We start from the raw sequence: 144,179 nt of genomic DNA on the forward strand, positions 1-144,179 counted from the left end.
GCGTAAGAGAACGAATGCTCTCAAAATCTATGAAAATATCAGTGCAGTGCACTCGAAAATGCCTGCAGCCAGGCTGGGGGGCTGGAATGCCTTGTAGCATTGGTGGCAGCTGCCATTTTGTCACGCTTTTCCAGCTCAATGAAACACAGCTCTCTCCTTTTCTGCTAAAGAGAAGAAGAGGCAGATACAGATACGGTTGTCATTTTCTTCATACTCTCAACCCTTTTTTGTCAGGCATTGTGGTGCACAAGTCAGCACACCCACACTTAACTGAGGGAAAATAATAAGCACTTCTAACCATTGTATTTAGTAAAATGGTAAAATGACACAAGTCAGTTGACAAGAGGTCAGGGCCAGGGCCATGTATATCTAACTAGGTGGCATTCAGATCTGTTTGTGAAGTATTACTACCAACAGTAGTTGATCCAAAATCATATTAATATCATAGAGATCCAAGATTTTAGCTCACTTTACTTGTTATTATACCAAAAGAGCTTCAAAAATAATCTTTAATAAATAAAGATACATGGTAAGGACCAAACATTTCATCTTGCTCTCATTACAAAATTTCTGTGTCACCAGAGAGGAGAGCTCATCACTGCCCCTCTGCTCCCTTTGTGAGGAGCTGTAAGCTACCATGAGACTTGCCCTCAGCTTCCTCTTTCCTGGGCTAAACAAAACTAGAGGAGTTTTGTTCTGGACTTAGAAGGATTCTGCAATAAACGATTTCCTTCAGTCTGGTTTCATTCTGCATGCAAGGGAATCATTTTGTTTGGAATTTATTTGCATTTGTTCCATTATGCAACTGCAATAATCCAAATTTCTCCTCAGAAAACACATTAGAGCTATGTTCAAGCGCAACAAAAAGGGTGATGGTAGAATCCTGGTCTCCTGTCTTGAGTTGCCTTCACTAGCTTTCCAAGTTAACTACTTTTTCACGTATATTGAATATGAATTTACTGACCTCATGCCAAATTCTCGTCTTTGATTAAAAAAAATATATATATATATAGTAAAGGATATGGACCAAAATTTAGCTACCAAAGGAAAACCATAGCAATCTACATACATCTTTCTGCTGATCTCTTTCAACTGAATATAACCAACTCAATAGCCTCAGCAGCTTGGAGATCAAAACTGTTATTTCAAGAAATTTACCCTTACACCGTATTACTGTAAGTCTACAAACACGTGTGTTTTTTTCCCTCAAAATGTTGACTCTGCTTTAATTTTAAACATACGGATGTCATTCTCTTTTTCCTCAGAGGCACGGATGCAACTGAAGAAAAACATTAAGTTTCTGGAGGAAGGCCAAACTGGAGAGCAGCAGCATAGGATGTATACTGCCTCCATTGACATCAGATCTGGAAGCAGATCAGATGTGAATGGAAGACCCTCAGTGAGTCAGGTTTGCATGTAAACTTCTACCACGCCTGGATCAGCTCCAAAGGCTGATGTGATATCAATGAAAGAGCTGCACTGTACCCACTCAAAGATACTTCTGCTGCAAAATCAGATCAGATCAATTTTAGTTCAAGTATTAAAGTTCAGCCAAACTGTTGTTGTTGGCTATTTTTAAATGGACTCATTGCAACTTCATTAAAGGGATTGTTACATAAAACAATCAGAACATAGAAATCCATTGTTAAATGGTATACTGTGACTGTTTATAGACAAATCTCAAAAGAAGAGAGATTTTGGACTGTGCTGATTTTACCTTTTCACATTTGACAAACATTTGCTTTCAGCAGAGGCCCTTTGCTATTATCTTTCATTTCCTATTGGCAGTTCTGGCTGTATTTATCCCTTGGTTGCCGATTGATGGATTTATTAGTTCCTGGAATCCAAGAGAAATTTTGTCTTGGAATTAGAACAATTTTTAGTGAATGAAATAGTAATTCTTGCAATTATGAATTTGTAGGCTATCAAGCATTCCCCTCCTTTTTAGTATATGTTTACCTTTGTTTTCTGAAATGTATATTTTGTAGTTACATCCCTGAAGTTCTTCCTTCCAGTTTTCTCAACAGGTTTCTGAAAAAGAATAAAGCATATGGAGAACACGGAAAGAAGCAAAAGCAGACCAATTCCCATTAATAAAACACCATCTTATCTTTACTTTTCTGAAAAACAGCATGCATTTCATATTCAGCAAACCAAAGCAAAGTATATGTCGTTCCAAAAGTAATGCTTCCTATTTATGTCCATGGAAATTAGAACAGATAAAAGAACACAAAAACACTGTTTGATAGATTACATTCTCAGCTACAGAACACTATTCTTCAGCACAGTCACACCATGAGCTATGCATCTTCACCAGCCATGAACAAGAGCCTACATACTGAGCTCGTAAACATCTGCACCAGAGGAGACTCACTGTTGCTGTCACCACTGCTGAAACGCAACACCCACCACCTCACTGCGCTCACATCCACTGTTTGATCTCCATAAATGTTCAGCAGGTGTTGATAAACATCAGTGGATGCAATGTTTTCTGCATGGAGGAATTCTGTGTCATACCTTTGTTTTATACAGGCTTTCAAGTCAGACACCTTTCTGTCAGACTGCTCCTCTACTGCCATCTGCCTCATGCCAACAAAATGTAATGGAATACTGGTGGCAAAGTTCAGCCTCTACAGTCATACCACCAACATCTGACTCTGACATCATGGGCCAATATAATAAAATGAGAGGCATAACTTTCAGAGCAGGCCTTGCAAATGTTGCCGTATCCTCACTCCTGAAATGTTAGAGCTCTGACTTGTTATAACCTTATAATCTCAGGAATTTTTATTTACTGATTTCTTTCTGTTTCTGCTGAGCAGGAAGAGAAGAAATATGAATCCATTCTCATTTTAGTGGCTAGGTCTAAAGGTGTTCATATCATTTAGAAGTCAGTTCCGGCTGTGCAGCCCCATTCTAACCCACTTTGGTCATATTTTTCTGGGTCTCTAAAATATAATTTCCTCAAGCATTGTGAACTCAACATTTGGTTTTCTGTATGCTGTGCAGTCAGTTACATAATACAATAATACTGTAAGAATTTTTACATTCCATGGCACCAATTCAAAATTAAAAACTGATTTTGCTACCTTCACAAGAACCTACTACAATTTGAAGATGCTTTATCTGGGGTACACTTGCAGCCAGTAGGCTTGATGTGAACAGAAGGGATAAACCCATTTGGGCTGTATGCCAGGACAGCATTAAGTGGGTGAACTCTAACAGTACCCCTGTAATTTTGCAAGAGCTCTCCATTACTGCTTGCAGTTATTAATACCACAGTATCAAAGCTCTTAGGCTTACAAATAAGTAGCAAGTCAAGTATCACGTTAGGCATACAAGACACTGGAAACTGCAGGAAGATCAGAGAAACACAGGTCTTTCATTATGGCCAGAAAGTTCATACATTACTCTGCTCCTTCTTCTCTCGTTCCATGTACATATGATGGGTACATCATAGCTCCTCTGCACTTTTGTCTAGATCCCAGCTCTGGAGTTGCCTTTCAAGCTGCCTGATGACTATGCTGTGAGCAAAGCAGCAGCCTTGATTTGCTGGATTTATTGCATCTTTTTTTTTTTTTTTTTTAACTATTATTTTGTGCTGTGTACAAGAATGTATTAGCAAATAGAAGTGAATTCCGTCCTCAGCAGAAAATACTCAGGACCAAGTTCAACTTGTTCATTCTAGGGCTATGAAACAATACACTCCTGCAAATCAGGAACATGCTTAATGTTAGCTGCAGTCATGTTCTTAGGACCATACATACGTAAACTGACTCCCCAATTCTGTTGGAACTTTTGGGAAAACCCTCACTTCAAACAGACTTTCTCTTCTGAGAGCATAGTGGGGTCCTTTGCTTTTACCAGCTTGTGAATATACCAGGTTTCTCCTTCCCATGTCTTTCAACTCCTGTCCTGCCCTTACATATGGACACAGGTAATCACCCCCGACGCACCAGATGCATCCAGTCTTCCCCCCCTTCCTTGCAATGCAACCTTATATGCTTATATGGAAGGTTTTCAGTGGTGCTTAGAGTTCTAAATTCAGTCTAAATGCCGTTTTATCTTTAATGCCTTTGTTAAATTCACCTTGCTGTTTTTCTTTTTTTTTAATGCAGCAGAGATGGAGTCTGATGCTAGAGTATTTGCATGTGTGAACTTTCTAGGTAAATGCCAGCTTGACTCATTCTGTAATTAAAACTTGTCAGAAGGAGATTCCAGTTATATATCTGAGCAGTATTACTGTTTAAGGGACAAGAATAAGCAATTTATCTTAATTTGAGAAAGCGAAGAAACGAGTGAGAAAGACTAATAGCACTTTGGTTTCCTTTGTGCAATGCAAAAAGAAAATAGAAACTGAACCTCTGAGTTATTGTTTGTGTAAGCATATTAAAAAATATATCAGACTTGAGTCGAGGCTTTATCTCAGCAGTACATTTTTGTGCATTAACCCCCTCATTTTATGCACTGCAGGCTATATGATGTCTCCTTTGTTGTGAAGGAGCACGGGGAAAGAGTAAGTTTCTCTTTTTCCTCCTTAATGTGCAAGAGACATAGTTCAAATCCAAGTACAGGAATAAACAACCGCTGTTGATTAACATATTAATTACACAGAGAGAAATTCTTGTTAATAAAAGTCAAGGACTGTTCTAGAGTACCAAAAGCTTTCTTGCACCCACGCTCTGGAAATACCCTACATTTCAAAGTAATAATGACATGGGAATGTACATCCGTTCTATCTGTCTCATGCGCTTTAGGCTACCAAGTGCTACGTATGACCCCTACATGCAAGAGGCTGGTAAGCATGTAAAAACCTTTTGGATTTGGCAGCTTTAGGGTAGGTGTATCTCTGAGAGATGGTTGTGAAACACACATTTATTTTGGTGTAGCTACTTGCCTGCCTAAGATCGAACTGTACTTTTGTCTCATGACCCATTGGTTGTAACATGCAGCAAAAAAAAAAAAAAAAAAAAAAAAGAAGTATTGGAGGTAAACTTTTCTTTTTCTCTCCACAATTAGAGTTAGAATAACTCTACTGAGACCCACAAGCTGTTCTTGATTAGAACTTATGTAAATAAAAAGATTTGACCCCTGGAATCAGACACAATAAACAGAGTTAATCTACCAAAGATAAAAGGATAATCTTCTTCCTTTGTACTACTTTTTAAGTAATAAGAAACAGTTTAACAATTGTTATACAATCCCTTCCATTTGAGCTCTCATAGTTTCCAGTTTCACCCTCTGTGCTGATCATATGCTCTGTGTATATCGTCCTGATGGTATTCTCAGTTCTTTTATCCCAGAAAATACCCATAAAGGTGTATTTGGTCTACTTTGTAGGTTTTTCTGATGTCTGTGCCCTTTTCAGAACACATCACAACCTTGCTGCCTCCAATTCAAATGCCCTGTCACATTTTTCCTGTCTCTCCAGAGACTCCTCTTCATCTCATTTTTTTTCAGGGCAGCAGCTGTTGGACTCATCTTTTGAGGCTCTCAGCAATGTTCAAAAGCCAAACAGAATACACTGAATCCTCTGAACTAGATTTCCAGTTTTTACAGGACTCTTGACCTATTGGTCTTCTCAATCTTAACGGTCAGTCAACACAAGGACTAGCTCCTACCCTGTAGGTTGATACTATAGGCAAGCTACTCTTTGTCACTACTCTTGTCAAGCACACAAAACCTGCTGGCCTCATGCTGCTCCTCACCACATCACTAGCTCCCCTTTTATCCCAAATACACAACTTAAACCACCTGCACTCGTGTCCAGCTGACCATGGCTGTCCAAATCCCCAGGACTCACCATCAAAAGATGCCACACGCAGACACCTATTGTATTAGCCAGTAAGGGTGGGGAAAAAAAGATTCAGCTTTGTCACATAAAGTTTTCGTTTTAGACCTAAAATCTAACCTAAGGCCCAATTTAATAAACAAGTAAGTTTACTGAAGGTTTTTGACATCAGGAAAACTTAGATACCACTTAGGTTAATACTCACCTTCGTAGGTGCTTGTTCGTGGGAGTAAGGCATTACCCCTGGCTGCAGTGGATGTCCAAAATCTAGCTCATCACTGCAAAGAATTAGATCCATGAGCAGCAAACAGTATTTCTTATAAATGAGTTGCCTGTACTTTGTATAACACCATATGAAAATATATCCACATATTACCAAGTTCTGCAATTGACGAAGTCATAAAAGAGTTATATAAGCAATCTAAATACCAGTTTGTTCAGGGCATTGTACTTAATCAATATGTCATCCAAACACATATTTGTAATTAAACAAATGGATTTTCACAGGTGAAGTAGTATTAGCAAGCTTATAGATGATACTGATGATATCAGTGATGACGGTAACATCCTTTTCATTTTCGTAAGTGAAAGTAACATAGGGTGATTAAGTGACTACTTCTAAATGGAGGTTTATGAAAACCTACTAAGATGGATGGTTGCAATACCAGTCATTGACCTGAGGGATTTCTGGTGAATTCCTCCCCCCCCCGCCCAAAAAAAAAAAAAGAGAGAAAGAGAAGAGATGGATCCAGAAGCAGTCCTTACAAACACAGTTTAAACAATGTGATTTCACAGTTGCTTAAAAGTCACAGAGCAGCTGCGTTGAATTGTAAAATCTGCAGTTGTATTATGCCAATGACTTTCTATTGGCCTCAGTCATAAAACAACATACTCCTCACTGAAGTTCTCTGCTAAACAAAAAACACATCCAGACTGACTAAAAATCAAACTCAGACAAGTAAAAAATAATTTGGCCTTCATCTAGCTGGGCTTGATTGGCCCAATAATAAACAATTTTATTTTTCCTCTTCACTGCTACTCCTACTGATAATAGTGATAATAATACTGAAACCTTATTCCCAATGGAGAAAATAAAGCACTGAAAAGAAACTGTTGCTGAGAGGACTTCACAAATAGTACTTCATACTCCTGCAGGAGGTAATGGCATGCTGAAATTTTCCTGACTTTTTTCTGTTACTGCTTTTGTACAAATTTCAAATTTGCCAACTGTAGAAAAGGATCTGCTGAGGAGGTTTCTCTCCAGCAGGGAAAGAATGCATGTCCCAGTCACTCACAACTGCTTGGGAATTCAGGCAACAGCTTTCAAACAAATTATTGCTTCTAGAGTAATAACTATTTTTAGCCCCCATCCTCAGTGCTGCATCTGTACACTTAGAGGTTACATTAAGGTCTAGTGTACTGTATACTTTAGGCAGAATAAAAGGAGATCTAAATATAGCACTTACTTGAACACAAAATAGATGTTCCAGATAATACTTCAGGCACTGAAACTACTACAACACCATACTGCTCATAGGTATAATGTCAAAGCATCATAGACAACAGCCCTTTTGACAATTTCTGCAATGGCAGGCAACATTTTCTTCACATTCATCGAAATGAATATAGGAATATAGGTAGGAATATTGCCCTTTGCTCACTTAATGACAATGTTCAACATCTGATTTCTTCATGCATTTTAGACTCGGTTTTCTAATACTGAATGTCATTTTCTCATGCTTTATATTCTCTCACAAAAGAGACACGTCAAATATTCAAAGGATGGCATGCCAGGATAGAGGGGGTACAAAATCTTGAAAAGTCTATAAACCATCTAATTTAAACAGTATCAAGTTATACCTGTATACTTATGTCTATTAATTCTGCATTTATATTGGTATTTAACAGTCACAGAACAAGATAAAAGATAATATGGTATGTCATGGCTAGGATCAGGGTATCAAATATTGAATCAGCAAGAATCCTCAGAAGATGTTCTGATTATCCAGATACATTTCTTAGATTTAATTTAGTCTTTTATTATGGTTACCTTTAAACTCAGAAAACGGTGAACATTCATCTTCTGAAAGTATAAACAAAATTTATCTCTGTGGACATTATCTGATGACTCATCTCTTGAGCTTGGGTTACTATCAAATCAATTTTATTTTTGTTACAACTACAGCTAATGTAGTCACTACACTGGCAATGTATACCATTTAACCTTAGGATTAATATTAATTTCACTGAACTAAAAACATAGACTGCAGTCATTTAGTATACTACCTAGGTACACAAGCATAAAATTGAATCTAGATTTCTCTGCACTTAAAAGGACCCCAGCTGAGACTGTTCAACTTTCAGGTTTAGCAGCCAGTTGAACTGGAAGGAGCCTTCTGTACCTGCCAGAGACAACATTTCAGAATGCTTGCAGACTCAGTCTAATCCTCCTGAAGTATTTCTCATTTTCTATTTGGATGGAAATGGTTAATAGATTAACTCATTCAGGTCAACAGGAGCTATTCAGTCTTCTGTCTGAATACAACCTTACTCTTCCAGTGAAAGACCAGCACATGAGAGTGAGAACATCATCCAAGTCCCCACCTTGGGACCCAAGAGGGCCAAAGAGGAGTTATACACCCCAAAGGATCCTAAACCCGAACTACAAAAAAAATGACAGCTGACAAAGTTGACTTTATAAATATGAGATGCAATGTCTTCCAGACGTTCCCAGGCATTCACTGCTTCCTAGACTTATTGTTTCATTTATGTGAAAACTCAGAAACAAAAGCATTGATTATCTAAAAATTAGCAACTTCAGTATTTCATAACAAAGCCAGAGATTCAAATAGAAATGATGGCATCTGGGGACAAATTGTGTAACACATGTGCCTTCATGCTATCTCTGCATAGCTGAAAAATGAAGTGTTCTCAAGGAGTACTGGATGATTCCTGGAAAGCTGGAATAAATCATACTGAAGGTGATTCAGAGCTGCTCAAAGTTGAAAATTGATGCTTCATTGCATTGAATTGAGAATACTCCAATAGCAGACCAGAGTTGTAATTTAAATACCTAAGCTCTCACATCCTATATTTGCATTTGGTGTATATGTAAATTCTCTTGAACAAGAACACCAACCCATGTTACACAGATCGTGACAGAAGTCATTCATTTCTCCCAATCAGTTTTTCAGTTTTGTAAGCCATAATCTTCCAAAAATTCTGTATGGTAAAATGTTGCCAATTATGACAATAATAAAAATTAAAACTAATTTTCAAAAAAACTCGATCTTCTGAAATTTACACATCTTTATCAGAAATACTCTATAACTTGCCATCCTTAAAAACAGTCATCTTTACCAAAACATGCTGTCAGATTCATTTTGATTGTTTCTTTCCTATAATGTATCAATTCACAGAATTAATCTTTCTACTTTTATTTTATTTTCAGTAATCAAAGAAAGGAAGCCATCACCCAGAGCTGTACTGTAAAGCAGAACGTTACCTAGTGCTGCAAAACACAATACATGATCTTTGTTTTCTTTAAATGATTCTAATCACAGTTCCATTGCAAATCCCTCCTTGTCAGAAAGAATGTAAAATTTGGTCAGTTCTGGAGTTCTAGCAGACCTGAACATTGACCTTGCACATCCTTTCTTTCCCTTTTTGAAGCCTCATGAACTTAATTTGAGTGTGTTTCAAGGATCAGTCTGAAGCAGTGTTTTTGAACTCAGCTGGGTCATAGGAACTTTCTCAGCACTCTATTCTAATTTGCAGGTTTGCTATAATAAAAGCCCCAAATATATTGCTACTGTCTAGACATTTTATCTGAAACAAGTGTCCTTTGCAGTCTCAGAGGACTTTTCTATTTTATTTCCAGTAAATCAAAGTTTGCGAAGAGCTTTGGTTCTTATTAAGACATACCCTTCACAGTCCAGCGGTTGCCAACGGAGGCAAGTCATTGACAGTTCATTTACATATAAGTGATGACTTCCATCAGGTAGTTGGCTCAAAAGTACAATGGACATTTAGAGCATATCCAATATTTCTTGTTCTTTGATGAGCATCAAGTGCCAATTTATATATAGAAACTGACTATCGGAAAGTGAAGGCTTCTTTTCATTGACCTTACACTGTCTTTTGCAGACATATTGGAACAAGTTCATTCCCCTAAGAAGAAACACAAAGCAAGTCAATACTAAGAAACAGCAAAACAACTATGAAAGTTGTTTAATAGCAAAAACACCCTCTCATACGCATTGGTAGTATGAGTTACTATTCTGCAAAACAGTCAGTGGGGCAAGATGCGAGTTCACAGGGGGCATGAACCTCATGGTGCCACAGGGCCATTTGGAGGTATGGGACTGCTGCTCTCTCAAGCAGCTGAATGAATAGTTGCACTGTCAAGCTAAAAGCCCCAGGGGAGAAGGAGCAGGAACGCAGTGCATTCAAGCATAACCCAGATGTCACCCTAGTACCAAATGCTGATGTAATCACAGCAGATACAAACACACATTGACACAGCAGAGAGAGGTGATTGGGCTGCTGTGGGATGCAGCTGGCTCAGACAAATGCAAAAGAGAGTTTAGTTATTGATACAACATTATGTTTGGGTGATATGGGTTATTTAAAGAATGGAGGAACCATTGGTGACCCTCATCCATATGCTTAGCAATAGCAACAGATTTTGGATCCTCTGCTCAGAGAGGATGCACATTACCACTCAGGTAATACCAGTTACTTTCTGTGTTCAGTATTGGAAAGTTATCCACAAAGTCAAGAACAAAGCACAGAAATTTTTAGAAAATAATAGAAATATAATACAAATAATAGAAAAATCTATTTAATAATAGAAACTAAAACTAGAAACAATAGAAAAGCAAATATATATATATGTATATTTTCAAAGCCAGAAGCAGACAAAGGTACCTTCCTTATAGAAGATGGATAGAGCCAGAGTGCGTGTCCTGCAGTAGCATCTACTAAAAATATTATCTTGTACATTTATGTTTAAGACCTAAAAAGGCAGAAAAAAGGAATCTTTCCAGTTACCGCACTATTTCCATTCAGAGAAAGCAGGCAGAATCCATACACCAGCATCAGTAAGTGCTGAATTTCCTCTCATACAGGTTTTTCACTGCCCTCAAAGCTATAGCAAGAGTTGTGCATATGCAACATGCCCATGCCTTAAGACTACATAAAGGAGGACAGTTATCTGATAACCTAGTTGGTCATTTCTATTCCAGAAATGATGATTGATTACCTCCCTTCTGCCAGATGTTTCAGCACCTTGTTTGGGCTGAAGGGGCAGAAACAGTTGCTGATGGACAGCTAAACTCCTAAACAGAGTCAGCTGAGAGTGGGGTAAACACTTCTCCTGGTACAGCACATCTATTTTAGAGGGTCCCCGATGCCTCTCATGTCCAGGTAGGCTGCATGTTGAACGAGCTGCTGGTGTGCCTGTGAGGCAATGGAAAAAAAAACCTCTGTGAAAATAACAATGAGTTTATTGCACCTGTTGTTGGCTGTGCTTACAGCGCAAAAGAAACAAGCAGTACCTTTTCTCCTTGATTCCTCTCTCCACATTAAACAACAGATTTATGACAGTGATGAGAACAGGTGTCATACTGCACGCACTGAGAAAAATCAGAAGTGCGATTGTTTTTTTTAGGCCCCAAATTCCGAAATACTGACTTTTTAGCGAACGAATTGCCTCTCCATTTACTGAAAGATGGATAGTATAAAGCCCTGTCCCTTACAAATTTGAAAGACAAATATCCTATTAAAAAAACAACAATGTTGGCTTATCCATTGCTCTGTGAAGATTGGTACAATTTTACACTTTTCAGTTGCCTAAGTCACGATGTTTTAATCTTCAAATTTACTGTGTACGCTGCACACTGATTCACCCTATCAAGTGCAAACTGTTTGGTCAAAAATGATATAACATGATGGATTTTCACATTTATTATGTTCTAGTTGAAGATGTCTTCAACATGAAGGAGTTTGGTGTTCTGCTTACGCCCAGATGCAATATTCTTTCCCTATGAGAACATGTGTCAACTCTGGAACTTGATTTCTTCAGACTTCACCAGTTTTTCAAGCAGAGGCACTATCAATTTTGATCAGAGAGGCACACTTCTTTCTGCCCTCTCATTGAAGAAGTCACTAATGCAGCTGACACTTGAAAATCAGGCTTTTTTGACTTTCGATGAGAAAATACTGCAATTAAAAACAAACAACAACAGAAAGCCCTTAGAAGTTTGATAGAATAGGTTTTCATCTTGTTTCACGGAGTTCAAACTCATATTCTAAATAAACAAATATTTAGCTGAAGTGACTTGACTTCCCCCTGTTCATAGATCCAGGCCATATTTGCAAGCAAAACTCAATGTTCAAGTGTCCAAGAAAGACACAATATAACTATATTTATTCCTACTTTCATTTTTCAGTCACTGGAACTCCTCAGACAATAAGTTTGCAGGCAATATAGAACCGTTTTCCACGTGATTAAAGTGAAGTAACTGCTGTTTTAGATTACTCTCAATTCCTTACTGGATCTTTCTTATTCAAACACGATATCATGTCCTTAATTTGGCCTTGGTCTAATACACAAGTTTTTAAACTAGTTTCAAAATTTGCTAACACAGTTTCTCAGTAACATTTTACATTTTTTGAACAAGAAGTCATGTCAGATATTTAAAATGCAAACCTCACAAAAAGGTAAAGAACCACATTGAAAATCTTATGAAGGAAAATACTGGAAAAGGAAGATAATTACCGCATGATCCTATAACTCCAGGAATCTTCCTCTATTATTTTTTATGCCCTGAAATGGGCCATGTTTTGCTGTGAAGAAGAGGACTGTGAGTGCTAGCTTAAGACTTCACAGCATCATTGGAAGGGACCTCAATGATCATCTAGATCCAACTCCCTTGCCACAGCAGGGTTGTCAAACACTAAATCAGGCACCAGATTAGGTTGCTCAGTGCCCCAGCCAACCTGCGTTCCTCATCCTGATCAGATCAAGAAAGAAAAACATCACCAGCACACAATAAAATTAGAGTTCCTGGCACCCATCCATAAAGAAAAATGGGACCAAAAATGCACCAGACAATGATACCTACAGAAGGACAGTTCACACAAAAAGTCGTAAGTACTGACACATTAATTCCTCAGAACAAGACACTCTATGATCATCTTCATATAACCTGGAGATATTCTCCTAAAATGCAAGATCAAAGGGAGCACTAGGGAATCAGGAATGATTGCATTACCCAAAAGAGGACGTGCCAATGATAGCAAAACACGTGTTTTTACAACTAAAAGGTAAGTTCATCATAAGGAGAGGACAAATACTGTTATCTGTACTGCATTTGTATAACATATCCTTACCAACTTTGCTTGTTGCAGAGAAATGCCTTTCACAGTAAATACTCACTTGAAAATAGGACCAGCACCCTGAGAGCTGTGTTCTTGGTATGTGTTTTGGCTTGCTTTAAAGTAAAATGAAATAGCATATATTTAGCTTTAAAATGGCACATATTTGGCACAGTTTTGATGAATAGGAGAGTTTACCATGTGGCTATTACTTTCTACAGAAAATAGACTATTCAAAAGAAATAACAAGAGCAGGATGCTTTCTAATATGTTCCAAAAGTAGAGAAAACAAACACAAACATGCAGGCAAACAAACAAACAAACATAGGACTTTGTTCTGCAAATAGTTTCACATGTGAAGAAACGGCACTTTGCTGCCTTGATGCCCACTGTTATTTTTGCAGGGAGGAGGACCAATTCAGTTCTGACAAGACTAGGGCGAATGCCATCTCAGTAACAGGTAGGCAAATGACTTCCACAGACATAAAACAATTTGTTTTCTTTTAAAACTACATATTATTAATACCGCTGATGGTTGAAAATATGCATACAGACAAGCATGGACACATACCCCACTTTTGTGCATTATCTAGAACCACATGACTGTAAAAAATTATGTCAATAAGACAGTCCCACAAATCACACTTTTGCTGACAGTGATCTTGCAGGGTGTGATTATCAAGAGATACACATTGTGAAGTAGGCTAGGGACTAGGTGGGAAAGGAAGATCTGTTTAAAAAGGATTCTTTCCTGCATTGCTACAGTCAAAATAGCCAACACTGTTTTTGGCCAGCATGTTACTCATGCTGTGCCTCTACCTCCAGCACGTTCCTTATGAACCCTGTTAAAAGGTTATTTGTACCTTCAGCACTCAGACTGAACAATGCAAGTCCTCAATTGGAAAATGCAATTGGAATTGCTGGAGAATAATTAATTACAAAGAGTATAGAAAGCAACAATTGCCAAGAACATATTATGATTTCAAAGTCTAAGCAAGCCTCTCCTCCATCAGTAGTGAAAACAAGGAGACAAGAGGAGAATAACAACAGAAGGGATAAAAAAGAGAAGCAGCTGGAAGAAATAAGCAGAAAGCCCCAGAATGGAAACTCTCTTGGCAGGATCTGTGGAAAATAGACCATATCCATAGAGTAGTTGTATAAAATAATCCATTACCAAATAAAGATTTACATAATACACATATTTAAGCTTTGCTTCTCTGCTCAATAAAGAAAAAAAAGGACATTTGACTGTTCAGAGAACAGTCCAAATAGGAAGAGTCAATCTAAATTGTTTTTGAAACTTCTCTTCATCTGCATGTGATACAATTGGTCTTTTGATCTTTTGTGTATGAAGAAGACTGTCTCACCTAAACTCTCCTTGTTGGGTAGAGTACATGGGGTTTCTTAAAATCTCGGCATTGAGATAATACCAGAAGTGAGACTGGGTAGTGGAAGTACATGAAACAAAACTAGGAGTATCCCAGAAAATAAACAACCCAAAACCAGAGTGCTAAATTTGTTTACAACAAAACCTGACCATAGAAAATATTATATAATATATTATATATACATATATATATAAAGTATTATATAATTACTCCTCAAGACATTTCAAGATACCTATAGAGCAGAGAAGTAAAACTCTGCCATAAGCCACATCTCCGTAGTTATCTGATGCTATTCAAAAACTAACTCGCTGTACAAGTATATTATAAAGCAAAAGAAGCCACTTTACAACATCTTAATGACACGTTGTGATGAGATACTGGCTCCTGTGGGCCAGCCTGAAACAGATCATTTAGCTGAAGAGCTTTTGATTTGTTCATCTCTGCAATTGTTCATTGCTTTTCACAAATGTTTCAAACACACTTAGCAAATAGTAAACTTACTATACTTAGTAAACTTACCTTGGTTGTTTAAGTTTTTTCCATCTTAGGAAAGTTAGAATAGCATGCAACAATTTTGCAACCATTAGTTATCTATTAATTTCTAAAAACTGTAGGGAAAAAAAAAAGAACGTGTATCTCTAAATATTAAAAGTATAGCAGCAAATAGACACATTACATCCATCGGCACCAAGGCATGGCGATATAACTCTCACTAAACAAATATGCCTTGAACTGACTAAAGACAATCGCATGACTTTGTCACATAGTTGGCAACAACTCTCAGAACTACAAGATACAGTCACAGAGGTAAGATGGAAAACTACAAATGATGCTGAAGAAAGAGCATACTTAGGTAATATCAGAAATACTGATATTCAGATTTTGTAAAGCCAGCCATTAAAACCTACTAAAATTAACTTACTAAAACTAATTGAAAGTAAAATCAAGCATGACCTGGTGCACTGAAAAGTAAAGGAAAAAGAGCCAGTTTCCATCCTTCTTTGAAAGTAAGGCTACAGGCTGAAATCTAGAGTGACATCTCTCCTGTTAGCCCTAGGAAACTATTTTTAGTTTGAATGAACTATAGCTAAATTACTTTTCAGTTTTAAGATATTACGATAGAGATGCATAAGTCACCTTGTCTGTTCAGATGGATGCTACTGCATCAGTTTACTGTTGAGAGTTATTAGAAGTTATAGCAATTAAAAAGAGCTATGAAGACATGGCATTTAATTTTTCAACCTCTCTATGGACTTAAGACTATAACTATTTTGATAACAGAAACAATAGTTTTTTTGTTTTTGTTTTTTTTTGTTGTTTGTTTTTTTTCATCTTTCTTGGACATTCTTTCTCCATTTGGTGGCTATATTTGCAGTTTTATAGGAAGGGCTGGGAAGAGTAGGCTGTCTCTCACTCACCAGGAATGCCATTTCTCTACAAAAGGTCAGAGGAAGGGCTGCTGGCCCATGGTTAAGCATCCTTGCCTTGCCTTCAGGGCAGCACCAAAGACAAAAGGTTCAGGAATGTGCCTGTCTCCAACAAAACAGGTTTATCTATCTGAGCACCTCTTTTAAAATTGGAAAATGCAATGTAACAGCATTTGGAGAAAGGAAACTGAAGGTAACTGAGTCCCTGAAAGCTCTTGAGAGACAGACAAACTCATTTTAAAGGAAATCTATACTTAATAGTATAAGCCCATTTGAAATTTACAAAGTGTAAGTATTTAAATTTGTTAACCAGAGGAAAAGTGCGGCTTATAAAGTTTACAATCTACATACATACAGTATAATCTTTAAAGTAACGTCACAAGATCCTCTTAAAACACATGCAGTTGCATAGCAGTTCTCTTACTGTCTAATTCCCTGAATGGGTCTAATGGTTCCTTTACAACAAGATTGCATTATGATACAGCAGCATGGAACTGCTGGTGTCTCAAATCATTTGTTATTATTTTAAATCTAGAAGGACAAAAGAATGCCATTTCTAAAGGAGTAGAAGCGACAAAAGAAACAAACAGTAGAAGACACAAATGTTTTTGAAATATAGCCAGGGTACAAACTTTTCTCTACATATAAAATAAAAAACTGCTGCATCATGTCTCCATCAGAGCTTCTCTGTTTTAGGTACCATATATTCATGCTGGTAAGGGATTGTGTTCTGTGCATTATGGTTGGTTAAATATTTCTCAAAAGTTAATCTTCTTCGAAATTTATTAAGTAGTAAAACTAAAATTCTATTAACCTTAATGGGATTTACACAAGGGAATTCACACATAACATGGATGCAACAGTAATGCTTAATACTGTGCCAGGAAAAAAAGACAAGCTTAGTGCAGCTAAAGCCATCACGTTTTCTATTTATGTAGTCCTTCACAAGGGTAATCCTCTGCATATTAAGGGGAGAAGAAAATGCAGTGGTTAGTATTTAATCTTCTCAGATGCCAAGTGAGATACCTTCACTTGCCAATAAAGGGTGGTCTTAGTGCTGTGGGACATTGGAAGAAGGATTGACAGGCATAATCTTTGCTTTTCTTATGAATCCTGAAAGTGCTACTGCTCACATTTTCTGCTGTATAATGCTGTATATGTATATGCATAATTACATACAAACATTACTATTGGAATACATTCCTTGTAATATAATATATATGCAATTCAATGAATACAAATACATATTCTCCTTGAACAAGCCATTCCTCGAAAACAAACTGAAGTAAAACTCCTCAGATTTTTCTCCAAAGATCATCCATCTCTATGGTTTCCAGCATAAAATTATTTGTTCTGTTGCCTCTAAATCATCTAGTTAATATGTCAGAGATAGCTGACCTCATTTGGGAATGCTGAGTGAGCTCTGAGTACGCATTTCTGAATTCAGTGGTCCTTCTCCAAGAAGAAATTTATTCAGTGTAAAGTTCCAAAATGCAAGAGTGCTGAAGAGCCGAGATTTCAATAGGAGGCAGTTAGGAGGTCCTGAGTTTCAAAGATGATCACTTCAAGGTAGGAGCATCACAGTGTGGGCTGCACAGAAAATCAGAGGGACCCTAACGTTTTGGGCCCTCGCCCTGTGCTAAGGAGGAGAGGCATTTGCAACCGGTTCTCCCAAGTGGGATAAGTGACAGCAGAATCTGGAAAACATTTTGGCTCCCACAAGTGCAACCACAGAACTCTATCTGCTTTGAAGCTTTGTGGAATCAAGCACAGCATCTGTAGTAAGCACTTACATCTGCTGAGGATGGCCACCATTTAGAAGAAACCTCCACCTTTGTGGGTTCCAGTTGGCATGTTGGACATATTTAGGGAACCTAGGTGATGGAAAGGTGTAGTTATTCCTAATGTGGTTATCCTGAAGCAGAAGCAGCAGCCCAAAACAAAGCCACTGAAATTGTGCTGCAATACAAAGTAGCTCATACTTAAAGAGTAAACCGTATTGTAATGCGGTTGGACGTACTGACAATTTGAAGTCTAAAGTGATGAAAAAGAAAGACTTCCTTATTTATTCTGCCTATCTTTTATTATGAATTAAATATTCAGAAATTGAAGTCTTTTTCATGCTGTTAGCATTTTGCCCTTCTCTGACAATGCAATCCTGATACACTCATACTAGCATAAAGCTTTCTAATTTGGTCTTAAAGCTAAAACTCTGTTTTGTTATTCTATTCATGCCATTCTGCCCAGAACTATTCTGAAGAAAGCCATTTTAAAGCCAGTAAAGATGATTTGCTCTCTGAGAAGCATCATCTGCTGTGGCAACATTCTTCATTATGTAAGATAAACTACGTAAAAATCTGAAAATGAAATTAGACATTGGAGAGATGAACTTAAGGGTAACTAACTTCTGAACATAGAGATAATTCAATTTTTGGTCTTACAGTAAGCTTTCTCAAACATAGACTCGAAGCCAAGCTACATCCTGTGAATCTAAGCCTGGATCCTTTCTTGCTTGGTGGGTAAACGGTTCATTTGCAATGGCATTTGGGTGCATTCTCCTTTCCATCACATAATTTTAACAACAGAAATGGGCCAGAAAGTGATTTGTCTTTACATACGTGTATCGGGAGTCTTGAAATGCTGATTAATTTTGGTCATAGCAACTGACCTCCCCAACAAAAGAACAGGAAGAACAGGAAAAAAAGCCAATCTTTTAATAAAGCATCTGAGATTAGACTGAATAAAGGCACCCAAACCTTTATTTGAAAAAAAAAAAAAAAAACACCTAATCCAGCATGAAATAGAGCAGATGTTTTTAATAAGCCCACCGAACATAGTGGAGCCTTTCCTCAACATTTAAAACCACAGAACCAGGCTCATAGAAGCTTGTCAGTGAGGACCTGTTGCCTGTCAGCACAGCAGCATGCCAACACAAACTGCACCAGAGATAGGATTGGGTATGAACCCAGTAACTATTTTGGTGCTGTCTCTCAACATAGACCATGGCAGCCTCTCAGCAGAGCAGAATGCACTTGCTGATGTCTTAAACTGCATGGACAGGGCAAATGCCTGTAAAATGAATAAGGCTTCTATTCACAGATGCTCTGACAGGTGAGCATCCATATTCCTATCAACCTCCTACCAAACTTTGATCCCAACTGGACATGCACACTGAGTTTTCAGTTGCAAAACTCTCTGACCAGAGATTAGAGTGTCCTTCTGATATATACTGCACACCTATCCAGTTAGGAAAAGCCATCATCCCACAGACCTTCCTATTGAACTCTCTATCACACAGGAGACTTATGAACACTTAAGCCACAGCTCTTTGTGGTGCACTGGACCTAATTCCAAGATCACCAAAACAAACACTGAATAGCTCATCTTGTATTTCCATTTTTCTGTGGTGGTACTGAGGGATATTTTACATTCAAATGCTATCCGCTTTGCATTAATGAGAAGAAGAATAATTCAGTACGTTGTTACGTATTTTCAGCTGCCCTTGTGTTGATTTCACCCTGTGTGAATGTTCTTGTGGGGATATATACCACTAGAAAAGACACGCATGAAAGGAAAAATTAGTTATACTGAGTTCCTTCTCCCTTCCTAGTCATATATCTGTCTTTACACTTTCTGCAAAATAAACACATTGCCAATAGGCCACATGATAAAAAATAGAGAGAAATACTAAGTGAGAAAAAAAATAAATTTAAAAGATTTCCAAAAAAAAAAAAAAAAAAAAAAAGGCAGCAAACAGAGTACACCACAATTCTTTCCTAATATTCTAAATTCTTTACCTCTCCTATCATATTTGTTAAGAACACAGCCGCTGCTCCTGTACCTCCCTGCTAATTTATCATGCTACACCATGCTCCAGGACCAAGCTTCCCAGCTTGTCCAGATAAGGCATCAATCTGTATCAGCACATGCCCAGTCATAATTCTGTGCCACGAAAACCCTCATAACAGGGAATGGAGGTGTGAACAAGTTGGTTCACATGGATGTAAGAATTCAGGAGTCCAGTCATATGGACAAGTACAAACTGTAGGCTGGCTGCCCAAGAACAGTTTATTTTCTGCCTTATTTTCCAATTCCCCAGTCATCTTGATATATATATATATATATATGCATATATATTTTAATATATATCTACTTATGCAAACATCTGCATTTATATACACACATATACATATATACAAGCATATGTATAATCTTTTCATGTTTGTACCTACATTATCCTCAAATAAACAATTAAGCTTCACTTATTATCTAAAACATTAGTTATAAGTTTTGATAGATTCAATTACATCTCTTTTTAAATAAATTCATGAAAGTATTTTTATATATCATTGCTATTAATCTTAGTTGAACATTCAGCCTTAATTGAATTAATATTTAACAGACTTCTGCAATCTGTCCAAGTATTTTTGCTGCAGACCAATTTCTTTCTGCTGCAGCAGTTGAAGCAGGCATTTCTTGAAAAATGAGAAACTGACAAAATTAGACAACAGAATATTAGATCACATCCTTATAAAATACACCTGAAACATGCAAACATACCTACATATCTGGGAAGTTCTTAATGTTAATATCCCTATCCTGCAAATAATCCTTATTCAATCTTTAGTCAAACTCCAGTCATTCAACAAAGCTTATAATGATCTCAAAAATCATTATTTTCTTTCAGAGAAAGTGGACGAGGAATCAGGTGATGAAACAGAAATGCTGAAATAAAGACAATAAATCAAGAATTTTAGAAATAATGCATACCACTCAAATAAATCCCTTTGCATTTTTTTCCATTTTGCCAACACCTATTTTTCAATTATTTTTCAATTAGATATAATTTTTTTTATATCCAGGAGTACAAAATTTATTGTCAGACAAAAGCCAGTATATTGCAAGCCACAGAAACATCTTTTGTCCTGGAATGACTTATTACTTTATCAATGCACGGATATTGGAAAAACAACATTTCAATTTTCTGTCAATATGGATTCCATCAAGACCACAAACTGATTTACGTCCAGTTTGCTTAAGCATTCTCTGACCTAATTCCACCAAGTGTATGTCTCCATAATGTGCCTTGTAGATACTCCCTTCCTTACAGGCAAATTTGGGGTTCCCCTCATTCACATCACATCAAATGCCTGCAGAAGACTGAAGGAGCACAGCTACGTCTCTTAGCTGTTGCAGCTCTCTCTCTGCTTAAGCCCTGAGTCAACAGTCCCAAAGACTTTGACCAACTACTTCAAGGCCTCATCCAAAAGAGCTGTCTTGCTGCCATATTTCAGAGCTCTACCCTGCTCACAGTAGTCACTGAATCTTTGCAATACAATCTCCTAATGCCCATATGCAGCAAGCATTTGCTGTTTACATAGCCATTAGCCAATCTTTCCAGAAGATTTCTTTCTAGTATGCCATTTTTTACTTAGGTTACAAGGGCAAAAAACAGAGGCCTGCAGGAATATGTTTTAATAGGCAAAAACTCAAACATGAAGTCACAGCCACAATTTTTTTCAGATGTGTTTTCACTGTAGTCATAGGGCAACTGAAAAAGCCATCTTTTCTGCTTTTGTGGTAAGACTTAGTTTAAATTTTCTTTTTCTCAAGCTGATTTTTACATTGAAAATAAAATTTAATCAAGAAAGACGTAGTTACTACTGCTTTGTGGAGCTTTGGTTGACTGATTCAGACTTCCTTAAGTCATATGACAAATCAGTGGAATAAAGGATGACCAGTGTCCCTGTCCAATCCCTCCATGCACTGCGGTGTTCACTCCAGCCTTAGCAAAACTGCTATTTAAGAACAAACTGGAAAAAAAAAAAGGTCAGAGCCTATAGCAACCGAATGAATCAAAGAAATATGCAAATCTTTCCTTATTCCATATTCTTCTCAGCCTGCCACTACAATTATTAAATTACAGGGTATTAACAGAAACTAAATAAAGCACTCTGAAAAGATTAATTCTGAAGATGCAAAATTCAAATGCCAGATAGAGAGCATGCAATTAGGTTCTTAAATAATTCTTACCACATTTCATGCTAATATTAGTACTTCCAAAAAACAATAGGAAACTGCAATATTCCCAGAGACGCTCCATTGAAACAGCACAGTGAGGCACAGAAAATGAACCTTGGTGAATTTTTATCTTTTGATGTTATGTACAAGTAACATTTATCTCCAGCTACAATAGTAAAAATCATTTTTGCTCTCTAGACAGAATATTTATATGATGATACTAAGAAAAAAAAAATGTGGTTTTGTTTTCTGAACCAATGCAACAGCAAAGACGAAGCTGTTCTGCTCAGATTTTTTGGAGAGCTCAAATTAGCACAAACTTTTACTTAATTGGGCTCTTCAAGTAAGTATGCAGCAATGAGCATTAGTCTCTCCTCATTGCTTTTTAAAACCTTTATGTCTATCCAGGTCCCATAGCCTTACAGATTTTAATGGTCTTAATGAAGAAAAACAGCGTTGTTACTCAATTTGAGTCAAGCAGATCTCCACTCAGAATGACAATGTCTCCATTCACAATGCTATTGTTAGAAGTTGTATCATCCTTTTTATTTTAAACCTTGTTATCCAGGAGTTTTTAACTTGCCAGTAATTTTTCTTCCTTGAATCTGAGGCAAATAAAGTTGACTGGCTGGATGGTCAGTCAGTCAGTCAATCTGTCTGTTATCTACACACACTTTCCACACTCCTGGCTGCACATATTGCTGATTGGCATAATAATCAATTCAGTGAGATATACCAGAGTATTACTACATACAGCTCAAAATGACTGCTTTTTAAAAAAGTGGGGAGCTTGGCAAATAATTTATCTAGTCAAATTCACTTAGTGTTCTTACGACAAATAACCTAATTGAATATTTGCAGGTTTGCAGGACTAAGGTTCAAATAGTGGCTGCCGACTGCTTGTGGCTTTTTGCATGTACTAAATCTCCAGGACAAGATCTCACACAGAATAGGTAGATATATCAAAGTTGCCGTGAGCTAAGAGGACAGAGAACTTTTTTTTTTTTTTAAGCTTAAAGATATATGTACAGAGGTCTAAATCTTTATGTTGAGATTGACATGTTTGACCAAGGAAGTCTATGTTAAACTGGTCTCTTCGTTTTTGCTGAGTGAAAACCATAGCATTTCAGGAGGAAGTGCAGAACCCAAGTAATATCTCTCACAGATCATCTTTCTTTTGAGGAAGCTCTTGCAAGCAGCCACAGAAAACAAACTTTTTACTGTACCAGGTCTGTGCACCCTCTCCACAGTCCTAAATATGCTATTCTCCTCTTTTCAAGTTAGAATTGCACTGGCCTCAAAGACAGGGGATCCTCTGTGATTGCAGATGTCTGATTAATTCCCCCAAAAGACATGAGCACATCTACAATATAGCTCAGCTTCCCACACTCCCACAGGATTTAGTTAAGCTAACCCAAACATCCCATCTGCCTTTCATGTGATTGGAATGCAAAGATCTTTTCACTTTCACAAATCTGATCTCTCTGTTGTTGCTCCTACATACTAATGGTGCTAGAACAGCTGCCTGGGATTTAAGACTCTTTCTCTTCCATGTACTGTAATGGTAAATACAAAAACTATTTTCTACTTTCTAAGTTATGTAATCCAAACAGGAGTTGCACGTTACCTGGAGTCAACAAGACGAAAAATACTTGCCGTATGGTACAGAGTTTGCAATAACATACACACAAAAAAAACTGTCTAGAACAACAATGAAATTTGGGTGTTAGCTGAGAATCCTTAGCCATGCAAGTTTCAGAGGAAACATCATCATATTGAAAATAAAATTATTGCTTTATAAAAGCTGGACCAACTGCTTGGAAAAATTGGAAGGTGAGAGGAACAGATGGTTCACTCTCAGATCAGGGAAGACTGAAGGGAGACAGTAAGACTTAGAGCAAGCAAAAAAATTAATATCTGAACACTCCTTCCCTTTTCTCCTTTTCCTTCCCCTCCTCCTCTCTCCAAGGAACTATGTAATGAAAGTTTGAAATAACTTATAACACTGTGAAAGTAACTGAAAGAGTATCAAGAACTGGAGAAAAAGTTATTAGCCCTTGAAATCCTGCATTCATGGAGTCATGCTTGAGTGAGAAGTGAGTGAAAATCAATCTCTGTAAGGAAACAATTATACATCAATTAAAGCTCAATCCTTGCTCTGGACCTAACATCAAAGGTCAAAATACATGCAGACTTACGTATTCTCCATTTAAGTTGCACATGACATTGAGATTTAAATAATCTCTTCCCTGAGAAGCATTCTAAATACCAGATAGCAAATACATCAGTTGTTTCGTAACAATGTTTCAGTACACATAGCTGTATGCAAACTTCTATGAAGATGAATGATTTAATTTTCTAATCAGAAACTTTTAATGCTTTTTCTTGCTCTGAAAGGTTAGCATTGTAAGACCACCAATGCAGAAGAGTTTCCTGTTTACTAGCCAGCAGTGCTGACATGCACTTTGAGCTTTCCAGCTACGTCACCACCTGTTGGCAACTTACAGGTCCTGTTAAGTTAAAAGATGGACTCAAATGAGTTGGGGAAAACCATAACTGCTTCCAGATATCAAGCTGGTATTTCCTGGAAAGATAACGCCTCACCTGTTCACTATAGTTCTTGGAGCTTCCAATAGGGCTTACAGACATCATTTTCACAATAACCAAAAGAAAACAGCCTAGCAAGTATTAAAACTTTGCCACTACATTACTAACTGTAGCATGTTAATCAAGACAGTTAATATTTTTATTAAATATGGTACTTGCTAGAGACTATTCAAGGGAACAAATGCAGTACACGAATAAGTCCCGCAGCAATGACTCTAGGGGAAAAAATTCCTTGAATAAATGAAATCCTATTTTCTCAATATCTTTAGAAACTCGCTAATGCTTAGCACTTTCTTATACTATGGACAGTGTCTTATTAACCCGTATGCCTATTAATCCCAGGGCCTGGTCTTAGGCGATGTAGCAATGAAAATAACCACAAGTGTGCAGCTTTCTATCTTTCTATGGACAATTTGTCACATGCACCAGATATTACTGAGAGATCATCAGGAACTCACCAATCAGAACACTAAGATCACTGGTTCAAGTTTCATGCTTCGAATAAAACCCTCTGAAATGTCCTTCCTGTTAATTAAGTAAGGAGTTTGCTAAGCAACAGCTTCAGCATTTCTTTTTGTGATTGAAAGCCTGATAATAACTACAAACGCTAGAAACTGGGATGTAGAAGATATTCACCAAGCTAATTCCTTTTGTGTTCAAAATCTTCGTTGGCATAAAGTAAAACAGACGAAAGTAATGCTTTGCCTATAGGATTTAAAAGCAAACAACAGGATATTTTAGCAGGATTACAGTGTGCAGTCTTCACTTATTTCAAATACAAGTTACTCACTAAATATTTTGTGTATCTTTAAACAATTTAATTATCAAACATTACAGTAAAACAACAAACATTTATGAAAAGTGGTACAATAAACAGGGCAGGCAAAAAGAATATACATGTGTAATAATAAACAGTAAATGTATTTCAAGAGCCAAGAAAGTCACATTTAAAGAATTACTAGTTTCATGAAATATAACTGACTTATAGGATGTTAGAAATCCTGCCAATGGTTTTCACATTCTAAAGATTTCAAGCATGAATCACAGATTTGACTACTGAATTTCTTTGACTTTATACATAAAGCTATATTTGTGATCAATTAATCAAAAGACTGCTTTAAAAAACAAAAAGCCTCTCAGGTACATCATACAAGACTCGCTTTGTTAGAATTGCAGGAAAATAACAAGGTATCTCCCTATATATATATATGGAAATGGGAAACAATAATTGTAAATTAAAAAAAAAAAATCTGTTATTCAGATTCACCATTCCAAACATCGTGGTCTTCATCTTTAACATTACAGTTTCGTTTTCGAATGGATTTGATTTTATGTTCTTACATAATTCCCAAAAGAATGTGAACTACAGGTTTTTTGTTTGTTTGTTTGTTTTTTGCTGTGGAATTCCAAAGCTTTTAAGTTACTGAAATTGTAAGTCTGTGTATATTTGCTGTACATGTAATGCAGTTCACTTGTCTCTTTGAGGCAATTTTGGTCTTCTGAAGTCACGGTTTTATTGCAACCACTGAAGTCAAATCTAAGTGCCTTTTACAATTTCTTCTGCTATCTACCTTGGGCAGGGAAAAATGTTAGCAAATCAGTTGAATCATTGATTGTATACATATGCCATTAAACACCAAAATTTGGACTTAAAATTTCCTTTCACACGTATTCTTTTAGCACAGAGACTAAAGTATAAGATGCTCTCCCTATTCTACTCATTCTTCATGAGGAACTGCATTCATTCTATTATTTTATATGAGTAATGAAACCCTCATTCAAGCGGACTCTCAAAGTGTAGGTAAAATATATGAAAAAATATACATATTTTTCAAGTATTTCTAATGCATTGGGCAAGTCCATCCTGTTCAAGAAATGAACTTAATGCTATATTTCTGAAACTGAAACTACCTACCCTGTTTTTTTTTCAAGCAAAAATTATTTTCTCTTATTTTTTGTAGGACAGATTTCTGCATCTAACTGTTGGGACACAAAATGTCTCCAGAGAATTTGCAGAGTTAGATTTATTGTTCTGCCACAAAATCATCAGCAATTTTTCCGAGACATTTGAATTCCTAATTTAAGAGTAGAATTCCAGTTAGGTTCACACTGGAATTATTTATGATCTCTTTATAAGATCCTTTCAGCTATTTAAGACATCTTTGGGTTTATAAATTCTCTAACAAAGGGCAACTTGATTCTGTATTGCAATTAAGACTCATGTTCTTAGTCTACTAGGACACATGAGTAAGACAAACTCCACGTAATACTATAACTGCAAAGAAATATTTCTTTATGATACTATCCTCATTTTAATTCCTTAGAAAGGATTATATCTTGTGTCATGATAAGCAGCTAATGACAATCCAGTAATGAATTGTATTTAATATAAGACCAAATATTTTTGGCTGCTGTCTTAGATATTTTCAAAATTTATGTTGATACACAATGAAAGTGACAGGGTGATCAAATTTTTTTCTCCTCTATTTTGAAAGGTTTGAAATTTATATTTCAAATACATTGAAAGAAATTTGAGACTAACAAGAATCACTGAAAAATACTGACATCTTTCACTCAGAAGATGCAGAAAGAAAGGATGATGACTAAAATAAAAATGTTTCCCAAATCCATTTCTGCTCTTTGTCTATTGTTCAGTGCAATAAAATAAACATTAATAGTTATATGTCTACAATGGTATTTGCTTATATGTGTACGTATTCAATTCTACTTCACATAATAAAATTACTCGTAATACTTGTTTTTAACAAACACATTATATTGCACTTGTATTCCAAACCTGAAAGAGAAGTGCTGTACTAAAATTAGTCCTTAGAATCTACAGTGAATTGTGCCTTACATTTATGAAATATCAGTTTAATGCAGTAGATGCAGAACAGTTTAGAAATTATCCTGTATCTGCATTTCATGGATACTGAATAATCCTACCGTACTTCAAAATGGTTCAAGCTTGACTTTGTGAATAATTTGAGTACTCCGTGGCATTTTTCTGTAATTCTATTTCGGGCTTCTCTCTGTATCTTTTAAGCAGACTTTCAGATGGCCATAATGCAAAGCCTATTTGAAAGTCAATATGTAGTTGTCACACGCTGTTGTTTGTGTTTCAGGGGGTCTACTTAATCACATTAGGAAACAGAAATAGAACCTTGAGATTTAATTGGTTAGTCACAAACATGCCTACAGGTCAAACAGAATCTAAACTCTGAAATGCAATAGATTAAACTTTTGAAAACTGAAACCACTCCTAGAGCCTCTTAAAAACAAAACTGCACTGGAGTCAGCTTTTTTAAAGTTACTAGATGTATATCATTATTAAACATTCAACAACCCAAATGCCACATGAAAAATACGGATTCATATATAGAATGGGCTGGAAAGGATCTGATATCTCTCTTTTACCTTCTTCTAAAGAAATTTCACATAATCTATTTTTTTCATGTCATAAAATAAAATTTTTCTTTTCTGAGGAGTCAAGCTGTTATTTTCAGGATTTTTAAAGAATTTTTAGGCTGAATTCTACTTCATATTATTTTGATAACTAACAGAGCTAAAGAAAATCTGCTATAATGTGAAATGCCAAGCAGCAAAAAAGCTACAGTTATCACCTTGAATGAGACATAAGAAACAATCATATTATGTAAAGCTTCTACAAACCGTTATGTTGATGAGTAGCTTTCCTGTCCTGATGCATACCCTATAAGTATTTGCAAAATAAAGGCCTTGAAGTATAGTGCTTGATCTTTCCTTTGTAAGGCCAAGGGCTGAATTCCCATATTGCTTTTACAGACAGCTTTACAATCCCCCAAACTATAGCAACACACATACCACCAGACTAAGGCAGTGGAAGAAGAAGCTTTGCAGAAATGCAAGCAAGAAATATAAACATATAGTAGACGTTGCTAGCCTAGCCCACTGGGCATATATTGTTGGTCACAGCATGGATCTAACACTGTGGGGAATGTTTACAGCATGGGATATGGGGAACTATACTCACAAACAATCGTGAGAACAGTGTATTCATTCTTATGTGAAATGTATTGAAAATTGACCCTGTTGGGATGTAAATGAGGAACTGGATTGTTGTGGAAATTCTACTTGTTCATGTGCTTTTTAGATGTTGAATTTTCTTTTAAAGTGATCAAAAGTGTCTTTGAATCACAACAGTCAAAGATGGCAAAGACCACACATTGCTCTAATTCTGTTCTTCATGACATCTTGCAGAGATTAATGCTAGAAAGATATTAATAGAACTTTTTGTTCCTTTACCCCAAACTGACACCATATGAAAGCCTGCCATGATAGCTTTGCAGTATCATCTCTCTTTATTTTCGAAGCTATGCCATGTAAATTAAACTGGGAAAATCACATCAAAGCTAAAAGGAAGAGCCAATATGCACTACATACAGACATTTAAACACCTGCCATATCCTCCCTTGCTCAGGTAGTAAAATAATCATTCTAGCCTGTGTAGCTTGAGTGCTTCAGCCTTCCATTTTGCCTTCCTTCCTCCCCATTTCTTTCTGTCCCATGGAACTGCTTAGTCCAAGTTTGCAAAGCTTCTTCTGAAGTACAGGATAAGTCTGAAGACAATATTATAGCGCTTCCAATTGTTAGGATATGGTACTTTCACATTTTTGTCTAGCAGTGAAAGGAATTGGCAGATCTGAGCATTGCCAGGAAAGCAGCCCTAGCAGAGATTCCTTACACTTGTAACAATACTAGTGATGACTAAACAAGATGCTCTGGGCATACATCAGAATGTGGTATAGAATGGACTGATCTGAACTACCACTGAAGGGTTCCATTGACTCCTTGAGGCTGTGGTGGTAAACGCTAAGCTTCTAAATTAGTTTTTCAAGGAAAAGGCTTGCTTCAAAAATGCTTTACAATCTTACTGAGCCACTGAAATCATCCACATTAAGCCCACTGTTATGCTATCAATGTTGATATTTTAAAGTTATATTCAGGAAAACACAGTAGTGTTAATTTTTTATGGTATTGTTTCCTTACTGCAATAAAACATTGAAAAAAAATTTTACTTCACTAAAAAATAAACAACCAAGCAAACATACAAACAAAAACATTGCAACGACAACAAAAAACACCATGACGTCTTTGTTTCATAGAGGAATAAGACTTCCGTAACAGATACAGTAAAAAAAAAAAAAAAAAAAAAAAAAACCTGTCCTTCCTTTCAAGGAAATGTACCAGAGGCCTCAAAGAGAAAAGCTAAGTCACCATTAACAGTATTACACTGCTTAGTATTTAGTTCAAATTGTTCACAAAGCAAAATGAAAGTAATGCTCAATCATCCGTACCGTTATTTAAATAAGGAGCCTCTTTCCACCTAATAGCAATTCAGAAAAGTGAGTTTGAAATATTATCCTATTCTCATACATTGCAATTGGGATATATGGAAAGCTGAAATGCTTGAAAAACTTACTGCAGTGATAAAATTGAATTTGAATTAAACCTTGATGCCGTGACTTTTTAATCAGTGAAGCAATCTGAATACAAAAGCTGGCAAATAAATTGAGTGGGAAGATGCATTTTTATACAGTTATTTTTCCAAGGGGAAATGAGTATTATCTTCCATTTTCCACTTAAAAAAATACAGTAAAGATTACTCATCCTTAAAAGAGATGTTAGCACACTACTTACTGGAAATGTAGGAGCAATATTAGTTGATATAAGTGCAGAAGTGTTACAAAAACATGCCTTTTATGTCAATGACATGAACAAAATTATTGCATTTCAAAAAGTGTTTTAAAAAGCTTAATTTCTGCTTATTTAAGCATATGTAGAATTTTTATACTTGGATTAGAAGTTCACAGTACACTGCACTAGAATCTGCAATTTACATACATAGCATAAATATATGCCTATGGGAACTTCTCTATTTGAATTTAATACAATCACAATTCAGGGATTATTTCTCTCAGATTAGATTTTATCCAGAGAGCAAAAGCCCTGTGTACAGATAAGTTGGGAAGTGGGTGAAGTGCTTCTCAGTATCCTGCCAAGAACTTGACATATCTCAGGACACAGAACCAGACCCAGTAACTAAAAGGGGTGTATGAATCTTACATTGTTTATAAGCATTAATGGTAAAACCCAATAAATTTGCAGTGCTATCCAGAACTAAAGCACTCATTGGTAGAGGAGTCTTTGAGATGCAGAAAGTCTTCCCTCAATAAACTAATCTCTTCTCAAGGCAACTACTGCATCTCTCTTGCCAACCAGTTTAATAACTGTTGTAACTCAAGAAGATGCAATACTCTGGTCACGGAGTAAAAAAGCCCTGCAGAGGTAGATCTTACCATATAGATCATAATCTCATTCAAAGATCTATTTTTGCCTCGGCTACTATTCTTATCTGCATTATAATCAAAATCTGAAAAAGCAATATGCTACCAAGGAACTCAATGAGCACATGAAAAGAGAAGCCATTATCTAGAATATTGACTAACAGGAGAACATACTTCAGGTCATGACAGACTTTGAAACTCTCACACAAACGGCATCTGTCTCCAAGTTTAAACCCGCTTTTCTGTATTAAAATCAATGAATTTATGACCATTTATAGCAGACAGGGATAGGGCTCAAAGAAAGTATAATTAGCATTTTTCAATGCCAGTTCAAGTGTTAATGAAACAACAGAAATGAGAAAAAGCTTTTGTAGGTTTGCCTTAAAAAAATACTTGTAAAGATAAAAAAAAAAAAATCCTTCTATATTTCATTCTCAATCAAAGCCTTGCAGCTATTAGAGTCATGAATTATTACTTATGAAAACACAAACAGAAATACAGATAGAAAACCAGAGTTAGTTTAGTTGGTCCTACCACTTGAGGTTTGAAAATCTAAAAGTTTTTTTTAATTTGTTTGCTTTGTACTGAATAACAGTTTTTTCACAGCAGTTTCGCAGAGTTGTCATAGAGAACCTTATGATAAATGACAGGAGAAAGACACTGTTTTGTTAAAACATCAAGGATGACTGCTTTAATTCCAAACCACTGCTCCTTTTCCAGTGCAAGAACACAGAACTGTGGGCAAGGGGTGGCTCACATTCTTCTTCTACTGCACTTATTTCTTCTCTCCATCCATCTTCTGATTTACATACACATTTTGAAAATAAACTGTGCTTGCAGAGCTCTTAAATTCCACTTATCTGTGCAACATACAGAGAGCTGTCTTTGGGTCTAGGAATGGGTTCAGAATCTAAATATACCATGGGAAATCCCCATGAACGCACGGGAAGAACCAACAAGATCCTGGCCTTCGGTTTCTAACATACAGTTTGGCTTCTATTACGAATAAAACTAAGGGGAAAGGCCAGAAGAAGTGTGAAACATGTATATTTACTACTTGCAACTTTAGTCTGATGATTTCTCTGACTCCAAGCTTGTTTTGAAGCAAACTCTCCTTACTCCAAGATTAAAGAACCAAAACCAAACAGCCTGCTATACAACTCTTAGTTCTGTGGGGGTTTTTAATGTGAGGTTTGTTTTTTTTTTTTTTTTTTTTTCACTTTTGCTGTCCTCATTGGCCCTTTCTTTCTCAGTGGCATCATGCTCTGAGGCACTCTAAGTATATCTCTTTAGACTTTTCAGTGCACTGTAGCCTTACCACTAGCACACCCAAAGAGGTACACTCTAATATTTTCATCTCCCATCATTTATATAGGTGTCATAAATTCTTTCTGTGCATCTAGATTCATTTTCTAGTGAATGTCTGCCTGCCTTGTTTGCCTTCAAAGGCTAAAGTAGCAGAAAATCAGTTTTGGCCTGAATTTAAACGTTCAAAAACATAGCAAGAGAACATTCTCTTTATAACATTAATACACAGAAAAAAGCGTTACCTTTTCTTATGCCCCGTTGCTTACTTCGCAGATTTTGTGTTGCAAACTCTTGAAAATCAGAGATTTTACTTGGTGATGCAGAAGATACAACACTGTTGTGCCTTTCATTACGTTCACAACCTTCTGAGAGGCTGAAATTTTTACCTGATTTCTTGGATCCACCTCTTCCATCCATGAGAGGATGCAACCATGGAAGTGGCACTGTAATTACATTCTTCACTTTTGCACCAAGAGGAGGAAACATTGTGAAAGCCATTTCAACTGCCTGATGCTTTTTGATGTTTCTTACAGCAGTAGCAGAAGCTGCAGAACAGAAAAAAGGATAATGATCAACATATTTTCCCTGATACTTATATGCAATTGGCACCCACAACAATAGCATCTATAAATAGATTTCTTTTTATTACCTTGAACATACCACCATGAAACTGTGGACTTTCGTAAGACAAAAAGATTGAGATGTACGCAGATTTATTGGCTACAGGATATGATTACAAGCCAGGAGAAAGATGCCAGTTTGGAAAAATACAATTAACTATTGTTCTAATACATCAACTAGTTTAATACACAGATATATATTCTATGACACTAACTAAATAATATGGCTCTGAGTAGAGCCCAGTGATAAGCATAACACAAATTCTCACAGGCATGTAAAGCTTAATGGAAGATGTTTATTGATCACAAACTGTAGCACACCTTAAGTTAGACCAGAAAATTATATGGCAAAAAGCAATACTTAGTAACAGTACCCAAGTAAAAAACAGAAAGAAATAACATTACAGAGATTCTTATCTCTTTTTTGACATGAATCCTCAACAACAGCTGAACATCATACATTTGAAAAAGTGGAACAATTCTGACTTGAAAAGCTTCAATTCTACAAGAGTGTCTTGTGCATGTACTAAACACTGCATTCAGGAGATACGAGTCCTCATGAGATAAAAGAGCTCATGTATGGAGGGCTCACTTTCTTGGAAACTGTAGCCTGGTTCCTGGTTGCAGGAACAGCTAAAACAATGCAGATTTCTGATTTTTGTTTTTGTAGCAGCCATTAGAACAGCCTCTTTAGAAGCTTGTTTGACTATGGAGGAGAAGTTACTTTTCCTTCTGGTTAGCACCAAATGCAACTTTTTTCCAGGATGCAGATACTGACACTCACAGTTAGAGTACCTTTCATATCCTTCAGAAAAGTGCAATGAGCCAAAAGTCTTATAGTATGGTATTGTTAACAGTCCTGCTTTTAACCATTTGGGTCACATCTGAAACTCCATCTGTACGTGAAGGGGTCTATATTACAATAAATTTCAAGGCCCACTCAGCACTGAACTTTCCATGTTTTCCTGTTACAGTTCAATAAAATCACGTTGTGTTACATTCGTTTCCATGTAAAATAAAGTGAATGTCACATTTTTTTGTCATACCATTTTTATTTAACACCTTTTTTCTATATCCATTAGTTTAAAAAGTTATAACAAGGCAAATCATTTATCAAAATGAAAAACGCTGTACTCCTTGAGCAAGGAAAAGGGGAGTCTAAATAGAATGTCCCTGTTCTTAAATTAATGGAACTATTTTACATTTAATATTTTCTCTTAAGGAGTTATGTAAGCACTCCAAGATCATTAATGAAGTAGTACAGAATCACAGTTTACAGTTGAAGGGCAAAACTGCTAAAAAAGCTTTTCAGACTTATGTCATTGAGTGATATAGTGTACAAAAATAAATGCAAGGATCATTGATCTATGGTATCATAATTAAACATCCAGAACTCATGACAAGGAGAAAGGATAGTAAAGTTCATTAAAACTTGAACATAAGCTGCAGGACTAATCAAGCAGATATACTAGGGAAGGCTCAGGTTTATAATCAAGTAGACCTTTCCTTTTAAACAACAGCATCCTAAAACTAGATTTTCTGTTACTACTCCGGTTTTAAATAAGACTATTTGTTTCTTGCGCATGAAGATAATTCATCCGTGTCAGATGAACTCATCAATTCACCTGTTGGTATTGTGATGTTTTACATTTCTATCCCCTAGAACCACTACAGCAGTTCGGCTGTCCATCATAAATCCGGCACTCACTTGCCATCCAGATGCCAATACACACATTCTCAGCCTTCTGTCTAAAATATCTGATAGAATGGATTTATCAGGGCTTCCTTAAGCAACACGGTAACTGACTTTTTAAATGAGCAACACTGTCACTGCAATGAAAGAAAATTCACAGAAATCAGACGGAATTCATCCCAGCGAGCTAATGGAACTTGCAGAAATAGTATCGGATCCACTGGTTGTTATTCTTCAGAACTAATGGAGAACAGCCAAGGTTCCAGAGCTGGGAAATGACAAACCATACCACCTATCTTTACAGGATAAAAAAATCCCACTAGCCTAATGGGGAACTACTGAACAGAGAATTCAAATTCAAGTTGCCTAGTTAGCTAGTCAGTTGGCCAAATTCCAAATTGTTGCAAAAGCATACTGAAACGTGAGTAATAAATAGTATAATTAGGAACTGGAAAAGATGTACACCTACAATATAAATATTGTTGAACACAGGCCTCCTGCTTAGTTCTATGCTACCATTCAACCCCATTGTAGTACCACTCTGCCACAGACACTTCCATTTGTGCCAACAATTAACAATAGTCAAATTTTATCAGACTTCAATACCAATAATCCTGTACCCTCTCACTGTTTCCCAATACTTGGGCAGAAAAACTTCATTTTGACAATGCCCCTTCATACCATTCATTTTTCAATATTAGACTGAATTTGTCAAATACTAAGCTTTAAATTACATGCAAAGCATACTAAAAAAGACAACATATAATGAGATGGAACATAGGCCTATCACATTTGAGTCTACAAACTCATCAGTTATAAAAACATTTTAAGAAACAACTGCCAGGTTTTGATTTGCAGTGTTTTAGATCATTTCCCTGCCAGTTACTGAAAGTTTCTCATGTTGAAAATCACATGATAATAATAGATTCCTCTTTTTTCCCAGAGGACATGGAATCTATAAATCAAAAAACTAAGAAACTCTTAGAACAGGCCAGGTTATTAAGAAAGATACACACAAAATATTTTCCTTCTCAATGTAGCCCTGAAGTACTTTGATAAATAACGAGTTAGTCTTTTTGGGAATGCGTCATTAGGTTCCCAAAAAAAAAAACCAACAACAACAAAAAAAAAACATTACCTAAAGTATGGGGAAAGCATATAGTATATAATTTTGCATACTGCTGTATGAAACATTTCTGCACTTCTTAAAAGCAACCGAGGCATGAGCAAGGTCACAAACCAGAAGGAACACAGATACAGGTAAGCTATTGATCGATGCAAATTCAATTAGACAGCGTTACGCTGATGCTAACTGGACATCTTTTAGTCCGTACTACAAAGAGTGAGTGAGCATTCTCTTTGTAAGAACTAAAGCATTCACTGTAATTCTATGCAACAAAAACAGTGTTCACTGCTGGAATCAGGTTTGTATAATATGCCTATAAAGTCACATTCAGCATGTTTTATTTACATGTTTCCTTACTGCTATTCAGAAATTTCCAAGTTGTTAAGATTCGTTTTGAAAACATCACTTGTTAGCTCTTGGGTACTCAAAGAAAATAGCTGAAAAGTGTAGGGGTCATTCACGCTTATGACTTACTTTTAATATTAGAGAATAATAATAATAATTCTTTTTAACATGAGAAAAAATAGTAATCTAGAATGTTTAAAGCTGATCAGAATGACCAAAAAAACAATAAAGAAAAGAACACATGCTTGGTTTGTCTACCATTATGGCTGCACGCCTTTTGAAAAATGCAATGAATTATTTGTACCTATTGTTATGTGCTTCTTTTACTTTCATAGTTTTATCACTTTCTATTTTAGTTTTGCTTAGTATGTTATATCTTTGATACTAGGAAATGCGATCCTTTTTTCTTTTCCTAACATAATTAGGTTTATTTCTGAATATTCACCTGTATCTTTTGAACTATGATTGCAATTCAATATAGGGTATTGCTATTTTTCACTAATAGCTGCAGTTATTCTACGTGATATTGGTTTCAGAGGTAAGAATGTAATCCGTACCTGGTACCTCACACCGCACATCACATCAGCCGCCCTTTTGTCAGACTGCTCCTCTACTACTATCTGTCAACGGCAGCAAAATGGCATGGTATATTGCTGAGATGGTTCAGCCTCTACTTCCATACCACCAACACCCACCTCTCACATCTTGGCACAACAACATAATAAAATTGGAGGCATTACTTTTGGAGCAGTTTTTTTTGTTTGTTTGTTTGTTTTTAGAAATAGTCACAGGATGAAGGGCCCAAACCCAACAGTTTCTTGATTGGACTGGAACATAAATCCAAGGAATCCACAGAATTCATGTAGTCCAGCACCAAATTGTAATAATTTATGTTTTTAAGAAAAGAGAGGGGGGGTGGGGGAGGTATTAGACTTCACGCTCAAAATGTGGACTTCTTTCCTTACAAAATTACGCTTTCAGTCTTTAAATCTCAATGATTAAGCTTTCATTCAATGTGAAATGCCATGCAGAACTCTAAAATACATTTTCATATTCCATACAATAAGATAGTTGGAACAGATATACAAAATGACTCTAAATGGATTGTGTTTTCGAAACTGTGTTAGAATAAACTCTACATTTATTTTCATCAACACTGCAGACTTGTCTCATTATCCAGATTCATATTTGTTTTCCAGAGGCTAGCTAATTCTCAAAATAGAGGAAATGCATTCGTTACTCATTTAATATAGATATATGACAGTCTGAGGTCCAATAAAGCTTGTATTGCCTTCATTTTAGGATTGCTATATTAATAATAGGTGGCAGACTTGTAAGTTTGATATATGTATTTTCTCAAATGACTCTCAAACAAAATTTTATAGAATATTATATATGTAACAACTGCATTCAGACGTGATTAGTAAGGTTGCAAAGTCAAGTAGTTAAGCATTATCGTCCCTTTTGCATGTGTTCTATGATATGGTATCTCATGATCCACATGAGTCCTGTTGGCTTCACTGCAACAGGATCACAGTGTTCACCTTTTTCAGTGCATTATTCCAGGACTTCATTACCATACGGTACTCACATTCTGAACCAAAGATAGAGTAAGTGGTTTCATTGTGAGCTTTTCCATGAGACTCATCACAAGAGTTATCAAATGTTCGTAGATGCTAACAAATCTACTTTTGTAAGAAACCAAGGGAGGAACAGGTTTTATTCATGATCTTTTTACTACTTAGAGGCTAAGACACCTAAGACACATAGGATCAGCTAAGTAGGTACCCAAAAATGCATGAAGAAGCCTTATCATTTTCCTTAACGTGCTAAAACACCACATTTCCAAGCAGGGAGGCTCTTTTGAAATTTCTTTTACAAGACTATCCTCATCACTAGCCATGCAAATACATTTTAAAGTCTGACCAAAACACAATATAGATAAGAGTATCCATAAATTGCAGGCTTCTAATAGTAGACATGTCGTACCCCATTTTCAGAGCATTTTGCATTCTGTTTGTTTTAAACACAAGCTTTAAGCTGCAGCAGAAATCTAAGTTCTGAATCCTCAGCATTTTTGCAAATCAGTCATCAAGATCCCAAGTCAGGCATCCAAAAATACCAAATACCTCTGCAAACACTTTTGCATAAATGAACCATCAGCAAAATGAAACTCTCGTGAAGCTGCCGTGGGCTAAATCAGAATGCCTTAACTATGTAACCACATACCTTGTAGCTTGTGCAAAAAAATGGAGGAGTATTAACAGTGACCTTCTTCACCATCAACTGTGAATCTCTTGTGTATTGAATGCAGCAGCAATTTCGTGCAAGTTTGTACATGATTGTGCAATAGCCATTATGTATATACCAGGAGGCCAATTTGCAAATGCAGTGCACCTGATATGCATGTTAGAGATTACTTGTCTTTGCAACTCCAATAGGATTCTTCTAATGTTTTGAGGAGTTATTTTTTATGTTGCTTTTTTTAATTTTTTTTTTTTTCTAATAGATATATAACATTTAAGATATTAGAGAGCACAAGCAGAAGAGAGGGGAAAAAAAACCCAAAAATTTGCAACTGGCCATTAGCATCGTTGCTACAAGAAGCTAGAATTCATGGCCTTACCTTTTTGACAGACATAATCAATTTTAAGACTCCCACAGTCTTAAGGATAAAACTGCCCATAAACAATAACAAAATTCAACTCTCTCTCTAAACAGATAATGCCTTCTTAAGATAATCAACAATTATCTATTTATTTCTTTTTCTGCTTTCTTTTCTCCAGCATGTACGAGTTATTCTGAAATGAAGTCATATTTGTGGTAGTGATATAAAGTCAATAGAACTACCTCCATACCTGGAACCCAATCTAACATACAATATTTACCCTCAGTCCATTGTCTATTTTTGTCTACTCCAGAAAAGATCACCCTAACTATCATATAAATTCTTGTATTACCTCAGACATGAGCTAGCTGGTTTTCTACAATTCTATAAGTGATAGTATTGAAGTATATTTCTACTAGCTAATGTAGCTCTACTACATTAAATCATCAAACTAAGATTTGTCATATAGAAGGGCTATACAAAACTTGAAGGACATAAAAGGACATTTTTCTTCCTATCTGCTTATCACACCCATTGCAGACATAAATGTACAAAAAAAAAAAAAAAAAAAGAAGACTCATTGTCGAAAGTAATACAGACTCTTGAATGCTCTAATAAATTTCCAGTGTACTGGAAGGATACTTCAGTTGTTGGCTAACACAGAAACAGAGCATAATAAGTATATCTTCACCAATACTGAAATATGTGTAAGGACAATAAAACTATATATATTCTTTTGTTCAACATCTTTGACGGTGAACTATCATTTAGAAATAATACATAATAGCTCTATAATGTGTAATGTATAATTATGTAAATAATTAGTATAATCTTGAGATGAGATGAGGGCTATTAGCGGCAGTGGATACTCTGAACCTTGAACATTTAGTCAAAAAGACCAATGACATCCAATCAAACTTCTTTAAAATGAATTGCAACAAACAATGGTAGCACAGCTGCTATTAGAATTATAATTGAGTTTAGGAGGAAAACAGCAGCTGAATGCAATGCAGATAATTAAGGAGCAAGCTTTTGTTAACATTATCAGTAGGGTCATGATTCTGCAGATTGTGAACTTATTATGTCTGAACAAACTAATCTATTTTTATAACAGAGGTATATTTCTGCTTTTTATACCAATAAAGTATACTCTGGCTACAAGATAGCTGATCACTTATTTATTTCAAGTACCCATTTAGAGAAATGGTAAGCATTTACAAAATCTAAGATTACCATGGAAACCTTGTTCTTTAATGCTGAGGATTATGGGAACAATTGATTGTACAATTGGGATGAGTAAATAACAAACCTCTGAATATGACAAAGACCATAGCTACTAAATTATATTAAATAATTACTCCCTTCTAGGCTAACAGACATTTTACTTCATCGCAGCATTGAAAGGGAAGCAATATACATCCTGTGAGTGCATAATAAAAACATTTAGAAATATAACATTTAGGCTATACAGGCATGAAATTCATGTTCTTGTGGACTTAAAATTCTTAAGAAGTAGCCCTGGGACTGGGAATTACAAGTATAATCTAAAATTTCTATTTCCTATTGTGTGTTGACTAATCTTGGAACAAAAATTGCCCATGTGGACAAGACAAACAAACAAGTAACAGCAAAGCCACTCCAAGCTTGCAGCTTGGCAGCAAGCAGGCAATGCAAGATGCTTGACCACTGATAACCATGAGACCGGGTTCCAAAAATGGAAAAGAGATCGTTAAAATGCCAACAACATCACATCCTGTTAGCAATATTGTTTTTATATCATTTTACCATAATAACTGGTACTTCTTAAACAAACTAAAGAGCACAGGTCCACCAAAGATGTTATTATCACCATTCGTACTAGTAATCCCTTCAACTCACATAGCACAGACTCAGGATCTTTGGTTTAAGACAACCCTGCTCATAACATAGGTCATTTCATTGGCAAATCTAAATTTGTTAGGTACAAATGAGTAATCCTGCCTTGGAATCTCATTGACCTCAATGTGTAAATAAAGCAAGGAAAATGTGTCTGACTGGCAGCAAGCCACAACTGTGCTGCGTGCAGTAAAAACATTTATACGTCAAAAGCAATTTTAAAAATATGCTTTGATATTCTGACCTATTGAATGTTCTAATTTTGACCTACTACCTACTATAGCAGTGTAATAAAAATATTTTTAAAATATTTTAACATTAATAATTATTTGCTGGTGGCTAATCTATTCGTGTTTTTTCTATTCCTAATTCTGAATATTCTAAAGTCTCATTTCACCTGAACATGTCAAAAGTAAACAAAAGCTTTTCTTAATTTCCAGCTATTTCAACTGTTTCTTCAGGAATTCCATTTCCAGTTTGAAGATAGAGAAAGCTTAATTTGGTCATTATTACAGTAGAATTTAAGAGTGCTTCAGTTAAGATTCAAAAATGGTATTATTTCTGCCCCCTTTCAGTTCCTTTTAAGGGAATCTGGAAAAGAACAGGTATTAGCCAAAAATAAATAAATAAATAAATAAATTCCCTTCTGCTCATATGCACAAAATGTTCTGATGTTTATACCTGGTATCCTGGAATACTTCTTGGAAATGGACATTTTTTTCTAAGTTATCTTCAAAATTTTTCTATGTATTAAAGCTAAAGTGTAGCCAAATGAAGAAACAACCAATACATAATTTTAGGAATTCCATATTTTGAAAATGTAAGTGTCAAAATAGCAAACGGACTAGCAGTTCCTTTCTGAACATTTCAGAGAATCAGCATGATTCAGACATGAATGAGGCAACAGCATACAAAATACGAAACCCCAGTAGTCAATCATAAATATATATTTTTGCATATTTTTATGGAATACTTGAAGGCTTTCTCCAGGATGACCAGATTTCCTTAAGAAAACAGCATTGGCAACCATTGTGCACTGTCCATACAAGGCAAGATGTGTTTTTCTAATCAGCCTCTGTACGATCATGGTGCAATTTGTGCAGTAGCTTCAGGGATTTGTGGACCGTAAGAAAATGAACAATATATTCATTTAGCAAGAAAATGTTTCCACTAATTTAAAGACTATTTTCGTGATTGCGATGTGTTTGTTGCTATGATCAACACTGAAGATGATGATGCAAAGCCGCAATCAACCTAGACTTACACTTCTTTCACAGTCTTTAGATACCATTCTAATGTAATTCTGATAAATTTGAGCATTTGAGCACACGTGACCTGCTTGGAGACAAATTTGCTGCTTGCTGATCAAATAAATCAGTTCACTTTGATCATCTTTACAAATCTTTTCTTCTCCATTTTGTTATGGCTTTAAAACAGCATTTTTTTATACTTCCTCAATAATAAAAATGATTTCAAATACCTTGAAAACTTTCTAGCATCTTCTCCACTGTACCATTATGAAAGGCGTATAGTATTCAAAATGACATCTCTCAAAAATTCTCTTACGAAAATATCATCTACTTTTATATGATAGTCTGATTTGAAATGCAAACATTTCCTGTTTAAGTACAGTTTCGAAAAAATGAATGTATCCCACAATAAGATTCAACAAAAGACAATTTTAGCAAAATTCTGGAATTTTAGTTTTCCTTATGCAATTGTCATCTTTCATTTTAGGAAAACTCTTAGCAGCCATGAATGAAAAAGCAATAATCATGTCAATTTTAACATGGACAGAACCTACTTTTTGTTGCATAAATCTAATAGATGCCCTGAGGCATACCATTGCATACTATTATCCCAACAGTGGATGGTCAAGGCACAGGCAGAGCTTCACTTGAATAAATACTAGTGAAGAATTTGGTCTTTAGGATTTTCCTTACAATGAGAACATAATTTCTAATAATGCAGGATAAAAGACAAGTCTCACTTCCTTTTTAGTTTTGGAAATCAAAATTAGATTTCCTAAAATGAAGAGATTTACTGCAAAACAAGTCACACACTGTTAAATACAGAAGCTTTCTTAATGCAGTTTGACAAAATAATTTTTCAGCTGAAATACATTTTCTCCTTCATTCCCCCTGAACAGCCGTTAACACTCATCTTGGATTGATCAATAGGTCACATATGCACTACCTTTTTCTGAGAGCTTTCTTTCCATGGAGATGTGTTTGCTACTCCATAAAGCAAATTATTAAGAACAAAGCCTAGAAATTGGACCTTCCTAGTCATTGTGCCACACTGCCACTGAACCTAAAAGGTAAAGCACATCACTGAATCACAGAATGACCAGGGTTGGAAGAGACCTCAAGGATCATGAATCTCCAAGCCCCCAGCCACAGGCAGGGCCACCAACCTCCACATTCAGTACTAGTTCAGGCTTCCCAGGGCCCTATCCAACCTGACCTTGAACACCTCCAGGGACATCTGCAACCTCTCCGGGCAGCCTGTTTCAGCACTTCACCACTCTCATGTTAAAGAATTTCCCCCGACATCCAACCTAAATCTTCCCTCCCTCAACTTAAACCCACTTCCCCTTTTCCTGCAGTTATTTGCCCTTTCCGAGAGTTGACTCCCCTCCTGTTTGTAGGCTCCCTTTATGTATTGAAAGGCTGCAATGAGGTCACCCCTCAGTCTTCTTTTCTCCAGGCTGAACACGACCTGCTCCCGCAGCCTGTCTTTGTAGAGGAAGTGCTCCAGTCCCCTAATCACCTTCGTGGCTCTCCTCTGGACCCTCTCCACATTTGGAAGAATGCAATTTGGAAAACGACTTTGTGTGAAAACCTTATAGTACATAACTAAAATCCATTATCTAACAATGCCTAGTATAGTACAAAAATATTTGGCACTTCTTTATCACTACTATTTTTAAGCACTTCATGAATATTTACTATGCAACTAAAAAGTCTCCCAAGAAGTAGAATAATGCCTACTGTAAATAACATTATGTTGGTTTGTTATGCAATCTGTAACTAAACCTATATTTAATAATTCAATAGGAATTATTAATGACCTTGAATTCCATTTGAACTCTTATCCTAACTTCAGCTGCAGAGAGCTTAAGCCTGGATACTCAAATACAAGTAACTCCATGAGGTGAAGCAGAAACGATTTGACAATCTGAAGTGAAATGATTTCATGAAATGTATTAAAAAACAGGAAGGCCAATGTGACTCCCATTCCTCTTATTCTCTTAAGTTTTCTCCAGTGGAAAAATTATGTGACAATTAAAAATTATTTTTCATTTATTTATGTCTGCTGCGCTTCATATGTTTGATATTGAGACAAGGTTAGTGACAGGCAGTTTGCATTTGGAATTGAAAGTGGAGATGTTTAAGGTGGTCCCTAGATCCTGTGGGTATACAGTAGATAGTGCCAGAATACGCAGTTGATTAAATGATGCTTATCAGAAATAAATGTTTGCTAATTCTACCTGTCTGTGAAAAGAGACAGAGAATGCAATGTCTGCATTTCACATGTACTAGCTACTCAAATTCAAGGTCAAATCCTAAATTACTTACAGAGGAAAGACTCCCAGATAGTTGATTAATGTTCTGACTGTGGTAGTATGTTAGATTTTTTATTATGCAATGATTATATATGAGCCATCACTGAAGGCTTATATGGGGTCAAAGACGCTTGGCTGCTTTGTTTAATGTCTTTACAGTGCTTCCATGTTAAAATATTTCTAAAAACTGTAGCTGTAATTAAAGACAGGACCAGTGGCTGCCTACTAATGGAGGATCATAACAAAATTTGGTTTACTTCCTCTATTTTGTAAGGGATTCCTAAACTGAACTTACGCTAGAAAGAAAATTAAGAAAAAAAACTGTTAACACAAGTAAAATGTGTGATTAATCCACAACAGAACCATATTTAGAGTTTGTTGCTATTAATGACTTCTTGTATGGATGTTAGTAAATCACCTGACTTCTCCATGTTCTAGTAGTAGAATAGGCATAAAAGTATGGTTGAATTCAATATTGTGAGACTACAACAGTGAATATGTAGGTGGGCCAATAAGAACTTCCTCAATATTTTTTCCCACTCATGATGGGGAGCTAGGCTATCAACTCCAGGCAATTTATTTATGTGTGAAAGCTCACAGAAGGCTTGATTCACTATGTGAGCCGAGTACAAAGCATATATCCATTAGGAAGCATATTGTCCTAGGAAACCATTGCAGTTGAAAGAAGAATTAACTGCTATGTTGCAGAGCTTCATAAACTTGTTTGTTATTACTTTTGCTGCACAGAGCCCCGAATGTCCAGCACAATTTCTTTCTGACTGTATTGCCTGCTAGCAACTAGAAATCTCTTTTACTGAATGGGTCTTATTTTTTCCGTCTATATGATAATGTGCTTAAAACAATATGCTGGGAGCTGTTAGGCATTTATTTACCATGGTGGGTTAATCTCATCTAGGGAGGTATAGAAACTCAATCGTGAGTGCTACAGTATATAAGCTAATTGCCAGGATAAAACCAAATGAATAATTACTTAACTTCACAATGAGGCCTGGGGGAATTTTTCTTTAATAAAGGTTTAATTCACCAGTGATAATGAATGCAATCTCACATACTACTGAACAACACCATTAGCATAATGGCTAAGATACAAAAAGCATAATTAGACCTAAACAGAAATGTTAATTACAGCCATGAAGCTACCAAACAAAAAGGGAGTTTTCCTTTACCTGTGAAATGTGTAGCTTACGTAATCCCTGTGGATTGGTTATCAATTCGGCTCCAGTGACTGACAGGCAGAAATTAAAAACTGAAGCTTCCTTTGCCATTTGATTCCAGAGAGGACTGTGATTCACACAAGAGAATTAGAGTACTGGTGAAGGAGGTGAAATTCTGTACCTCTACTCATAAAGCTTAAAAATTACACTCTCATGCATCTGAACACTACACTACAATTCCTTTTCACAAAAAAGGCAGGCTCATCAGATCTGGACAGGAATGTTAGATCTCTTCCAAGCATATTTGTACTCCCAGACTTGCCTACCATGCACAGCACTGTGTAGCTATACAAGGAAGCATGGCAGCCTGCTGGCTAGGCAGCTGCTGAGAAGTTTACTGATAACAAGCAGCTTCATTTCCGGCACTAAAAACAACAATAACAAAAGCTCTTTGTACACAAAAATTCACACAAACTCTTATATCTTGCTTAAATGAAATCTATGGGATGTCCTCATGGAAGAGCACTCTTTTGTGCCATTTCTGCTGTGCATTTCTTTCATCTCACGCTGCACAAATATTAAATTCAGAGATTCAAAGAACTCAAAAGTTATAAAATATGAGAACTAATGTTGTATTTTTTCCCCTTACAGGAACTTATTCAGTGTATAAAATGGACACTGACTGAATGGAGAGCTATTCAGTTTTTCTTTTCATCTTCATCCTTCTGTGTTTGATTCCAGGCCTTATTTAGCACACATCATCAAAACCCTGCACTGCATACAAAATTACTAATTTCTTCATGGGCTTTTTGTTGGTTTTCTCAGCTTTTTTGTGGAGCTCTCAGCTCTCATTATAATTAATCTATCCTCAAAACACCTCTAAGAAATCATATAACTGAAGCAGAGGGAGATGAAGGCCACATCGCTAAATACTCACTAACAAACGTGCCTGATTTGATATGACTAAGTATTCAAGGTGGTGGAAAGCCATTGTTTGTGCATCTGTTTATAGGTAGTTTACTTATGAACTAATTTCTTGTTTATGGACATACTAATCTTTTAAAAGTCTGCGAAAACTCTCACTGAAGAGATCTGCTGACGATCCCAGTTGAAAATGATGCTGAAATTATAAGAGGAATTTAATCCCCACAGTGGCATTCAGCCACCTGAACCATAAGACAGTCCCTTTCACTCTTCTAGTTTCATACCTTGCACACTTCCATTTCTGCAACAAATTAACATGTAATCACATTACTGAGATGGGAAGGAAAAAAAGAGATTAGAATCTGAGAAATTAAGGATTTTTCTATTATTATGATTTCAAATTTCATTATAAATTGGAGAACCTGGAGGCAGATGTTGGAAAAACACTTCTACTGTTCATATAACACCACTGTCATTGAATCTAATGAAGGCTGTCATTTGTTGAAACCTAGCCCAAATTCACAAGCCTGCCAGGGAACAACCACGCCCTACGATGGAGTGAACCAGTGAGTGTCCTGGGAACATGGACTGACAGGTATCTACAGCAAGAGCTAAACACTGAGTGGTGAATATGGCCACTTTCCCTTAAGATGTCCTAAAGAGGAATTTGTGAACGTGATTTCTGTTCTATAGCAGGTAAATAATGAAAGCACTGATGCTAAAGCTCTGGCTAAGCCACTCTAAGGGGAGGAGGCTTAAAGTTCATCTGTTTAAATAGATCTCTCTCCATCTAGCTATACAGGATACGATAATTTTCCTGTTTAATCCGGACTACTTTAATAAACGACATTCAAGCTACAAGATAAAATTGTAGAAAAAGAAACAGAAAACAAACAAACAAAAAAATCACAGATCCGTTCTATGACTTTCTAAAGCAGTAAATAGTATATCCTTCTGGCAAGAAACGTGGGCTCTGATTCTGTTTATGTACATTACCCCATGACTATTTAATGCAAAATAAAAGGTAACAATTATTGGAGTATGGATCAGAAACCAAATGCTTCTTCCTCCCAGAGCCTGACTCCTTTAGCTCAAGATAGGACTCCTGTACATCCTGGATCTCTTTCTTTTTTCTAGCAACTCGTAGATCTCTTTCTGACCATCAGAACAATTACAACACGTAATACAGTCCAGTCCAACCCACTCAACCAGCATACATCACAGTAACCAAGATTAATCTGAGACCGGAAACATGGATTTGAATTTTTTCAGGCTAGATAAAGTAATAGAACTTCAAATATTCAGAAAAAAGAAAAAAAAAAAAAAAAAAGAAAGCATAGTGACTCAATAAATATTTATCAGAAAGACAGTCAAAGAGAGGAACAGCCTGCCCAAGAAGGTTGTGTAGATTCCATTCTTTCAGATTTTGATGATTATACTCAATTAATCCTGAGCAACCAATTTTGATTTCACAGTTAAGCCTTCTTTCAGCAGAAGGTGGAACCAGAGATCTCCTGAGGTATGTTCCAACTTGAATTATTCTGTGTAACCACAGGAAAAGGGGGTAGTAGCCTTCTTCATCAGCTACTCTGGAAAATTCAGCAATTGAAGCAACGCCTTATGAGGACACCATCTTGCAGTAGACTGTGAATGCTTATCAAACAGAGTCTTTCAACCTTACCCATCAGTCTGATTGTTTCATACAGTGCTAAGAAACCATTTACAGGTGATGTCCTTGTATAGTCATAACAGATTTTTATTCTATTATTTTATGTCTGCAATCCTGGTATTAAAGACACATTAGCCTTACTAGAGCGTAAGAGTACTTCCCAAGGTTTTGAGCTTTTTTGTTTGTTTATTTTAGTTAAAGATTACTTATCAATCTTGCACAGAAATGACCTACTTGGCTGAACTGCCCACTCCATCAGAATACTATGCAACTTAAACAGATTTCAATTCACTCTGCTTAAATTATGATGCACAAAGCTAAACAATTTTCTTACACAAATTTGTCGTTCATGCAAAGTAAGGTTTTCTGAAAAAAAAAAAAAAAAATGCTGTAAAACTAACAAAAAAGAACAAAGGAACAGCTGTAAGTCAAGAGTTCTTATGCCAAAACACTTTTCAGCTGGGTTCCACATTCATTTCCATCCCCCATATCATACTGATTATAAACTTAGATGCAGATCTAATGTTTTCATTTAATCCATTTTTTCCATATTTTAAATTCATTGTATTTAGTGAACATTCAGTTTGAAACATGCAATATCAAAAGAAACCCCCACAGATGCAGGGAATTTGAATAATCAGGTCCTCATAATCCCTAAAGCTCAATCTAGTGAAGTCTCCATGGGATCATTTTAAACGTGCGCAAGAAACAAATGACCAAATTACTCTAAACAATTGTGAGATTACAGATGAAATAAGCCATATGATTAAAATATTGATACTTACATTACAGTTATACCTTCAGTCCCCCATGGAGATATCTGCCTTGTTGTGCCAGGCATTGTACAATCACACAATGGTCTACTGTGCAGGGGAATTACAATCAAAAACCTGATCAACTATGATATAGTAACATCAGATCGCAGATGGTCAATCTATGGCACTGGGAAGTCCTTCAGGTTTTCCTCAGACTACTGCTGCGTGTCAGAGTTACTCACATTAGTGGATACTTGAAGTTGCTACTCAGTTTTAGAGGAGAATTTTTTTTGTATGAATAACGGGACATTCACAGATCTGTAGGTCAGACTATTACTACCTGCTGATGTCCTCTGTAAGACATCTCTGTGCTCCACAGATTCAGAATAAATACAAAATGAAAAATGTGGCATACACTCCCAAAATTCATCTTCAGTGCTGAGAATGCAAGATTCGTTTCATATATTATTGAAATACAGCCACTGGCTGAACATAAGGAGTCCAAAGAGCTATGAACAGATTTCTTCTGAAAACCAATGTAGTCTAAAAAACAGAGGTATAAAGTAAAAGTTGTCATGTAATATAGAGTTTCAATTCTGTCCTTTGATATACTGGATGACACACATGCTTATGCACTTTTGAAGACATTAGCACTGGAAAATCAATAACTAAATGTCTGCAAACATCCATAATCAATGCTGTGAAGTGACATCTTGAAATTGCAATATTTAATTGTCTTCTCTTGACAGTTTTATCCACGGGCTTTAAGATGTTCCCAGCGCTACATCTGTTATACCTGTATAATCAAATTTGAATATTTTGTGCAACAGCAATTCTTATTTTATCTATTTATCTTTCTCAAAGTGAAAATTCCTCACAGTGAACTGAGTGAAAAAGAGAAAGGCTTTGCTACATGACAACAGATATAATCCTGACTATTCCAAGGTATTAAATCTTATTAAGAGAAGATTGTTTTATTGAAATGCAGCAATATTTTGCATCCCAGCCTTTGGTTTAAGCTTTACAAGTTAAAATACCAACTGGAGGTTATTCAAATCAGATCTGAACAAAAAGTTATCTGCACAGTGCACATGTCCTTGTCTGCATCCATTTCACAGACAAAAAATACCACAGGTTTCAGAACAACACTTGATGATAAACCGTGATCCTTACCAATCAGAATGATTTCTTTACATACGCTTAAACCATTTATTTTAATTTCATGTTGAGGCACATCCAGTGATTGATTACAGGGCATGCTCGGTTTTATTGCAATGCAATCTTTAACTCTCTTTTTGGCTGAGTAAGAAACTAAACAGCTAATTTCTTTACTTTCAACCTGTAAGCTAGGATTTATCTACTGGTGTTTAATCAAGTCAGGCCATTTCCATTTTTTTCCCTCAACATATCACACATTTCCATTCATACAATATATTTAGTTATTACCTAGCATTTATCAACACTTTTTTGAGGTGTGATTTAGAAGGGAGAGTTGGATGGTAAATATTTTTGGCTCTGAATTATTTATTAACAACCAAAAACGGGGAACTATTTTTCCTCTCTCATCTCTGTATTTATACAGTTACACAAATCACTCTCCTTGACAGGGCATAAAGCACATATGAAAATCAGGCATATTCCTAAATATCAATTTATTAGACTAAACTTAGGCTCTTGAAACTGAACTGCATTTACCTGCAGGTTCTCAAGCTCAAATGCACCCTTCATATCGGGGAGCACGGTTTCTCTGGCATCCTTTATACTGCCAGGGAATAAGTTTATTCAGTCTTAAAATGCACTTTACCACCTGTCAACACCATTTTTTGGCTGTGATTTTTTTTTATAATGAAGCTTTACCAACTTCCTCTAATTTCTATGAGAGGCCAACCTTTTCTTAAAACAACCAAAGGCTTTACAATTAGCCGCTGCTAGTTTGTTTCTTCTCAGCCATGCATCTTGCCTCTGTACAGATTGCTGGGCTTTGGAAATAGACTGAACATGTATTTATTGACTAATCAAAAATACAGTAAAAGTGGAAAGACACAGCAATATTTAAAATCTAGCTGATTACCCTTTGGTGGCAGATGACTAACAGCTTACCTCAGCAAAGCAAAAATTGCTGCCAAAGGTTTCTTCATAGAAATAATCCTTATTTATTATCCAAGTTCACAGCTGTATACACTGCAGGCAGTAACTAAAATCACTTAAAAAGCATGATGCTAAAAAACTAAACCCCAAGCTTACGTGACTGTGATGCTTATTAAAGGTCTGATCCTTCCTCATTAAGACCAACAGGAGGTGTTCTGCCAAAGATTTCAGGAGTAAAGGAAATTATCTCAGGGAAAATATTCAAGTAAATCCATAAAGTTGCATTCTGCTCGTGAGCAGTTAACGTGTGATTGTCTCTGGCACGAACAAGGGAAGCGCTAAACAACTCCTAAGAATTCTTAGGTTACTCAATAGTCTTCTCTCTTGAAATAACAGGACAACAATAAAAGACCCATCGTGCACACACGCCTACCCCAGCTGAACTCTAGTACTTCTTTCAGGGGAAAAAAAAGTGGTTTTATGCAGCTGTTGTAATAGCCTTTTGGACTAAATCAGCAATCTTTGCACGGAACATTATTTTTATAAGATCTATTAAAATCTCACTTCTTAAAAATAATCATTATTCACTCTGTTGAATTGTATGGAATAAGATCAGAAGGAAAGAATAATATTCACTAATCAATTCATCCATTTAACATTGTTAGCCTGGAGGAAACAACACAGAGAAATAGCCTACTATATACCCTGCATTCTCCCCACACAGTTATTTGTCCTCCCTGTGCTGCAGTCTGCAATATTTTCATATACTCTGCTGGAGCCAGATATGAATCCGTTCAAGGTTAGGTGATAAAATATCAACCAGTGATTTGAACTGGACTGAAACAAGGAAGGATCAAAGAGATTCTGCCCATCCCCTCTCACATAACTACCACAGAAAATAATTGTTTTAAACAAAAAATTAAAAAAGTAAAAAATCTAATCCCACTTTTATTGATACTGGGGAGAACATTGCAAAGGACATCCCCTGGAAGGCCCTCGATGAGCAGTTGCCCCTCTGCTCTGCTCAGTGTCTCATCCCTCATTTCATGACATCTAAGTCAAAGCATGAAAGCCAGGAACTCTGATGAATAACGTCCCTGCACAGGGCCTGTACTCCTGTCAGGACTGGAAAGGTGATTCTCCCATTGCAGATCCATCTGTTAGGGCCAGTGAGAATGAAAAGAATGGAAAGCTGAAGTGAACAAGCAAGCCTCTGACATGAACTGAAGAACATAAAAGGTTAACAAGGCTAAGTACAGAAACAAACTTTAGAATAAAGAAACAGGCAAAGGTGTCTAACATGATACCCTGAGGTTAAGCCTGATGAGAACACAAGTGCCTCTTGTGCCATAAGATCACAAAGCAGGAGCAGGTTGGGCTGTAGTTGATGACCCAGTCTACTCAGTGGCCCCCATATATGAAATTGCTGACAAAGTACCAGGCAGCAATTCCAGCTCTGCTCCCAGAAGTACGGTGAGAGCCGTGCTATATCTGGACTAATTAGTCACGTCTCTCAGCAAGGCTAATTGGGATCTACACGTGCACTGACATGGTGATACTGTCTTGGATCAAGAGCTAGCACAGGCAGTCCTATGTCCTCATCACAGGGCAGAAGCTGCACCTGAAGTAACACAAAGACTAGCCATTTAAAATCTTACAGGTTCCAATTAACACTACAAACTTTTCTAAAAAAAATTACAAAAAAGTGCATGTTGTGAATGAGAGGTGCTGGATACATCACAAGAGAAACGTGCCATGCAAGGATCACCACCATAAGGAGCCAGTTTATGATGCGTTTGTTTCTAAGTACAGCAGTATTGCCCACCTGGAAAGCATTCACTCACAAACCGTCTATGCAACTAGAATTAGACAGAGGAGCAATGCATTGGTATAACTGAGTGTATCCTATGCTTACCTATGCCATATCAGTCCAATAATTCAGATAAAGAGCAAGCCCCATTAGCAGATACCCTTTGATGGTATGCCAAAGAACTGATTGGGATCCTTGAGGCAGTTGAAGGCCCACACTTTTAAGAGTTATTTCTTTTTATTTTTCCAAGTTTCAAAAGTTTCTATCTTTACCTTCTTGTACTGATCTCCCCTTCCTTCTCTGTCACTCCAGTTCTCCTTCCTACAAGTTATCCAGTTCAGATTTTCTTTTAGCTTTCTTTTTTCTGCTCTCTTCAATACACAATACACCCACATTTGTAATGGTCACAGTGTCACAGCCGTACAACCCAATATGTTCCAGTAGCAGCTGCTAAGTGCTGTTCAGAGATTCATGGACAGTTTTCAGACCTCTGAAACATGCCCCTGATTAATCACAAACCTCTTTAGTTTCTTGCACAGGAAACCAGTGACAAACCACTATACTTGCCTACACTGCAGAAGTATACTTCCAGAACAGTGGAGAGGCTATAAATTTTTAACCTTTTCAATTCCGCTTGTGATTATTTTGGTTGTACTTCTGGGGGTTGTACACCCCTAAGGTAGGGATTCCTGGTGTGTAAGTAGTCCCTTGTATAGCATACACTCATCGTTTGTGTACTCAGTCTTACTGTCATTGAATATACAACAGGTAGCTCAATTAGAGAACACTTTCTATCCTACAGTAAGCATACAGAAAAAGACAATGCCACAGATCCCTGAAGGGCAAAACACAGTAATTGTTGAAATAATTTTGAGATGAAAATATGATTTCTTTTTTTCAGTAAATTCTATAGAAGAAAGAATCTACATAGTAACACTAGTGCTTAACAAGTATATGAATTTCAAGTATATATGCTTTCTCAAAAGATGGTTATAAACAAAAGGACACCAGGAGGGTAAATTCATATTTGCTTATGTTATTCTAAATGATACGATCTTTCCAAATAGAAGCAATGGAATAATTAAACTAATTTTCCAAAATTATTCTAGTATATTCAATTACAGATTTTAATTATTCTGGAGAAATAGTTCAATGTTAATGAAAGACACGGTAGTTAGAATCATGGCAGAGTATGGGTTTCATGTTTCTGCATTCCATAAAGCTTATTAGAAAATGTAAATCAAATATTTGATGAATACTAAGAGCCTATCGGGACATTAAAATGAATATTACCGTTGTGACTCTGAGAGTCAGGTTGAAGTATAACAGAAGTCAGTTAAGGTAAGTAGATTTCAGTGCCAAAGGGAACATTAGCTGTTTTAAAGAGGCCTCTGGAGTATTATCCAGTATTAAACACGGAGGGGGAAAAAAAATGAAAAAGGTATTTAAATAACACTCAGGCTGTGACACAAACCAACAAAAGATAGCACAATTTCAAAGTTTCAGCTGTTACCTCATGTAAGTTAACCTATTCTCACATGTTGATAACAATTCACTGAGGACATCTTGATGATGGGGAACACAGAAGTCACACAGATGTTTATTTTGATCCTTCTTTGTAACTATCTAACAGTTTAATTTGGCCATTAATGATATCTTTGCCAGTGCTTTTGGTTGTGTCTCATATTTTAAAATATGTTCCTTTATTTCACATTCTGTAAAAGCATCCGAAACTCATCATACTCTAAAAAAGGCATTTTGATAGCCTGAAATTTTTTTTAGTAATTAAGCCAATTCTACATATTTTATACACCATTTTTAAAACTGTGCAAGCTAAAATTTATTTTTTTCAGGACATGGCATGCATTAGGAAGGGTTAAATGGAAAAAAAAAAATGAGATACATTTCCAAAGGCAACAAAGAGAAACCTGTTATACAGGTTATTCCATCTCAGGTTGTCAAGAAAACACCATGCCACATTACTTCTTCTGGACATTTAAGATAAGATCCACCTGAACAGTATATTCATCAAAAAAGATGGAAGATTTACACCAGGTAAAAAAAGTAAAACCATTGTGTGTTTCAATATCTCCTAGTTGGGGTATATGTATAACTACTATCTGTAGACTTAGGTCAAACAATAATATGCTTTTTTTAGGTCATGGATGAAGAATGAACATGAGTGAGGAAGCTGCCTGCATTTGGCAGGCGCAAGATTACAAATGGTGATCCTCAAAAACTTAATGAAATCTCCATCTGTAAAGATGGCAGTTGATATGCTACTGCACAAAGTTTTTCACTACTTGCACGAAATGTCATTTGGGTGGTATTTCTTGTGAAATTTTTCTTAGGTACTAGCTGAACTCAGAAGAATAATTTCTTACTGTTCCAAATTGAATTTTGTAATTTTTGCACCAAAAAGTTGATTTATATTCATATTCAGACAGTTATGGCAGGTATCTCCATTTTCTAGATCTTCCCCTTTCCTTGTTATTTCTATATCTGTGGCCATTATGTGTCATAAGTTGTTATAGTAAGATATCACTGACAATGTATTTAATAGCAGAAAATGTGCAATTGCATTTACTACTCACAAAATCCTGCTTGAACTATTCCATATTAAAGCAAAAGAAAGACGTACTGTAACAAGAATTTTTGTTCCTAGTGGTTTCATAAAAGGCAGAGCCCCAGTCAACCCTGTCTACAGTTTTGAAGAGTATCAAAACAAAATCTAAACATGTATCTATGAGCTTTTGAAAATCCCAGTTCTTCTGTATACAGATGTTCCATTTGGACATGGAAGTTTGAATTTGGATGCTAACATTTCAAATGTTAAGATTTCTTAACTGAAAAGACACAGGCCTGTTAAATTCATACGACAACAGAGTTGTTCTTACTGTTTCCTCTACAAAAGGATTTTTCTTAATCCTTTCTAAGAAAGCAGTTCTGAAACTGCCAATTAATTAATTATTATCAAAGTACCTTTTCACAACATACTGGACCTTTTTTCTTGACTTAGAAATAATAGTGAAACTGGAAAATATGTGCAAAATGTCATTTTCCAGAGAATTCACTGCATTTTTCTTCTACAGAATTTAAGGGGAATTTACACAAAGCAAAACTACATAATAAGCAACTCTTTTTTTCCCCCCCACACCAAAACATAAAAAATAATCTTAAATCTTTTTTCTAAACCTGGACCATTTTTTGTTATATTTAGTACATATAAAAAAACAAAAGCAGCTTTGGCAACTGTATCTATTTTACTAGCACAAGCTTAAGCTTTACAAAGATCTACTCTGATTGATATCGAGAACTTTTTTTAAAAACGGACTTAAGTTTTTCTTAATTACTCACACATGAATGTTTAACTCACTGTGACAGTATTATGCCAATACTTAAAGAGAATACCCATATTTCTCTGAACCTACAGCCAAGCCAAATTATTCAGTGATAAGCTTAATTTGAATTAGTACTGATTTCACTGACCTCCAGATCAAATTCTAGCAGGTAGGGCCTGTTTGTATATTTAAAAGAAAATAGTATTTGAAATATCTAGAGAGAGTTACAGATGTTTTATCCACTACTATATTAAATTAGCATATCATGCTAACTGCACACTCTTGGGTAGGAAACTAGAAAACCTAGAGAAAAGAATTGTTCATTCTTGTGTTTGAGTTCAAGTGTACATTAAGAGAGAAATGCAGAAATCCACTTTTTTACCTTAGAGTATTCACTTCCTTTTCTAGAGAAAAGAAGTCCGTTAATGAGTATCACGAAGTATTTGGTAGTATGCCACAGGTTTAATAGATGTTGTCTTGAATTACAGTAGAGAGACAATTTGGACCTTCGCCTTTTGTTGCTGTGTGACAAATGTCAGTAGAGGACCAGTCTGGCAAAATGGCCTCTGACATATAAGTGTGTGTGGAATGTACCACTGAATTCCTCCAGGAGGAAAAAATTGCACCCGTTAACATTCACTGGTGCTTGCTGAATGTTTATGGAGATCAAAAACTGGACATTGATGGTATGGTGTGTTTCAGCAGCAGTGACAGCGGGCCCCCCCATTGGTTCAGATTTTTATGAGCATAGCATGTAGGTTCTTCTTCATTTCTGGTGAAAATGCATAACTGTTGGTAATGACTGTGTTGAAAAAAAAAAAAAAAAAAAAAGTATTTTGTACCTAAGAATTTTCACTGTCATAAAGTGTTCATCGTACGTGTCGTAGTTATCGTGAAAATAAATAGAAGGCATTATTTTCAGAGCAACCTGTTCATTAAGGTGTCCAGCACCAGAGATGTGGTTTCAAACATAGGATTTGAAAAAAAAAAAAAAAAAAAAAAAAAAAAAAAAAAAAAAAAAAGTTTTATAGCTTTTTTGCAGTGATAATGGCTACAATGACAGATGACTCCAGTGCAGACGATATAACTTCTTGCTGGGTGACAGACAACATTAGCAAGACTACACTAAAACTAAAATTCAGATAAAATAATAGAAATGACATCAAAATGGGATCACAGAAAGCCAAATGAGTTGTAAAAGTTGCTTATCATTAAAACTGACAACCAAATCTGTTTCCTTTAGGAGAAACACAAACATCAATAGACAAATCATATGCTGGTAGAAGATCGGTAACTTACGGTTAAACAAACCTAAGCTAATCATATGGTTAAATAGAGTATGTTGTGTCAGTTTTGGATAGGCAGCTGTAACAGATGACAAACAGACAAGCATTTAATTCTTCCACTGAACAGAATGCAGAAGATAATTTAGTGAAAAGAAACTAAGAACTGAAACTGAACTTCTAGGCTGAAAAATAATACGTCATAGAGAGTTATTACAATAGAATGCCTAAAGACTATGAACTGATAGGAAATAAAGAAAAGCTCTTGATAAGTATATAAAAACAGAATGCCTTTAGCAACAGGATTTATCTAAATATAAAACTTGTTACTTACAATTTTTGTAGATGTGTGATTTTAAAACTAGATTTGAAAATGGTATACTCTTAACAACTTAGAAGTTTAACGTGGACGCTAACTTCATGGAAATGGCTCATTCCAACATAAATTTTTGACATCAAAGTTGTTTGATTAGATGATACTACACAAAATCATTTAGCTTTAGAATTCTTTTTTGCCTTCAGTTTGAAGAGTGAATGGTTTTCTAGAGTTATTCTTGAAAAATAAATAAATGAATAGGTATCTCAATGATATGACTGCTCTGGATTATGCCAGCTAACCTGAGATGGTTGTAAATGTCAAAAATGGTTTACAGGACTATGCAATGGAGCATTTTTAATAAGAAAATGTTGTTACTCAAATAACCTACGTAGTGGCAGGAAAAAAAGGCTAGTCTCACAGACAAAGAAAAATTGAAGAAAATATTACAAATTAAATGGCAAGCAGATGACAGCATAAAAGGATCATACTGAGGTCAGCATTTTTACGTATGTGCCTGCAGGTTAGACCTAAGAGCCAGTGTGCGTGAGTTTCTATATGAAGGAATAATATTAGATGTTCCTTTGAAAATACAACTATTTGACGAGTATGGAAGCATGAAGCTGTTCTCAGACAATTTTAAACAATTCAGGTCAAATTTAAATCACTCTTCCTATATAAGAAAATATCAACTCTTTTATTTCTCCAAGAAATTAAACTAATGTACTGATGTAGATTTACATATAATAAAGAAGCATTAGTAAAATTGTTATGCTTTGATAGTATGGATAAAAATAACTAAAAACAGTGAAGCTCACATTCTATATATTAATTCTTAAACTGGAAGTTATGATTATTCTCCTTTCGTAATTATTAAATGACAAGTTTGAACTCATTACATCCATTTCCTTGTCAAAAGATACTGGAGAAGGGTGCAGCAACTATTCAGATTTATTCCAAAAATTAGTCTTGTTCACTGTATATAACTCTTCTGCTCTTTTTCAAAATATACTAGAGAAATCTATTTTTGCTTATTCTGCATACTATAATACATATCCACATACATTTATAGATGAATTCTACTATACGTATGCTAAAATCTAATATGAATACTATAATTCCTATTTATATAATAAATATATTACATTTTAATAAGGGTGATAGTTAAGACAGTTTATGCGACTCCTCTCCTAACAGGCAGCAAAATGTTCAAAGAACATCTGAAATCTAATATATATCTTTTCGATCAAGGATAGTGCTATGATAAATCTTCCCATGTTTTCGTGGGGGAACAAACTTGCTTAAACCACATAAAAGGCAATTTTAGCAATAAATGATGAACAATTAATTACTCTTCCATATACCACTATTCCATGCAAGAATTTTTGAACCTCCTAATAGTTCCCTAATCTTTAATATCATATTTTCTGGTAATTTATTCTTTTTCTTATTAAAGATCAAAATACCCTACTCAAAGTATTGCTGAATTTTTACCTGTCAAAACTGAGATTAATTATGAAGTGAGATCTCAGAGGTCTATCCTGAGTTTGGTTCTGTTCGATATTTTCATTAACAACTATTAAGATAATAGAATAGACACTAATAAAGCTTGTAGATGACACCACACTAGAAGCAATTACGAGCACTTTACAGGAGAACACCGAAACTCAAAATGATCTTGATAAATTTGGGAAAAGAGCAGAATCAATAAGATAAAATTCAATACAGACAAGTGCAAAGCACTAAACTTGGAAAGAATAATCAAGTGCTCAAAAATGGGGGAAACTCTATAGGCTGCAGTAAAGGCTGTTAAGGAAAAAGACAACTGGAATAGCAATTAACAAAGCAATTGCAAAGAGAAAAAAATGGCATCCTCTCTTGATTTATCAGGTACATTTCCATTCAGGCACACAAGGTGATGAAACTGCTCCAACAGAACTGTAGTATTGTACGAAATGTATTAACAAACTAAGTCTATAATATTTATGTAAAAATGCAAATTTGCTGCCAATAAAAATTTCTGGCAGGAAAATACATTGTTTGACAAATTGCCTTTCTGGGCTTGAATCAGGCCAAAGTGCTATGATAGCACATGGGCAACTCAATCAAGTCACTCTACTACAGTGATCCAAAGTAGATTTTTTATTACAAAGAGCATGAAAAAGGTAGTAATGCCCAACAAGTTTGTGATTAAGCACTGGATATAAGAAATGCTGTCCCGGAGGTAGTCCCTCTTTCTTCTTCCTCCAGCTTGTTTGTCCCAGAAACAGTCGGACAAGCATAAGCACTGCTCTGCGTTCCAGAACTGGCTATATGGTGATTAATAACTACTGCAATTGCATTATACTTTCCAGACATACCACTGAATTCACAGTGAAAGATATCAGCCTGTATCACGTGTGAGGGTGGAGGCTGGCACAGAAAACAAGTCAAATGTGAGTACTTCATCTATGTTGGCATAGTGAAATTTATAATTCAAATTTTAGAATTACCCAAATTTCGTTAGAGCAGATTTGGCAGTGCGTCATTATTTCTACAGTTTATTTGTATTAGGATAGTCCTCTGGAGCCCTAGTCACAGAATAGGACTTGACATGTCAGATTCTAATACAGATGGAACAAAAAGGTAGACCAAGATTTTATAACTTACATAAATGAGACAGACATGAGGATATATGACAGCGTTAGTTCGGACACAAGGCAGCAGTGTCAGCATACTACGGGATCAACTGTTGTCAGGTGTTCCGCAGACATTGCAGCAAAAAAAAATTTAAAAAGAAAATTTCTCTGATTGTTGTTCCAAAGTAGGTTTTTTTAGAATAATTCTAAATTCGATGTAAGAAGTGAACAGACGTGAAAAAAACACTCTTCAGTAACAAAATAGGTCATTAGTTTTATTTAGATCTCAACTTCAATATCAACACATCTTAATAAATCCATAATGATGGACTATTTTTACTGAAAGAAAGAAATAACATTTTAATCATGTCAAAACAAGGTTGGTGGCTGGCATAGAGTACTCTAGGCTTGTGGGTAACCCAAATTGAATTTCCTGTTCCTATTTGCCAGCCCCAGGAGGAGCATAACGATGATATGCTAACAGAAAAACACTCAAGAAAATTAAGTTCTTAAGCACAAAACTTGCCTTCTTCTGAAGAAAAAAGAGAGAGAGAGAGACAGACAGACAGACAGAGAGAGAGAGAGAGAAACACAAACTTACGTTTGTATACATATGGGAGGTCAGAAAGGATGCACGTGGACAAATATTAATCAGATAGTGGTTGGATCCAGCCACTATGGCCCTTACATGCTCAATGATAAATGTTCCAGCTGCTGTGGGATATCTTTAATCTTTTAAAATCACAATATTCTGTAATTCTTTTGAGAGGGGATCAGAAGTTAATGAGAGGGGTATATCGATTTTATTTCCTTTTGCCACAGCTGATGATGAACAACCCACAGTCTTTAAGGTCTAAAGGGATCATTAGATGCAACTTTTTGTTTAGCCTTGATGCAGCAGCCATTGCATAAAAAATCTGAAGTTTCGCAATAGCATTTTATAATGCATTTCATTAATGCATCTATTCATTATCACTAATTCACTCATAGCATTCTTCCACTGGGGAATTTCAATTTCTTGATGTTATGTTTGACTTAAATGGCCATAATAGTAGCCTATGTCTTTTTCAGGGCTCATAACCAGGGAGCTGTGGTAAACATTACTGCAAAAAAAATAAAACAAAAGAAACACCAGTGCACAGTGTTCTGCCAGATCCATGAGGGCCCTTACATCTCTGTTCCTATTACAGTATTCATAGGTTTTTATTGCTTGTTCTATAAGATTTTGTTTAATGAGAAATAAACAGGTTTAGGAGGCTATTTCCCATCAGTGATTCAGGAAGCATATTTTTCTTCAAAATGTGTACAATACACAAAACACAAAGGTCCCATTCTATAAATAACACCTTTCTGGCATCATTGCAAAATAAATTGCTATTAGGCGTTGTTTATTTTTAACAATTTATTCATAAGATGTCACAAATACGAATCACAGTGGGAAACAACTGAGAGGGAAAGTAACTGCAGAGTGCATAGGGCAAAGCTTCAGAGTCACGTAGTTCCATTTCTGAGCTGAACCTCCAAACACAAGAGATTTCTAGAAGCTCCAGTACAGGGAGCAGTTAACATGGAATGGGCCAGGGGGACCAAAAAATGACAAAGGCTCAGCATGAGTCAAGCTCTAAAACCAAAGGTTGTGATGAGGGAGCTCTGAGATTGCTCTGCTATCCTGTAACAATATCATGCAAGGGAATCTCATTCCCTGGAGATCTCTCTGTCTGCAGACGGAAAGGGAATGGGCACTGACTTTAATGAAGACACATTACTTTGACACATCCGTTAAAGCTCACTGTTTTGCACTGTCATTAATTATTTCAAATCCAGCCAGATATAGTCTGCAATCCAAAAGTGCCTGTAAAAAGCTCACCTTCTGCTAATATATGTAAGTTCAAACAGTATTTGCCAATTAATCATTAGAATTATAGAATGGTTTGGGCTGGAAGAGACCTTTAAGATAATTTAGTTCCAACCACCCTGCTACAGTAAGGGACAACTCCCTCTAGACCAGGTTGCTCACAGCCCCATCCAGTCTGGCCTTGAAGGCTTCCTAGAAGGGGGTATCCACAATCTCACTGGGCAACCTGTGCCAGCATCTCACCACTCTCACAGCAAAGAATGAGTTCCTAATATCTAGCTTAAATCTACCTTCTTCCAGTTTAAAACCATTTCTCCTCATACTGTATCTACACGCCGTTATAAAAAGTCCCTCCCCAGCTTTCCTGTAGACCCCCTTCAGGCACTGGAAGGCCACTATAATGTCTCCTCTGAGCCTTCTCCTCTCCAGGCTAAAGAGCTCCAGCCATCCCAGCTTGCCAGTTTCAGTACTCTGGCAACATACATATATATATGTATGTTATATGTATATATATGTGTATGTATGTATATGTATATGTATATACATACGTGCATTTTAAAATTCAGAGATGATTTACTTTGTTCCTGCAAACACAGATCAGCCACGAGACAAAGCTGATAAAAACTGAGGTGGCTTGCAGGCAATAATTCAAATTCAAGAAGAATATGCAGTATTTTGTATCCTTAGCCTAAACACTGAATATTTTGTATAAACACATGACTAGTTATCAAGATCACAAACACGAAGTGTAAAAATCCGGCTTTTGATACAGGCTGCTTAGAAGGGCCAATTGCAGAGAAAATCCTTACTGTGTTTGTATTTTATTTGAAAGCACACCAATGATCGGGACGCTGCAACTGTGAACGGTTTCCTTCTAACAAAAGGCACCAGCATCAGCTAACAAGTGTGTACCTGACAGACATACTAGTTGAGTATTAATAGGAGTAATGCCAGTAACTACAGAATGCATTAAAGAAGATACTGCTGTAGGACTCCTCAGCAAATCTAAAGGCAGAATAAGTAGAAGTCTCAGCATACAATCTTAATGCATGCAATGATTTACTGAATTCCATGTAAAAATTTACCTAAACACAACATAAAGCATTTTGAGTCTATCAGAGAAAAAAAAGTAAGCATTCTACTACATGAAAAACGTCTATAAATATTTTTCAGAAATACAGAGTATGATTTCAATAGGTACTTCAAATATAAGGCCAAAAATAGGCTGGTTAATTATCTCTGATTTTCTTATTTGGTTCAAACAAAGCACAGTGGTGTCGGGGTGAGGTTTTCTCTCATCAGAATCAAGTAGCAGAAGAAACTGGTGTTAAATATGACAACATATCATCACTATCTGTGTATGAAATCTAAATAACACTGCATTATGATTTCTTTAAAGTGGGAACTAAACCTCATCACTGACCTAAAGTCATTCAATTAATCCCAGTCAGTATCTCAGTGAGAAATGTTTTAGCTAATAACCAAGATACTCACTTTTCTTCCTACTTCAGGAAGCAAGATATATACAGAAACATCTAGAGAACCATCTCCAATGAAATTCATTTGACCTAAAGGAAACTCAGCTTGTTGCCCAGAAGCTGAAAAGCAGAATTCAAAAGTAAATCACAAACTTGTTTTTCTGTACAAGTCTGCATTCAGCATCTGCAAGTCCACTCCACATAACAGTGCCTTATTTCCAAAAAGTGTCATCATTATTGTCATTATGGTCAAATTGCTGTAGTATTTTTTCTTACATTAGCACAGTTATGCAAAACAGTATGCTTAGTAGCCATACATGCATGACTAATTTTTTTTCTCTATTCCACCTGATATTTTTAATCTTATTGCAAGTATTTTACGATGGATAGTCTTCTTTCCTATTTGTTGTTATGCAATAGTGCCTATTAGTATTTCCCTACCAATATTCTTGCTTTATTCCAATCATTTTTACTATCTTCAGTGTCTAATTTATACAAAAAAAATAAACTGCTTCAAATAAGCAGATCCATACTAAATCAGATTTGTAGTTATTTAAGAGTGATGTAACTAAAACTCTGAAGAGAGCATGTAAAATAAGAGGTCTCAAGCTTTGACTGCCTAAATTATTGTTAGCCAAAGATAGTACTCATCTTTTCATTACTGGAAATGGAAAGGTGACAGGACATTTAACAGTGAGGTACTTATTTTCACAGACCCTGTTCCTTGAGCAATAAATAGATTCATTAGGGGGGAAAAAAATGGAGAAAGAAAAAAGAGGGGAGAGATAGGAGGGAGAAAGAAGAAAATCTAAAAAAATAAAAAAATAAAAAATAAAAAGGGACAAAAATTTTAAAGAGAAAATTTGAATCCTTTTATATTTCCTGTGTTCACAGTAAATAGTCACAAGGCAAGCGCACCTTTTCTTTTTTTATAACCTTCATTGGATCAGTAGCATGGCCATATAAGATGCAATAATCACCCCAAAAAGTCAGAACAGTTATTACTAGTAGATCTCTCCAACACTCTGCCCACACACACACACACCTTATCTTTCCTTTCCTAAATAGGCAGTCTGACGGTATTAGATGCTCTGCACAGGAGACAGTTGCATCAAATCCATATTAAGAAATTCAAAACACTCAGCCAATTGCAGTCTCTTTCCTAAGGCAATTTAGCAAGGTTATACTCTGTTAATAACTTATCCTCAGAAATAATGACATTTGTATTATAAAATTGAGAAAGAGAGGGCACTTTATAGATAAGTGCCATTTATTCAAAATGCTTTCATGTTAGAAACCATTTTATGGGTGCCCTTTAGACACTAGCACATCTCTACATTTCAGCAATTATTCATCATTTACACATCCATAATTTGAGAGAGTTTTAAACTTGAAATGAATAAGAAGCTCACACCCTGCTTCAAATGGGTGAACCAGTCTTGATAACACCTCATATCTAAGAGATTCTAAATAAATTAAATAATGAGTGGGGAAGCATGAACCTTCCCTAGTCTGACTGTGAACACGGCATAAAGTAGCAATAGTCTCCCAAATCTAGGATATAAGACAGAAATCTGTCTCACAGTCACAAAATCCCCTGTTACCATAGTGATGGGGACTGAACAAATGCCTAAAAATACCTGGTCTTATTCACACTGTCTTAGGAATGTGACCTAAATGACATGTAATACATGATTTTCCATAATAAATTAATTGCATTTACTAGGAGCCAACACCGAGAAGCAGCATACTGTGCAAAAGTACAATGTGTAGTCAGACACTCAAAGAGATCACCTTCATCTCAAAGATGCAGCCTGAACAGAGACATAGCTGGAAGACAGCAATGTATATATATGTCATAAAAAGAAATCCCACGTAGGTCATTAACAAAGCAAAGGCACCAATTAAATACGATTTTCTCTCACTAAAGGAAGGATTCCAAAAGCATTCTTTCAAAACGCTGATGTATGGAATTAATTGTAACCTCCAAAGTTCACCATCTGCAAGAACCTCTGTGTTGAGGTGGATGTAAAACTTAAGACACAGAAGTAATATCTGTGTTTAGATCAGCTTTCCGTTCACAGCACCTATATATGTCATTATAAAACAAAAGCATGCTACCATAGAGGAGAAATGGATAATGGCATCTCCCAAATCACACTGTGAGGCTCTCAAAGAGGCTGCCTCCACAAGCCTTACCCAAGAGCTGCTGATCAGCAGTCAGAGCAGAGTATTGCAGGTTTCCCAGCTGACTACCCCAGGAAAGAGAAAAGACAGAAGGAAGATAAGACTAGCTTTATGTGAAGGGCTTAATTTTTTTAATATTTTTATTTTTTTCTATTTTTAAAGGGCAATTTTCTCCCTTCTGTTTACAGTACTTTATACCTTGACTCATGGCATCTTATTCTATTTACATTCATCTATTCATTTGTGAATGTTTTTAAAATTTAGTTGGGCTTTGTTGCTTAAGAGTGATGAAAAGCAAGTACCACTGACATTACAAAACAAGGAATAAGGCAAGTGTTTTTCCTGGAGGCACCCGCAAGTGCAGACCCGCTACAAACTTTCTCTTCATTCTTTTACTACATTTCAAGATATTATGGAGCTGTAGTCCTGCATTGTTAGACAAAAGGCAATTCAACAAAATGTACTTTATTTCATGTATAAGGATAAAATGATTCATTTCCAAAAAGAACATGAACTATGCTTTTAAGAACAGTAGCTTCATGACACAATGGAAACAAATGACTTGAAATCTACACTTGCGTTTGAACTTTCTGTACCATTGCAAAGCATTTTTAAATAACAACTTACCTGGAAAGACCAGCTGAAAGATCCGCTGTACTCCGCTGGCAGGTATAAAATATCCACAGTCTCTAAAATACTCAGGTAGATGATTTCTGTCCATTTTTTGGCCAAACTCCCTCTTGGAAAACATTGCTTCATAAACTAAGAAGAGAAGATCCCATTAGACATGTAGTTACAATATGCTATTAGGCACCAATTTTTCTAGAAATATTTTCTTTAGGATCAAGTTAATTCATTTGGTAAACTAAGTACGGAAACCATAGGCCTGTGTGGAAATCTGATGATTAGGTAGCTTGCTGATGGCTGAATTTTGCAATAAGTAAAACTCGCATCATCCTTACCAAGCACCAAAGAGAACAGATAGGTTGAAAGAATTCTCTCCCTATATAAGGATTTCTCAGCAAGGAAAGCTGACGAACCAGTCCCTGCAAGACAAGGCTCGTAGAAAGAGGCTGAGGAAAGTGGATAACTACAGTGGTTCATACTCTTTTTTACTTGGCAAACAAGCTCTAAAATAGTATATTAAACTGTTGCCCCTAAAATAAAATGCAGGTGAAAAAATTCCCAATGTAAGACATTGCCTCTAGTAATGTCATAATGGAGATGCCTGTAGATGCACAATTAGAAAAAAACAGAGACATGTACATTCAATTATTTTTTTGACAAATTCAATATATTTAAAAATATAGCTTAGTCAAATACACTAACTCAGAGAGATAGGCACTGCGTGGTTAGTTTGCACTGCTCAGGGAGGATAAAGTATGAATTAAAAATGGAAACCCTTAGTCATCTAGACTTTGAGGTCCACAGCTGATCTACCTACCCCACACATTTTTTTCAGAACTGCTGCCAAAAATCTTCATCCCTGAGAGACAGAGGTCATCTGTCTAGCTAAACTTACTATCTACTAATAGACCAATAATTTTTCTCTAAGGGTTAACAGAAATAGATCAAATTACATTCTACGCTATGTGTGAGCATCTGTAATGTCTGTTTCTGTCTTCACCAAAGAAGAGCAAATTAATGTCAATTTAGTATTCCAGAAAAACAGCATCTGCCTTTTAAGTCAGACTTTGCACTCTAATTTTTGAAGACCGTAACAACAAAACAACAACAAAAGACAATATACTGAGCTGCAACATCCTGTCATATCTACAAAGATGCTTTGAAGGTATAACGTTAAGACTTCCTGTTAAAGCACTAGTGACAACAACTGAAAAGCATGTCATCAAAATACGAAGAGCAGTACAAATTTTTCAGCTAGCCAACATCACCCAGTGTGTTATGAACTACTCAGCCTGGAAAAACAGATAAACTTTTTCAGGAGGATTTACACTACATTCTAGGAGTTAATTAGTTTTACTGGTTTTTTTTTCATATCATATTAGGGAAAAAACTCATTTCTGCATATAGTATTTAAAGTATATACATATTTCATATGTGGTGATAGGAATACAAGACCTGATTATGGAATTTTGAAGTAAACACTGAGACTATGTCATCAACATCCAGAAGCTACTTTTTCCAAAGGTATAAAACCTTATGTATGTAGACTCAAAGGACTGAATGAAAATTGGAATCAAAATTTAAACAATTAATACATTTCATGTTCAAATGGTGTAAGAATCAATCAGAATCAACTTTTAGTTGGTACTATATTTTTATTTCTCTGAAATGCTTATTTAGAGTAGAAAAAATAAAGCAGCACATCTAAGTCCAATGTAGAGTGCTATTGTTTTGTTGCATAGTTGAAAACTTTAATTTTTGTTTTCTTAGTTTTTCCTATCAGGAAAGTTATTTATTGTACGCTTTCACCTAATCTTGCAGCCACATCTTCCACTGGAAGAGGAATTTGAAGGACAATAGATTATGTAAAAAGGAAATTTAGATTATATTTTTGCAGTCTGAACTGCTTTTTCTTTTCCTTAATATCTTCCCATATCATCTGGGTAATAAGAATGACACAAATATATTCAAAACTATGCAAAAGTCAGTGAGCAGAGCATCTGGAGTTAAGAAACAGGCAGCTTTGATATTAGTCAACTATTTCCTTGTATTTCAATGTTTTTTGCTTATTTATCATGAGAACCATCAAGAAAAGCACCCTTCAAGCTATTGACATCTATGCTCCTCTCAGTCATTGCAGTTTACCTGTTGTGCCTATGAGTTTTGTAACATGCAGATGAACTATAACGTGTCCTCACTATTACACTTGCTTGACTACAGGAAACAGGAAAGTCATCAAATAGGATAAACATATCAAGTGTAAAATTAGTTCCATGAATACAATTTTCAGTACATAGATTGCTCAAAAAATCTACAAAGGTACCTTCTTTTGAAGTCACTAGAAATCTTGCTTTGCGACATTACACAATGTTGCCCATCACTTAACAGTTAATTAGGGTCTGAGACCACATCACGTTGACACAATAGTGATACTTAATTATTAATTTCTTTACCAAATGACTGGAACAGTCTCTTTATTCAAATTAAATCCTACAGTTCTGAAGTTCTGGAATGATGTTTTAGAAATGCAGCTGTCTGTAAGGGGAAATGAAATCTGCCTTGTACCAAAAACCATTTAAAAATGATTGTGTTGTGAACATGGAATATTACTTAACAAGTGCCAGACTACTGGAATTAAAATTAAGGTAATTTTGTGTTAAATGCAATTACTTACATTTTTTCTTGTCCATCCACTCCTCTAATTCAAAATAATGAAGTGGTGTAGACAGATCCAAAACACCAGCTCGACTTTTAATGCGTGCCATCATGTTACGGTAGCACTTTACAGCTGCTAGTAAGGATGACCCATGACTTGCTGACTGTAATTAAAGATATTTTTCACTTTCATTACTCATTACTGAAAGTGACAAAAAAAAAAAAAAAGAAAAAAAAGAAAAAAACAGATGAGATAGAGTGGAGAGGTGTGCAGCACAAAGGAAAAACCTTAAAGAAAACAATAATAAATTCCACTGCTGTAAACACTTGGACAGATGTGTGAAAACAATTACTCCACAGAACTAATGCAAAATAGTCCATTCCAGAGCTGACTAGGTAAAACTATTGGATAAAACTTTTTTGGATAAACACATTTTATTCCAAATTATATAAGTAGGTCAGGAACTGTGTAAAATAGGAAATACTATCTGCGAAGTCTGGAACAAGGTTCTGTATCTCAGCAGAGAAAAAGTGGAACAGTGAACAAGGTGAGAAACTTTATGTTCAATATTTGGTTTTTGATTTAAATTATGTCATCGGAGGAAAAATACGTATTTGTCTCCTGCAGCCCAGAAGTAGATATTAAGACACGTAGTTTTACCTCATTCTTAATTTTATCAGCAGCAAAAACTGCTTCTCCTCTTGTATATAAAGTGAAGGAACATTTTTAAAGGTTGATGATTACCAAATAATATGACCTGATTTTTACAATGTATTTTAGGATTCTGGAAAACTAATAAAATAGATAGTTTAATGAATGACTCAGTTCCTACTTGACCCACTTACTTCAATGAGATACATATTTTCTTATGGCATGCTTCTGAGACAAGAGGCTTAGATATCACTAGAAAAATGATATCTTAACTGAAGTTGTTCAGCCTCCACAAGCATCCAACCTGCAATATGCATAAGCTCTTCTAACTTGATATGAACTCTGAGATTGAAATCAGAAGCGTGTATGGTGGCATTGGTGTTATATCATTTCTCAGGAAATGACATTTCATTTAGCAATACTTGCTGAAAAACAAGAACAGTAACTACACTGCAGAATCCATGTTTTTTGTTCAGTAGTTCAAGCATAAAACAGAGGAAGAAGAGTGCAATAACAGTCTGCTATCCATATCTTGTTTACCTCAAAAACTGCAAGTCCTTTAATTAACAATACAATACACATATATAACAACAGTATTTAAAGGCAAAAGAATCATAGGTCACACAGGCTATTCTCTTCTAAAAATAATGGAGAGAATTCTTACAATCAAGTGATAGAAACAGGTTCCAGCAGAGAACTCACCATCAATGAATTACCTCTGACCTTGAAGGTGCAGAAGAGCAATGGCAGACAAATGGCTAGCTGAGCACAGGATTTTTTTCATTGCCAAATAGTAATAATTCTTACACAACTAGAATTTAAGCAGTATATGGATTAAACAATCAAAACATTACCTTAATCTTTACTCTCTTGTACGCCCTACGTACAAGCCACCCTCTCACATATCTTTGAATGCAAATGACTGCTTTAAGTTCTTCTCTATTCCTAGGATGCTTTTTACTATCACAAACAGCTTCAAAGATTTCTGGGTGAGTTACGTTCTTCTTCAGCTTCTTCTGTGTTTGAAGGGAAAGGCATTTATCACTAGAAATTGAAGTACAGAAAATTTGTTTTTCAGTTTGGTAGAAAAATGTTTGAAACATGAATCAAAATTCTAGTACACAAATTTCAGGTTGTACTTAAAATAATTACAAAATCACATACAAACCTTTCACTTACATGAATATATTGAAAAGACTGAAATGAAACTGATGGTAATTTACCATTTACTATTACAGAATAACCATCCAAATCTATTTGACAAATATTTTGTTACAGATGCATAGATGAGCTGAATTCTCATGTTTTTGTAAACGATAAGGATTAAGCTACTACTTTAAACGTTTTTAATATTTTCAATTCCTATTCAACTACACAGCTTTTTCCATCCATCCCAGGAGTATGCAAAAAACTTATCTAATGTAAAAACCACTTTCCTGAAGTAATGACTTTAAGTCAGGCTAAAAAAATAAATTTTTATATACATATGTAAATTTCATATATATATATTTCATATATATATATATTTCTTACAAAGGATATAATACCTCCAGTAGATAGACCCTCTGACACCCTTAATATGAATGTATCCCTTCTATCTAAATGCTAACTTTCATAGCTTTTATTAATGTGCCGGGAAATTAGTCAGGAAATTTTCCATTAAATTTCAAAAAAAAAAAAAAAAACAACCATACATTTTACAAGTACATAGAAATGTATTAAAGTCAATCCTTTCCGTAAGTACATACAAAGAAAGGCTGTATTGGAGTTTTTCCTTTCAAAATAAGATAGCAAAAACACCAGACCCAAGGAGATACTCAATAACCTGACCTGTATACGTTTCTGTCACAGAGAAATTAATTAAAAAAATCATATTTAAACCCAAAAATATATCAATTTTGTCTTAATTAAAAACAAACAGACCAAAAAAAAAAAAGAAAAAAAACAAGAAATTAACTCTCTAAAGTGGTTAATCAAAGCACTAGATTTTGCATTTGAAGCTGTCTAACTGGCAGAAATGTAAACTGAAATATAGCTGAGTATTTTCTCTCATCTAACACATTCAGAGATTTCTTTTTTTCTTAAGGGAATAGTCATTTTTATAGTTAAGGTCATAAGTAACCATATATTGTAAAGTCAGCTGCAGTTTTACTTAATATACCCAGATTATGCCAAGACTAAACCAATCTGCTCGAAATATAATTTGTCAGGAAAATGTTTTTTGGTGCCTGGCCTTAATTAAGCAAGGTGTTAATCAGACAAAAATGCTTGAGAAACAGAGATCTGAGTGCTACTCAGAATCTTACGATTTTACTTCCTTAACTGGATTTTCATTTTATTGTTACAGAAATAGGTTAGATGATGAATTCCAAACTAGGTATTTTCTGGTGTTCTGCAGCACTTTCTCCTTCTAGCCAAAAGCCCACAAGACTTTTAATCAGACCATCTTTTTATAATTAAAAAGTATCATTTGCACTTACTCATCATTTCAATTTGTGCCACGAAGAAAAATCTGTCCCATAAATCTTGATCTCTCCACTGGTTAAAAAAACTTACAGGTATTTCATATAACTTCCCAGTGTGGGACCACAATCTTACTGCTCACATTCTGATACACCCACTGTATCTTCTCAGAGTGAACCAAAAATTCATCTATCAGCTTAACTGAGCTGTATACCAACAATATTGATTATTATTTCCCAGAAATTATAACAGAGTGCAACATTTCTATTTGCTTGCAAGGTTTCTGAGAAATTGCAGTTTCTTGAGTTGCGCAGGGGATACCATGAGTGGAGTCATTTCCACGGCCATTTCTAGACAACTCTAGCCAGTTTGCAGGTAATGCTTATTTACTGTGTCAAACATTAGGATATCGAAGGACAACACTACTGAACAGATCAGTCCACTGCCTTCAAAAGGTCAGGGACATCATGTTGGATGCACAAGAAGGGAAGTACCTGATTTATTAGGTACATGCACATAAAGAATGCACATAATACTTTTATTGTGGGTTTTTTTTGCTTGGATTTTTTTGTTTGGCTGGTTTTGTTTTCAAATTTTGAGAAAAAGGTTATCAGAAATGATTATCTACATGAGAGGGCAGAACCCATTCTGTTAACTTACAGGAAGAAAAATTTGAGAACTTTTCTTGACACTGCCATCAGATTCGTATTTTAGATAGAGTTTGATTTTTTAAGAAAGCCCTCAAATCACTACGGAAATTGGTAAGGAGAAGTAGGTTATCTGTGGAAGATAGAGCAATGTAAGGAAAGAAAGTCTTTCTAACACCACCAAATATGAAATTAACTCTTTTTTTGAAAATGTATTTCAGAACAATTCTGAGTCTGCAACTGCTTGGTCTTTTAAAAATCATAATAACAAAAAAATATGGAAGATATGAACAAGTGCTTGTTTGAAATTCCAAGCGTACATTCAAGTTCTCACTTAGGTACAGCAGCTGCCTGCACTACAAATGTATTTCTAAAATCAAATTCATTCTGCAGAACTGATGGCAATGCATTGACTGGATCTTTCTACTGAATTATGCATATGGCAATTTTTCTATCATCTCACAATTTAATTTCATGCAATCTACATATGCTGATTAATAGTGCAATGTAAAGATGTATTTAATGTAATCTGCCACTGGTGTATAAATTACGTCTTGTATTGGTACTTTGTACTTTTCTTAAAGATTAACTTCAGTTAATGTTATATAGCATTTACACTGTCCTTTCACTTTTATGTATAACAAAAGACACGTACTAAACTACCACTTGCTTAATACAATTTCTATCAGTTACACTACTTCTAAATGAGCTTTTTTAATCACCAAATTTGTTGCTTTACTGGAAGAAAATAGCTAGACTTGGGAAAAAAAAAGTGTTTTTATTTAAGGAGTGTTTAGAACATTCTAGGCCAGAACAAATACCAGGCATGATGTTTGAAGAGCAATTTTTATCAAGCCATCAGTTTCTCTACATTAATATATATTTCCATCACTTATAAATTGCAGTTCAGATATTGCTACTAATTAGTTTTGGCTGATACTGGAGTATTTTTTATGCCCCACTTATAAAAGCTGTTTGCCCATCTGTTAATAGGTTGGAAGTGATTAAAGGACACTTATTTTGGCTGTTGCAAAGGCCAAATCATTTTAAAGCTGCAAATATGTGACAAAATCAGCTACGGATTTGCCAAGTTCAGGACCTGATTTTCCTAAAGGTTTGTGGTGTCTGCTTTCTCCCTCTTCTGCTTGAAGTATCCGAGTCCTCAGTACACAAATATGAAATTTCAGCCTAGTAATTAATGATAGGCCACGCCTGTTAACTGTCTGAATACCTATACCTTCTCTTCTTGCCTATTGTTTCATCAATGCGAATAAAAGAGCAGAAAAATGAGGCATAGGTGAATTCAGGTAATATCAGAGCAAAGATAAGACAAAAGAAGTAAAGAATTGCATGAAAACTGCAGTCACATAGAGTGAGCTGGCAATCAACAGCAAACAAAAATCTCTAATAACAGGAGAGTTGTGTGTGCCATTTTTATGAGATAATTGAAGCCTTCCATCTCACCTTTGGAAGAGTATTTCAGTCACATATTTTTCTGAATTATATGAATAAGACTCATGCAAGGATCTGGAATAACTCCTGTATAATATTTACATCCTATGGCCTAATGGAAGGCAAATTTCACATACTAAACTATATCCTGTTCTTTTTCCACATAATTTGATGTTTTAAAATATCAGGGTAGAACTCCAGCTGACCCTTATTCCAGGAGAAAAGTAACAACGGAGTTGTGAAAAGAGTTTTCAAGCAGATATTGTAACACTGGCTGCTCTGAAATTCCCTGTATAACTTACTCTAAAAATTTCAAAGGTAATATCAAAGGGAAAAGACCAGTTACTAATTCTAGACTTACTTGCTTCATCTGCAAAATTAATTTTATAAACGAGCAACATGAAGTGCTATCGACGTACATTAAAGGCATACCACCTTCATTGTATTTCTCTAATGGAAAATCTGTCAAGTGCATTCTTTAATGATTATATGACTTAAAAATTCAACAAATGAAAGGATTATCGCTGAAATCATATTAATCGGCAGAGGATTAACAGCCTACTGTTGAAAGACTTCATGAACTGCAATAGGAGATGATTTGAAATTAAAAATGCAAAGAGCTCCGCACATAAATATTGCAGAACTGTAGATATTGAAGTAGAAAAAGCAAAAAAGGATTGAAACAAAGGCTACTGATGTGAATAAAATCTTTCAGCATCAAAACTAAAACAAAACTGTAAGAAACATGCTATACTCTGTAACATCCTTAGCGCTTGTGTACAGTTTACTCTTTTCCTTTCTAAGTTTGTGTAGCCAATTGTCCTCTCATTCTCACTTGTAATTCCAAACACATTTAGACACATTATATGAAATGTTTTTCAAGAATGAAACACGTTGCTATTAACCATTCTGAATCCAATAAAAGACTGAGAATGAAGTCTTGATTTCCTCCTAGTACGGTTTTCATTAATGGTCAGAAAGATTTTACAAAAACATTTAACTGTGCACAGCACAGCATCAAAAATTTGAGCACACAGATATAGTGATCTACTTTTCCTGTCTGTAGAAACATAATGAAATTATGGCCAGGCATTTCCTGTTACTTCATGGCCAGAGTTAATCTCATCAAATCTAATACAACAGCTATCCATATTCATGAAAATACTTAAGGATGTGTTTGATTTTAGCTTTAGTGCATATTTTAGGATATGCCTGAAGTTAGGCACATACTTAAAATGCCATGCTGAATTGGAATGTAGGCAATTGTATGCTTACCTGAGCTGAAGTTAAAAATTAAGCATATGCTTAAGTGTTTTGCTGAATACAGATGGAATACTGAACGGGAGCCCAGTGATTACTCACAAGTGTCAGTATGTTCCTAATCCAGAAATTATCACTACACAAATAAAATCGGAAGATATGCATATACATAATCAATGTATGGCTGACTAGAATTTTCATGACCAACTAATTACAATTCTTGCAGACATAAATAGGAAAGACGATGAAACACTGCTTAAATTCAAAGACATATCCCAAATTATTCACTCAGGATGTTCACAGAAGACAAAATATGACAGTAAAACAACATGGATGCATAAAGAGAAGCTGTAATGACAGACACAACAGCTTTAACTTTCAGCTGAAGACAGTTTTCAACATTAGTGAGCTTAATTAAGCTGATCTTATAGCTTGGTACCAGAATTTGCCCAGTATTCTGAGGACACGGTGATATTTAAAAAAAAAAAAAAAAAAAAAAAAAAGATCTGGTTCATCAGACCATGTGAACCAGACCCAGAATCATCATGCTGATGTTTTGCAACTTAATGACATTGCAAATCTATAGATTCTATTGGAAATATTGTGAATGCATGACTAAGACCCATTCATGCTTTCTAATTCCTTTGTCAGTTTAAATACAAATTTCAATAAGAAAAAACATTGGAAAATACAATTGAAAACAAGTCAGTTTCATCTGCCATTTTAACAGAAGATTAATAGGAAAAAAAGCACCTCCATTTTTTCTTTTCTATTTTACCACCCGATGCAGCACATTTCTTTTTGTTGGTTCGGAAGTCTATCTGGAAAGACAGAAGAGACAAAAGATCTAGTGAATTAGGTACTCCCTGTTTATCTACTTTTGGTTCTAATTCTAGCATTGTCTTATTTAATCAATACAAAAACACACAAATACAAAATGTTTTTCCTCATAGAACCACTTGTGTAGATGAGTTTGATTAGTATTTGTTGTGCTATATTTCTGCTCTGGCTAACTCCTGGAAAGGATATGTCCTCTGGTAAAAGTAAAAAAAAAAACAAAACACAGCATATAATGGAATAACCTAACTATAACCCATCTCAGTTGCCCTTCTCTAGTATGAAATACGGCTTTTTTCATATACATTTTCAGGCTGTATTTACTGATGATGAATATCACACACTGTTTTTACAACCCATTGATTCAGTATCATGAGATCTAACTACAAGGTAACTGAGCTGCAATAAAATCTTGAAAGCAGGGGAAAGGCTGATAAAAAAATAATGATCTCTGCCAATCTCACACTTTACCTTTCAGATGCCTTTTCTTTTTAGGACATTCTGATTGGCATGCAATATTAAGATATGCATGCAATAGGGATATAGTAAGAACTATGTCCTGATCAGCAGCCGGCTACATGAATGTTTTCTTATGTTCTTAGTATATTCCAGCTAGATTATCAGTACTACAGATGATATCAGGAATTTCCCTGTCAGTTAAGGACAGGGGATTTGCACCTATCCAACTCACAGACAAGTCCTGTTGATTCCGTGCTGCCTTCCCACACTCTATTGGCTACATCACGGTCCCTAGTCTCGTTTACTGAAACTAGAGTCTCACGTGTAACTGTATACTAGCCTTGCCTATTATCTACCATCTTAGGCCCTACATTGCTCCACTCCTGTTATCTCAGACCAGTCCACAGTCATGCTATTCTCCCAGCTCATGGGATAACACTTTCTCTGATTCTTCTTCTGCCCTGATCTGCTTGGCTTCTGTCATTAATTTTCACTACCTCCTGACTGCAGCCTCTCTCCACAGGGCCATCTGTCTCAAGACACACAGATATGAACATGCTTCCTGTCCACCCCTAAACTGTTTTTCTTCCAATGGACAAAGTCCTACTATATTTTAGAGTCCATTTAGTGATGAGTCAATTTGAGAAAACTAATCATAATAATTCTAAATTCTTAACTGCGTTGATGCCAAATTTAGAGCAAATCAGGTGTTCGCTTTTAGAGTACTTCCCTGCACAAAACATTTTCATCAATTTTCCAGTCACCAGAAAGTTCTGATAAGCAACTAACAAAATATGATTTCGTTCAAAAAACCTTAGTAGTATGTGCTAAATTAATGCTGGCAATGCATTAAGTATATCTTTTTTCAAGAATGATATTTAGCAAATCTACATACGGTGCCTAAATAGGAGACACCAACTACCATTTTTTAATCAAAGACAGCCAGTTTTAAGTTTTCAAATCAATGCACAGACTTGTATTGCAGATTTCAACCACTGAGGTATAGGTTACCCAAATTGCTATAAAAAAACTTTTTTTTTTTTTTTTTTAAACTAAGTTACTACATTTAAAGTAAATGCTATTGTAGAAAGAGGGCCTGGCTCTGTACACCCTTTAATTTTTTTGGATTATCATCCATCAATTAAATGTTATCTCCAGGGAGAATTAAAATGAATGCTCATTACCAGGAATAGCCTTATTTAATTCCTGATTTTTATAGCTACGTGGTTCTTTGGTCATTTATTTAAGAAGTCGTCTGTTATTACTGAGCAGCTTTGGTGAATTCAATTGGTTTTCATACTATTTTACCATATTTTGGTTTTCACATCTGTTTTTGACCTAAGAATCTGAGTCCTAAAATGATTCCTTCCAGATCTAGAGTGGTTAATACCCATCATCTTATCAAACCATTCATTCGTTCGGAAACCTTGCCCAGCATATGAAGTGTATGATGGCAGGTAGCCTACTTTTTACTTCATGTTGTATAATATCAAGACAGTGTATAATAAAGCCTCCATCAATGATTTAATAGGAAGATGAAACAAAACTTCTTGTGCAACTGAGATGTGAATTGATAACTTTATACAGTCTGAGTGTTAATATCAGCTTAGGAGAAAATAGGAGAAAAAAAGTGGACATAGAAGTGAGATACACTTACTATCTGCATAAGACCTCAAGAGCCATTCTCCAAAAATGTATTTCTGGGCAAATGTACAACAATAAAGTGATTTTGCACATTTCTGAGTATAAATGTTTAATTCAGTGTAAAATATATACCTGATGACTTTCTAAGTTGCTTCAAATATGTCTTACTAATGAAGATGAGATTTACCTAATGCTACAAGAGCTCATGCGAGCTATTCTTGGGGTCTCCAGCTGTGCTTATTGGTATGTAATGCTGACAAAGGAAATTAACACACTACTGAATACATTATAAGGATTTGCCAGGACCAGATCTCCAAATACATTTGATATAAAAAAAAAAATCAAGTATCAAACATATGTAAACATTGCTTATTTCAAAAATGGACAGTTTAAAAGATAACCTTCTACCTGCAGTCTGCTACCTATAAAACCTAATGAAGCAGGGAGAAAACTATTTTTCACCTTACTTTCTTTAGTATTCTTTTTAAAGTATGATATATCTTACATTACTTTCTTAAAGTAAGTTTGCCACTTAGTTTGAAGTACGTGCCCTTTTAACTGAAAGGAAAATTATGTCATCAATCCCTGAGAAGTAGATGAGAAATATACACAGAGGTTTTCTTTGCAATCTGCACTTGCCACGATATTTGATACACTGCTACAACAAAGGAATCAAATGGCTTTATCTTCTCAGAATCTTCCATACAAGCCAGTGCAGTGAAACGTGTTTAAATCAGAGGGAGCTGTTCTCACTTCACATTATGATGAGCCACTTGCCAATTGAGTTCAGCCTCCTATCTCCCAATTGCAGAAGGAATTTAATTGGCTATTGCAGCAACCTGTATTCTGATAAGGTTGCTGAGAGAAGGAAAAAAAAGAAAAAAAAAAAAAAAAGGGAAAGCCTGTTTCATTTGAAGACTGCAAATCATGTTTTTCTTCTACAATCCTCTGTGCTGGTCCACCTACTCAGCATGCAGACATCCTTCAAGCAACCATTACTCTAGATTTCTCATTTCTTCCTGGGGCCATCCAAAAGTTCACAGTTTGTTTTCTTTACTTCCCAAACTAACTATGAAGTCTCCAATACATGACTGTTATGGTTTAACCCAGCAAGAGACTAAGCACCACACTATCTTGTACTCCCCTCTCTCCCAGTGGGAGAGGGGAGAGAATTAAAAAAAAAAAAAAAACAAGGAATGCACAAGCAATTGCTCACCACCTGCAGACTGATGCCTAGCTAGCCCCAGTGAGTAAATAGAGCAAGATGAACTCCCACTCCCTTCAGAACTCCTTCTGCATGATGTCGTATGGTATGGAATACACCTCAGGCCAGTTTAAATCGGATGTCCTGGTACTGTGCCCTCCAGTCTCCTTGGGCCCTCTGCTGAGAATGACCTAGACTCTATACAACACAGTTTAGCATCAACTATAAACATCAGTTTGTTTATATCAATCACTTTTCTCCTAACAAACCAAAACTTAATAATCATACCAGACACTCTAAAGAAAAGAATTTCACCCCAGCTAAAACTAAGACAGTGGCCCAGCAGATTGTACATGCTTTCTTCTGAGGCTGCCTCCCTCCTATGAATTCAAAGTTTTATTCTGCCTGAGACAAGTGTGGCCTGCAATAAAGACCTTGCTTCCACTTCACAAGCCACCTGTTATCTTCTTCACCAACCTGCCAACTTCTCTGTTGCTTCCCGGTCCTGCTGCTCCCCAGCCCACTGTGCCATCTGCACAGCAGGAATTCAGAGATAAACTTACCAAGTGTTAGAAGTCTCAGCTTTGTCTCAGAGATGATGCGGTTTTGTGAGAAGAATAATTATTCTGGAATAAAAGTAACTTTCATTTAAGAATAACGTCTGCATGGAAACTGACTCCAGAACTGGAGTAGAAAACTTATTTATTTGACTCTAGTTCTGGCTTGTCTGCTTCCTCTTTTATATGGAGAACATGAACTACTTCTGAATAGTAACAGGTTTTTTTAGTAAAACAGGCTAGATATAGACATAATCATTTCATTAAACTGAAAAAAAGTATGAAAAGCAATTTAAACATCAGTAACATTTCTAGTATTTTGTAAGTGAAGAGAAGCTGAAATGCAGCATTCTAAAATTTGTGGTTCTGATGACTGAAAAGCCTTATAAGTCTTCTGTGCCATCATAATAATAAATTAAAAAAACAAAAACATTAGAAATGAAAATGTAGATTACATCACAGCATCCAAGAAGATGTTGAAAGGAGCTGTGGAGTTGTATGAAGCCCTGGAAGAGGTGACTAGGTTGCAACCAGAGATAAGATCTACCTTGTTTATCATAGCCAGTATTAGGTACCATGCCATAGAAACTCAAGGCCTTAGTCTTGGTTTCAGGGCCCCATGATGATGAACACTGATATAGGGTAATCATTAGCCCAGATAGTTACCAATTGCAGTAAAAAAAAAAAAAAAATCAAGAGGCAATACAGAAATACAGACAGGTGAAGTAACATGAGGAAATAATGAATTGATTTTGTTTGCCATGATACAGAACTGTCACAGTACTTAATGCTTGTAATTATTGAACAGACAGTATGGTGAAGGTTAATCTTAGGAATGAAGAGAAAGTGCATTAAAGATCATGTTTTGGACTATCTACAAGAAGTTTCTGGCAAGCCTACCAGGTAGCCCCAGAAAAAACACCTACAGTAGCATGCTGGAACCTTGCATCATTCATCAGTAAGAAGAATAGAAGCTGATCACTCTATTTTAAATCAGAGATCATAGAGTGGAAAAGGATGTTTCACATTTTGTTCAATTCAGATTATTATGATATCCTGTTTAAACTGGTGAATTTGAACTATGGAACCACTCTGCATGATAAGCACTAGAACTCTTTATCAGCCTTGAATCATAATTCAAGCTAATTCACAGCTAGCTTTGAAAGAGCTTCAGATTTAAATAACTGTGTCTTATTTTAGGTCGAGTACAAAACTGTAGTAAAGTGAAAATCACAAGCAAACCAAGCTATCTCAGTACTTAAAACATCACCATTATATCCCCTTCCCAAAGAAAACAAATCAATAACTGAAAAACAGATTCTGGTGTGGTAATACCTTATCTACAATCCTTTCTTTCTCATACACCTTTTTGAAAAGGATTTTATTAAGCGTATCTTGAAGTTTAATGTACTACTCTTTCTGGTTTTATTTATCAGAGAATACATAAAAGCCACTTTAAAGAAACAATGAATGCTTGTATACGGACAAGTAGAGCTTCAGGCACTTTCTGAGCACTGTCACTATTTTACCCAGATTCATAAGACATAGCAATCTATGTTGCCCCTTCTCATTAAATAAAATACAGTCAGACACGCAAATATTCTGAAACATCTTCATTCCTGTGAAATGTTGAGTAACAAATATGTCTGCACATGACATGCTTTCTAGTCTTTCTTCCTCAGTTCTTGTCCATATTTTAATAGCTTTTCTTTTCGCTAGATTAGGTACTATAGTTGATTTCATCACATATAAACGCCATGAAGCATGTAAGGAAACTTCATAACTCACCAACCAGGAGTACAGCTGTTGTAAACAGAAAACTGACTTGAAGTTAAAAATAATTGAAAGGATGTTGTTCAAAATCAGCTATAAGAACAACCTAACTGCATTGGCAATGAAGGCCTATCATCAATGCCTCTGTGGGGGAGGCATCCTAGCTATGTTATCTACACAGAGAAAGAGTACCATCATGTCTTTGGATTATGAGTCCACTGCAGGCTCACTCATGACATCATAATATTTCAAGATTTTGTAGCTTAGTTTTGTTCAGTTGTAAAACATAATCAAGAATCTAGTGCAGTGGCTAAGGATTCACTTAGGTTGTCGCAAAGTCACATACAACAGAATGCCCTGAATGAATCAGCACAGTGATTTTCAACTTCAGCCTACCCAAATAAACCCTTTGCAAGTTTGATTTCAAGAGTGAGTAAGCATTTCTGTTTTTCTCATTTTCTCCCCACAGCAGACATTTTAAGCCTTGAGAAATTCTTCTTGACAAAAATACCATTGAAACTCATTTCTGGAGGAAAACACTCCAGCTGGAGAGTTTCAGGTTTTGCCTGAAGGCAGGTTAAGTTTATCAGTCATTTGCTCCTTGTAGAAGAAATGTTGGCTCATTCTTATTGGAATAAGAATTTTTTCAATAAGTTCTACATGGTAGTCAGCCTTGTTTCCTCCTAATGCAATTGTTTTCAGCATAGCTAAACTGACCTGAACATAATTTTAAGTCACTGTATTTGTTGGAACTCTCGTTAACCTCTTAAGGCTGAACTACAATGTTGATAACTACATATAACAGGCAAACTTTCATTTAGCTTTTAGGCACCATCAATATAAGCTTGTACCTGAGACTAAATATCCTTAAGCATGCCATTAATTTTGACAATAGACTTCAGAATACAGTATTTTCATTGAATTACCTCTAGAGACATGCTGCCACTTTCTGTCCCTGGAATCTTGTATCATTCTCACTGTTTAGCACCGCTTACCAAAATATCTAATGAAATATTACCAAAATAGTCCTCCCAAAGCATATTACATTCAATAATTCTATTCAATATTGCAAAATAATTTCTAAACTCTGTGTCTTTATGGATCAACATCATCTAAGACATCTTTAGACTACAATACTTTCTAGTGAAGTTTTCAAACCAGAAGCAACAATACGAAGGACCATTTTGCAGCTAACTTCCAAAAACCCACTTGTAAAACACAGTTTAAGACAGAGAATGAGGAATCCCCAAAATACAAACATGAGATGTTTAATATGCTTAGAAACCCATGCTATCATGTGCGGAGTTAAGTTGTCCATCAGTACGGTCACTCAGCATTCATGCACTGACTGCATTAAGTGCAGAGAAACGGCTGCTAGAATAATCAGTGCAATGAAGAGTGTCTCAGATGAGAGGAAACAAAAAGTATTTTGACCTTTTTCAATCCAGAGAGATCAAGTCTGACAGGGGACACAATTGATTCAGGCAGGAGTGGGCGTGACAAGTCAAGAAGGGAGATGAACTGTAACACCAAATGACAACATTGGCATGATACAAAGTCAGTACAAACTAGCCATCCCTAAATTTAGGGTGAAAGCTGATTAAGGTTTCTAAGCACCAAAGGAGACTAGAGCTGTTTTCCCATGGAAGTACTTAGTGTTTAAAGAAAGAAATAATATTAACTAGGTGAAAAACAGTGTTTAACATCTTGTGTATCTAAATGCTACAGTTGCCTTCAGCAGGAAAGTCCTGGATTTATCAGATAAAAATGTATCTGTTCAAAGTCACTCTCTTTTCATGAATTAACTGAGTCTAAGGGCAGTTTACAAATAGGATTGAATTACAGTAAAGAAATAAAAGTTTGTGTTCATACAAAGCCTATTTCACAGTGCTTTCCAAAGAATACAGAGAACAATTATCCAACCTCATTTATCTGAGGATGAATTATTTAAAAGCAGCTATAATTATATGATGCTTTTAGGAATAACATCTCCCAGATCAAGAGGTGATAGAATTTCAACTGCCACTACCCAGAATCCTGTCTGACTTAATTCAAATCAAACCTCCTCTCATCTCCTATATTCTCTTTGTTCACAAATAGTTTCCTTTCTGAGAACAAAAGAAACATTTAAAGAAAAAGGAAACTTTCCATTCCTGTTTCTTGCCAGCCTTTCAGACCTCACAAGGGCTTTCCAGCAGCCTAAAATATATTTACAACCCAAGCCATTCTACGATTATATGACCTATTGACTTCTAAGGTGAAAGAGAAAAAATTAAGTATGGAATTTATAGTACAACAGCTGCACGCTACCTTAACAGTACATTTAACATTTAATTTTTGTCACTCAGAACATACAATGACTGCACGTAAAACCATACATTAAAAAAACTTAAATACACATTTATTTGTTTATGGACATAACCATTTGTAACTATAAAAATTTGAGAATCAGTCTTTGAAATGTTAAAATATTTTTAAGAAATACTTGTTAAAATTACTATACAGGTACGGTAATTTTAACTACGCAGTCACCACACTACATTTCATGAGGTTGGGTCAAATAAATATGGCCTTAATAGCCATTGGGAAAAAGCTTACACATTTGGATGTGCATTGCAAATATCAAATCTGCAAAACAATGATAGCCATTCCATGATGATGTAAATTCTGGAAACGTGTGAGAAACTAGTTTGTCCATGGTAATTGGTTGAGCATAATTCGCAAAATAACTGAAAAGTACCTACTAAGCTAATTATGTTTTGGCCCAAAAACTTGGCTGCTGCTCCAACTATGAGCTTTGTTACCATGCTTTGATAACACCACCTAGACTATAAATTCTCATGTAGAAAGAGAAATTTAGTATTAAAATATTTCTAATCTGTACTGTACACAGAGTTGATCTACTCTCACCAACACTCAGTCACTTCACATACCTTCTTCAGTCTCACATGTTTTTGGCTCATCTGATCACCTTCCTTCACAGGAATCGGTGCAACCACACCTCTCCAGTCCCAGTATGTTTTACCTGTTGAGAAGATATATGTGGTTTTGAAAAATGTATCATTTATCTAAATTATATCATGTTATTTATTTGCATTCAAGTTACTTAATTTCTAGTTTCAAATCGTGAAACCGGAATTGACATTTACCTCCTATGTGATGAGTCAAGAGTTTCCAAAATACATTTCAAATATTATCATGCTCATTTTGTGGATCAATGAGCAAAATCTCCAAGTCAGCATCTCATTGCATAGCTTTTAATGCAGCCCTTTCAGTATTTTCAAAGGAAAAACTGCAAGTCTCATTTTATATAGATAGCCTCCATAGAAAGGCATAAAAGAAGCTCTGTATTTTTCCGTTCACCTTATCATGGAAAGAATTAGCATGGCTTCCTGTTTTTCTCTTAAAGCTGTTGGCTGCAATGCTGACTATAAAACCTCCTCCTCTTTTGTTTCCTGAAAATTACTTAACTTGTGTGCTTCTTTCAGATTAAGGCTGAAAATGGGAACAGAGCTGCTTTTCAAAGAGCCATCCTGATTTCATTTAACTGCAACTTCACCAAAGTTGGAGAAATGCATGAATTCTTGTGCCAAGTCACAACGTAGTTCTTACTCTAATATGATAATTTCTTTAAAATGTTCCTAATGGTAAAGTACACATGCATTACTTTGCTAAGAAAAACTATACCTATCAGCTTCAACTAAGCTGAATTCCTTCCTCCAAGACAACTTCATTCAATGAAAAAAAAAAAACAAACATGCATTACTTAAAATCATGAGTTGCCAAATTACATTGTAAAATAAATTACTTAGTTATCAAGTTACCAAAAATAAATCATCTTACATTATTATTATTTTTTTTTAATAAATGTTCAACTGTAAGCAGTTCTTCCATCACATGGTAGCAATTGTTATGTTCTATACAAAAGAACACAAATTTGAAACTGTAGAATGCTTAACATATATCATGGTAATTTTGATATTGACAGAGTGAAAAAATTTTCTGCTCTTTCGAAGAAAAAACAATCTTGATTTCAGCGAATGCACTATGATATCAGGGAGATCAAAGATATCTCAGTAGATTAGATAATTTCAGGAAAACCAAATAAAATTTGGCTAGTGAAATGAAAATCTTAAGCACAGAAGTTTGGCCTATTATTCACATCAAAATAGAGCAGACATACTGAAAAGAATCAATATTCTTTTTGTCTAGGCCTCATTCTCCAAAAACAGTGTACTTTCATCACAAGAAAATATTAAATGTAAATAGGTACAGAGATATCTGCAGTCTCCTCCTCTCTACGTTGGCTGAACTCTTCAAATACGAAGTTTAATTTAACTTGCACTTTTTAGTGTCATAATTAATAAAGACTCTGGCTATTCTTGCTGGTTTACATTTTGGTATCAATAATTTACCTGAAAAAAACAATCTCAAAAAGTAATTACAATTCTGTGAAAAGTATGGATTTTTACTTAATTGTTCAAAAATCCCTTTTGCTTTCTTCCGCCTCCATCCCATGTTACTATGAGTAATTTTTCATGTTTTCACAGCAGCGCATCACTGAAGGGAGCACATGAAGATGGAATTTCTTGATTGATTTTTTTTCATTTTCATTACTACTTAGCATGCCTGAGACATGCATACCTGTTTAACCATTCTCTTTCTGTAGCATAATCATCTCTTCTGAAACTATTTCCGAATGAATTTTGTCCAGGGGACTGTAGAAGGACCATTTTCTTCTGCCACATGTTTTCTGGAATGCTGTGACTAGGACTGCAGAACCGTTCATATTCATCATTAACAAAATAACATGCTTTCTTTTATTCTACAGGTCACAATGATTACATTCACTGACACAGGAGCTTACACCTCTACCCAAAACCAACAAAAATTCTGTAATTTCATTATGTATTCACTGATGGAAAAAAGATCAAAAGCACTAGGGAATGAAAACTAAAAAAGCTGTTCTACAAATGATTAAGACTCAGGTCATGTTCATCCATTTTTCTGGTCTTTCAGATACTTCCTGTAACTTCTGCCATCTAGATCCATCATTCTCTCTAACATAACTGGTATTCCTGCAGGGAAATGAAATGGTCTCTTGGCTGCTCCCAGGAGAGGTGAGTTTACTAAACGCTAAATTGCTTGAGTGACCTGTTAGACTGCAAACAAAAAAAACAGCAAATTTGGTGCTCTGTATTTGATTGAGCAGGCACAGTTCACCATTAGAAAACATCCAGCTAAACAATATTTACCCCATATTTGCAATAGGAAACAGGACTTAAAGATACAGCTCTTTCTTTTGTAACTTCTATAAATTTGAAGAAGCATATTTTTTTACTGGGATGGATTTTACAGTTTCTGACTCTCTCCATGAATGCCTAAGTAATGGAATCCACTGCAAAGTTCAGTTATTTGAGCTACTTCTAGAAATCTCAGTCATCATGGAAACACTGCAGAGCATTGCTTATTTCCTGTTGTTATTTTATCAATCCCTCCTCTACTAAATGAAGACGACATAGATGAAGAATGCCTGATAAAGCTTAGTAAGAAAAATAAAGACATTCTGTAGTTACCACATGCAATATCCTAATGTAAATGCTGGAACGTGATGGGGATCTCTGATATCTAGTTTACTCACAATACTCAGAAAACTGATATTCTGTTACCTACAAAACCATTACCTTGGAGCTTGAAAATTTACTAAGTATCAGCATTAACAAACAAACAAAACAAAAAAAAAGGTTTCAGAAAAAAAAAAAATAGGTATATATCTTTTCGCAATTCCAGGGTCCAGTGTGTAAATACTCAGTTAAAAATTAAAATAAATAAATAAATAAATAAATAAATAAATAAAAAACAACAAAGAAATGCACAGATTCCTGGTCATTATACTTTCCCAAGTAACACTTCTGAATTAGACCATGACCATTTTGATCTCATGCACTTTTTCCTAGTCACTTTCCAAACAGAGTTTCAGTAAGGTCAGACAGGAGGATTTTGACTTCCGTGGGCCCTTTAAAAGTCAAATACTGTTGTAGGAAGCTTGTGATATATGTATCTGTGTGATCCAATAATCAGATGAGAAAAGCCAGAGTTTAAAGAAAGCTTCTCCCAGAAGCACTAGTCCCAGTTCCTCTTTTAATTCAGAAATCAATGTTGGGAAGAAGAGGAGGAAGTTAATGAATACTCACAGCTAGCTGCTCTCCTGTAAAACACATCTGATTTTTATCTATGATGCTTACAAGCAAGTATCACCTAGATGATAAAACTAGAAGTTTATTATTAGAAGTGATTAGGTACGACAGACACAATTAGAAGTTCATTGTCTAAGTATATGTATAACTCAAATGAAGGATGGGGCTAGTTTAATAACATAGTGCTAGAAAACTTATTTGAAGAATTCCAGTTTTGACCATGAAGTCAAATGCTAAGTGCTTTCAGAGTGAACAGGAAAATATGATGGCCAGAATCTGGAAATACAAAGCAGTCCTAGAATGCACGAAGTTCATACTGATGTTTGTATCTATTCTGATATATTTTACACTGACAGGTTAGCATAAATAAGTTGTGGTTCATCAGTGTAACGAATGTGAGATTCTGCTCCCTGTCTAGATTGCAAATTCCATTACTTTTATCTTAAATAACTTTCCATAGCAAAAAAAAAAAAAAAAAAAAAAAAAGTATTTCATATTTTTATATATTATGTATTTTGTATTTTTACTATATTTAAAATACATTTTATGCTGGTTAGCTTTTTTCCTTGAGACAGTTTCTTTGAGATCAGCTTTAAAAGCAAACAAATACTCAATTGTGTACTGGGGTTCTGAGCAACCTAAGAACTTAACTTCCATGCAGATCAATAGAACAATTAAAACCTGATGGGATTTCCTAAAATGTCCAGGACTCAGACTGCATTTTTACATGCCACAACATTACTGAATTCTGACTTTTTAGCCTCTGGTCTTATTCTATTTTGAGAGTACATTTTCTTACCTATTTTGACATGGACAATGCCACTTCACAAACTGAGAGCCACCTGTGCTCACACATACATACTAGAGCTATCATACTCCAAAAATTATTATTTCTATTCTCAAGCTCTATCATCCTCTTTCACTTACCATTTCAACTTTCAACCTATGTTAGCCCATTTGACTTAATGCATTTTTACTCTGTATTTATCAACGTAAATTAGATTTAACCAACACACCACTATTGCACTCATCTTCATTTTTGCCTGCAGACATGTATTTAAGTTACTTCAGAGCTTGTTAAGGTTTTTCAAATGCAAGAATACTGTTTTTGTAGTCTAGCGATTATTGAAATTCTTAGTTCCTTACTTAAACTCATACTGATTCTTAACTTTCTTTTTTACTGATTGGTTTGTCAAAAACATTTGTAAGAATGAAAATAATTTTCTTACAGCTAACCTTTTTTCCTCAACAAAAGCAGGATTGTTGCTCTTCCTAATGTCACAGCTACTGCTGGAAATATAATTCCAGTGCCAAATGGCCAATGTAAGATCCAATTCTTCAGTTTATAGAAATAGCTATTCAATTTACAGTAATTAAACCTTTGGTGTCTACTGTATTAGCAAGTGTAAGCACAATCATAGAACCTGGAAGGGATCTTACAGATCATCTTGTTCCAAACCACCCGCTGTGAGGGCACCAGCCCTCTGATCATCTCTGCGGCCCTCTTCTGAACTCACTCCAACAGCTCCACGTCCTTCCTGTGTTGAAGACCCAGGCCTGGGGGTAGGTCCGGATACAGTATTTCTAGTGGGGCATCATATAGGCAGAATAAAAGGGGATAATCTCCTCCCTTTCCCTACAGGCCACCTCTCTTTTGATGCAGACCAAGATGCATTTGGTTTTCCAGCCTGTAAACACATGCTGTTGATTTGTGTCAAGCTTTTCATAGAACAGAACTTCTAAGACCTTCTCTGCAGGGCAGCTCTCAATGAATTCTTCCCCTAGTCTGTACACATCTCTGGGATAGACCTCACCCAATGCAATATCTTATAGGTAGAATCAATCCTCTCTTCCTCACAGAAGTGGTATTGGTACCCGCCAGACAAAGGATATTGGCTAGAATTCATCATACATCGAGGTGTTTTAAAAAATGCTTGTTTAAAATAGGAATATATTCTTCATTTCCTTTCATTGAAGTATCAGAAAACATCCTTCTACAGTCTAAACAAAGCTAAGTATTTCCCAAATAATTCAGTCTTTGCAAAAAATATCAATTTGCTTATTAGAAACGTATCAGACAGACTGTAAATAAAAAGGAAAAACTTCCGCAAGTGCAGAAAGTCTGCTTACATAGCTGATATTACTAGGCATAAGCTAGGCATTTAATAAATAATATTTCTAAGAAATGCTAAAGCTGATTTAACAAGTGAAAAAAACAACCTTGTTTTGTTTAAAAATGGTAGTTGCCTTGTTGCACACTTTGTGCAGAATATTTTTGCCAATTCAGGTTGAAAACATCTTCATGCATTACACACTTGAAATAAACATCGCCTCTGTATGCTGAACTTTCTATTATTGTGCTCTCTGCTTCACAAATACTGATAAAATGTGGTAAAGATGATATATACTGCAACTTAGTGGGTTCATGCTAAAGTTATAGTAAATTCGCTTTTACTTAAAGATGTGGGTTTTTTTTTCAAAGTATATTTCAATTCATAACCAATTCATATTGCCTTTTATATTTGGTCAAAAAGAAAAAAAAGAAAAAAAGAAAAAGAAAAAGGAAGATATTACACATTCTTTCTAAACTTCAGAATCAAGCTTGATAGTAGCCATCAATAGTAAATATTTTGAAGAATCAAGATTGCATGTGCTTGTCTGTTTATCCAGCCCAGAGCACATTAACTGTTTATACTAAATGATAGTCACATCAGCTTTATTTCCATGCATTAGAAAACTTAAAAAATTCTTTCACGTACGTATCATATCATATCAGAATATCATTCAATCAGTTCAGCTGCTTAGTTAACTTACCCACATCTCTCCAGGGGCAGGAATGATGTCTTCTGTCTGAATGGTACTTACAAAATAGGGTTCCCATAGAGGGTTTGCAAATGGAGAGAGGTTGGTTTTGCATGCACACACACACATGTGTGTATGAGATAAATTTTATTTCACTACTTAAGCACTAGATAATGAAGAGCTACAAAGCAATCCAGTTACCAGGCACTGGACCTGTCTCCAGATGCTTCAGAATGCTTTAGCATATCACAGAAAGATCTCGAAGAGGTTGAGATCTATTGTATGTTTCTGTATAATGTAAGGAAGAAAGACAAAAGGTGAATTATGCAAATTGTTAGGATAAATGAGCAATATCAGTGACAAATGTCCCGTCATATTTACTCTTGATATTTTAAGAGAAAAGGAAACACTCCTTTTTCTCTTTATTTCCTTCACAAATTCTTTCTATAACCTGCAAAATATTCTGGGCGTCTCAAGCACACAAAAATCCTAAGAGGATAACAAAAATATGCTTTTTAGCAAGAAAGTAAATTCTTTGAAAAAAAAAAAAAATCTATACCTTCTGTACAATTATTGCTTGCAAATAATGAAAACAAGCTACTACAACACTCCACATTCATCAAAGCAATATTAGATATACAATTTCACAGTGAATGAAACAGGAGTATACCAGTACACATCTGAGTATCTTAGGGGGAGCGTCATTAGCATTGCACTGACTTAGGAACATTGATGGAAAACATCCTTAAAACTTTGGGAAATTATACTGTGTCCCTATTACCACTTCACAAGATATCTCCTTTTGCACCTTGGTAGTCTTTTGTTTAATCCCAACATCCTAAACCTACAAGTCCATCTTCCTCTTTCATTTCTTTCTACACTTGCTCATTTCCGAATACTCAGTGACACTTTATTTCATAGTCATTCTTTACATCGCTCATGTAAACCTTTCCATTAAAGAACACAGATTCTGCCCTTGAGGACCTTCTTTGGGCCTAATTTATTGAAGTGAAAATGCAACAGGAAAAAGAGTCAAGTATATACAAGAATGGATTACCTTTCCTCTTCAAAAAAAAACAAACAAACAAACAAAAAAACACTTTGAACTGCAATTTCCTTCCCTCCTTCTCCATCTCATCACCATGGGTTATTTTTCAAATGGACTTTCACAGCAGCTCTTCACTGAAATGAATGTTCCTACTTTGAGACCTTGGTATTAGTTCAATAATTACAATTGTTCAGCCCTGTATTTAATAGGCATGTGAGAAGACTGCTAAAAATATAGCCTATATTGCCTATAAAACCTTTAGAAATACATACAAAGCTGCATTCCCAAAACCAAATCCTGTTCCAAGCAGTAAAGCTTTTCTACTAAGCTGTAATGAAAAAAGAAAAAAGAAAAAAAAGAAATAATACTAGGGCAGAAGAAAAAGAGGAAAGAATAAAGACTGTAATTCAAACAACCACAGCTGTGGTCGGGAGAGCAGAAGTTATTTCATCATTGCTGCAAACTTATCTGATTTTTACAAACACTTCAAAATTCTGCTATTTCTAATTTGCGCTTAAAAGCCTTTGATTGTTTCAACAAATATCAAAGTGCTTAAGCAATATATTGTCTATCTTTCCTAAAGGTCATGTGAAATCTCCTCACCTTTTTTATTTTAAGATTCAATCTCCATTTGAAAAGTCACTGTTAATTTGCAGCGCTATAGGTGTTTTTCTCCTTTCCTTCCTTCAAACCTTATTTCCAGCTAACACGCTCCTTTATGAAATGAAACTATGTTTCACGCGCTTTCCCACAAAAAAAAGCACCACCAGATTTTTGTATCTCTGTTATTAAACAAGTATATTGGGTTTGTTTTTTTCTTTTTTCTGATGTGACCATGAGCCCTGGTGAACTAAGGAGAAAAAAAAAAAACATAACCAGATCATACTTTCTCATGGAAAGATGGAAGTAAGCCACCAAGAAAATGGTGCTAGACAGCTTGAAATTATACTTAGTGTTAATTAGCAATAACCACCATCTTAGGAGCACATGACTGAAAAGATACTTCATATGGAATCTAAAAATGATCACAATTTCATCAGACACCAGTTTTCTACCTTTTTTTTGACAGAAAAAAAAAAAAAAAAATCTATCAGCTTTCCTTATACAATAAGGAAAAAAAAAAAAAAAAGCAGATGTGCCTGAAGCAGACAGCCGTAATTTGATTGTTTCTTAAAAACCCACTTATGTTGAGGACTGAAATTCCTTCCCAGCCTCAGAAAAATGATTTTTATTTTATTATTTTTTTTTTTTTTTAAACACCATTCTACCTAGGTGTGACTGACTACAGAATTACCTAAAACGGTGACACACAAAAGGGAACTGGAGCTAGACTTATGCTTCTACTGAAGCACAGATAAACTAGCCAATGTCCCTTCAAAGGGAAAAAGAAGGGTGCAGATGTTTTCATTCTGAGCAAACTTTGGTGTGATTCTGCATCAAATCCTGTTTAGAAGTGAGCCCAAGTCACATACTAAGTCCTCCAGCTTTGGCAGTGCTTCAGCTCTAAAGATCAGATTTTCAGAACTGTTCAGCTGTCACAGATAATGCAGTACCAGTCCAACACTCGGCCTGTCAGCTTCTGGCCTGTACTGCAGCAAGTCTTTTATTCAGAAAACAGATTTCTTATTAGTGTCATCTGTTAAACCAAAAGAGGAAAAATGACTGTTGTTGTACAAGTTATTTTTTAACACTGCATTCATAAGAACAAACATTAGTATATTTTTTCATTTAGGATATGTCTGTGGAAAGCAGGTTTGGCAAATACTTAGACATATATGGCTTGCAAGATCTGTTTTCTATCCACTACCAAATTAGTTATACCCTAACTATGAAGCCATACATATGAACAGTGAATTGGAAAAAGCACACTATTTGAACTCAATTAAAAAAAAAAAGAGAAAGAACCTTAATCAGGCTTTGAATCATTGCAGAGGCTGTAGCATTACCTTATTAAGTCAGTCCAAGCATAAAAACTAGGTGGTCTTACAGATATACCAATCACAGTACTACATTTTCTAAGCATAATTCAAGTGGTTTACTTGAAACACATTGCTCATCATTAAGAATGATGATAAACGGTAACATCAGTGTTGTTACCAGTCCTTCCCAACAAAATTAGTCATGTTTCTGTTACAATCACCTGTTCACAGTTACTTGAAGAAACTTCAACTGCTGAAGCTAAACTTCTCTTTGCTGAGCATATCTGTCTTTAAAAAAAATACATGCATACAGACAAAAGCCTTCCAACTTGCCTTCCTTGTATTCTGCTAGAAAATCGTTATTCCTTCTGACAGAAATAGAAGTGGGCAACAGAATGAAAAAGCTGAACTAAGTTCAAGCCAGTGCTTGACTGTGACTCATTTTTGTTCATGAATAAGGATGAATCAAGTCAGTACAAAGTTTCTGGCACTATTTCCTTATCATCAAATATGTTTCATTTTTCACATATTTATCATCGGTTCCTTTGGCTTGGATTGTTTTTGACTGATGGAGATAAGCTAGACCCTTGATTTAACTCAGCCTTAAACTATCCAGGTCACTGAAAGAGAAATATTCAATCACCTTTATATGAGGAACAACTTATAGTAGAAAATAAATATAAACAAGAGCCTCAGAGTTCTGTGCAAAAGATTTCAGACTTTTGCTGAGAGAGCAAGAGATGAAGAACTCCACCCCAACCCTCAAGTCCTTTAGGTTCTTGCAGATCTCAATGGACCTGCAAAAGAAAAGAACCAAGCCACGCTACAATTTACACCGACTCAATCCAATCTACTTCCCCTGTAACTTAACACTCATATGAGCTTTATTTAATGAAGGGTGGTAGAGAACAGTGAAAGAGGCACTTGTGTTCATGCATTCCTCTCCCTTAGATTTCATCTCACTTGCATACCGTGGCACTTACATTATTTGTGTCATACAAGGGGACAATATGAATTCTAAGAGAGTTACGGAAATAGTGCAAGGAGCTTTATCTGTAATTTCAGAGAATATCAGGGACTGTTACTCTTCTTGTCATTCGAAAAAAGAAAGGTAGGCTGATACTTGTCTAGCATTACTAAATGCTAAATAATGAATGGATCATATCAATTCTGTACCATGACCATAGCTGTATCTGTAATTGAAGTGGATCATTTAATCTCAGTTCATATTTTCATATATGCCTGCTGATATACATTGAAACATGTTAATGAATCAATGCTTGGCTATAGTCTTAAAGTTCTTGCCTCATAGCTTTAATTGAACTAATTAGCTAGCTTTCCTAACAGTGTATCAGCCTCTTCCACAAGAGCAATAATGATCATAATTTAATATGCAGTTTAGGCTCAGAGGAATACAACCAAATCTCTACAAACATGTACAGAATTAGTCAGTTTTTGTTCACAAAAGACATGGAAAAAGCTCTGGTCTTTTTACTTTGCAAGACAGCTGGACTAATGTAATTTGCTAAAAACAGTCTAGAATTTATCTTGACATTTTTCATGAAATAATTTACTGCTTTTACTGAAGACTGAGATATTCAACTAGTTTGACAACTGCTTGAATATGGTTTGAAGAAATTAGGCTTTAACCACTAAATAAATTATTAGAAAATATATATTCTTTTTATATTCCTAGGAATTTGCATCACTACCAGTTCCTTGTTCTTCACAACAAAATCCACTAACTTTAAAAAGCACTTTTAGTGGGTCGGGAAGAGAGGAGGGAGAGGAGAAATCTGTACTTTGCATTCTTTCAGTAAACAAAAACAGAACAAAAAAAAAAGTAACTTGGAAAATATTAAATAGCAGCATTTTTAAAATATTTTCTTTGAAATCAACATTTCTGTAGATATTATGAGGGCATAATTAAGGGTTCTTTATAAAGACGAGCAACAAACACCATTTTACAGCTGAGCTCAACTTTTGCTACTGACAGGAAAAAAAGGTAACACCAATAAAATAGCCACCTTTTTTGTTTTAAAATATACTGCTAAATTATGTTCCTCTCCCTTTTTATTAATGGCTCCTGCACTACAATATAACTCCAACCAATATTCACATAAGGAAATCAATGATTTCGCACACATCCAAGGCTTGCTTACATGTATCAGTTCAAATAAGCAAATATGCAACTATCAGAAGGAAAATGATTAAGCAGAGGGTTGTTAGTTAAGGTAGTATGGTTAAGCTGTGGTTGGACTCAATGATCTTTAAGGTCTTTTCCAACCTGATTGATTCTATGAGTCTATGAAAAACAACTATGTCCCTTAAAAAGCGAAGTCAGAAACTTTTGCAAGATTGTCTCACATTCTTCTGTTTCACTGAATATCATTTCAGTTCTCTCACTGACACCACAGAGGTTTTTCCTCTTCATTGCATCCCGTGGTTTGCACAGCACGAATGGTGGGAGCTAGTTTTACTAGCCAGCAGATCTGGGCCAGCTAGGAAGGAAAAGTAACCCTGTGCTGAAAAAAACAGTGACAGATTGCTTCCTCCCTGTAATAGAGGGAGGAGCAAAGCACAAACAGTAACTGAGAGTTACTCCCTGCCTGATCTGAGCCAGGGGGGACAACTGCCACCTAGTTTGGAAGTAATGATCATGCTGTAATTTAGTTCTAAAGAACAATTAAGTAAAGCTTTTCAGAGCCTCTTTGCCATTCTTAACAATACCGGCAAAAACACTTTGTGAATACTCTCTAAACTTTCCCATTCTTTAAGACAGCAGCTTCTTATTGATGGTACCTTAAATCAGCCTTATCTTGACTGCTTGCACAGAAATTTGGATTTTGAAATGGGTGACAGTCATAAATAGAAGTTGCTTAAAGACAGAAGGGATGTTAACTCTTTCTGAGTACCTGTTTCAGAATCCATTGTTTTTGAAAGCCTTGAAAGACTCTACAAGTGCAGAGAGAAAGGGAAGATCAGAACAGACAGATCATTTTACTGCTAGCAACAGACTGTCTAGGGACTTTTAAGTGCAGTAGATTAGCGTTGATGTTTAGTGACTAATATGATCCAGTGCTGAGTTAAGTCTGTGAAAGCCTTATGAGGCATTTAGGGAAAACACATTTTTGTTATTGTTTCAGTTTATCACCGAAATTTTGTGTCATGTGAGCGTCTTTCCAGACAGAAGTCAGATCTCTTTACCTGATTCTCAATGCCCTTGGGCTGAAAGAGACATAAGTAAGATCCTCAGGTCTCAAAAGTCACCAATTTTGCATCAGAAACATTTACTGCAGATTTCTTGCCATCACATGATGATCACATGATCACATTTAGTGAATTCGCATGGAGGAATAGCTCAGTCTGTCAGCTGGCCCTTTCAATACAGCATTTCATGTCAGTGACAAGCTAATAGAAGCTAAAGTCAGAATTTGAGAGTCTGTGAGGGCAAATACAAGACTGGCCTGACAGTCCATATATTCATCCTGTAAAATGGAGGCATTAAACAAAGAACGCTCGAGCAGAATTAGAATAGCTATGACAACAAGCAAGATAGAGGGGTAAAGATTCACAAGTCAGGATCAAGAACCAAGGCTAGAGCAGATAGAAGCACATGAGGTCTCAGAATCATTGACCAGAGGTACAGCCGTATGCTGTACACTTGTAAAACCATCAGTCAAGCTTTTGGGCCGGTATCTACATCCCCTGGGGGCAGACTGTTGTTTGGATGAACAATGCTTAGATATCTGAATATCCAAGTGAGATCCGGAAGAGATTTGATGCATGCCAGAAGTGATCAAGAATAGGACTTGATAGTAGGTATGTTTAGTCAGACAGATTCTTATTTCTGTCTCATATATACAAGGAAATAAGTCTAGTGGTGCACAGCAAAACAAAGTAAGACATATATCCATCCGAATTTGAAGGCTAGAGCATAAGTGTTTCAAGTAAGCTAGTAAAGCCAGTTCACTGGGAAGAAGGGGATAAATACTATGCATTGTCCCTGAGTTAAGGCACACATCTAGCATCAATGTTTTAAACATTTTCAGGTTTGAAGGATATTAGAGAAGAACATATTCCACAACTACCCCTCAAAAAAGCTCAAGTTATCTTTTCTAGCTCTATGCATAGACTGGTCAGATTATAGCTACTCTCTACACCAGAAAAGGATTTACTCCTCCTTACCTTTGTGCGTAATCTGAAACCCAGGAGCATCACTTGGCCCACGAGAAGAACTAGGTAAATCCAGGGGTCTGCTTCAGAAAAAATAGTAAAAAAAAAAAAAAAAAAAAAAAAGAAACTCAAAACTTAATCATCTGTATTTCTATATGATTTTATTGTAAGGTAAACTATCATACTGTGCAATATATTACTTTGAAATATGTTTTTAAACACTTAAAATAGAAGTCTAAGTGAATCATTTGAATGAACAGTAACTTTTGGATTGAGTACCTGCAAATTGGAGAGACTAATTTCTAAACTAGCTTTTCTTTTCAGATGTACTTGTAAGTCATTGCAATCCAAAAACTGCTTTATAATAATAGAAAATAAATTGATGGTTTTATTCTAGTTCTTCACAGATTGACTTCTGTCATCGTGACTTTAATTAGCTGGCACTCATTGAGATTGTAAGTATGGAAGGCAAAGAATGAAATTAAACAAATATTTCCTACAGTAGCACTGGAAAATACAAAATTTGTCTATACTGGTAAAATGTGGGCAAGTAGCATTGCCTACAGATAAGCTGATACAGTAATAGTAGGCATCAGTGAGACAACAAAAACTACTTCTGGTAGTTCTTCCATTTACTTTTGGATGAGTGGGAGCAGACTTCTCTGGATTTTGTTTCTTCATAATCATGCTGATCTGCCTGCTAATCTGTTCAAGGGCTGTTCTACAAAATAATTACAGTAGTTCCAGATGTTTCATTTATCTTACCATCAAAACAATGTTGTATGTAGTTGTGGTGAATAATTTCAAAGATAATAACTACATTCTATCAGAAAAATCAGTTTCTGAGAACTAATGTGTGTTCATGAGAACTACTTCATGTTCACAAAGGCCATTCACCTACTTGTGGAATTAATGTTCAGTCAGGGAGATCGGGCTTTTGAGCTCCATTAAATATGGACATGTTATTTCAATGTAAATACGATTATCTAAAATGTTTTAACCTAGCTGCTTAACTGTGGTTAGTTTTGCATAATGCTAGGCACAGAAAGCATACTCAGACCAGTGAGTTAGTTTGTTCCCATTGCCAGTTTCTAGAACTATTGTGAAATAACAAGCTGTCCCAGGAGCTTCCATGGGATAAACACCTCAGTTTCAGCTCTGGCTTGCAGATGAACTTATCAAGAACTGTCACAATCAGTAGTAACATTGAATGCTTTCAAAACTTCAGGACAGCCTTTTCCACACCTGTCGTGCAACCACAGATCCAGATACTAGTGAAAGATGAATAGAAAACTCATGGAAATCATTATCGTAACTCATGTATGCAAATGGGTTTGGCATTTAAATATGTTATCGTATAAACTTTATTTTTTTTAAATGTACAGCCAAAGTCATGAATCCTATGCCTTGATATTATGAACAATACATATAAAAATCTACCTCTCAAGACTTAATGACTTCATTGATGTTAAAGGTGTTTAGCTTTTTTTAAATCCCATTCCCTTCTGACAGCCACCAGAAACACTGCTACTAACCAGAAGCATAGTGCCTACTTTTGTTTTATCACTGAGATAATGTTAAACTTAACAAAAATACATAAGCTTACATAAAATATAAACTTTCCACATCATATATCATATAACACTCGTTTTCTTTTATAATGCTCTCCAGGAATGATCAGGAGGCCAATGAAATAACCACAAACGTGGTTACCTGAGATAATCAGGCTGAAAAGATAGTGTGCTGAAAGCAATACCAGATGAAATCACAAGTACAGATATGAATTAATTTTCTTGGGAGTGTCACCACTGGAACTTTAAGTAAATTCAGAAGGACTTCGGGAGACTCATTGAGTTTTTCTACTATACTGAAGAATCTTAAGAGCCTTGTGTAAGAGAAGGCAAAAGACAAAGTCCGCGTAGAATTATCCACTGATTTTCAGTTAAGAGTTCATGTACTACAGACGATGACAGGGTAGTAACAATTTTATTTTCAGCCAGTTCTCTGCACTTCAATAAATACAACTGCTGTGTGTGCCTTAGAAGTAGCTAGTTAATGTTACCATCATCACTTAGAAAATACATTAGCTAAAGTAAATGCAGCCACAAGTATGGAACAATGTAACAGGCATACACAGGAATTTCCAGTAAAGTGTCATTGTCTGTCATATGTTTTCATAATATACAACTATATATGAAGTAGTCAAAAATGGGAGTCCAAAAACTTAACAGTCAACCTCAATGTGATATCCATTTGCTCATGACAATCCTCCTACTTCTTTTTCTGCTTTTCAGTGGCTTTTTTTTGTTTATTATTGCCAATCTCCTCCACACACTGTAACTTTATTCCTCCTTTCTATCTAGGTGCACACAAGAGATGATGGGAGCAAAGGAATAGCAGATAGTGGAAACTCTGCAAAATCATCAGATAAGCATTTCAGTAACTATATTAAGGCTTGTTCATGTAGGATAGAAGCAAGAGCAAATGAAAAGTCTTTCAAAAGCTGTAATTCTCTCTCCCTTTGAGCATTTGTGGAAAGAAGCAGTCAGAGCCCACTGACACAGCTGAAGCATATTCTATGGGCAGCCATTTCCACTGTCCTCATTCCAAGGCAAAATAATTGCATTGCTAAACAGACAGAATGCTAAGTTCCTAAGACTACACAGTTAGATCTCTATATTCTTCCACCAATATGTCTATCTCAAAACAGAAAACGTTTCACTAAGAATGTTCCTTAAAGTGCTAGAACTTGGATGATAAAAGGAAGGTATTGTCCTCAATTTTGAGGTATTATTATTAGAAAGGTATTTGAAATGATAAAAAGGATGTTTGAGAAATCTTTAAAATTATCAAAAGCATATAGTAATTTTAGAGAAGATTCAGCTTACAAAGTATCTGTCACAAGTGCAAATAAATACCCATAATGGATTAGAGCATGCTCCATTATGCATGTTAGTGAGTGGGCACGTGTTCATACAGGGCACAGGGGATGCAGCTGTAAATAAATACTCATCAATGCAGTTACTACCATACAGCCCATGTCTATGCATGTTCACAAGGTGGTGCTGCCACAAGGGAGAAATGTGCCATGGAATGATGATGCCATGCCAATCGATTAGAACAGAATGAAGAAAGAAGTTCATTTCTGGGAGTAGAACAGAGCCAGGTCTTCACCACTGGAAACGATCACCGTTCCACTTAACTGACATCTCAAAAAGGAAAAGACAAAGTCGGTATGCCAAAAATAAAGTGTAAATGAAGTTTAAATATATTTCAGTAGTGTTTTGTTATGTGGCCTAATCTTGGGGTGCAAGATTTAAATGTGATTTTGATTACTAAAATCCATGAGGAAAAAACAAAAAATCATTTTAACAAGTGAATTTAAAAATATAAAAATTTTTCAGCATCTCTTACTCTTGCAACTAGAGTTTTAGAAGTGTATCATTGGAAAAAGCTCACCCTGCATTTTCACTGATACCTTGGAATTGATTACATATTCAGGAGGCACCTCTGAGCTCTGTAAAAATAAACAAAGCAATCCAACTACAGAACATTTTTCCTAGGTCTTACAGAACTCTACAATCTCTCAAAGAATTTACAGTACAAAATTTACTGTAAGTGTAACATATAATATGTAAAAAGACAGTAAACTTTATTTGTGTTTCAGAACAAAGACAACTTAGGTCAGCCAGTTCTACCAGATCTTACCTGAGATAGGAAAGTTTCTCCTTTTTTTCCTCATTCTTCCGAGCTCTACACAGCGAGTCAATCCCAGACAATAATTCAGCAACACTTATTTTCTCTATAAAAGAAAAAGGTAAGCAATATATTAACAATTTCAATTATATTCATTCATATATGTACGAACATAGAAAGCCCTAGAGAAGAAAAAACAAATCATCCTGGTTTTTATTTTGTTTTACAAGAAAGAGTATGAGAAACTTCTCAGGAAAACTACAAACATATGCACATCCTGCAAACAGACATTCTTTCCAATGTCATTCTGCAATTAATTTTGGACTCCAAACCATTATGGAAGTGGACCACACACTCCACACAGCTCTGTTTTATATTCGCATGCATGGTGAAAACTAAAACACTTTTAAGCAGAAAAACCGCTTTAGAAAAGATCTGGTTAGGAATGTATACATATAGCAATTGTTTTAAGAGTCAAAGACAGCAAAAACATTCAATAGGCTTCAAATATGTACATTATACAAGTATTGTTTCTTTTTCCCTCAGTTGTATTCTCCCTCCAGAAATTTTCCTTAAAAAAAAAAAAAAAAAAAAAAAAAAAAAAGAGAGAGAGAGAGAGAGAGAGAAAGAAAGAAAGAAAGAAAAAATACTTTCCCTAGGCATTTACTTCCTCAGATTAACATATTCTCTTTTTTTCAATGTTGTGGACTGCTTTACATTTTGTACTGTGTTCACTCAAAAACAGATAAATTTGGAAACTGTTTCTCTGAGCACCCACATAAACATACCACAGTGCATTATGGGCAAGATAGAACTGAGGATGCTCACAGCAGTAAGCCCCAATGTACTAGTTCAACACTTGCAAATGGAACATTTTTGAAGCCTTTCTCTTACAAACATCCATACTTTTCAGAGAGAAGCAACATGCATGACTAAATAATAAATAAATAATACAGAAGGATTAAAAAAACTCCAACAGGTCCTGGGAGCCCTTCTCACCTCACTGCAGCAGATAAAAATGCAGCATATACAGCTTCTACGCAGTAACAGCTCACTGCAATTAGCTCGGCGACATTCCCCTGCAGTCTTCCCACACTGAAGTATGAGAGCAAAATTTACCACCAAATCATGGATCTCCAGTAGGTGGAGTGCCAAACCCAGAGGAATAGTGCTAACATCTTGAGATGCACCTACATAGAAGTACAAATTCCCACTGATCTTTTCATACTTTATGATTTATCACTTTGATTTCAGAAATTATTCCTCTTCTGCATTTAAAATGTGTGTGTTGATTTAAGAGAGCTATAATGGATTGTTCTGTTTCAGTGCTAAGTAAATTCACATACTCCATGAAGCAATTTAAGCTTTGAGCTTATTTGAGCTCATATTTTTGGCCTTCTCTGTATTTTTGGTATTTTCCTATTTTTGTGTTCAATACAATTATGCATTTTTACAAACTACATAATGTTTGCCTTAGAATTACCCTCATCTCCTTCTCCTCCGATTTGTACAACTTTGGGTCTTTTTGTTCTTCTCTCTATTAACATATCATTAGCTCCTCTGTAGACAGAGATCATTCCACAGAAAATGTTAATTTCAAATATAGAACCCAAGCAGAAAAATTATCTGCTTGGCATAAAACTTTCAAGATTTCTATATATGTCAAGTACACAGAAAGGCTTTATAGTACATCTTTCAAATTCCTCAGCATGAAGAACTACTATTCTGAATGCCAGGTACATATCTTTTATGAGAAGACAATATCAGTGCTAATAGCATGGCTTTTTCAGCTCACATAGTCTTTCTTCTTTGCATGCAAGTTTGCAACATCTTCCTCACAATTTGACACTTTCATTTCATACTTCACAGTTTTCTTAGTGCTTTGAGCTTTGAAAGATAGCTCATTTATTTGCTATACCTAGATGCTATATTTGATTATGCTATATAAAGATGTAGAGGAAGATGTTGATGGAGTTCCACCAGAAAAATATAATTACTTTGAAAGGATTCCAGAAACTGATCTAGTGTAACTGCTGTTTGTCTAGAATACAAACACCAGCAGCCTTGCCAGACTGCAAATTCATGAAATTTCTGAAAAGTTGCTCAATGCGTTGTTTGTTCAAAGATCAGCCATGATGACAACAGTGCAAAGGATACAGCGTTAGGTGATGACAGAAGTTCCATCAAGACTATGTGTAATAGTTATTTAGGATATTTCTCTTATATAGCCCCTATACAAAACATGTTTACAATACACATAAACAGAATGGTTGGAATCTTCCCCAAACACGGATTTCCTCTTAGCTGTTCTCTAAAGCAGTGGTGTTTTAGATCATTATTGTTCAGTGAATCCACTGTATTTTTTTCACTGAATGACTTCAAGCCAAACTTTTCTTCACCTCTCTGTTTTCTCAACCTCTGCTTCTCTTTTCCCCTCAGCCAGCCATTCTGCTAGATAGCAGGCTAAAACAAATGGGTCTGCAATAAGGACCAGAGGTATTCAAAGCCAGAGTCATTAATGCCTCTAAATTAGGGAAGAAAGTAAAAGGAAGAGTCTGCTGGTGACTTCAGGAAAAAGAAAACTCTTAACAGTTACCTTAGAATACATTTTCTAAACACAAATGCATAGTTCAGATAAAACCAGATCTGGTTTTACATTGTTGTTGCTGTTCTGCTCAATGAAATATTCAATAGTGATAATTCCCTTACAATGCACAGGGACTTTCTAAAAGTACAATTTAACGCTCAGAAACATTGGCTTAGACTAACTCTAAAACAGAGCATGAAGTCATAAAGATGCACAGATGTTACTATTTGGAAACATTAAAGAGGTACTGAAGCTCCTAAGCACCTCCCAAGTTGTGTTGATTTCAGCAGTTATGAGTCATAAGGGAAGAAGATACTATTGAAATTACATGCCTGGGACACTTTTCTTTACCACTTACATTTAGGAAAAAACAACAGTGTCTTCAGAAATACTTAATGGGGAGAAAAGCACTGTGAAAGACTGCAAATACCAGGAACTGAAATGAATAAATCTGCTTACCTCTATTTATGCAGTTAAAAAAAAAGAACAATGCTAATGCATTACTCGTTTCTGATGATACCATGGAAGGTTCAGGAGATCTAATTTCATAAATGTATATAAATAAATAAATAAATAAAAAGGCCTATGTTGGAGGTTCTGAAAGTCACGGTACTGATTATTTCAGGGAAATGTTTGTATAATGAACTTGGGCAGTTCTATAAACATAGCAAAGAATATGAGATTACTCATACATGATGTACCAGTCCTTCTCTGATTAATAATTGCATTGAATCCACGGAATCAACTAGGAGAGCAAATGCACTCAGAAGGTCTTATTTATTAAAAAAGACTCTGACCTTTCCTGAGATCACTTTAGTAGCTCAACACTACAACATGTGCAAACAGAGATTTCGTGCTGAGCATGGAAGTTTACTACAGTGTGCTACTATAGTTAAACTCATGTTACCCTATCTTTGTATCCCAGACAAAATGGTTCTCAAATGAAGAAAATATTGAAAGAGGTGCAACCCAATAACCTTGCTCACTTTGGCAACTGTAATCTAAAATTTCTCAAGGCACTCTTTGGGGGTGGAAATGAAATCTCTGTGAGCTGGATAGCCCACTGAGTTTTAGTGAAACAGAATTTAACTAAGGCAGAGGAGAGGTAATGCTGTCCACGTTGCACTTTTGCCAGTACAAAAATAAAGACACACTAGAGGAGATAATTAAAGGAATGTCTGTATTAATAAGTCAAGGAATGGAGTACCAAAACTGGGAGAAAGTAAGCATTAATAAAAATAGAAACTTCAAAGTTTTTTCCTCCCTGTATTTGTTCTTCGGGGATTCTCCATGTAGAAACATCTCTTCCCTAGTCATCTTTTCTCTGTAGGAGCAATCTGATTTTTGCTTGTGCCTAGAGATAACTAGTTAACAACACATACTTCAATTTGTTGCTGGGTACCAGCTAGCCTCTCTTCGCTGGGCTTCCACTTAAGCTAATGAAATGAGTCAGTGCAAGTACCGTATCACTTTTTTTCCACAAAATGTTCTCTTACATATTTCTCTACACATCCCAGTAACAGTTTCAAACACCTTTTCCTATTAATTGTGATTTGGCCCTAGATGTTTAAACATACAAATTTAGATAAATAAATTTAGTATTATTTAATTATCTAGAAGGACATTTACTGAGAAACTGACTGATTCAGAGCACTCGAAATGAGATGAAATCTACCAAAATTCCCATCTTAATAGGAATTTGAAGAGTAAACAACACATTTGAATGTAGAAACTGTTTTCTAAGGCATCAGAACCACTAAGCAGACTTTCTCAACTTTCTTATCAAAATGCAAAGGAGATCTTTTCTTCCCCCTCACAATTTAGCAGATTGCATCATACTGCAAGACTTGGGTAGCCTGTATAGAACACAGATAAAAGTCTAAAGGTTAAAGATGTCAGGAAGCTGGATTTGGTTTATAACTTGCAGTGCTTAGTGGTTTCATCTGTTTATCTCTAAATAAATACTTGACAAGGCCAAAGGAGTAGAGCTTGAAGCTATTTTTGCCAAAAGCAGTTTACTCAATGCTGAGCAGTTCAAACGTAAAAGGAAAAATCAGATGTACAGATATTTTCCTTCAGAGCAGCTCTTTATAGACCTGCATGAGATTTATTGTACCTCAAGTAGAACCAGTGACAGTTAAACTTATCAGCTGGCTAGGCCTGAAAAAACTGGAAATATTTCTACATATGCCCATTACAATGCTCTTCTTCACAACACATAAAGCTACAACCTTCAAAGTAAAAATGAATGCAAAACTGTGTGGGAAATATGTCCCCTTTTAATAGAGAGCTTAGGGTTTTACACACACACACACACACACACACACACACACACACACACACACAAAGCCAACATCCAACCACCATGCTTCACAAAAAGTGAAGTTTCCTTCCTCATCACAGAATCAAATGAAGTGAGCCCAAACCAGAGCCTTTCACACAATGTTACATAAGCATCACAGAACAGACACAATTCACTTCACATCTTCCTCCTTTTCCTTCCACTTTGAAGTGATTTAAAGAATCATGGTGAGGACAGAGATGAAAAGATGAAGGTTATATTCAATATAAAAAAGTGCTAGCATAAAATACGTTATTTTGATGAAAATTGTGACTTTAAATGAAGGCTGTTCTGAAAGTAAAGCCTCCTATTTTATTGTGTTGGCTCACAACATCAGAGGCAGATGCAGGTGGTATTGCTGAAGAGGTTGAACCTTCCTACCAACATTATGTGACATGTTGTTGTTGTTTGACAGACAGCAGAATAGAGGGGCAGTGTGAAAAACGATATCTGACATGGAAGTATATACAAAGCAAAGGTGAGTCACTAAATTCTGTCATGCAGAAAAATGGCACCTGCTGACATTCACTTACACTTGCTGAATATTTATGGAAATCAAACAGTGGATGTAAGCATGGTGAGGTGGTGCGTGGTGTGTTTCAGCAGTTGCGACAGCGATGTGAAAGACAAGCTACATTCCAGATAGCCACGCACAACTGTCTCACCATGAAATGAAGAGCATCTCAATCAGCTCATACTCTGCTAACAGTGGTGACTACATTGAAAAATAATGTTTTGTAGCCAACAATTTAGTCTACTGGTGTTATTGTTCCCTTGGAACATATTTTAGTTTCCATGGAAATAAATAGGAGGCATTACTTTCAGTGTGCCCTCTGTATAATTAAAATTTTTTACTCACTTCACCTGCTTTTTACAGAAATTGGTGGGTTGTTGTGAAAAATATAAAAGATTTCTCCAATATTTTTCCCCTCAATACTTCTATGAGAGTATGTAATTTACAAACAAGTATATATATATATATATATATATATATATATAGTGCTCAAACTTTGAAAAGATTCTAAAGAAGCTCATCAGTCACACAGAACTATTAATTAACATAGAAAAATAAAAATGTTAGACTTGTAAAAAAAAAAAAAAAAGTGGGCAAGTGGTGAATTGTTGAATTTCCTCCTGTTTTAAAAATGACATGTGAAAGAAAAGATTTCTTACCTTCTTGTTCCACAGTGTAACATGGAGATAGGTAGACATAAGTCTTATAAGTTTTGATAGCCTTCTGAGAAAACATAGGGTTGGATATTCCGTAACATGGTGTTTCAGGTAACTTACAGAACCTTTCTTCTAACCAAGAATCTTGCAGAAAAATGCTTGGTCTTGCCATTCCAAAAGTTTTGTTATTATAAGGGTTGGCATTATTTTCCATAGCAGAGGCAGTGCTTAAACGTGTCTGAGTTGAGCCCCAGCGGCAATAAGGTACAGTAAGTTTCTGGGAAGATAAGGATCCTTTGCATTTCTGTTGATAAAGTAGAGACATGTTATTAAGGTCACAATAGTTTTGAATTATTTCTTTTGCACTGAATTATCTCCAATATCTGATATAAAATAACAATGAAATAGTTATTTCAGAAATGCCACACATGAAACAATATTTCCCTTGTAAAACCAAGCTTTATCATTTTACTTTTATTTGCATTTAAAAGAAATCATTGGGGTTTTTTTAATGAATATCACTACCTTCTTCTTAAATAAAAAATATGTAAGAAAAAATGAATAAATTCTGCAGCAGTTTCCAGATCTCCAAACATCTCCTGATTCCAAAATCTCTACGTATAGGAGTGCTGTAATATGAAAACTTTGGCAAGAGCCAATCCCATCTCTGATCCAGAACTTTGAGATTAGATTTCACACCTACTTAGCAGCTGGTCACATACCATTGGCCCATTTTATGCAAATAGATTTTCACACGAAAACTTCACACGCATATACTAGTCTAGCGAAGATTAATTACAGTAGTAATTACGCAATATTTTAGGAAGTTCCCCTTCCATCTAGACTCTGAGCCAGGTTTTGCCACAAACTGTAATACTATAAATAAGGGGTGCATTCACATTTCCTGACCTGGTCTAGCATTAGGTGAAAATGTCCTTCTGCAACCAAGCCAGTTCCTATTGGAACAGTAGAAAAGGGATGCAAACATTGCAGGGAGTTGAAACTAGATGATCATTGTGGTCTTTTTTAACCCAGGCTATTCTATGGTTCTATAAAGCAGCTTTTGTGCTGGAGCAGAAAGCACAGGAGCAGACTGGAGAAGGGCAGAAGCTGAGTAGGAAGAGAGGAACGAAAAGTAAAGAAGCGGAAAAAAAATCTGCATCCTCATCTAGCCATTTTCGTATCTTTGTGCAAATGTGATCCCATGAGATTACAGCCACTGGAAAGGCAAAATAATAAAAAAAAAAAAAACTGAGCTCACTAAACTTGTTTTTATTAAGGAGACTTAAGTGAGTGTTGAAGATGTAGTAAAGGCAAAAGCAGACGCAATTAAAGTAAAGCTGTGGAATAAACTCAAATATAGAGAAGAGATAATGAACAGAAATAATGGAATTTACTAAAAGCAGCATTAAAATGATTGAGAGGTTACAATCAGCAACAGAAAGGAATTTGCATTCAGGGATAGCAAACCTGAACTATGAAAAGAAGTGATGAATACCAAGACCTATAGTTGCAGGGGATGGGTAAAAAATAAGTCATCAATATAAAAACAGTGCAGAGAGAAAGATCTTCAGGAACAGATACAAAGTCCCAGCCATCTTGCAGCACGAAAGACATTGTGCTGAATTTTGTTGCGGAATTTAGCAGGGAGGTGGGGAGAAAATTAGAAGAAAGTTTCACCAAATGCTGCAAAAGATAACATTTTCAAAGGGAGAAGTGAATTGGAAGTGTCAAGGATAACGAAAACAAATGAGAAAAGTGTGTGGAACACATTTTAAGCAATTCTCAAATTTGGCAATCTGAGAAAAGTTTCAGGTTGAGATGGGAAGCTGAGTGGAGGCAATTCCAGGTGCACGAGAATAATAGTAACTAGTTTTGTTAGCAGATCCACTGAACATAGTTTTCTAAAGAGAAGAACCACTGTAAATTACTAGTGAGACACGTGTCCACACATTGAGGGTTGGGATATTGAGTATAGGTAGATAAATTTGTGGCCTACAGCATCAAATCCGCTTAAACAGATTGAAATTATTTTTACACAATATCTACAGAAAACGATGCTTTGTATATAATTTCAACTCATTTCCCTGCAGAAAAAAATTTCTGTGAATGCATATCACTTCATGTTGTAAATGCCCAAGGGATGTATAACATTTTGAAATAACTTTTGTTTTATGTTTATTCAATTAGCAGAGTTTTGTTAATTACAAATGAATTAATAAGGCTGCTCCTTCATGTGCAGTTTGATAAAGAATATTCCCCTTCCTGCTGCTAATACATTTGATCTATTTTGTAAGCACAAAAAATATACATTCAGAAAAGGTCATTTGAGTGAGTATCCCAAACACTAGTTCTAACAAGAAAGTATAATTATCCCTACATATTGTAGAAGACCTCCAATTTTTCAGGTACTGAAACAACAACAAAAAAAAAAAAAAAAAAAAAAGAGTAGAAAGAAGCCATTTTGCATGTAATAATAAGATGGTCCTCTATATTACTATGGTATCTACATGACATAGGCTTTAAGGAGGAAAAAAAGTAGTTTAGGGTAAACCTTCTAGGTAAATAGTTAACTAGTTTTACTCTCTATGTAACTGGAAAAAACTGAATTCCAGTATCTGGTTGATTTACCAACATCTGTTTACTAAGAAGACTCAATGCAGTCAGAAAACCAACAAGCTTGAAAACCATCAGAAAATATATGGTTCAGAGAAAGCTACTTCCTGTTTCAACTGGGGTGACTGAAGAAATGAGATTTTCTATTACAGTCCATCACTGAGAAGAAATATTAAAATATTACAGTAACGTTGCTTTCTATGTAAATCTTTTTCTCCACAAGTTTTAGCTGCACAATTAAGATTGGACAACTCTTTAATGTAAGAACGTGGACAAGTCACTGTATTAGTTGTCAGACAAAGATTACTGAGAGAAAAAGTTGTGACTGAGAAACAAAATCAGGTCTTTTCCACCAGTGCTTTCAACCTGCTACATTACCAAGGGTCTTGTCTAAGAGTTTATAAAATAGAGACCTAAGAAAACTTATGAAGGCTGACCACAGCACAGTCCTTGGTCTCACAATCCTCCTGTGCAACTGAGCTAGACAGGTTCCTGCACTGTCATCATCATCCTCATAATTTTGAGCTTGTTCAACTTCCCAAGCCTGATCACTAAAGATGCAAATGAACATTGATATTAATAATAATATATAATATATATCCTTTTATTAAGAAAAAGGATTGTGAAATGTGTTTTGCTCATCTTTCCCAAAAGTTTGTTTTTAGGGAAATAGAGGATTGTATTTTGAGCACTTTGTCTATAAACTTTACAGTTGTTCTTGGGAGAAGAAAATTGGATAACATACAATACTTAAAAAAATTGCAAAGCATTTGGCTTGTTTCAACTTCTCTCACATTTTCACTGAGGGATGGACAGTATTAAATACAATAGCTCACACAGAAATTATCAGAATTTCTTTTAAAATAATTAATTAGTTACAACTTTTGTAAATACATTATACACTCCTACTACAAAATGAGGATTGTCTATTAAATCACAGTATTTACAATACAGGCTAGCTAGTATCTACCTCTTCAGTTGTCAGTATCATTTTTCATGATCTGGAAGAAAATACTAAGCAATTGCTGACAAAACTTGCAGAGCATGCAAAAATTGGTGGACCGAGGCAAGCATTCTACAGAATAATCTGTTTCAAATGCTTAGGTGGCTTCATTTGAACAAGACAAATTTTAACAAAGAAAAATGAAAAGTCATAAATCCATTCAAAGGGAATGCAAGCCACATTTACAGGATGAGGAACTGGAAAAAAAGTGATTCTGAAGGTGGATAAGAAACTGTCAACACAGTCAAAGCTATTGCTAAATAAGCTAATTGGATCCTTACAAAAGTAAAGGAATATTTAAATAGTTGATGTTTTGCATTATTTCTATGTTCACACTGATGCCACCAGTGCTGGAATACTACATTTACTCTGAAATGTACGTTAAAAAAAAAAACAAAAAAAAAAAAAAAGGAAGATTCAGAGGTGAATTAAAAGACTGTCTGATACCAGAAAAATCTAACTAAAGAGAAGGTTAATATATTTACCTTCATCAAAAAAGCATCAGAAAATTATTTGCTCACAATCAGAGAAGCTAGAGTAAATCAGCTGAAAGTGTGGAAAACTCGTGTGAAAGTGAAAAAGTCTCAGCTGCTTAGAATAATGCAAATGTGCTATGTATAAAGAGGTCATATACATAGATGGTATATAGACACTGCTGATTGTAAAAAATATCACTGCTTTTCATTTAAAGGGATTGGTACTGCTAATTTCCAGGAAAATGGGGAAATACAGAATACTAGAGTTAAGAAAAAGCTGTTAAGCTGTTGCCTTATCACCACTCATGTTCAGAATAGGTAGAAAATGAATTATTTACCAGCTGAAAACACCAAAGTATCCACTTTCTCTCATCGCTCCTTAAAAAAAAATAATAATAAAATAAAATTTAAAAAAAGGAGAAAAGAATTTGGATTAGTCAGTCAAATTAAGAGTGAGACAAATTCAGATCTGAAGAGTATGAAGCAGTGTACGCAGACGTTAAACTGACGACTTAGAGGGAACATTACTTGGGACCACGGAGTGGAGGAAGAGTGAGGGTTTTTGGTTGGTTGGTTGTTTGATAGGGAGCAGCGGAATTTTGAGGGTTGTTTGTCTATTTGTTTAAAACAAATACACGATTAGAAATAAAGGAAAATGCAACAAAAATTGAATTACTTGCTTGTAAGCCAACACTTACTATTATGCTCTCCATAAAAAAAAAAAAAGGGTTCAAACAGTAAACCCTGCTGTCCACTATGAACTTCTCATTTTCGTATTTACCACAGGAAAGAAAATATTCTGAAGGCAATAAATCACATTCTGAATGTACCTACGTGGTAAGAAGATTTTCAAATGCTGACTTTTTAATCAGAAAGTAATATGTAGCAAAACCGAGCATTTAAAATGAAATTCAAGAATTCCTCAGCCATGTTTTGCAGGAAGCCAGTCTAGATTATTTTAACAGTTCCTTCTAGCTTTGAATTCACCGATACTAAGAATACAGGCATTCCTGAATTCCACTGCAACAGAAAAGATAACTTGCACCAGACATCAATGGTAGTGCATACGGACAGATACAAATCCTAAGTGAATCCACATCTGCTACTGAAGGGCAGATGTTGCTACATTTTCTGGCTTTCTTGAAAATGTATTTTATAGGGTAGCCAGGCAGAAGGAAGACTCGGAAGGTTAAGAGAGTGTCAGAAATTAAAAGGAACATTTGCATACATATGTTCAAATTTCTTTAAGTTGCGTCTAGTCATTCTAAGAATATTCATAATTAAGCAAGGATAGATCATTTCATTTTGTTTTTTGCATATTGCCTAATCTTCTAGAAATACCTCTAATTTCTACAGCCTTCAGCAGCTTCCTAAGTTATAAAGGTATGAATGTTGTTTATTATAAGCTTGAAGTAGCCTACGTGATGCTTCCAAGTAATACATATTTTAAAATGATTCTCTGAAATAGCAAGCAATATAAAATACTAAGCAGTAGAAACATACTTGAGATTATGCTGAATTCATTTTGCAAAATATATTTTTGTTTATTGCAATAAATAATGTGAATAATAATTTCTGCTGGAAAGAAAAAATTTATGAAGAAATGATCTACAATTACATAAATATAAATATATATTTATGTATGTAATTCCTTGACAGTAGGTTCCATGATAGATATCTTGTAGGAAGCAAACAGGAGAGAAACAAAGGAGCAAAGAGAATATTATCGAAGTATTTAGGTGAATGACACGACCATTTTCCTCCTAAATACAAAATACTGTAGTATTCGAAGTTAAGGTTTTCATCAATATTCTTGTTCCTGAATTTATAGCTTTATGGGTTCTTTCACTTAAAAATAATCTTAGAATTACAGCACAGGTGAAAACAATTTTTCCAAATGTGAAGGAGAATGCAGAAATAGTTCACCTTCAACCTATCACATTGTTGCAATTCCAACAAAAACACTACTTTCTGTGACTGTAGATCCTGCAGGGCTTTTACTCTCTTACTCTCAAAGATATCCAGAAATATAACCTGTTCTCTTATCCTTATATCTGAGCAAAAAAGCAATCCCATTTTCTTAAGACATCAATTTTTACCTCTTTTGTGACAATTTATAAGGTTGCAGTTTTCCTATTATTCTGTCAGACAGACTTTCGTATTCTCAACGCAATGCAGCTGACCTCTATGCACCATAGGAAGCAGAAAAGTTTGATGCTATCACTGCAGGGTAATTTCTTGGTAGTGAAACTTGTTGTTATTGAAATCTCTTAATTCCAATCATTGAAAATACTTCTTCAAAATGACCCTGGAATTCCTGATCCGATTATTGTAAAAGTAAATGTTGAAGTAACTGCATTCAGTCAAGGGAAAATTTTAAGATGAGCAGATGAAATATGCAGGGCCTTACTCTTCTAGGATGCCTCTGACAAATGAATCCGAAATTCCTTACAAATTCACTGCACACTCTTTAACTCCTGAATGTTATTTCTAACCTAAACTAATTCAGTCTTTGCTTCCTAGTGCATTCCTACTGGGCATTAAAGAGCAAGGAATAATCTTGGAGTGCCATCATTAAAGAAGGTGCATCTCATGATATGTTTGGAAGTTAGCTGGTAGGAAGGTACATAACTAGAATGAAAACAACAACTGACTTCTGGGGATTTTTCTTCACAGAAAACAGCTTTTTTTTTTTTTTTGGACACACACAAAGTGCTTCAGCTTCACATGGACAGTTATTATATATTTGAGAAAATCAAAAGTGTTTTGTTCATAGTTACCTGCAAAATATACTCTATATCTACAACCGACAAGAAATAAACCACTGAAATTGCAGTAGAATATATAGGCTGATGAAGAGGAAAAATGATGTCTCAGATAAAACACTCTGGAATAGTTTGTTACAGGAATCTACTGAGCACCACCATTCCTGGAAGTTTGGTAAGCTTCTGCAGAAACAGTTGGACTATCCCTCTATCCACTCTATAGGCAGGGGGATGTGATATGATAGTGCTGTTTGACTTCAAGGACAGAGAACACATCCCTATCTTCATTTTATTTTTGCAAATGCAATGATTAAAAGAAAATATACCCTTACAGGACAGTTGTTTTCCTCACAAAGATAAAATACACTAACTGGACAAAGAATTTCTCCAAGATCAGCATGAGTTAGCGTTAGTAGGTGGGTTAAGCATCTTGCAAACTGAATCTACTTCCTTTCAAAAGTTCCTTGGCTAACTGACTAAGGTGGAGCTTACTGGCAAAGAGCCTATGCTTTGACTAATTCCCTGAAAAGCGGACCGGGACAGGGCAGACAAAATAGAGCTCTTTATTCTTAAAGCTTAAGTGTTGAGCTTGATTTCATCATCTTATGTCTATATGAGTGGGGATGTAAAAAATAGAGCTGCTGCAAAGCATTCTACATAGCTATTATAACATTAACAGTACTCCTCACAGCACACCTGACTTAGGTCTGCACTGTTTTCTTTTTTTTGCCCAAGGTTTTCTGAATATACAACATCAACTTACTACAATTTATATGGAATGCTTTGCTAACTGAGTATTTACATGTAAATATATATATATATATTTAATATAAAGAAGTTTCTCTTAGTTGTTCTTCTGAATGATTTGTAGTCAGATTTGTGGGTGGTTTTTTTTTTGTTTTTTTTTTTTTTTGGAAGGGGGAGAAAGGGAGAGAAAGGAGGGAAGTGATGTTTGTTTGCTTTTGTGGGTTTTTTTTTTGTTTTGTTTTGTTTTGTTTTTTCCAGGGGTGTACCACAGACAAGAATACTCCGAGGTCATTACAAAAAAATGCATCAATGACATCATGGCAATGCTACACTCTGCGAAGCTGCAGATCAATCACAAAACGGTATTACTCTACCACACTCTTGTTAAATAAGAATATCAGGTTGACTCATAACCACAAATATTAAAGGCTAAGAAGAAAGAAAACTATAGGTTCAACTCCAACTATTTGGGCTTGCTAGAGAGAAAAACAGCACAAAAATACAGCATGTCAGAAAAAAAGAAGTTGCTGGTGAACATGAAATACCATTCAAATCACCTGGATTAAGTTGTTCCTTTCCAAAAATAAAAATTAATGGGCAAGTGAAATTTCTCTTTCATTGCCAAAAATCTGTCTTCATGTATGGGATATGACTAGTTACAAGAAAGAAATAAATACACATTTAAGAAAGATTACTATGACTTCCAAAGAAATAATTAAAACTCTCTCGTTCTGACAGTATCATTGATAACACAGATAGTAAAACAGTTAGTTGAAGGCAAACTCCACAGGATGCTATCCTTCTTCTGATAATTTACTTTTAGAGGAGCCCCAGTCCTTCACAATCTCATGTAATTTATTCCTCGTCTGTATCTGAGGATTTAGGAACCTCTGTGTTCCTCCTGTTATCTCTACATTCCAATGGAGCTACTTCACTTCGCTGTTTCACTTTCAAGTGCTGTGGCACAGTTATCTGCAGCCATCAGTCCCCAAATAATCTTAGAATAAATAACTGTTCAAAACAAGTACCAGGAGGTAAATCCTGTTTTGGGAGTTGCAGGGTTTTTTCTCCATCAACAGGTACATGTATCTGTTGAAAAGAAAATATAAGATAAAATGCAGTTCTGCGGGAAAACATCACAACTGAGCAGGTTCCACAGCCACCGTGGATACAGCCATGATAGAAACCTGTTAGTAACAAGACACAATCAAAAAAAGACCAGCATAGGAAGAATACATATCAAATATAAATAGAAATATGGCTGAGCAAGGGGGGAAAAAAAGGCAAAGCAAAGATACTCTGAAGTAAAAATAAAGCTGGGAGAGATTTTAGTAGGAACTCTGAGTACGTGCAGTTGCACTTTTCAAAGCAGAACTTCTGAAGCCTTAAGGGTGGGTTGTGATCATGAAAATCATCACTATTCAAAGATGTGTAATTTCCCTTCAACAGAACATGCAAGGTTGATATTCATACTATAAGATTACATAGAGTAATCATTGATAAAGAAGCATTATGTTCAAAACATAAAACACAAAAAGATCTATTTTGGTGGGGTTTTTTTGGAAATAAAATTTGTATTCAGAACCTTGCTACACTGGAATTTTCAATACTCAGAGGGGCAAAATAATCTTCTCTCCAGAACCCCAACATTCAGATATAGTATTGCTGGATAATTTTAAGTTAATTACTCTGTTCATCTAAACTCTACAGCAAATGAAACTTTCAAGAAGCAAAAACTTGAGATTTACAGATCATTACAACAAATATTTGAATGCATACTGCTTTCACCATGGTGTGGGTGATCTGGAAGTTAGGACAGAAAATCTTAAGGAAGATAAATCCCCTATCATCTCAGCTAGCCACTTTATACTGCACACAAGGAACCTACTAAATATTTTGTTATTGGCAGCTCAAATTGTTAACTATAATTTGTTTGCTCTTCATAGCCAGGGGCACATGGATCACATATAATCTAGATAGTCTAAATAAAAGTAAACTGCCAGTGCAACTCTTTTTGGTCAACAGACTGCCTTCAGTAACCATTCTAAGAGCTACTGCACAATTTGCCCTACTGTACAAAGTGAAACATATTTCCTTTTAGGATCAATCCTCTAGAAATCAAGATGTCTCTATGAAATCATAGTAAAAACAAACTCATTCTGAATCAACTTACATCACTTGCTGAATTTTTCCTCTAGCCCAACACCATTTAAAGACATCATTGCTCTGATGGGTATGCTCAAGTACAACATGGAGTAAAGCCTACAGATTTGTTCTGCAAGTTTACTTTTCTCCAACACTTATAGCAAAAAAAACCCTTTTATTTTATTAAATGGTAACTTCTATCAGAAGCCTAAGAAATCACAAAGGTTACCTCTTTTGAGTTCATTTCTGTGAAAGCGGAGCACTAAAGCAGCATAAAAACCTCTGTATAGTTCTGGAAAGGATTCAGAAAGGATTAAAAATATTTCTTTTTTTTTCCCCCCCACCCTTCCCCCTGCAGTTTTCATCATTGCAAATTTTTCATTTAGAATTATTCCAAAACAAATTCATGTAACATCTTTTCTCTCGACGTCTCAAACCAAACAAGATTATAATTTGAAAAACTAAAAACTAGTAAAAATATTTCAAAAATTTATTTCCTTTACAGGATCTATACAGCATCTAAGGGTTGAAGTCATTGACCAATCGACTTTCACCACTGGAATTTTGTTCTTGATTTAAATCATCACTGAAGTACTCCTTTGGCAGCAAAAACTTTAGAAAGCACAATATATAATGTGATTAGTCAAACTCACTGATCTTTCATAAAGCCTTATGAAACAATGACATGGCCTTACACAGCAAAATGGAACTTTTTTAGCACTGGCATTTTATAAACAAGAAATAATACATCTGCAAGATAGCAAAACAGTTTTAAGTCTGAGATCTCAGTAAAATAAATTTTTTAAAAACCATGGTTATAATAAAAATATATCTTCAAATTAATACTTAATTTACCCATCTTTTTAAGTTTTCTCTCTACATCTCATTCACTATGCCACTTACTGGGTCATTATTTCAGAGAGCATGCATAAGAAGAGAGTAAACACAGTTTGTCTAAATTCTTCACCAAATAAAAATACAGAAGAAAGATCAAAGTAATTAGAACATCCAACATCAATAAAGGTACAACTTGTGCCTCCTGAAAGGCTGTGCACTTCCAGAGTGGAACATCATCAAGCAAAGATGAACCTACAAAGGGGCAGAATGCAGACCCAAGGTAGTACAGAATTTGGGATACGCAAAGTATGGACTTGATCTGTTTCAAATATCCTTGCGGATTTTTGTCTAACATCTAAAAACCAGCAGCTTCCTGTTAGTTTTTAATCCTATAATATCCACCATTATTCCGCACAACGTAAAGAAATATTTCATTTACTTACTGCAAAAGAGCTGAGTAAATGGTTATATATTGTGTATATATACACACATAAATAGCTAGATTTAGTGTGATAATCTACTAGTGAGTTTGGTTTTTTTAGTATATTAAAAGTTCGATGAATAAAATTCTAGAGAGACTGCATGACCTCAGTTCAGCAGATATATTAACTGAATCACTGGAGAGAAGATAAGAATTGTCAGACGCAATTGGACATTTATGGACTGAGTAAGCTAGCATTTGTAGCTGCAAGTTGAAGAAATCATGAGTTGCATATAATGAGTATTTTAAAATATCCTGTATAGTGTACTGCAGTATGCTGCAACCTGATATCTTACCAATACATTAATAAGGAAAGATACAAATCAAAACCAAGGACTTGAAATCCGAAAAATCAGGTAGAAAATTCAAATGCAAGGACATCTTCAGTATATAGATGTTGCAGTGTCATGCCAAAATCCAGACCTCTTTGTAGCGGGTGTCCTTTCTACCTTCTTGCCAGCAGCAGGAAATATTGCAAACTTATGTAAAAAGTCCACAATATTTCCAAATATTTGCAAAAAAAGTAAAAAGGAGACAGTGACTTATCATCCATAAGAGTCAGCAATGGAATGTTGGCATGCACAGAAGCCTAAGATCTGGCTTCCAAGGTAGCTTTTATGATGTCATGGGGGATTTACACTGTATCTCTGAAGTACTATACTACATTCCTAAAAGAAAGGGCTATCTAAAACTTCTGCTTTTACATCAGCAGTTGGCAAAGCAGAACAAAAAAGGATCATTTAAAAATATGAACTTTCCTATAGAAATGTATACTGAAATATGCTAATACATCACGCTAACCTGTTACTCCATCTTGGTGCTGCATCTTGAGCAAGGTATGGCAGTAATTACTTATGATGGTATCATCAAACACGCTGTTGAAATCAGAACCTCCTGGAGTAGGTCCTGGATGATTTAAATTAGAAGAAGTCAAGAAGTAACAGCTTCCTAATCAGCAGTTTTCTTCTAACAAGATACTTAGATTAATATAAGAACAATTACTTTCACTCTCCATCTCCTACTAGATTGTTGTAATGTTGGATAAATAGAATTTAATGAGATCACCTTATGCTAAATTGATTTTTCTACTCTACAGAGCAAAGTGCTTTTCAGTTCAGAACTCAGCGGTACAAGCAGTGAAGTTATCGTGGTCAAAATAATACATTCTGTATATGGAATGTGAAGACATGCACAATATATTGATTTGCCGTGAAATTCTTATATAAATTTCTATATTCAGGTTCCTGAAATGAATGTTTCATACCCTGCAATAAATTATTTTTTTTCCCTTTTCGGTGGAGTATTTTTCAGCAACAGACACGCTCTTTTTAGAAATCACATATATCCTCATAAGACAGATAAAGTCATTCTATGCTGAGCTGAAGTCAGGACCTACCAAATCTAATACATCTTTGAATCAAATTTATGATCTACTAAATCATATTGGTATTATGTGTATTGAAAGCTCAAGTGATGAATCACCAGCTAAATCAGATTGCAAATACATGATAATATAGTATTTATTAAAATGGCTCAGTGATTTGTTTTAGTTGTCAGAACTTAATACGTCAACTTCTGAAAAACGCTTAAAAAAAAAATTGCAGGGATTTTTCAGAAAGGAAAAAGACACCATGTAAAAATGAGGTAGGAAAAGTCAATCTCTGCGTGCATCTGCAGAACAAGGTGTCACATGCTGTTGTTTTGTGGAAGTGCTCGAGCAGGGCTTTCAAAGAAGTGCAAACACTCTGCTGACTGTCACCTCTAGGCAGTTGTCTGGGATTTTACATTTACATTAGGCGGTGTGGTTTAACCCAGCAGCAGCTCAGCACCACACAGCCATTCACTCCCTCCTCCCTATATATCTACACACACATGCATATCTCCTCAATGCAGTTACTCACCTCACACCAACTGACACCCTGCTACCAACCGTCCCACCACCTGCCACCTGAGGCCCAGCCAATCCCAGCACAGCAGCCAGCTCCTGTCTACTTCTTTTATAATTTGCTGATAGCCACCATTTTGAATGTTCTGTTTATTTCATTTGGGGGGTTTGTTTTGCTTTTCAATTTTTGTTTTGTTAATCTGAGATGCATTTTTTTTTTCTGATAGCTGAGGGAAAATTTGTATTCACATTGCAAAGAAACTGAATCCCTCTGTAAAAAATGTAACATGAAATATTTCATCAAATTACTCAATCATGGGGTGGATCAAACTATTATTCTGAAGACTTTGTATTTTTCAGTTTTAATCTGTGTTTTATAAGTTTTTAATACACCATAGGAGTCTGTGTCACATTTTCAGAAGTCAGTTAGGTGTTCCATCAGCTGTCAATAACATTTGGTCTTGTTCATCTCATTTAAAATTACAACATACCTCACATATGGGGTAAAATTTTCTTAGTTATCCATTTTTATCATATTTACTGCCTAATACTTAAGTGAATTGGAACATCTTCTAGTATTCATTTGATATACTTCACTATTTTTTAATGCTAGATTATACATTTCTGAATTAACATCCAAATCCTCAAAAGTAGCATATCCTTGATAAAAACAAACAGGATGCTTTGAGATACAGCTAAGTGATAACACAGTTGCTGTTATTGCATGGTATGATACACAGTATTCAGCGAACAGTGTAGTGATAAATTCATAAAAGTGACAAAAAGACAGTTATTAGTGTATTTTTCACTGTTCATTTTTCGTTTGCTTGTTTTGTTTTTCTGTTACTTTCTTTTATATCAGATTAGAGCTTAATTAAGGTGAAATTATAAAAAAAACTGCATAGGAAATAGCAACCCTGGCTCAAAAGAAATCTAATGTCAATCATAATTTGTTATTAGATTACCCTCAGCATAACTCATCCGACCACCTTTATATGGTGCTGTTTAAGAATTCTATAACATAGATAAATTAAAGCACATTTAGCTGAGATGCAAGTCTGTGTTTGCAAAGGAGTCCTTCTGCGACCTTGCCAAGTTTACAGAGTGTGCCAATAACAGCTCGGATTAGAAAACTCACTGATTAAAATTTTGCTCACTAGGATAAAACACTTGAAATGAATCATCTCATTTTCCAGTATGTCCTCGGGTTGCTGCAGGCACAATAAATTACAGTCATATAATAGCAAACAACTGTAAAAAATTAGAGTTAATACATTTCACATCTAACGTAGCACCTGTTTTTGAAACTCTGAATTGTCTTAATTTTTTATGTTCATAGATAATGAAATATGATCAGTACTTTTCAGTGTGGAAATGCAGAACCATCAGTTTGTTTGTTGTCCAAAATACATAGAACTGAAACCTTTCTACTGACTTAATCGGTAGACTAACGTTATCTGCACGTTACTAATTAACATCAAATGCTATCCCTAATATCTCCACAAATAACGCTCTTGCAGAATGCAGAACGTGCTGGGTATAACCTTGTGCTCCAGTGAAATGATCAGAATATAAATAGAAAACAGCAACATGCCATTGCAGTGGAAAATAATCAGCAAAAGTAGTAATGGAACTAATGCTTGCCAAAGCCTTGAATGTGGTGGCAAGAATGCAATCCATCATGCAGCTGTTTGTCATTTCTGCAAGGGTTTCCAAACAACAAAGGTTCACCTGAGGCAAATCTCCTAGGTGACCCCTCTAGTAAATGTAGAGATGTAGGCTCCTCCACAGGAAGACTGAGCTAGCTGATCCAGTTGCCTTCAGAAGAAGCCCATTTACTCCACCTACTGTAAAGACAGTCCCGTGCAGTCACTCAGCTCTGGGGTAAAAGCCTATTATTTGCATAGGTGTTACACAGAACTCTACTTTTCTATCTGAGCAAATAGATAACATCTGTGTTTTTTTATGATACAGCCCTAAACTTTTATCAAGATACTGAAGGAGATAATCCAGCAAGTTTGGTGGTTCACTGTGACCAGCACAATGCTCTATTTTAATGCCCTTTTATTTTATCTGTTTTAACTACATGCTGCAGTACTTTCAGAAAGTTTCAGAGAGGATCATTACAGATGGTCTTATAAAGACATCAAAAACCCCATGGTATCTCCTTAAATAAGTCTTCTTTTTGTCTTTTTTTCTATTCATCTCATGCCAGAAGTAAACTGTCCTGCAATTGCTGCAAGGTACTGAAGCTACGTTTTGCACTTTGTGCATTAATCAGATTTGAAAACACTTGAGTACACATACACGTCAAAATGCCAGCTATCAGGCAAATTGGGTAAATGCCAAACTTAAAGAGAAAATATAAAAATGAAAGCACTGCTGCGGTTCTAATTGCTCTCAAAATTTATGTCAGGCTTTTGAACTGGATTTCAAAGCAAATGGGCACTCTTAAAATGATTATCATCTTTCATCATCGTTTCAAATCCTAAAAGGCAGCTTGCATTCTTCAGGATATCCTACCTTTCCCCTACTCTGAGATCCAGATACTGTTACGTGACCGAGGCAGCTGCCTATCATGAAGTACTCCATCACCATTCCCAGAAATGACTGTGAAGGAAAAAATTAGATTACACAAGTGATCGTGCTGAAAACTAACAAGACACTTTCTGAAATAAAAATAGGACAAATTCGAAACAATTTGAAATTCCAAACCTCCATTCAGTGTGTAGACCTAAATCACAGTTCACTTCTCAATTGTTCTATTCATTTTCTAAATGAGGTGCGAACTAGAATTCTTAAACACAGACTGAGATTCAATGCAGTCTGTTTCCAATCTTTGTGTTTGTTTTCAAGACCACAACATCATTATTTCATTGTATGTTTTAATATGTCTCAATTTCTTAAAAGGTGCACTAGAATTTTTTAGAAGAAAACTGAGACTAAAAGACTTTTTGTTTCTTTTTCTCTCTTTTTTTTTTTTTTTTTTTTTTTTTTTTTTTTAAGGAAACTATTTTACCGATCCAAGCAATTTACAATCTCAAGAGCATTTTCTGTAAAATACATGTTCAAAAAAATCACGTAATTTCAAGAATGATTTTCAAAGAGACTCTTAGAACACAAGTCTGTTCTCTTAAACATTTTCTGAATCGTGGTTTTACTTGTCAGATTTTTCTTATATTAACATTACAACGTTAATAAAATGTCAGTGCATGGCCAATTGTGTTAGGATCACAACCACACAAATACTAGAAGGATAAAACTGGCTGTTGAAAATATCTCATTTTTCATACTACAAGTATCATCCTTCATCTTAAAACTGTCTGCCACCACTAACTGCAGACAAATATGAAATTAATCCTTAACAACCATTTATGCAACTACTAATAAGGTAAAAAACTTATTACCTTTAAAATGATACATTGAAGAAAAAAGCTCTTTTTCTGTGTTCGCTCTATATTAGCCTTAACATTTTGTGCATGACTGTACAGATGACAGACAAAATATTTCCTCAGAAAATAACAAAAGGCAGACAATAATGTTTCTGAAAAAGATTTCTTATATTCATGGAAATTAATGAATTTACAAATGAGTGATGAGATGACAGATTATTTTCAAGAATGTTTCTCTATTCCTTTGATATTACTGCTGCCCCGAAGTAGAGGTTTGCTCTAAGAATGTCATGATATGCTTTAACTGTATAAAAACTGCACAGTTAAAAATATCAGTTCAGTCCTTGTGAACAAGTAATGCTTTCTACATCCACTAGAAAGTAAATATATTAACAAAAGCTCAGACTTTGGAAAGGATCTGAAGAATTATATGGAAAAAATTTTTCCTGTGCACATAAAGCGCATTCACGTTAACTTCTCATTCAGGAAAGCATCCTTATTCAGGAAAATATTTAAGCACTTACTTGACTTTAAACACATGTTTTGGGCCCGGTGAAGCAAATGAGATTTAATCGCATTCCAAATAATGATGGATATAAAGCCAAAAGATATTAACATGAATGGTTTTTGGATCCAGGCTTTACATTTTTCAAGTCTTAAATATACACATACAGACATGTACATACACATATACATACACCCCCGCACAGACACATGCACAGAAAGAATCTGTCTCTAAACTAAGCCAAAATATGAGAATCTAGAATTGAAAAGATTATGTGTTAGGAAACCAAAATTAAATTGAAAATGCAGACTTGAAATACAGTGGGTGCTTCATCTTGCTGGTTCCTTGAAACTGAAGTTAATTTCCTCTGAAGTAAACAATTACAAAAGCCTAAGCATTTCCTGTCTAGAATCTTCCCTTCTACGCTCCTACCTCAAGTTTTGATCTCACAGAAATGAAATGTTTTGGTTCTAACAAAAAACAGGTTTACAGAGCTTTTTTCTCACATTCTGATGCCAGGAACAAGAAACTACTTCTCGTCTGAAGAGATTAGCCTCTGGATAAGAAGCTGATGTTGGCAGAAGCATGGACTTTGCATCACAGCTTGCTTTATGGGTATTTTTTACAAGAGGCACCAAAATACAAATTTATGTTTTAAAACAGTATGATAAAAAGTTACAACTAGTTTAGTCATTAATTACTCAATCATTTATTAGGGTAAACAATCGCTGTTTTTTTTTTGAGATGGAAAAAAAGGGGATTTCTCCTCATTTTATACCTCAAATAAAGACAATTTTTAGAATCAATTGCTCAAAAGAATGAACTTTCATTGGAGCTGTGTAGCACAATAACATCCCTCTTTAGAAGTTCACTTAAATTGCATTTAATCTCTTTGTAAAGCTTAATAATAACTGAAGCTATAAGACTTTCCTCCTAAAACACAGTACTCTGGGATGCCAGGCTAGGCCTGACTAAGCATTTATAGATGGACTGCAACTATGGCAAGCAGTACAAGCATGAGATTTTTTTTTCTTATCTGTGGCAGAAGATCCCATGTCCAGTAAGTAGGAAGTTCAGGATTCTTCTTTAAAAGTCTTTTTGTATTTTGTTTATGGTTGCTTTTGAACTAGAATACTGTACCAGTCATGTTGTAAGAACAGCACGAGAATGAAATATTGAAAGTCTTGAGGTCAAGTTTGATAATTCTTTCTGTGCTTCCATCAGACAGAAGATGATCTTGTGTCACTAATCAGTCTTTAAATGGAGCACAGATGAAAAGCTGATCCTGCAATCTATTCTAATTTCAGTAAGCTCTGCAACCCACGTGATCTACTTCATTTTTTTCAGTTCTCTCCCCCGTCCCACTGGGAAGGCAGGGAGCGAGCAAAGAAATGCGTTGTACTTAGCCACCTACTGGGTTAAACCACAACATTTACATTTTCATCATCATACAGACCCAAGTAAATCAGTACTGTCTTATTTGCAAAGCTTCTAAGTTTTGAGAACAGTACAGCCTTTCAAGTTAGGAACTGAGAATACAGCAAAAACATAGCTGAAAGCTATCTAAAGGGCATCCTATACAAAACACAGAGAAGATGCAAACATATCTATACGACTAAATTCAGATATTACATGCAACAATATATATATATTTTTTAATCTTGGATTCAAAAGATGTGCAACTCTCATTGCTTGAAAATAGCAGTGCTACTCTATGGACTGAGACGGCTTCTGGAGATATGAAAGACTTTCTTGTTTTTATTAGCTATGATAACTCCTAAATAAGCAAAATGTATCAAACTTTCACCTGTCAAGGATATTCTGTTAAGATGAACATTACAAAACTCTTTTGGAAAGAAGAAAGGATTGTACATGAGACAAGAACAAAAAACAAGAGGAAAATCAGCACTTCAGAAAGAAATTAAAAATGTGGTTTCTGACTGCACAGTGATTTGAACCTTTATACCAATGACTGATAAATTTTGCAATCTAAAACCAGATACTGTTGGAATTTTAGGAATCATTTTTATGACTGATTACTCCATTTCATTTGATATTGAATTTGACTGGTTTTGTTTGATAGCTGCTTCTCTGCATTCCTTATGGAAGTATGACCACATTAGTGCTTGAAATATGTTTTGTTATTATTGAATAACACTAGTTACTCCTCCAACATTTTACTATATTGGGTATGACTACAATGAACTTAAGCACAAGGAATCCAGGTTTCTCTCTCTCTCTCTTTTTTTTTTTTTTTTTTTTCCCCCCTCTCCCTCCATAGAAAATGTGTTTCTCTACTAGGGAACACAGAACTTTTACCTAAATCTTTCATTTCTAATTCCTATCACATGCATTACTCAAATGGGGCAGCAGAGAAGCTGTACAACATACAGCCCATAGCCAGCTGAGATACTTAAACTGACAAGCACAAAGACTCCAAGAGCATAAAGGAGGATTTCCACTTGGAGGATCAGTTATCATTCATCTGTTTCCCAGAAATATAACTATATATAAGTAGAGAATTTTACAGCTTCCCCAGTTAAAAATTTACTCTACTTTTCCACCATTCTACTATATCAGACATCTTTGATTTGTTTTTTTTGTTTGTTTGTTTTGTTTTGTTTTTGTTTTTTTTTTTTGAGGAGGGAAGGGTGTGGTGTTCAGATTACTCTACAGACTATGATTGCTAAATGAATTCAAAATATTTTAAGGAAACCATAAGTACCATAAATATTCCTTGAAGAGTTGCAGTCTTAGTAAAAGTTTCTTTGAAAATATTCTCAGTATTCCCTAAATTAAAGTTTCAGGAACCTTTTTTATTATAACTTTCCATTTTTTATTTTGATACAGGGTAAAAGGACAGGCCAGTTTTGATCAGCTTAAAGATAGCCAAATGTTGCTTCTTATAACTAAATCTCGCCATCACAACCACATATGTTTAGACCCTCAAAAAAAACTAGGAACTGAATAAATACCATTCTACCTCTCATCATCTCAGCTTGCACACCTCCTAAAAAAAAATCTCAATTCATCAAGACTTTTTTCTACCTGTTCTGCGTTTCAAACTGGAATTTAACCTCAAAACAGCTAGGTCCAAGCAAAATATCCCCTTACCCACACTAATAATGTTCTGCAGTGGTTTATAACATTTTATTTGCATTGTTTTCATTTCAGCTCCACTACTCTCAGTGCATACTTCAGATTTCAAGAGCCAAGAATTGTCCAAGTACAGGATATACTTGAAAAAAATATAATAAAATGAAAAAAATAATGAAGTGCAGCATCATAATCTTTTATGCATTACGACAACTGGATAAAAGAGGATTCTCTGTGCTTTGAATGCAGATCTATTGAGATCTGATGCTAATCATCCATGACTGGTGACCTTGACCAAAATATTAATAGTATTTCCTGCCCTCTCCAGTTTGGAAGCAGCTGATGGTAAAATATATTTCAACTTTTTGCTGTATTTATGTACAGCAAAAAACACTGAATATTTGAGCTCAGTGAGGGCAAGAACTTGAACATATTGTGAATGCCTTGAAAATTGGGCGCCCTGAGCCTACCAGTTGAGCGCTTGGAAGGATTATTAAAAACCTGAACTCACAATCTCTTAATTACTTGGCTCATTCCACTGTTTGGTAGGAGCCACAGATCCCTGAGAGAGAAAGAAATAGAAAGTACTCAGACTTATAGGAAAGAAAATAATTCAACAATAGCATTTTACTTAAGTCAACGTCCCCAAGGCGTTTTAAATGGGGCTAGTCATTAAGGTCCTATAATTAAAGCCTTGCACAATTATAAAATAATCAGGGCCTGATCTTGTAATGTCTTTTCTCTGGAGAGCACACACATTAGATTCCCTTGGAATATGTGTACTAAGCACTACCACAGGTAGCACTGATGTGTCTGAGCCAGCGTTACACAAACAGGCTTCAGTACTGAGTAGCAATAACAGAGCAAAGCTCAGAAAAGGCTGCTATATTTACCAGTCTTCTTGAGCACATTTTTCCAGTCCACAATGCATTCTGCTGCTGCTACTCAGCTAGCAGAAGCCAGTCTAGATTATTTAAAACTGCAGTGGAGCTCTGTTACTTTGAAGAGTACACTTTGTAGTAACAAATCCAAGTCCCTAATTTTCCAGGTTCTCTAAGGATGCCAGATATAAGTTCCCATAGTATAAACAAACAAAAATATTTTAATAAAAATAACTATGTCCAACTAATCCTTAGGGTTTTAATTACAAAAGCCAAATCAGGCTTAGGGAAGTATAACTCTATTATCTTTGGTAGTGTTTTTTCTTGGCTACAATGAATGTTAAGACAGGGAAGAAATGTTTATTTTCTTCCATTTCTCTTCTAACATATTTTCTTTGTTAAAAAAAAAAAAAAATCAATGGCTGTCTATAGCTATGCAGCTGGATGTCAGGTATCATTTGAAAAGCTTCACTGGGCATTCAGTGCATAATCCTTATTCTACGCTACAGAAATGTCTGTGTGAAAACATAGTAGCAACCTGTGAAATAAAATGCATGGTCCCCTGAAATACTGAGAAAATTAACAATCTTGCTTACGGATTCCATACAACAATATTAGACTGCAGATTTTATAACCAAGTAAAAACTAAAATACCAGAAACACCTCAGTCACCATTTCTGAAAGGATATTAAGGACGGCTTACTTAATGTTGTTAATAACATGGCTTTGAAGATACAAAACACCGTTCCTAACTGCTGTTTTGAACCAACCTTTCTGCAGCACTCTCCCCTATCAAAAGGGAGTAACTACCAGAGATTCAAGCAATTCAAAATATATGCAAAGCAAAACTACGTTTTACCGCCAGAAGTTTTCCCCAAGAGGTGAATAGCATTTTCCATAAGTCTGTGGAAATGATTGAATTAAGTTTGGTAACGGAATACTCATAGCTACTTTCTATGTATGATTCAACATTTCATTTCTCTACTGAATTATATGGATTGCATTAATTACATAAAAGGGAAGCTCATATTTATTATTCAATGAAAAGATTAACAACCTAAAATACAGTATTTTAATACACTAAGGAATATTTATCTCAATGTTCAAAGCACGAAATTGGGTTATCTTAACCTACTTTTCATCCTGGAAGATTATTTATATTGCTACAGTTTAATCTCATGGATTTTCAATTACATATAAAATATATCGAACACATTATGTATAAAATAGTGTTAAGTACACAGTGGATACATTGTAATTAAAATATCTTTATGAAAATTAGAGCTAAGCTCTGTATATAGACCAAAGCAACAACCACCAGTTGGAGCACTACTAATGGGTTCAGGGGTAGAATATTTTTTTCAAGTTGTTCTTTTCCCAGCAAGAAATACTTCAGCAAACCCAATTTGTTTAGCGCCTAGCATTTCACCAGTGAATCTCTCTTTTTGACTCTGTGGGTGTTACTTCCTACAAACATAAGCTTCGCTACTGATATTGGCTATTCTGTTGTCCCACTGGAATACAGCTCTTACATGAGTCATGCAAAAAGGTAGCTTTCCAGTTATTGTACGTTTATCTTATAGAGGCCTGTAAGTACGAAAGCTCAACTCCTGAATTTGGCCCAGTGTATTAAGAGAAAGAGCTATAAGATCAAATGCTCTTGGTGGGTGTGTGTCATTGCTGAAAAAAAAAAAAAAAAAGAAAAAAAAAAGAAAAAAAAAGAGAAAAAAGAAAAAAGCACTTTTCAGCTTTCACATTCAACTCAGTTGAATCACATCATGTGATTTCTGCAGTAGGAACATAGATGCTCAAAATAAAGCCTGCAGCTAACAACGGCCTGGCTTATACTAGTAAAAAAATTGAAGCCTTCTGATTGCTTCTCCCCAAAAAAGGCATTTTAAAAATTATTAGTTCTGACTGGCTGGAAGGAATGAGCAGTCCAGATAGTATCAATGCTGGTGTTAATAATCTGAGGAAAAATGACTTCAGCAGTAAGTGATGTTATAAACTGGCAAATTCTTGAACTAGCTGAACAACATCAACTCAGATTTTCCATGATTCGCTTCAACCAGATGCTCCCCATCCTGACTGCAGCCAAGTCACTGCATGGCTGGACAGTGATGCTTAGCGTTATGATCATCAGTGTCACTCCTATTGTTGACATTAAAATGCAACCTTCACTTTCTATTAGGAAATATATATTCATTAAAGCAGAGAGCAGGAGAGAACTCTGTGTCCCTTCTCCAGTATTCTTAGAAATGCAGTCACTGGAGGAGAACAGATTAACAAGACAGTCTGGAGGTTGGGAAGTCCTGAGCGTCAACATGATGACAGCATCCTGAAGAGGTCTGCCCTTTCTTCCCATCGCACAATCCACATGGATTTTGCTTCTGAATGGCCTCCTCCGTAATCCCTAGCAAATCACAACAAACTGATATCTGTAGAATTGGAGTTACGTATGTGATGGCCTACATCAGTGCAGAGGTATAAAGTCAGTTAAAGGAAGCATTTCTTCCTCACAGGGGAAAAGAGAGACCTGAAAGAATAGAGACGTGTTAAAAGAACTTTACAAGATGTTACAAGAAATTAGGGGCAAGTAATTAGTTCTGTTTTTTCTTTCTTTGGCTCCTTATACAATCATGTTTACTTAAAAGTACATCTTCTGGGAAGAAGTGCTAATATTGGCTCTAATTAAGCTGTGCTCCTTTGCCTGATGTAATATCATTGAAGTTAATAAGAAACTTTAAGGCTTCATTCCTGGCCCCATTTGAGAGCTCCATGATGCACTGTATACAATGCAAATATTCCTTCTCCATTCATTCTTTTACGTAAGATTAATCTGAACAATACATCTAATTAGTTAATCTTTTTTGAAATCAATGTATTATTTATTAATAAGAATAAATTTATGGTATGCTCTGAAGGTTAAAAAACAAAATGTATGGCAAAATTATGTCAGAGTTCATTGAAGATAAAGCTAACGAGCGTTAACATTTAAGTTTCACTGTTTGTAATAGATTCTATTCATTGGACACACATATATATGCAGGCATCATATTAATTTATAAAAAGTGAACAGTATCAAAATAGAAATATCAAGAGCAGCACTCCTCTGGTCCAGTTTTCTCCATGAAATATGGAACAGCTGAAGTCTTCAAGCAATTCCTCAAATTTATGTGCTGAAAGCTATTCAAATATAAAATAAGCACTAACAAACAGGCAACCTTGTCAGTTGCAATGTTAATAAATCAAATTCATCGAGGTAAGTTAGCTATATTTTCAGTGCAAGTGGATATATCTTAAGAGCCTGATAACGATACAACTACCAGAAAAAACAAATGCGCATACTCTGACCTTGACAATAATTCACCAGCAGCTTGCCTCACAATTTTCCTAATGTTGAGGCACTCTTCAGAAGCTATCTAAAAAGCATTTGCATTGCTGTGGATGGAATTTCATCTGTCTCACCAGCACTCTATTAAGAATCTTAGTGCAGTACTAGAACAAATTTTAAAAAAGCAATAAATCTCAGCATAATAATCTATGAAACTAATCAGCGGAAATTTGTGGGATGGGGGCAGGGGACACTATATCATTTTGTTGTGTTGCCTTGTTTTTCCTTTGGGTAGAGTGGCCAGAGGACTAAGCTGATGGCTTTCACAGCATTTCTCATAGCTCTGAGTTTGCAAAGAAGAGACACCATGCCAATAGGGACTTCAGTGAAATAGGGACTTTCAAGAAAGCAAGGGAACATGTTTTATTTTAGTCCAGTGGAACAATGGGATGCAATGTCTATTACTGTACTGTGGGTCAAGTTACAGACAGTGAAAAGAACTATCTAAGTTAGAGGAGAGTGTTTAGCTGGCTCTAGAACCAACTGTTGGTTACAAACTGGCCAAGAAAAGACAGGCTTAGAACTAAAAACAGCATTCTTGTCTTTGGAAAAGTACAACTCTTGAACCTAAGAAGTAGTAAGATGGAATCTGACAACCTCATGGAGAGGATTACTGCATCTCATATTTCTGGAGGTCTTTACTTAGTTTTTGAAGTTAGTGAGGTTCAAAGATGGGTTGAGAGAAAGAGCATGCAAAGATGCTGCTTCATTACAGCCCATTAAATATAAATAAATACTCCTTTGTTTTCATAAATATTTTATCCCCTGGTGATTTCTCTCCTTTCTTGCTAAAGGTTTAAAAGTTTAAAAGGTCCAGAAGCTAGCAGTCAGGCCTTCCACACCACAAAGAAGTAACTACCACTTCCACCACCACTTATTGTGGTTGCTCAGTGCTTATTCACCTGCCCACAATCCTCTGTTGCCAAGAGATATTTATAGCAAGGAACTTTGAAACTGAACTGTTCCCCATATCTGCATTCAGTGCCTCATAATGAACCAAAAGACAAACAAGCAAGTAATCAATATGATTTACCAAACCACCTTAGGGGTACAAGTCACAGGTTAGGAAGGAAACAGTGGCTACAAGGCAAGATCTTGAAAGCCTGCTACGGAATGGCTCAGTGTGGAGTACAGATCTGTATCTCATCTCCTCATATCTCCCTCCACCCACAAAGCAGAGCACTGTTGAGACTGTGAAAAGCAGTAAAATGTGATACACTGTTACCAGACAAGCCTATCAAGGGAGAATGGGGTTAGATTATCAGCATCATTACCTCATCCAGATCACCTAGAGAAACGGTATCTGATGTTAAAAATAACATGTAACTATTAGTAAATAATATTCATTAAAATTGCTTTCACAAAGCTAGAAAAGTGAGATATGGATCTCTTTTGCACTAGAAGAAGGCATGCACAGTATATAAAAGAGGTTTCCTAAAATGTAAAGTTGTCTTTCTATAGAAAGTTAACTCCGCAAAGGCCAGTACCTCTGCCCTGTCTGGAAATAGATCAACACTTGCAACCAGCTTCAGGGGTAAAAAATGCAATTACAAGGAGAGCTTGACTCACTTTAGTATGATTTTTTTCTCTGTTTAGAAATCAAAAAACAGTGGGAGACAGGGAAGAAAATACACTTATCTAATTTTAAGATTTAGAAAAAGTTAAGGAGTATTGCTTTTCCAGGGATAGCTAGATTTTATATATTTTTAATATACTTTTCAGCAAATGCATTTTTCTCTTGCAAAGTGCAATGTGTGTAGGAGTCAGCTCACGTAGAAAGTGGTTCCCTGATCAAAACAGATGGCATGCTGGCAGGGTAAGTTTTAAATGGCAGAGTGTTGATGTTGAAAGATTTCAACAGCAGCTTCCATGACAGGGACAGAGACATAAATGACAAATAGAGAATACAAAGACATTTCAATAACTTAGCAGCATATCACTTTTTAAGTTAATATTTCTGCCTTAGTTCTCAAGATGTTAAAGGGAGTCTTCCTAGGTGTGGGAACAGATCACATTATAGCTCAGTAAGTCTCAAAAAAACTAATGAGAGTAATATTTTTGGGACAAGGAAGTATGAAAACAGGTTTTGCTAGCATGGGAAGAAATGGCCTAGCTATTGGAAAGGTTTTTAGCAAAGAAACAGAGCGACCAAGTAATTCTTCTGACTTACTGCCCACATTAAGTACTCCTGGAAAAAGATTTGTATGAGACTCCTTGACCTTTTGTCAAAATTCTTTTCATTTACCCTCTGCTAATCTGAGAGGTATGGTAAGGCAAATTATTCAAATCGGACAGAACGTAATTAACATTTTTCATATTTTCCAGATTTAGCAAAACATGGCACCAGTTAAAATATTTTCAATATTCATATTTGAATATCTCATCTTTTCTCATCTTCCTTATTTTTTATGTCAATATTGCTTTTAAGATACTTATTGTTTTTTTGTTTTTTTGTGTTTTTTTTTTTTTTTTTTTTTTTTTTTTAATTTCTTAGCAGTACACTGATGTTTTTGCCTTTCTTCCAAGTTCAATTCTGCATTCAGAGGGCTGTGAAGCAGTACATTTTTTTTTTAAGACAAAAACCGGGCAATTGAGCTTTGATTCACCTCCTTGCTGCAGAGAAGGATGTACATGGCAGAATAATGAGGATACTTGGTGGAAACTTTGGAAAGCAACAGGTTATCAAAAGGACATCAAGAAATCATTTTTCCTCTGCAATGGGAAAGTTGTGCATATATCAGCTCCCTGATGAAAAGAATTAAAATTTGCCTTGGCTATACATCAAGTATTTTATAAAAATGTTTATCTTAAAATAATCATTGTGGGAACCTATAAAGAATCCTGACATAAACAGAAGTATGAAGTAACTCCTTTAACTTACTTAGAGATGTATTTTGGTGGGAAGAAGGAGAAAGACATGGTAACTGTTAAATTTGTCATCTTTGCCTTAATTGTTATATCTGGCAATGCTTGTGGCCAAAAATGTACAGTGAGCAGATTTTGTGCAGTCACTGAGGAACTATTTTTATGTCTCTGATAGATTATAGATGGCTTTTTTTTGTTTGTTTGGTTTATTTTTTACAGCCTGTGCTTCATTGTAAATTACACCAACGTAAAACAAGTTATATTAACTTTTATTTTCTTTATGCTCTAACAAGTTCTATGGAAATAATATCATGTCTGCATAACTCCGACATGAACCAAAGTAGGTTAGATTAAAACAGACAATCAAGGCAAAAGTAGATTAATAAATAAAGACAGGCTGCATCCCTCTTTGTAAGACAAAACCTATTGCAATTTTACAGAACTAGACTCCAGAAATTCAGTCACACCCATGCACCAATGGCAGTTTATCACCTACCATCACGTGGGAAAATATAGAGGGGTAGATGGGTTTCACCCAACCAACTAGAATGAGAGAAACCAAAGCGTGACAGGGAAAAAAGGCAGGGAAAAGCAGAAACAGGAGGGGAAAGGAGAGGAAAAGGGGGAGGGGGGGAAGCTTTGCAGATGTCTTCTAGTAGCATGGAATGCAACGGAATGCTTTATGATGCTGCTTATTTCTCATTTATTTTCGTTTCTACACCAAATAAAAGTTTTGTTTTATTTAAGAAAAAGGTAATTACTGACTATTCCGGATGTGCTACTGCTAAGTGTCTTAAGGAAAGGCAAAGTAGTTTCTATGCAGAAGCTGAAGATAGGGAGGGAGAAATCAAAGTCAAAAAAAGTGCATTTGCCAAAGTTAATGCAATTCACAGTCACAGTAATACAGTTTGGCAAGGTTCCAGAATATTATGATTTCCCCTTCAAAATCTGTGTCAATCAGTGTTTCAGTACTCTTCAGGTTTGCTGTTCACTGTCTTCAGACCATCCACTACTATGAAAAAAACTTAGTGACTCTATTGAATTTTCTAGCCTCTCCTATCTACTGCAAAGCAGCTGAGAGAAGTGAGGCTGACAGTACTGAATTTGATCATCTTAAGTGCAATAAATCATGAGACACAGCCCAATGTCTTTTAGGAAACAGTATCAGGTATCCTCTTATTTGCCTTCAGGTCTTTGAGACTTCAGTGGTATTTTCAGGCTTTTCTCCACAGAACCAAAAAAGCTTGAAACATAGGTTTAAGTAAGCAAACAAGCCAATCAAACAAATCTTAGATTTAGCTGCTCTACTTTAACAAATGTAGAAATCTGGGCATCACAAGCTTTCTACTTCTCTGTGAGAGAACTAAGAATTAAACAGAAGCAGCTGAGAGCTAACAGCAGGGAACAGCTGAAACAGCCAGTGTGGGAAAAAGGGAGGAATGCAAGAAAGGAAGCATAAAGCTGCAAAAGCCCCCAAACAAAGCAGAAAACACAGCCCCAGTATTTGTTCCTAATAACATCTATATCCGATCTGGAAAGGTCTGACAGAATAACTCTACAACAATTTTAGGAGACCTATTGGTCCAGGACATAAACAGAATAATATCCAGTTCCCCGGTATTAAGGAATGATGTCAGGAAAAGCACACTATCTCATTAAATGAACACTTATTGCTGCTTCTGACGTCACCATGTAGAGAAAGCTGATGGCCGCTTTAAATTGCGTGGCATCATTTTCCTTCCAGCTAGCCCTAGATCAGAACTCACGTGGGCCAAGAGGAAAGCGTGCTGAGTTCATAGAACCATAGAATCGCAAGGCTGGAAACAACCTGCAAGATCAACAAGTCCAACCGTCCCCAAACTACCATTGCTACCACAAGCACTAAACCCTATTTTCTAGCTCCTCATCCAGATGCCTCTTGAACACTGCCAGGGACAGTGACACCACCACCTCCTTGGGCAGCCATTCTGCTGTCTGACCAATCTCTGAGAGAAAAATCATTCCTTACATCTAACCTAAACTTCCTCCGATACAACGTGCAGCCACTTCCTCAGGTCCTGTTCATTGCCTGGGAGAAGAGGCCAAACCCCTCCTCATCACAGCCTCCCTTCAGGAAAGTAGTAGAGTGCAATGAGGTCTCCCCGAGCCTCCTCTTCTCCAGACTAAACAATTCCAGCTCCCTCAGCCGCTCCTCTTAAGACTTGTGCTCCATACCCCTCACCGGTTTTGTTGCCCTTTTCTGGACGTGCTCCAGGGCCTCAATGTTGTTTTTTTTTCCAGTGAGGGGCCCTAAACTGAACACAGTACTCAAGATGCTGCCTCACCAGTGCTGAGTACAGAGGGATGATTACCTCCTTGCTCTTGCTGGCCGCACTATTTCTAATGCAGGCCAGGATGCCACTGACCCTCTTGGCCACCTGAGCACACTGTCAGCTCATGCTCAGCCGAGCATCAACCAACACCCCCAGGTCCCTTTCCTCTTCACAGTCATCCAAGCCACTCATTCCCAAGCCTATAACGCTGCATGGGACTGTTGCGGCCAAAGTGCAGGACCCGCGCTTGGCTTTGATGAAGCTCATCTCATTCACCTCAGCCCTATAGTCAATCTATTCAGCAATGAATATTCTCCTATCAATTTAATATGATAGCATTCTGATAAACTAATCGCACAGAAGAGACTAACAAAGTAATATTAACAAGAAGCGGGTGTGTAGAAGACAGAAAAGGAATCCTAATCAACATTTGGAGCACAGAAATGCACAGAGAGAAACTGCCAACCTGGCAGGTGGAAATAGAATACACGCAAGGATGTTTGTGAGAAAGTCAATGTACAAGGACAATCAAGGAAACAAACCCACTTATAAATATGTTCCTTCATAACTTTTACATCTTCACAAGAGATTGAGCAATTCTTGGACTATCTCAAGACCTGAGCCATTTCTAGACTGAGATTCTAGCACACTGCTGACTAACTTGATCCCTAGCTCCACAGTATTGTATAAGAGACAGCTACCATATCAAATGAATTTTTTAAATGAGTCAGCTGGCATGCAGCAGTTGGATAAAAAGTTTTCAGAAGAGACCAAGACCAAGAATTTCTCTTATCATGTTAAATTGATTAAAGAAAAAAGAGATAACTGCTGAATCTTCACCAAGACAACTTGGATTTTCGCCTCTATGGTGAATATGTGATGTAAGAAATAAGGGCGCCGGATCTCAAAAATGAAATATTGCCCCTGCAACTTACTTCACCAGAAAAAGCCACAAACATACCTTCCTCTTTACCCTTTAACACATCAGAAAAAGGACTAAATTCAGAGAGCAGCTCCGTTAATAGATGTAAACATAAATAGATATCTAAGTAGTCACAAAAATAGTTTTCATAGGAAATGTGATTACATACTAGATCTACAGAACAGAAATACCTAGGCTGTACCCACATAAAAGATGACATCGTTTCTACATCAAGGTTATTTATGATACTCATTCAACTGCAACAGCTACTTTATAAAGAGATACAAACACTGTTGCTCTGAAAATCCCGCAGCATGCTTTGCACTACTGCTGGTAACTGGAGATGGGCATATTTAGCATTTCAACAACTGACTCTCCCAACAGCAGTCTTGTACTTTCTCTTAACTAAGGCTTCCACTGGTAAGCTTATACAAATAATCTGAAAGTTCTAAGATGCACTATGATGTGCCTGTTCCCGTTTGTCTACCATAGTTATCTATTTTCAAAATGAAGGATAGTGAATAGCTTAATCTACTATGAAATTTCAATTAAAAAATGATTTGATATTTCACAAATCTTGAAAAGTTCTTGTAATCCATCTTTGCAAAAAAATCAGCTTTGTAACATAAACACTGAAATATTTTACAAGTTTCAGTGGGCATACAATACGTATATACAATTCATACATACAGTTCAACAAGGACAAGTAGCCTGTTATAAAGAAGCCATATTCAGAACATACAAGTACTGAACAGTACATAACAAGTACTTGTAAGTAACATAATATGTAGCTCAGATTATAAACATAATATATGAAGACCATATCCATAAAAATCTCATGATACACACACAAAACTTAGAGCACGAAAAGTTAGCTAAGGCATGTGGAAAGAATGCTTGAAATTATTATTAATTTTAAATATATGACACTACTGGTAGACCAGATTCCTACAGGAATTTAATTTTAAAACTTAACTACTGCATGCTGATTACAACAGAGCTCCAAGGCCAACAGGCTTCTAGTACTGTTTTTAAATAAATGCAGATATTTAATACAAACCCAACTCAGGAAGAAATACACAAGTCAGATTTTCAGAAGCTTAGCAATTGAAAGTTACTCATAATGAACTCCTATTTTAAGTCTGCAAAATGATTCTGAACTACTATTCCTGAAGAGTTTGGAACAAGAAGCAGTGTAGAACCCAATTCGGGAAATCTACAGCAGAAATGGATAACAGAGCAATTTTGTCACTCATGCTGATGTAACTGCAAAATTGAAGTACTCTACCCAGATCGCCACAATCACCTGCTTGTGCCTATGCTATCATGAAGGACCTGAAGCATAAATTTCTTTAACTGCCAGTACCAGTGTCAGAATTCCACTGCTTGATCATGACCTCACATCAGTAACAACAAAAAAGTCCACAAGACAAGCTTACTACAGCACAGCACAGATTGTTAAATACAATATTCAGCAGGTAGACCAGCTCTATCTGTTTAGTGAAAGTAAAGTGAAGGAGGAGAACGTCATAACTTTGGGTAGGATGGAGATAATAAGAGACATTCCTCTGGATACTTTCTCTCTTCCCATCAGGAATAACGAATAGGATAGCACACAAGAAGAACAACAAATACTCAGGTTGCCAAGAGGTGGATTTGTTTTTAACCTCAGGCACTGCAGGGTCAAACCTACTAAACTTTGTGACCATGTGGTCATTGACAAGATGAGTGACCTCTAAAATCTCAACAGAAGACTAGCAGGAAAAACCCAATTCTTTGTTATCTAGGCATCAAGATCTCTAATGCACGCATATAAAAATGTATCTATTTTCTTGTCGTCAGTAGACGATCAGTAGATATAGGTATATCCTGATTATATGAAAAAATGCAAAGGCACAGAAGTGAGAAAGTGAGAATGCCAAAATATGAGAAAAAAGAAAAATGGAAACAGCCACAAAAAGATCAAGTGAAATAGAAAAGGTGAATTAACTTCTCGGTAAATGCTGATAACCCAGAATGTTAAATTTGAAGGTGGTTTCAGAAAGAGAAAAAGGTGTAGTGAAACTGAAAGATTATGTGTACAAAATCTTCAGTCTTAAAAGCAATCTTTTGGAAGACTGTTGAAGACAGGAATTGCCAAGACAGGTACAAGAAATGAACATGGTATGAGTGAGAATGAAATCAGTCTGCCTTCCTGTCATGGTAATGTGAAGATTTGAGGGGGAAAAAAAAAAAAAAAAAGGAAAAAAAAGACCCATTTTTAACTAAGTGGTTAGGCTTTAGTGAAAAACATTGGCCCTTTCTGTCCTAACATTCTCTATTTTTTTTCTTATCATCCTATTATCACTTATCAACCAATGTTACATGTAAAATATACTTAAGATATTCTAATGAGATCCCAGCAAAAAGAAATTTGTGTGTATAATCCAAGCAATAAGAAGAATCAAAAAAAGCCAAAAAGCTGAGAAAGAGCAGGTAAGAAACTGAAGAACTAGCTGTCACACTAACAAAGTCTAATTCTCCTTTTAATTACATGACTGTGATCCCCTGATGTTACAAGAATGAAAAAGCCAAAGAATATAGCCTATGATACCCAAGACAGAAACCTCACAGAAGAGAAGTCCTGGTTGTTTTGCTCATGACGGGAAAAAGTAAAATACACACATAAATTAATAAAATAAAAGGAGCATCCAAGTGAACAGAAAATAAACAACTGCTAGCCTCTGTCGTGAGAGCCTTTTTAATGAAGAAGTTGCACTACCGAGGAAGGGAAGAAAAGGCAGTAATGTACAATTCTACATCAGCTAAGGACAGCAAACGAAATGAACAAGTCAGAAACATAAATGGAAGTATAAAGTAGTTGCATACACTCACTTCATGTTTCTTGAAATTGACTTTTTCAGTTTATCTTTTCCAAGTGACAAGTGCTAGTAGTCCTCAACATTTTGCAGACGTTAGCCTTCAATGAATCTCCATAAAAAGTCGCACCACGAAATGCATAGCCTGAGCCATAAAAATAGAAAAACAGATGCAGCGAAGAAGGAAAGAGCTTCCTCCATAGGATGTATTTCTTGTACCTAAGGATAAAGAGTCATTGTTCCCAGGCAAATAAACATTTATTTAATCATCTTATGCTGGCATCTAAAAACAAAACAAAACAACAAAACACCAAGAGCAGAGAGGAGCACAGGACAGATACCACTAGGCCAGCTCAACAACATAGCCAATTATTTTAGCGCTTTGCAGATGGAGTATGCTGCCACTTGCGTGTAATGGATTTGTAAACTTGGACAGGGGAAACATGAAAGTCATTCTGCTTGTTCGGGTTTTTTTTGGTTGGTTGTTTTGTTTTGTTTGTTTGTTTTTGTTTTTTGTTTGTTTGTCTTGAGGGACAGTTGTTTTTTTCTCTAGTTTGTTGGTTTTGATGCATATACCATATGCTTGATTTCATTGTTTCAAGCAGTCTCTTGAATCCATGTTTTTTTTCAGGTCACTGAGTGAGGATTTTTTTAGAAGCCTAACACAACCTTGAGCTACCTATCTGCAAATTTTGGAAGTGAGTGTATTGCCTGTTACAGCTGGCTCTCAATTAACTAGACTTTTTCAGAACAATAAAAGTAGAATTATCATTTCTTTCTTTTTTTAAGACAAATTTATGCTCCACATACACGTGCCTGAAGGCCACATTCTCTGCCTACTTCACTCATAAATGCAGGGACCTTGTTCCAAGATGCCGCAGAGAGACCTGAATACTATACTATTAAATACTATACTCCCCCTAGTAGAAGCATGCACACTGTTTACTTACATGTTGTTCACATGCAAATCTGCATTGAGTAGGTTTATGCTAAACTACAGAGCAAGTCTGCAAAGGGATCCTTCTACAGTCTCTGCACTAAACTCAGGCTTTCCAGCACTTACTATTGACAATCAATAAGACCAAACAAACCACAACTCAGATATGGGTAACACAAGGCTTCTTACCCACAGCGTAAGCAGGTCACAGTGAAATCTAAGAGTACATTGGTTCTATAGGAACAAATTCATGTGTACTCAAGACTACTGTTGGCCTCAGAGGTCTAACCGTAGCCTACATTTGGAAGAAGTTAAGTTTAATCCAAAAAGAAGTTGAAAAATTCTTCTTGCCACAATCATAATTTTAGTAACTGAATTTACCAGGAATATATTGAACTCACTGCAAATATTGTGTGTATCTTATGTTTAAGCGGCCACCTCAGAAAAATCTTGCTTCACTTCATCCAAACGCAACATTAAACTCTGTAATTTGCTCATCAAGAAAGACAGCAAGTCAAAAGATACTTTTTTCATTCACTTATTTGTTGTCATTAACTTGCTACCATACTTCATTCAAAATAAAAAGAAAAAAAAAAAAGAAAAAAAAGTACATCAGTATTTAATGCATCATTTCTGCTTGTTTTCTTCGACAATGCCGCCACCTTCTGGTAGTCGTGAGTTTCATCAAATGTCCCACGGTGCAGCTCTGGGGACGGTTTCATAACTGCTCTGTTCGCGGCCTTCAGGCTAGTGAATACCTGACTCCTGTCTCCCAGCCCCACTACTTCCGTGGGATTTTTCCAGTTCTAAGTCCATACTATGCCACTGTTTCATAGTTGAGAACATTCGGAAGTTGCTGGAAATATTTTTTGTCTTCTTGCACTCTCTCTACGACACTCACTGTGGAAAGTCCTCCTGCGAGTTTTAGACTCTATTGTCAGTTTCTATGGCATAAGATAATTTCCCAGTGCAAGTTCCTTGATCTGTATAAAGTGTAACTGAGCTTTTTTGGGTGAGCCATATTTATATTCTGTCAAGATCAGGGCTATTCAGGCATAGGCATCTGTTCATACAGACAGAGCTAATCCCTTAAAAGATGTTAACTACTGACCTACAAGTAGAAAGAAATGAATTCTTCTCAGTAGGAAAGCTGCCAATATGATGTGCTCTCATATCTTTCAAGATTTTCAACACATCTCACATCATTTAATAAATTCTCAGGGATTGACCTCACTTTGAAGAGTTACAATCTAACAGTACTTCAGAAATCCAGAGTTTAATGGAAGTATTAGCCTGCTGGACATAAATTAGTACAATGTTTGGCTAGAATACTGCTACACTATATTCAGAATTAAAGATAAAGAAAATAACCTTGTTTTTTGGTTTTTTTTTTGTTTGTTTGTTTGTTTTAGGTTACATTAAAAAACATGTCTACAACGAAAGCATGCAAACAAACTTTACAGAAAATACTCTGACATAGTGCCTTATGTAGGCTCCCATATCCACATGAAAGAACAAGACAGGTACGTATTTCATACTTTGCAGACAAAACATAGGCAAACAAGTTACAGAAACTGCCAGATGATCTTATGCTTAATTCTTTCACTGCACTAAGAGCCTAACCATAATTTTCTTATATCACAGTTAAAGGCCCCAGTCTCTGACAGAAATAGATTCATTCTGTCTCCCTTTTCCACTCAGGGGCCTAATGAATACTTAATGCAAAGTGAAACTGCTCTGCTCTGCTGGACCAGATATTTTAAACTGCAGTCTCTCATACTCCAGACAAGTAGGCTGATCACTAAACAACTCCTAAGTGAGGCACCCATAAACCTGCTTGTGTTGTGGGTAGGCTTCAGATAGTATTGGCCTCTAAGTGAAAAAGGCAGAGGAACTTGTGTTTCATGAACAGTGAAAAGATTCAAGTAACAAAATGCCCAGGTTCAAAAGAATTTGACTTTCCCAAGCACTACCAGAAGTAAAAGTCTTTCTGACACAGACTTAAATTAACAGAAACCTAGGCAGTCTTGGCTTTAGCCAGCTTACTCTTGCACCTACTCCTTGGACGAAGGTGCCCAAAGTAACAGTAGCCAGACTGTACCACATGACAGGGCCGTATAAAGAAGGCTTCTCTAAGCCATCTGCAAATCCTGCAGCACTGCCGTGTCTGATTGAACTGCACCCAACTAAGGGCTGCTGAATTCCTTCCTATTTTGGGCACAGTACTGTAATAACACACATATTACTTCCCAGACTTGCAATCTACACAGTACTGTACAGCACCTGAAATCACCTCAGCTCAATATTACTTTGG

General features: G+C 35.7%; 1 protein-coding gene across 1 annotated transcript; it reads right to left on the reverse strand.

Annotated features, from left to right (window-relative positions):
* Window positions 1–11,906: 11,906 nt before the first annotated feature.
* Window positions 11,907–119,833, reverse strand: IQCM (IQ motif containing M; the record flags this gene model as incomplete). Its single annotated transcript, XM_079534651.1, is given in 15 exon segments — window positions 11,907–12,013; window positions 32,635–32,793; window positions 66,210–66,344; window positions 68,884–69,028; window positions 70,371–70,560; window positions 76,092–76,159; window positions 84,746–84,837; window positions 97,967–98,037; window positions 101,663–101,756; window positions 107,752–108,052; window positions 117,730–117,762; window positions 117,766–117,792; window positions 118,781–118,854; window positions 119,620–119,724; window positions 119,821–119,833. Coding segments are annotated over 15 exon segments (1,614 nt in total).
* Window positions 119,834–144,179: the final 24,346 nt, after the last annotated feature.

The sequence above is a fragment of the Tetrao urogallus genome (genome assembly GCF_951394365.1).
Source record: "Tetrao urogallus genome assembly, chromosome: 4".
In the NCBI taxonomy this organism is placed as follows: Eukaryota; Metazoa; Chordata; class Aves; order Galliformes; family Phasianidae; genus Tetrao; species Tetrao urogallus.